Source organism: Abramis brama, assembly GCF_963993115.1.
Source record: "Abramis brama genome assembly, chromosome: 24".
NCBI classification, from domain to species: domain Eukaryota; kingdom Metazoa; phylum Chordata; class Actinopteri; order Cypriniformes; family Leuciscidae; genus Abramis; species Abramis brama.
The window spans coordinates 17266787-17368622 of NC_139986.1; the positions used below are offsets into that span (position 1 = coordinate 17266787).

A 101836-nucleotide genomic window follows, 5' to 3' on the forward strand; every position below is an offset into this window, starting at 1 on the left:
TGCTTATTACGTGTTTAATCTATAGGCATGCGCGTTTGGCGCGAGTGCTCTGCCAACTACTTGTCTGGCATGCATAATACAGCATTTTTAGTCGTTTTCACGGATCCGTTGTCGTCTGTACAAAGAAAAACTTTCCGTTTTTAGTGCATCGTTGTCATGTAAACGTACCCTAAGGTCCTCTAAAATGTGAGCAGATTTGTGTGCACTATTCACATGTTGGAACTTGTTTGTTGCTAAAATGGATTCAGAAATTTCATATAAATCAGCAGCTGAACATTGTAAGTACACTGTGTGTTTGTGTTATTTGGCTGTTGGGCAAAAAGATTTGCTTGAGCATTTTTACTGGTTGAAGCTATGTACTGTATGTTAATTTTTGAATAGAAAAGAATTAGGCCTAGACGACTTATAGCTGACTCAAAAAAAATGTATTTTGATAATTAGCTTAAATATCCTGGGATGTTTCAGAAACATTCATGTTGACACTGTAGGTTCACAAAAAAGGAGTGTTAAATTGACTCTCCTCAGAGTTTGAGTCAAGAGTGTTAAAATTAAGAGTCGCCATTTTTAGGTCACCATTATGGAGGTCAGTGTTTACTTAAGTTGGGCTCTTGACTGAAAGCAACTCAACTGGCATATCTTAAAATATGTCAGTGTCATTGTTTTTTTTCCAAGATGCACACCAGGCTTAATCTAAGCCCTGTCTGTGAAACCAGGGGCCTATACCATGAAGCCGGTTTAGGTGGCTAGCCTGATATGTTTCAGTTTAGTTTGCGCCAACCCTGGGTTTTAGGCACCATGAAAGTAGTTTGGCTTTTAGCAGTGTTCATTGCCATAGTAACTCCACGGCTAAACTGGTCCGGGACAGGTTATGTTCCAGGAAAGAGGTTGCAAACCGAACTTCAACAGGAACTTGATCAACCGAACTTGATCAATCAACTGTGAGCAAAGTGACATGTCTGTTGCAATAGTCACTCCACCTGTTTCTACTCCAAATTAAAGGTCACTACAGCAAATTATTTTTAAAGACTGGCTTTTAGTAGCCTAATGCTTATTTAGAATATTAATTTTGTATGATATATATATTAATTATACCCTTAATCGATCACACATGTACAATTTTAGTTTATAAATCATTATTATGCAGTTTAAATGAATAAATGTATAAAGGTAATATAAATACGCTTTAGAATCAATAGATAAAGCTATAAAATGACTACATGTGAGCTTAAATGTTCAATTCTCTCTATACCTTTATCAACTGTATAAATTAACTTCACAACTTTTACTTGCACTGATATAGCAAGACGTTTTCTTTTAGTTGTCCTCTTTCATAGACAGCTATTTTCTTCTTGCTGTGTAAATTTGTTTAAATTCTTAATATTTTTCAATCTCGTAATATTCTGCAGAAGAGAGAAGTGAATTGCGCCGCTTCTCTCGTGAGAAATGAATCGCAGGTTCACTCTTTCTCAGCACGTGATTGGCTGTTTGCTACTGATGTCACACCTAAACTTCTAAACTCAGGATCAAAGCCTGAGTTGACAGAGAAAGTTGATGATCAGCATCATGGTACCAACAAAGCCTGGTTGGATTGGTTTGGTTTTGTCAACTCGAAACTAATCCTGTAACCCTGAGTTTGTTCAACTATCATCATGGTACAGGCCCCAGGCTTATATGTTTCCAAACAAACTTTATGTTTTAGAATGTCTTAGCTTCACATTCAGAATTTCTTATGACCATAAAAGTTTAATTGTATTGTTTTGAATTTTTTTAATCACCTTTGAGTGGACATTTTTCTTGTAATAATTCATGTGACTATAAACATTCATATCAGATGGTGTTTGTAGGGTTGTAATGTATGTATCAGAACATTGGGTGGCAGTATAAAACTATAGTGTCTTATAGGCTGAGGGAGCTGTGTACGCTTTATAGGCTCTGATGATTGTCAACAGTGCACAACATGGATTAAACAGGTTTAGTTTACTTTTCAAAAATCTTTATGTTTAATATAAGGTAAAAGTAAAGATTAGGTAAAGATAAAAGACAAAAAGGTCAGATGTCTTTGGGTTCAGCTAGTATTACTATTTTGATTGAGAAAACCCTGCATTTTCATGTAGGTGAAAAATCTCTCTTTTGATTCTTTTGAAACTGAACATATGACCTGTTGTGTGTAAGTAAAAAAACTGCTGTTGACTTTATATGATAATGAGGTTTAATGTTAAAACTTAAAGGCGCTCTAAGCGATGTTGGCTGACGTCACTTCTTGTTGACGTTCAAAGTATTGTAAAACAAAAGGCTAGCTCGACTCTCCCTCCTCCTCATCCCGTCCCCTGCCCCTCCCTTCCGTGCTTCCTGAAACAGTCATGAACCATTTAGAAAAACCAAACTGGATTTACCCACCTGTCCAGCAAAAACAGAGCCACCTGAATTTCGGATTGGAAGCCCTTCTCACCACATTTTGAACGCTTTTCCGATGTAAATTCGGACTTCACGCGTTTCTTCTCCTTTTCCCTCTTCTTTGTTATTTGTTCATCGGAACGTCGTCTCTTTGGTCGTGTGTCGGCCATATCAAAATTCTCAAGAATATACATTTTTAACGTTAGTCGTTGTTGTTGTCTAGGACATCTCTCCTCTAGCTAACTTCCCTCTTCATGCTTCTCTCTAGTGAGGATAGTGAGGAGATGTTTGCTGTATGTGACAAAAAATGTTATGGCCTAAAAAACGCGTGACATCGCTTAGAGCACCTTTAAGCTGAGATCTGGGACTTGTAATGAGTGTAATTTCAACTTTATGATCACTTCTGTTGGTCCATCCTCTTAGGCTATGATCTTTATTTACGGAGATTAGGAAAGTCTTGTGAGTAATGCTGCCTTTTAGAGTGGCAATACTGACCAAGGAAAATGGTGTAGGTCACTGAGTAATGCTGGACAAGAAAAACAGTGCAGGCATTACACTTCCAAGTGTTGCTGTCTCTTGCCTGGAAATGGTGCACTGAAAGCTTGGCAGTATTCACTCACATTCAGTCCAACAGATAAGTGCAGATGTTTGGTTTGACCCAGATCACTCTCTACTGCACTGATCCATTTCATTTCTGTGTTAAACAAGCATGAGAGGATCAGTCCCGGTGTTCTGATTCTGCTGTTGGCGCTCACAGGTCTGGTTTGAGGGCGTAGTCATAGAGAAACGAACATCTCTTTTACTTCCGGAGAAGTTTAAGATGCCTATTCAGAGAACCTTCGGAACAAGATCACAGTTGCCAATGTGGTACTGCTTCAGATAAAATCAGCATGAAACTTAAGTTGCGGTAGTCTTTTCTTCCCTATTGAGACATAAATTTAAGTGAAACTGCTTCTCAAATTAAAAAATGTAGGGTGGGATTTGATTTTGTCCATCAGGATTTGATTGGATGGTTGTTGCTTGCTATTGCTGTGATGTCATGTGAGTGACAGTTTGTCCCGCCCTCGTGCCAGTAAACATCATCAGAGAAGAGGGATGGGAACTTATTTTGTTTTAAAGCAGAACTCCGGTCAATTTTAACATTGAGCTCATTTATTTGTAAATTTGGAGTGCTGTCAGTACAGAGAACAACGACAAAAATTGGTGTTGCCTACACTGTGTTATCATCTTTTTAAAATTTGCACCCTGTTGAGTTCACGCGCATAGGTTTAGTTACCTATGATCACGCGTGTGAACTCGACAGTCGACTACTGTGGACTTCGACCGAAAACAGGATGTAAATACAGGTATGTGCGCTGGCTGAAATAACATCACTTTTGTTCATATCTTTCACATCTACTGCAGTCAGATTCACCCGTGTTCACTCTGAAGGAATCATCTAACATGGCTGGGCACTTGTAATGACACATCAAGGATGTTAAGAGGCTAAAAGCAGGTTTAAAACTTGCCCCATTTAAGTCAACAGGGTGCAAATTTTAAAAAGAGGATAACACGGTGTAGGCAACATCGACTTTTGTCGTTGTTCTCTGTATTGACAGCACTCCAAATTTACAAAAAAATTTAAATAATTTGGGCATGTGAATAAAAAATATAAAAAAAGTGCAAAGATGAATAATTTATAATAAATACCACAATATTCCAATAAAATATGAATGGACAGTTTTGACTATGATATTGAATAACGTACATTTTAACTTCAACCTTCAAGCTCCTCCCATTACGTCCAGAGAAGGGTATCTGGACGTCAAGCTCCACCTATTGGCTTTGCAGTGAGCCACCTCTCGCCACTTGGCCAATTAAATTTGAGGACCAGAAGTAAAGGTCTGTTCACACTAAAAACGATAGCTAAATTAGCTTCCACCAGGACCATAGCTATAGGATCCGGGGCCCTGGTGCAGGTTGTTGCTGCATGATGGATTCTGATTGGCTGTCAATGTATAAAACTTTCTGAAAGTGATACCAACGATATATTGCTGTGCCATTATTTATAGTTATTTATTTCCTTTACTCATAGAATTAGGCCCGTTCACACCAAGAACGATAACTATATCTTATGCACGCTGCTGTTATGTCGTCTGCTGCTTGAATGCTCTCACTCCTAAAACTTAATGGATTCTGATTGGCTGTCAATGTTTTTTGTCATTCATCAGCTGGAAAAAAATCGTTCACAAAGTGATTTAAACAATGTTATTTCTCTGTGCCATTATTGTTACAACTGTGATGTGGACTCTGCTATTCTTTCATATTTATCCTCATCATTATCATTGTAGTTAACATCCTTGGTGCAAACAAGCCTTAGAATGGTTATTAAAACTATAGTTAGTTGTCGTTACAGTCCCCAGTGTGAACGGCTTGTATTGTTTAATAAGAAAAGATGCCTTCACTGTTTTTCTCAGAAATTGTGAAGGAAGTTAGTCTTACTGAAGTTGTGCCTCACTTTTTCCTTCTCAAAGTTAAACGTTTACTTAGACCCTTCGCACTGTCTTAACAAAAGGGTGATTAACAACACGTTAACATTCTTTCTGAATGATACACGCGGATGTCCTCAGAGAAAGACATAGTGACATGAATCATTAATCTGAGGATTAATGGTTTGGTGAGATAGTTGATTTTTTTAGCTTGCCTTGCTCTACTCGCATCATATAGGCCTACTGTAAATTGCTTTGTGCTTCACCCATATCTGATGTTTTATTCCAGTGGTTTTCAATTCCAGTCCTCGGGACCCGCTGCTCTGCACATTTTGTATGTCTCCCTTATTTAACACACCTGAACCAGATCATCAGCTCATTAGGAGAGACTCCATGAACTGAACTGAGTGTGTCAGATAAGAGAGACATACAAAATGTGCAGAGCAAGGGGTCCCGAGGACTGGAATTGAGAACCACTGTTTTATTCAATATGAGAAAAACATTTTGTTTGAACTTCTTTTGTTTGAACATTGCCATCAAGTGTTTGCTATTCAAATTCAGAATACCTCTTTCTCCCCCTGTGACACATATGTATTGCATTACAACTTGTGATTGTAAGTTCATTCATGCACACATGCACCAATCAGAAAAAGGAAATGGATTTTTCATAGGTAAACATGTGTGTCCAAGACTGTCAAAACAGTTTCCACACTTGACTGGTCCATGTGAAATGCATTTGTACTGGAAACGCACTTGACACGGCTCTCAGCTGGACTCTGGACTAGTGTTGAAATTATCATCTTCACCAAATAAGCTTCTAATGGCATTCCCACAATGCTTGGTGACCGAGTGTCATTTGCTGTTATTCACAGCCTCATGATTCAGATAGGACCAGAGGAAGGGATCCTGCACAGCACACAAAATAGCCACAAGAACCATGTCCGGTACTGTTCCATCTCCATCTTTTTTTACAATAATCTTTGTCCTGATAAATCATAGCGCTTTCTGTGAAAATGAGACACTGCAGAGACTTTTGTTCTGTTTCAAACACGAGACGGAAACACTAATTGAGGCAGTTCTTTGGCAGCATCTGATTTAAACAATGTTTTTGCATTGATTATATATCATGAATGTATAGAGATTAAATAAAGTCAGTTTACATGGCCTAGTTCTGTTTGAAAGACAGTGATTTACTGAATATTAATCATTTTAAACATAACATTAAATAGATAGTTTGGCACAAAATGAAGGTTTATACCCATTGAGATACAATATCTCTTCTATCAGAGATACCTGGTCAAGATGGACCAAGACTATATGACTTTCTTTTTTGAATTGAATACTGTACAAAAGATGTTTCAGTGCCTAGTCACTTTTATTGCACTTTTTTCCATGCAGTGGAAGCGAATGGTGACTGCCATTATGTCTAATAACATGTCTTTGAACAGCATGAAGTGAGTAAATATCTCTTTAATGTTTTATATATTTATGGCATTTTGCAGACTTGATTATGTGAGTTTTAAAAATGATGCTCCACAAACATCAGTGTGACCCGCCGTACACTAACGTCCCATGAATATTTTATACCTCACATACAAAGTATTCTTCTGGGACGTTGTATTCTGCCCTACAGTTTCGGTCTATTTAGAGGTTGCCAAGACCACATTGAAGATCTGAGATTCTAAATCTACACTACTTTTCAAAAATAAAACTTTTTTGCACTATAAAAAAAATCTTTTCATGATTTGCTATCACAACAGGTTTTCTTTTGTCAAATCTACTTAAATAAATTATGTGGTTGAGATAACATAATATTTTGAGTTTATGTTGATTAAACCAAACTCCATTGTATTAACTCAATTTTTATTTTATTTAATAAGACTGGAGAAACTGGAAGAACTGGAAGAGAGGGCTACTGGAAATTAACATTTGAACTCTCTTGCTATATTACCATCCCCATTCGAGACACGATCACACTTGAATTGATCACCTCCCAATTTACACATCATTCCCTTCACCCATCCCTACCTGAATTCACCCACAAATCTATATGGTTTAATATGAACAATTATCATACAGTATTATACTGTACATATTTGGTATCATTTGAAATGTCTCAGTGCGACTGGTACAAAGGTCTCATTCCCACAGAAGTAAACCAAAAAGGTAATAAGGTGTGGAGAGTCTAGAGATATCTTGTTAACTGCTGTGGGTGTGCCCCCATGTAAATCAACCCTTGTCCCCATAAGTCTGGGATGGCAATTTGTAACTCATATTAGCCTGTGATGCAGAGTGTATGCAGGCACTCCGCATCATGTATTTTATAATGTCAGGTTTGCATCTTCTCTCTTTATTCCAGATCATTTGATGTTTTGTATTTATTATCTTTGAACTGATTATGAAATTGCCATGATACATTTACCTGACATAATAAATTGTTACATTTGATTTTATTCCGACTGACTCTGAAATTGTTTTCCCAAGTAGATTAAATGGATTCAAGTTTTGCGCCAGATTAGTGACAACTAATAATTAAAGTGTACGTGTTTTGCAAAGACAAGAAGTGAATTTCTGTTAAGGGCAGCACAAGTGGTGCTTGACAAACCTAAATCTGGGTGTGTCTTACCTCTGTTTTAATGTAATGTTACTTTAGATAAGTGTAGCCTACGTGGGAAACCACGGCATGGCCAATCCAAAGCTATTATAAGACAAGTAAAGTTGGTTGACTTATATCTGTAGTAGTGGCCATACCTCTACTGAAGTAAACGTTACTTTAATTTCAAGTGTATGCAATCACGGGGCCTATACCAAAGTATCTTTGACTGTGTAAGCGTGAATGCGACCGATCTCAGGTATATAGCAATTACCTCTGTTTGGTGACCGAAGCTGGCGAGCTTGTGATCGTGAGACCCACGTTTAACAAGGCGTGAGGACCTCTGAACGACATAGCTTCCTAATATGAACAGGTAAAATATAAGAGTTAAATAGAACAATCAAATGTATTGCTAAACTATTATATAATTGACCAATAACCAAATGGCAATCTAACTTAAATACAAGGTCATGCTAAAATGGAGTCAGATATAAAATGGAGTCAGATTAAAGCTTAAATGGAATTCAATTACTTTGCCATGCGGAAAGACAGCAGAGACCTTCACCCCATTCTATCGGATGCCGATATTAGGTCAATCTAGACGGGCTTACAATTTCAGTGCACTTAAAATTTTAAGGCAACCAGGTTACTTTAAGTTAAACCAACAATATTTTTTGTGGAAAGAAATTAATATATATATATTTTTTTAGAAAGGATGCATTAAATTAATCAAAAATGGCAATTCTTTTTAAAATAAATGCTGTTCTTTTGGACTTTCTATTCATCAAAGAATCCTGAAAACAATGTATCACAGTTTCCACAAAAATATGAAGCAGCTCAACTGTTTTCAACATTGATAGTAATAATAAAGGTTTCTTGAGCAGCAAATTAGAAAGATAATGTGAAGACTGGGGTTAAATTAGAAAGCAGTTGTTTTAAATTGTAGTAATATTTCAAATATCACTCATTGCTTTCAATTTATCTGTTTTACTAGATTTTTGATAAAATAAATGCAGTCTTGGTGCACATAAGATACTTCTTTCAAAAACATTTAAATATCGTACTTTTGAACAAGAAAAATGTAAAACAAAGACATGTTATGGCATTAAATGAATAGTCTGCACTCTTTCTCACTATTCAAATAAGCTAATTATGACATTTATCATGTGACTCCTTTGCACAAAAGGTCAGATGCTCTTGCTATCCAAGCTCAAGCTTATCATCAGGTTTTACACAAACTTGTGGAGTTCATTAAATCAAAAAAGGGACAAACCAAATACTAAGAAAATCTGAAATCTTTTCATAGTGGCCTCAGACTTTTGGTCACCCTCTGTATTTAGCATGAGATGTCTTACATTTGAAATTCATTATGAAACTCCAGATCCTTAGAATTCCAGTTTTTACAGCATGCATTCTTGATGTATAGTTTTCTGAGAAATGATGAAAGGTCAATGACTAATATTCTATTTTATCTTTAACTTTGATTTATGCTTTTAAAATAATTTAAATGCCACTAAATGAGTCTTAAATAGAAGTTATACACCCACATATGACATATGATAAAAGCTGTGGAGACGGATTTATAGACACTACTGACTAATTTATCTGGTGGATACATATTATACCAGAAACTTCCTCAAATAAGATTGTAGTTACATAAGCCTTTTGAGAAATTCATAGATATTAGAAATATATTGAAATGACTATATAATATTAAGATATGAATAACACTTAATTATTTACCCCCACTGCAACTTAATAAGTTACAGTGTCTGGATTTAAGCTTGAAATAAATACTCCATACAGGGACATTTCAGGGACTTAATGTAATACTGATAATTTTTATTTTTATTTTTTACTTGTTATACATTACACAGGTTAAAATGATCGTCTATTTTTGAAATGAGACCATATCTTTTAAAATGTCATGTCTTCATGTTGTTGTGAAAGCTTTGCATTTCATTGAGACAGAGTTTTCCTATCAGTATCAAACCCTTCATTAAAGAACAAACAAAAAATGAACAGAGAAGTCCTGTTGAGAGAGCTTTGCTTTGTAGTGCTTACCTCCTGAATCTGAAATGAACACTTAAAAGCAAACTTTTAAGCACAGGAGTTAACCCTCATTTTTATAGGAATTTGAAGTCATTGGCCTGATGCAGTCATACTGAACAAAGGAACAAAGGAACGCTGTTTGAAATTAGAAATGGAAATTAAGCTGTGCGATTTTTATCAAAGACTTCAGACGATGATGAATCCTACTCGGTTTAATCGCAGTAGAGTTCTTGCTGGTTATCTTAAGCTTTGCTTTGCAGCTCCTTGCAGTTTATTTTTTAAGCACAACATGACTAGCTCGTGCGTAGAATAACAATGCACTCACTGACAGATTAGCTTTGTTTAAATAATGATAACTGATATCAAAGCCTGTGAAAAAGATCCCGAATTTTTGTGAAAGTGCCATTGACATTTACATAGATATTGCAGCATTGGCTTTGCTAGCGGTTCAGAACAGCCACGTTTTCATCTTAATTTAGAAGGAGATGCGAATAAGCCTATATGTTTTGCTTCCTAGTCTTCCTCAGAGCATGGTATAGGCACCAGTCTGTGTTTGATGTTAGAGGTCTGCTCCATTCATGTGTGAAATTCTCCACCTCTGGAAAAATCAAACACATAAACCCATTAAAACTTGTGCGAGTTGCCACAGGGTGAGTCCGCTCCACTGAGAACGCATCTCCCTTGGACTTTGGGAGGAAATGTCAAGCCATCTTTAAAGTAGAAAAAAAATTATGAAAAAACATAAATTATTTCACAGCTGGCACTTAGCTTGATTCTGTTCGCTCATTCACTCATCTCATAATGACTTGCTCTTTTGGATTGGGCTTAAATCAAATCTAAATGGGATAGTTCACTTCCAAGTGACCTCAAGATGTACGTTAAACATTAAAATAAGTTGAAATAACTGCAAATCAAGATATTTCGTATTTTTATTCACCTCCTCATCATCTGTTGAAGAACCACATTGAAAACCTGGTTATGTGAGAAAGCCTAATTTTAAAAATGTGACTTCTAGACCTGGAAAAAGTACATTTTGGCACTAAACGCAATAGTAATGAGGATAATAGCATGCATTGGTGCAGTTTGGTGGGTATGTATTGGAGAGACAGGAAAGAGCTGGCAAGCATCTGGTGATGACAAACAAAGCCTCACACACAATTATAATAATTAAATTTAGGCTACACATCTGCCAACATGTACAAATAAATGTTTACTAATTAGGAATAGAGAGTCTGGACTGGACAATATGTGACATGATGGTTGTGGTTTAGATTCCTGCAAATATAATGCACATCTTTATGACTCACCTTTCTATTCACCCACACAGCATGGATTCACTTCAATTAAATTTCAAATTTCAAATGTGTGTGGTATCACAACCTTGGCGTTGAATAGCAAAAGAAAAAAATGCATGTGCAATCCCAAAAAGCCTTGTGAATAAATTACTGCAAACAGTGGCAGCATAACATTAATGAATCAAATATTTTCTTGACTCATAATATACACATCCTCCCACTGTGCAATAGTCTCTTAGCTATGAAAGAAAGCTTTGAAGCATATAATTGGTCCAGCATACAATTTACAACCAAGACAAATAGGAGTAAAGCAGCAGAGTCAAGCATATGAGGAAAATATTACAGGTCTCATGCAAGAATCAAGTATAGTCTCAAAGAATGAGGAATGAAAAAGAATACAATTCTGTTTAAGAACATTGTAAAAACACACATGGATGACCTTGCCAGAGATGCTGAAAAAGCTAGACGTGGCACAACAGTCAAATGCATCTAGCCTATCTAGCTCATGTTTACATATAAAACATTTAAAGTAGAACACAGCAGAAAGCAGAAGATGTGTTCGGACAGCCACAAAAGACGGCATGCTCTACGCCTACTGAGTCTGACCTAATGCCTTATGGGAATTGTGCTAGCCAGACGGGATTTCAAATTTGTCGCTGAAGACCCTTGTTTGGTTTGAAGATGAAAAAACGTACCAAACACAATGTTCTCTTGCCATTCCTGATTTCTAACACACACTCACATCGTTCGGCGTGGTCTTGCGGCTTTCAGAGCAGAAACGAAAGTTGCTGCTCTTCGTGTTTTTCCGTCGGCTCCTTTCGCGTTCATATGTAAATTGCACAATTTCACTTCGTCCATTAGATCGAAAGATCTGATAAAGCCCATACATTTACGAAGAAGAAAATTCTTCTTTCGAAGAAATCAGGACAGAAGTGGTTGAAAGTGAACAAAGGAGACTGATTAAAGTGTTAGTTCACCCAAAAATGAGAATTCTGTCAGTAATTACTCACCCTCATGTTGTTCCAACCCCAGACTTACGGAATCTTCGGAACACAAATTAAGATATTTTTGATGAAATCTGAGAGCTGTCTCACTCCTCCATAGGCTTATATGTTATTGTTATATGTTATTTGGGTTTTTTTGCGCACAAAAAATATTCTCGTTGCTTGATAAACTTATGGTTGAGTCACTGTAGTCACTTGGACTATATTAAACGTTGTCTTTACTAACTTTTCTGGGCTGGCAAGTTTCAATAACATAGAAGCCTATGGAGGAGTGAGACAGCTCTCAGATTTCACCAAAAATATCTTAATTTGTGTTCCGAAGATTCCTTCGAAGAACTAAAGTCTTACGGGGTTGGAACAAGCGTGCCGCACAAGCCCTGAAAAGTGAAGCCAAAACGTCTCTATCGCCCCCTGGTGACTGGTCCTAGTATGGGTCATAAACCCCACCTCCCCGTGTTATTCAACGAGACGTGAGACCAACTAAACAATTAAATTACACTTCAAATATCTCTTTTCCAAAGGTGGTTTCTGTCATTTACTGTAGTTTTTATCACGCTGATGTAAGTTCAAGTGTCTGTTTGAAAAATAAGTTGGTTTTTAGTTAGTTACGTGATGCGGTGGTGTAACGTCATGATTGACAGCTGTGATTGACAGGTTCTCTGAGCGAAGTAGTCACTGAAGCACCAACGGACATTTTTTCAGGATCTTCGGAGGACTGAGGAGATTGTATTTACTTTATTTTAACAAGCCTCTTGTCGTACTGCAATCAATTTTTAAACAAGTGTGCAGAATGCACTCTCCCTGAGTGCATTCTGCGAGAGTGAGGGCGGAGCGTAGTTCCGCCATCTTGAAAAACTATAATAGCAGAGAGGGACAAAAAGTACTAGGCCAACGCGTTCCACAATGCGTTTTCGTTCAGAACCAGCGTCACGTGACTGAAGCCAGCAGAAGCGGAGGAGCAGAGCAGTGAGAGGCGCTTGTCACTGCCCGGGCAAGTTTAAACGGCTGCACTGCACGGTTATTTATAATGGAGGACCATGCTGAGTCACAGGATAAGGAGTCCTCGTCGTCGAAAAAGTCCAAAATAGACCGTAAAAGGAAACGTGACCGGAGATTACAAAACAAGGGTTAACGTCGGGATAGCTAATGCAGGAGAAAGCTTTCAAAAGAGACGCTGAAGTTGCCTGCTCTCTTCTCGACAGGTAAGTCAATGTTACAGTCTTAATTACAAGCTTTTTTTTCATTGCTTGGTTGTGTACTTTATTATATAGACAGTAGAACATTTATAGTTAAGTTAAACAGGCTCTTTAATGAATAGCAGCTATTGAGTAAAGTAGAGAAGGCGCTGATGATGATGATATCTAACAATGCACGTACTTCAAAAAATATAACAAATAAAGGTAACAAATAAATACTACTAATTACCATAGTTCATGTTTTTCACAGTCAGTAATTCATACTGTAACATTCTTTTTTTAGTTGTGTCAAGTTGCAGTTTGTTTTAAATAACAAACCTGTTCACCCGAAGGAAAACTCGATTAAGTAGAAGACATCCTGTCATAGCTTTTTGTTACATAAAGGCTACCGTAGATGCAACACGCATTTGAAAACGCGAGGCGTTGTAGAGCACAATTCGTTTGAATGCAAAATACAAATTCACCACTAGATGGGAAAAATTCCTACACATTGTCCCTTTAAAAATTATGTATACTTCGGTCATCCACTTTCCGCGACGGTCCGCGCACGCTGTAGGCTACTTCGGCCGTCCGCGTGACGTCATTTTCCTGACTACTGAACTAGGGAGTTGATTGAGAGACGAATGGAAGTTCTGAAGCACGAAACTTAAATCACCCTTAAAGTTTAATCTTCCGGTTACTATTAGGAGCCTGGGGATTGTTGTGTTTCAGGTGTGTGTGGGACTCAAATGCGTCTCATCAACACGAAGCCTGAGGCAAGTCAAGCTTTCTCTGATTGGATACTGTCTGACAGGTCGAGCTCCAGTTGTGGTACCAATCATGACTGCGAGGGTGAAATCAGTGGCTCAGAAATGAAAGGATAGCAAATTACCAGATCATCTCCCATTTCTGCTGAAATCACATTAAGTTCTTATACAATGTCATGCTTTTGCTGTATGGCAAGGCAACGACTGAACTGTTATCTGCTTAGATTTCACAAGGAGGAACATTTCTTTCAATGACATTGTGATCCAGCATTACGATATCACAGATCTGGTATATTTTTAAAGCAGGTTTGATCCAGCTCAAAGCTTTGAAACAGTGGTTGTGCTGACCCTCCATGGGCACTGATAGCAACATGAATACTGAAATGTGGCCTGTGGCTGTAGGCACATGTTAGCAGCACCAACAGATGGACAAAATCCATTCTGTTATAATAAAACAAATTTTAAAGAGTTAGATCTGGCAGAAATAGCTCCATTGCAGGTTTCCACTGTTCACAGTGTATATATCTGAGAAACTTGTATTGAATCACGCTGAAGGGAAGCTGGGACGGATGAAATATATTTGTCTCTTGAGCATTCTGAAAGCTTTATTTTTCATGTATTTTGTCATCAGCACAATCTGACCTCGGCAGATGGATGATCCCTGACTGAAGCAGTGAACCCTTCCAAACAAAAACACAGATAAGTATACTAAACTGCTAGGATGGAACAGAAAAAAAGAAAAAAACATCATAAATGAATATACAGGCACTCTGCTATTTTTACATTTTATTGAAATCAGTGAAAAAGGTGCTAGTGGAAACACTTTACAATAAAGTTCATTATTTAACATTATTTAACTACATTAGTTAACATGAACCAATAATTAACAATACTTCTACAGCATTAATTAATCTGAGTTAAAGGCACAATATGTAACTTTTTTGCTTTAAAAATAGCAAAAATCAGTTTTTAAACAATTTTAGTTGTGTACTTACATTATCCCGACTGTTTCCAACAACTTTCAAACTAGGAGAAATTTTAATTTAATTCGAAGACACGGGACGTTTCTTTATTTCCGTTTTGTCGCAGTCAATGGCGTCATATCCGCGTTGTCCCTGGTTTCCGCTCGTGCTGCCATGGTAACCAGAGTTATGAACCAGAGCCCTCTGATAGTAACCAAGACGACAGACGTGGACCACTGTAGTTCGCAATGTCTATCTGCACGCTGTTGTTGTTTCGTTCAAACATTATGGACCATGGCAAGCAGACTTTGGATAAAAAAGGAGAACTAAAACGAGAATCAATATCAGCGCGGTGTTTTCGAGATGCCGAGAGCTCCCATAGACAGTATATAAACGAGAGCTCCACGTCCGAGACTTCGACCGCTCCTACGTTACTTTATTAAACAGGTGAGCACATTTACATAAAACGAATCAATGTTATATAGTTCAACAATGATAAAATGTCAGAATATGATCTGTATGTTATTCTAATGTTGATCTAGTTTACTGCTAGTCTCATACAGACAGACTAACACATACATTTCAACACATTCAAATGCAGTTTAGTGTGCTAGTGTAATGTTAGACCAAGTGAAACAGCGCTGCGTTACCTCACAAGTTTAATTTGTTTAATAAACTGACCTGTGAGTAGTAATTCTGCGTGTAGTTCGGTAGAATGAAATGTCCGGATTCCTTTTATATCCGCGGGACTCGCGTCGCGTTTGGAGCTGATAGCTGTCTCTTAGCAATCCCGAACTGCTTCATATCACAGTCATGATAAAAGCATCGATGTATTCAGTCATCCATAAACATTATTAGATCGGTCGGCTTGACGTTGACGACAAGATCCATAATTCTTAGCAAATGTTGCGTCATCAAACTACGCCTTTGTTATTGTAAATAGGTTAGCGACCCCTAGTGGAGAAAAAATCCCATACTGTACGTTTAATATTAATTTCAACATTTACTAATACGTTATTAAAATCAAAGGTTGTATTTGTTAACATTAGTTAATGCACTGTGAACTAACATGAACAAACAATGAACAGCTGGATTTTTATTAACTAACATTAACAAAGATTAATAAATACTGTAACAAATGTATTGCTCATTGTTAATGTTAATAATACATTAACTAATGTTAATTAATTAACCTTATTGTAAAGTGTTACCGTGCTAGTTTTTAGGCTTATTTCAATAAAATTGAACATAAATGAATGACATATATTCAAAACATTTTCTGCTATTTTCACAGCATTTGAAGCTTAAATCTATGATTACAGAGACTGTAACATTAGCAATGAGGTGTTGTCACTGCATTTATGCCTACACTGAAGCAGAGACCTTGGAGAGTGGCATTTAAGAGAGATATTGAAGGGAAAAGAGGAGAAACCACACTGACATTGCTGACATAAATTTGTGTTTTTGAGTGTTTTACTTTGGCTATTATAATGTTCTCAGCTTGTGTATGATGAGTGACTGGAAATGGTTCTTTCATGTCAGACCCCTGCTGATGTAACTGAATATCATAATGTAGCCACATTATGGTGTGACTATAATTGGATTCACTCAAGGTAACAGAAAATGACATTAAAGAGATGAAATTTTTACTTTTGATGTGATCGTTTCAGAATGAATACCAGAATAGAAATTTGAGTTTTGCTTTCTGGGTTTGAGTCAAATTATAATTTTTGTTATGGTTTGATTGGGGTTTTTTTGTCTGGTCCACCTAATGTTGCAGCAAAACAAGCACGTTTTTTTGCAGTTACGCTTGGTGATGTTATTGGCACTGAAATTACATACTTTAATTAGAAAAAAATTGTTACGATTATGATTGCTGGTTGGGTTACATGCCATATCAAATCTTTTCCATTTTCCATCTGCTTTTAAGAAAACTAAGATTATGCCCTGTGTCAGTCCTTTTTTCCCCGAGAGAGATTCAGGTAAATTATTTATTTGCTGTGTAAATTTCAATCTACTAAAATACACAGCGTCCCCTCTGAGCCTTAGTGTCTGTCAAACCCCAGACACATTGAAGAACCGTTCTGCTTTTGCCTTCTGGTAAGCATTGAAGCAAATGCTAACACCAAAACACATTTTTCTTAAAAAATGTAAGAATTTTTACGAATTTTTATCTTTCACAGATTATTTGTTCACCACAAGATTAATAATGTGTGTGTAAAGTAAATAGGGTAAATTCTGATTTCATGCCGTTTAAATATAATAGAAATATGCTGTCACAAAACTGCAATGTAAATGTACAGTTTAAGTTTAAGTTTATTTAAAATTGTTGATTGTGAACAGACAACAATGGAAAATGGTCCCAAATGTTAAAAAAATACATATAACATCAAGCTTGTTTAAATGTGGATACAAAAATATTCATTATGTGTTACACATGACTGTAAAGAATTTGGGTCATGCTGCTTGTAAATTTATGGTTTGAAATGTACCTTATGTTGCCTGTGTAGCATGCGGTATGGACAGATATTACTCACTTTCACAGCACATATACACAGTTAATATACACAACATCCAGTTATTCTGCTTTGCGCTGACATATTAAGCTTCACCAATTTAATACAACAAACAGTGTATCATTCCAAAACCAGACACAGCCTGTACAGCGCAACTGAATAAAATAGGCACCTTTTCCTATATGCACTTCACAAAATTCACAAAGTCAGCTAACTTAGTGATATTTGTTCTTTTATACATTGAAAAATTACATTTTATTCAACTTGAACATATTTTTATAAGAATATACATTCTTTATTGTGAAAGATGAGAGGTAATCTGGCTAATCACACATTTAAAATAAAAAAAAATAAGTAATCAGACAATGCTGGGCAGTGATTTGAGGCTTAAACATATATATTTTACTATAACCTTTGCGAGACATCCCATCTGTAGCATTAAAATTAATTTACTGTACATTCCCTTTATATATTATCAGATGTGACTGTACATAATTATTTTACACTCCACTGGAAACAAAAACATGTGAAAACCAATCCACACTGAACTACCTTGATGTGGCACTGACCCAGTTTGAGTCGCTTTTCCGAGACTTCACGGGCCTTGATCTGGCTGCAAGTCCATCCCAATGAGTAAAACTGTGAGACAAGAGCATTGGTGTGACAGGACGTCCTGCTTTTTTCATTTCCCTTTAGCTTTTTCACAAACACCAAAATTCTTCTAGTTGAACAAGCATTGCAAGTTGCTACTGAAACCAAAGGACCTGAAAATCTATTTTGTGCCACAGTACAATGGAGATGGTAAGTTTACAGATGCCACATCAATAGCAATAGTGCAAACACTTGAATACCACTTCCATTGTTAGCATGAATTGGTCGATGTGTATTATTTCTTAAGATTAATAATAAGCAATGTCAAAGTCCATGACAGTTTTATCAAGCTCCAACAGGAGCCGTTCTTGTGGGAACATTGATGTCACAATGGATAGTTTGTTCTTTGCACAAAAGGATTTGACATTAGGTCATAAAGTCGTCATGTCACATGGCACATTGACAGTAAAATAAGCATGCACACTGAATGTTGACACTGCTGGGATGACTGATCTGGAATGATAGTGCAGAGAAGGGCATTCGGCTTCCAAACGTACCTACACGCACACAGATCTGAAAAAATTGTTTAAAAAAAATGAACAACATGTTTCGAAGAAACATGACATTTGGTCTCTACAGTGTATCTCCATATATTGGATATTCAACAATCCACTTTTGGTTGCCTTTTTGTTTCTTTTTTTCATTTTTTAACTTTCCTCACAAGCAAAAATATTTAAGAGCAGCCCGGGTAGAGAATCCCTAACCTCTTTTTCCTACAGCGTATCATCATTCATTCTTGATGATGCTGTTGCATCTGTGTCCCTGCAGAGCCAAGTTGGCACAAAATGACGGAAAAGGTCTAGAACTACAATATCTCTGCTCTCCAGAAGATCACCGCGGCTTTATTTACAGGATTTATGTGTTGCAGAAGGTGATCCGATATTGAGTGGTTCTCACAAGAATCTTGCTATGACTTCTATGGCATTAAATTGCGCTATATTCAGCAAAAATGTAAGGTTTAGTAGCTCATACCTCCAAAGAATTATATGTAGGAACTAAGACAAATTCAGAACTATTTCAGTAGAACATCGTCATGGCCTCTCACAAGTCTCATTCTGGTGTGATGATACCACATCATTGTAGATGCTAGGTTAGACTGTGATGGAGGTTTCGTCCTGACACGCAGAGGCACGGCGAGTCTTGGGGCTGCAGCGGGTCAGCATGGAGATCTGCGTGCTGAAGTTGTTGCCGTTGCTGCCCATGGATGGGTGCTGGTATTTGGTGTCGGGACCCAGGAATCTTTCAAGGTGCCATCGTCTCCATTTCCTCTTGATCTCACCTTGGACCTGAGAGGCAGACAAGATCCAATCCAATCAATTGGTGATGGATAAGTTGCAGTTATGCTCTACAGTTTTACATTAAAAAGCCACATTAAGGTAGTAAAATTAGTTGAAAATGCTGTTTTTTGCAACATAGGCTCACTGGAAGTATGTGACTCTGGCAACATTCCTGCAAAAACTGAAATACGTTGTTTTTTTCAGCTGACACAAGAGGCGCTATAAGCGATATAATTTTTTTCTCCATTGCGCATGCGGGTTTCTTAAAAAGCATATGAAGTAATAAACATGCCTGTGTAAATATTTTTGCTAAATGATATTGCAGTTTCAAAGTGAAATCTCTAGTGGGTGATGGTAAATATTGTGTTCAATTCCCTCCAAAACAGTTAAACATGACTGTGGTAACATTTATGTATGTTGGTTAAAGGTACAATATGTAAGAATTTTGTATCAAAATATCCAAAAACAACTTGCACAGTGTTATATATTTCAGTTGTGTACTTCCATTATCCTAAATGTTTCCAAGAATTTGTAAATTCAGAGAAATGCACAATTTTAAAAAGTGCCCGTCACTTGTCCGTCACCCTGTTCACTTGTCGCCTGTCAATGACGTAATATCTGCGTTATCCCTGGTTTCCGCTTGTACTGCCATAGTAACCATGGCGACAGACGTGGACAACTGCGCAGTGCGTAGCGTCTAGCGACACGCTGTTGTTGTTTCGTTCAAACATTATGGACCATGGCAAGCAAACTTTGGGACAAAAGGAGAACTAAAACGAGGATCAATATCAGCGTGGTGTTTTCGAGATGCCGAGAGCTCCACGTCCGCGACTGACTTGGACTTGACAGAGCTTCACGACTTGACAGAGAAGCCACTCTTGCATGTACTTTATTAGACAGGTGAGCAAATGTACATAAAACAAATCAATGTTTTATAGCTCAACATGATGAAATGTTAGAATATGATCAGTATGTTATTCTAATGTTGATCTAGCTTACTGCTAGTCTCATATAGGCAAGGCAAGGCAATATATAGCACATTTCATACACTATGGCAATTCAAAGTGCTTTACAGAAAGGAATTCAAATAATCACAAAATAAAAGCAAGGAAAATTAAAACAGTTATAAAAGAAATTAAAAGAGATATATAATACAGTTATACAATTAATTAAAAGAGTAAAAAGATGATACATAGTAAACTTCTCATCTGGCAAAACGTCTCGGTTACGTATGGTAACCCTCGTTCCCCGAGGAGGGATCGGAGATGTAAGTCAAGACTGATGATTGGGGATGAATGAGCCTATCTACTTAGTAAATTAAACGAGCCAATGTACACTGGCATGCGATAATTGCACCAGCTGCTGTGTGTCGCATCCTTGTTTTTCCGCTGAGGAGGCGGACCTGTGACTTGGCCGTACAGCGAAAGTTCAGTGGCGAGGGGATTTACGCCTCCATTCTCTCCTCGGGGAACAAGGGTTACCATATGTAACCGAGACGTTCTTCTTTGTCAGTCACTACTACGTAAGTCAAGACTGACAAATGGGGATATCTACCTTGAGCTAGCTTGAGCCTCCTGGCCTGACCGCAGTGTTAGGCATAAAGTAGGAGCTCTAAGCAGAGAAGGTCAGTCACTGCTGATCCGCAAGACCCACTCAGTGTGACTTGGATAACCCTGAGAAAGCGTGCCCTTGGGGAAGGGAACGCTGCAGAAGCCACATCCTACCCCGGAGGGAGGCACTATGACGGTTACACATATGGACTAGCCAAGCAGGGTAGTACAACATATGGCAGTCTTTGGGGTGGTTCCAGACTAATTATAGGGGGGAAAGAACACCAGCAGAGACAACAGAGCGGGCTCTGTCGAGGGAAAGACACACGCTTGTCTGCAGAGGAGCTGATCGTGGAGGAATACACATATGGGGTCGCCGCAGGGACCACTACATATGGACACCCAGCCTATCACAGGTTCCACAATGCATACGAGTGTAGGCCTGGCATCAGATGCTCCGCAACGTCTGACTGCCGCAGGGGTGACAGAGGAACTCACAGGGTTAGCCATTTCTGGGGCACACTACTGGAGCAAATAGACGCACGTATCCGGCCCATGGGGGCGGGAGTGGCGTTGCAAGCCAACACTAAGAACGGGTCCTTCGCGCTACTGGCCACTGGGGGGGAGTGTACGGGAAGATACCGGCTCTACACGGAGGCTATAGAATCTAGCGAACGTGTTAGGTGTCGCCCAGCCCGCAGCTCTACATATATCTGTCAGCGAGTCGCCTTGAGCCAGCGCCCAGGAGGAAGCAACACTTCTAGTTGAGTGTGCTCGCAATCCGAACGGGCAAGGCACGCCTTGGGCTTCGTAAGCCAAGGCGATGACATCCACTATCCAGTGGGCCATCCTCTGCTTGGACACAGCCTTTCCCTTCTGCTGACCTCCGTAACAGACGAAGAGCTGATCTGAGGTCCTGAAGCTTTGCGTTCTGTCCACGTATAACTGCAAAGAGCGGACGGGACAGACTAGGGCTGGGTCTGCCTCCTCCGCAGGTAGCTCTTGCAGGTTCATTACCTGGTCCTTGAAGGGAGTGGTAGGAACCTTGGGCACGTATCCAGGCCGGGGTTTCAGGACAACGTGAGAGTTGGCTGGCCCGAATTCTAGGCACGATTCGTTGACCAAAAATCCTTGCAGGTCCCCTACCCTCTTGATGGAAGCCAGAGCAGTCAGGAGCACTGTCTTTAGTGACAGGATCTTTAACTCAGCTGACTGCAGTGGTTCAAAGGGAGGTCTCTGCAGTGCACTCAGCACTCTTGGAGGCTCTGCGGGTAGCGTTATAGAAGAGTGAGGGGCCCGAGGAGACTGGCTCAGCGGGTTACCTCTCACTGTGATCCTCAGGTCACCAAGGCTATTAACCGAAGTAGACCTCTTCTGCTTGGCAGAAGAAGCGCTAGATCGGGGAATAAGCAAAGGGGCTCCACCTCTTTCGAGGTAACGGAGTCTCGACCGTAACGCCACTATGGTCATGTTTTTCCGCAATGGGAACATGAGTCATCCATGAGTCATCCATTTCAGCGTGCCTATAGCCCAAGCACGTGATACAGCAATCATGCCCGTCAGCCGGAGTCAAACATTGGCCGCATCCAGAAACACACGATCTGAATGACATCTTGAAAAAGACGCAGACAGACCGTGTTAGCTCTTTCAGAAGTGCTCTGAGGTGCTGAAACGCACAGCGAGATAGCTGCGGCTACACACCAGGAATGCAACCTAGTGTGAGCACTCACTCTCAACTTCATGCCCACCGAACCAACAAAGCTGTGAATGCTGTTTATGCTCTTTGAAGAAAGACGCGGAGAGATCACGACCCTCGCTGTCCGCACCGTCACACCAACACCAGGAATCAGAGATTCTTCTCAGCAGAGACTCGAAGAAGTAGATCTTTGCAGGAGACAGGAACAGCATACAGTACACCATCTGGCTCCGAAGCGAAAGACAAAGATGTGACGCATCGCATGCCAATGTACATTGGCTTGTTTAGTTTCACTCGAAGTAGATAGGCTCGCAAGCGATCCCCATTCGTCAGTCTTGACTTACGTAGTAGTACGAAGTAGTGACTGACAAAGGGGAACACCGGTGTATCATATTTTTCACAACTCCCAGTTTTACTCTGAGATTTTCCCATGGTGATTACACTGTGTCTGTGGTGTTCTTTTGGCGCGCCTAAGAAATCTATTGGATGTCTCTGATGGACCTGATTTTCCCCTAATCGGACAGGAGAAAAATTACATATTGTAGCTTTAAGCACAGAAGTTCGGAAATGAAATGTCCGGTGAATGGCTCTAAAAGGTTGATGCTCTGTCATGTTTGAAAATAACATACCACCTACACTAAACCCTACTCCAATCTAACTGATAGTGAGAGAATAAACAAATTGCTGAAGCAACCATGCCATTTTAAAATTCTAAAATTATTTTATTGTGATCGTATTTGTAGGTACTTGTAGAACCTAAGCTTGCCACATCACAAGTGCAGTGCTGTACCAGGTGAGCTACCGTTTACTACACAGTGTTTCCCCTATAAATTTTTCCAGCAGCGGTGCTGTTACGTGCCGGAGGTTGTTACCAAGCCGCTCGCGGGGGGTCCGGGGGAATGCACCCCCGGAAGATTTTTTTTTTGAATAACCCCTTAAACCATGACTTCTGGCAAGTTTTGTGGATAGAAATTGACATTTTGAGACATACATTTTGAGGCTGAAATGTAAGAAAGGGGCACTATGTAAAAAATAAAAATAATATATATATATATATATATATATATATATATATATATATATTACGGCTGGGAATCGATTAAAAAAATAACTAATTAATCGCACAATTTGCTGTGATTAATCGCAATTAATTGCATTTCCTCCAAACTTGTAATCATCAATATTTAAATGCAGAATCACTAATTAAATTAAACACACAAAAAAGGGGGAAAAAAGAAAAATGTCCACACAAATTGGACAGAAAATAGCCCTATATTAAAATATAAAACATCAATATATTATTCTTCATTTAGTTCTATGCAACATACTCAGATTTAACAGATTTATTTTTTGACTAATTATCAAAATAAAGTATAGTCATACAAAGCTATTATTACCAGAGCATGTGATCAGAGCAGGTAATTTTAACATGCATGGCTACCAGCTCAGCAAACAGAAGTCTACTACTTAGAAATTATTTGAGCATACTTTGCTTTTCCAGTGCATGATCGGTACATGATTGGAGCGTTTGGGCCGTTAACCACAGAGCAGAACGCGCAGCGCAAACACGGAGTGGAACATTGAGCAGAGAGCGCAGTGCGCCGACACACACACGGAACCGAGAGCGCGGCGCAAACACGGAGCGGAAAAGACTCGCACGTGAAGTTACTAAAACAAGCTGCGCGAGAATGAAACCTGATCGCCGAACACGGAGGGCCGGGACGGCATATTTTAGACAGTAAAAAAATGGACACAGCGACCCCATAGACTTCAACGGAGAAAAGTTCGTGCCGCATTCTCCTTTGCACAAGCGCTTGCTCGCTCTCCCGTGGCGTCTGTCGTTGCTATGCCAACCATGAACAGAGTCGCGCCTGAAAACCTTTTGATCTGTCCATGCTGAAAACGTGCGCGCCGCGTCACTTCTATTATAAGCGCGCTTGCCGCGCGCCCACATTTGAAATATTTGCATGTGAACGTGAATGTGAACGGCCCCTTTTATGGCAACGTGTGTAAGTGAATGTCGTGATATTATATTGATCATATGAAGATTTTGCAGCGGCGCTGAAAATCCAGCGGCGGCGCTGCGCCGCTGCTTAATACATTGTAGGGGAAACACTGCTACATCAGAAAAGCTGGTTATGCACTATGGTAAAAATGTTTTAAATTCATAACATAATATTGTGCAAGGAGCCGTGCAAAAATTAATCTTTATTGATCAATTATCTGCCCTGTAATTATAATCATAATTTGTGTGAAAAGGGAAAAAAATTAGTTGGTGTTTTACTGCCTCTAATGCTTATTTCACCTGAAAAGTGTGGCGAAAAGTACCCTGATAGGTTTTCTAGAAATGTAGCAGAGTCACATACAGTTGTAATTGAAATGTATAGACTTTCAGCTGTTTGCAATGAACAAATCAAACAAAAGTGGTTTCCCCAAATTCAACTTACCTGGTGCTAGAGCCTGCACCTGTGACCTTTTTATTAATCTGTACAAGAAGCCCCAAGACGCTATGAACATCAATGCATAAATCAAAGTAATAGGCCACCTCTGCTGGTACATCTAGAGCTATTTACAGCCTGTGTGAGCTAACATAATACAAACCAATTACAGGCTTCCAGGGTTTGAGCTTTTAGCTTTAGAGAAATTAAATAAAACTTTAATATACTGTAGGAAGTGGCTTCTTATCAGTTGTTAATGAATGCACCTAAACATTTCCATCCATCCATATATCCTTTCATCCATCCATCCATCCATCCATCCATCCATCTGTCTTACCTCTCCATTCAGAAAACAGTAGAGTACAGCAACCACAAAACCCTGTTAAAACAAATGAAAACAACTTACTCGTACGTCACTGTAGGTACAGTGTAGGCATTGCAAGGCCATTCATTCAAAGCATTACACACAGGAATGACAATGTGCTACATGTCTAGAGAATCCCATTTCCCACCAGACTGTAAATGACTGTGGCCTAAAAATATAGGTTGGTGAATCCTGAAGCAGACAAAAGCATATTTATATAATAAGGGGGGCAGATCCTTCATGAATTCATGCCAGTTATTCTGGTGGCTCTACCTAAGAAACTTATAATTGGGGCACTTCTTTTGTCCCCAGAGCTATATATATATATATCTTTTAAATCTATGATTATCTTTTTTTATCAAAAAGTAAAATAAGAGTAAATCATTTTAATATATTTAGTGTATAAAAATAAATATTTTTCACCACCATAATTTCCAACACATAATGTCATTAAACACAATACATCATTTGAGATGTGGAGGAAATGTCCATGATCTTAAATTAATGAGAGTGTGAAAAGTGTTTTTAGGAGAGTTTATTTTCTAAACATCCACAGGGTAAAAAAGCCAAACACCCAATTATGCCATTAAAAAACAACAGCCAATAGCTAAAGTGTGTGAGACAGAGATGCTTTTCGGAGACTGTTAGAGGACCCCTGAGCAGTTCTACCAGACATCATTAAACTATTCTGCTATTTGAACAACAGTCCAAACCATTAGCCTGAGAGCATTTCCTGTCACTTGGGACTATATATTGATATTTGGGCTCTACTTTTTTTTCCTTTTCTTTTTTTCAAAGATAGTTTGAGTGATTAAATCCTCAGACGTACCTGAAATGACCCAAGAATGAGGTCAAACACAAGCCTTAGTTCAGTTTTTATGTTCTCTGGAATGAAAGCGAATATGATGAAGTTTATCCCAAAGAGTGGAATCAACAAAAGTGTGGATTTTGCCAGCCTCCTATAGAAAAGAAGGGGGGAAAAACAAAACAAAAAGCATTATGCGAGACTTTGTTGTCATTCATAACCTGCACTCAGCGCGGGTCTGAGAATGATATTATTACCAGGTTATATCGAAAAGCATATTACTGGAATAACAACATTAATGACGCTGGGTAGAAAATTGCAGGTGCTTAAGAACTGCATCTTGTTTTCTGCGAACTGCACAGTGCAGAGTTACTCAAGGACAAAGGACATTAAATCATCCGAACAATGGCAGAGAGAGCCACTGACATTTTAGATGATGAGATTGAAGTGCAGTCGGTTCTCACTCGCTGCTGGAGAGACCAGCTAAAATATACCCATATTTTATGCCCATGTAAAAATTACATAAACTAAAACGCTTCTCATGTACCTCCCATCCTCACCCGTCTGAAAAGACCAGAATAGCTGATCTACAGCAGAAGTTGTGCTTTAGATGCTGATGTCCCCATCAGACTTCATAACTATCTTAACCAACAAGACTCTTGTGGCCAATCGGCTTTTGTTTTCTGATGGTCTTGCTGGTCAGCCTCAGGCTGGTTTAAAAGCTAGACCAGCACTTATCCACTTTAACCAATCTTGGCCAGCATTTAAAGGGATAGTTAACCCAAAAATGAATATCTGGTCATCATTTATTCATTTTCAAGCTTCAAAAGGGATGCAAAAACACCATAAACATAAAGTGAAAGTAGTCATATGACTCATTTGTTATATTCCAAAGTCATACTATACCTGTAAGGAAAAGACTGAAATTTAAGTCGCTATCTTCACCTTTGCTGCAGTTCTCGAGTCTTATTCACATTTTTTCAAGATGTCTCACAGTCTCACAGAAGAAAGTAAGTCAAATTGGTTTGGAATGATGTGAGGGTGAATAATTACGACAGAATTTTCATTTTGATGTGAACTATCCATTTTTATCCCCTTTAAATTTCAAGCTGGTCTTCTCAGCAGGGTGAGGAGATTGAAGAGAACAAAGAACAGAATGACTCTTATTTTACAGCAAAAACCTGTTTGAATGGAGTCCGAAATACTTACGAATATTGGTTTGATTCATTTCTCCCAATGTCAGGACAGTTGATCTTCTGCCGCAGTATCCGGATGATACAAATGAACAGGATAAAGTTCATCTGTTGTTGGTGGAAAAACAAAATAACAAAATAGTGGGTGTTGTTTATTTTTGCTTCATGTCATGATTCAGCAAAGATTGCTGAAACCACTGAGGGCCGGGGTCATAAAGCCAATGGTCCCGAAGCACAGTGTTCATTATTACTCTCTCGAAGAAAGCAGGGAACAAAGTCTATTAGCAAAGGTACAGAATAAAACTACCTCATTAAGATGGCAGCGAGGCAGATAACATTAACTCTAGGTAGACAAGATGGCCTGTAATAAGAATTTTTACTTTCTGACTAGCAAAAACACGCAATAACTGTGCAATAGGCATGTCTGAGTGGAGGAAGACAAGAAGTGCCTGTTTTCCAGCCTAAAATAGCAAATCCCAGACGCTATAAATAAATCGCCATAAACATTTGATTTGATTGACAGATCTCTCTCAAGCGCTTCTCTCTTTCCTTTAAATCTCTTAAAAGAAAAGCCAAGAGGGGCTTTTAAGAGCGTTTTTCACACCTTTCAGCAACTTATTGATATTTCATGTATAATGTAAATCCCTGGAGGGAAACATTCCCTGGCACATTGGTCAACGGGTTTTGTGTGTTACTTAAATCTTAACACTCAGCACTAAGGCAAATCATTATATTGTAAGGTTATAAACAAGCAAGGGGGGGAAAAACTGTAAAAAAGCCAGAACACAAAGTAAAACCCATGAGAGATTGACTGCTATGAAGTTTTCACAATAATTATTAGAAGCTTGCTCACAGATGTATGTGTATCTAATCATTTTTGATATCTGAGAGCTTTCAATAATTATTACACGGGAAATTATATTAATTATGTGGAGCCAGGTTGACCCATGGATTTGTAGGGCCCTAATAAAGATCATGGAAAGGTGCCTTTTCTTTTAGGAGAAAGAAAAAACATACAAAATATACACAAAAAAAATAAATAAATAATAATAATTAAAAATAATATAAAAAGAGACAGTACTATATAAAATATGAAAGACTGAAAATATATAGAAAATATAAAAATAAAAGCATTAAAAAAAGATTGAAAAGAGAACGCATTAAAACTACAAAAAGAATGAAAATATAAAAAACAAAAAAAACTTTTTAGAAAGTAAAAAGAACACTAAAATATATAATACTAAATAGAATGAAAAATATGGGGGAAAATATAAAAATAAAAGCGATTAAAAAGTACAAATATGCAAAAGAGGAAGCAATCTAGAAATAATTAATATTTAAAATATTAAAATATATAAAAATTACAAAAATATAAAATACGAATGAATTTTTATATAATATAGAATATATTTATAGAAAGGGCATCTCACCAGAATTGAAGCTAATATCGGGGTTTTGATAATCCACCAGAATGGGTCGGAATTTTCGATTATATCCCAGCATCTGAAAAAAATAAAAAAATAAAAAATAAAAATGGCATACAAATGTCATGTATACATTTTTGCTTGCATTATTTTATGTCTTGATTTTTACATAAAATCATTTAAGCCTTTGACTGATGTGTTTATCTTACCCCTCATCTTTGAAGTAAGCCTTGGCAAAGCTCCAAGCCATGATGAAAATCGCTGGGCCTCCTGCAGCGAGATAAAATAGAGTGTAAATTCAGTCAGTCGCTTTATCATAATCAGTATGTCAAAGGTTAACAAAAGTGTGAGTAAAAAGGTTAATAAAAATGCACATGAATACTATGACACCTACCCCAACCAATCAGAATGTACCACCAGAAGTACTTCCTCTCTGAGAAGAAGGAGACGGCCAACAGAGCATGAAGATACAGACCTTCCACTAGGAGCCAGAAGAAGCTTGCCATAATGCAATACTGGAAAAAGACAATCACAGCTTTGCAGCCAACCTGAAAATCAGCCCAAAAAAAATGAAAATGTGAAAATGGCTTTGAAGAAGTCATTCACACCCTTGAGTGCTCATCTTTTAGGTGCACCCTGATATTTACCACGAGGATAACAACAAATTGTAAAACGTCCGTGCTGCAGTGCAACTACAGAATATGCTTATTATATGTCACAATGATCATTTCAGATATCTCGTTATAAAGAAATCCACTCTTCATTCAATAGCTTCCAAATCATTCATAAAGTACATTGAGTGATAAACTTTACTGGCAAATTAAATTAAATTGAAATAAAGCAGATACACTCTTAAAAAAAGGATCCAAAATGGGTTTTTCACAGCGTTGCCACAGAAAAAAACATTTTTGGTTTGCCAAAGAACCCTTCATTGAACAGTAATTAAAATAACCTTTTGTGTGTGTGTGTGTGTGAAGAACATTTTAAAAATCTAACCTTTCTTTTTAACCTTTCTTCACTATAAAAAACACATTTTAGACACAACACAACAAGGACATTTTAATGGACAATTTCTGACTGTTTACAGAGTTAAACATTACATGGTTGAAGCATGTAAGTGTATAAATGTCTGATAGCCTTAATTAGCAAATATTATTACACCACACTACTGTATTTATCAATATTCCAATAGCAGTATTATAATACTAAAAAATGGAAGTTATTTTCTCATAACAGAGTTTTGGAAACTTATTGTGCTCGACAAGGCCAATGCAATTGTAAGCATAATGAAAATTTTTTAAAGAATGTAACAAGAACAATTTACATTTACAATATATTTATTTATAAAGAAAAGCATTGACAGTGAAAGTTCAATTCAGGGTAGAAAGAAAATTCAATTTAGGGTAGAAACCCAGTTTGTATTATAAAGAAGAATGGAGACATGCAACTGGCTGATATTCAAATGAAAGGATTTTTTTTTTTTTTTTAAATGTTCTTTTTCAATTGTATTTTTTTTCTCATAAAGATAACGTCCCCCCAAAACAAGAACAAATAAACTCACGTAACTAATCTAATTTAAACAGCCACTTTGATTATTTTCCTCCAATAAACATAGATACAAAATGAGATTCTGTTTATCTGATTTGAAGCATGAATGCATGTCAAAATAAAAAAACAAATTATTTACAACAATTTGCATATTTAAGTATATTAATATACGTTTAAATATGTTATGCACGTTTAAGAAGTTCAAAGTAAAGGAAGTTTTTGATGTTAAATTTGCACAGGGGAAAAAATATATACATTTGTAATTTCTCACAAACCCTAATTGATGTAGGTAATTATTTATGTCATGTATTTCCTAGATAGTGCTCCCCTTTTTGGGTTCCTCTCACTTCCAGAGAAATTGAAGCGCTGCTAATAGGCTTTCATGAAAGCAGTGGTTCTGTTTGGGCAGTACCGGTGGGAGGTAGAGAGGAGTTTGTTGCATGAGGACAGCGAGACATGGCAGGCAGACTGCAGGAAGACTATAAACAAATAACTGTGAGACAAACACAATGGAATGAAATCAGACAGGAGGGTGTAAGTGGTTGAAGGCAAAAAGCAAAAAGCAAAGATACAGCATCATGCTGAAAATGCCATGTCCTCAAGCTCAAGAGCAGAATTAATTAATAAGGCCTCCTAACTTCTGAGTCTTCAATATCAACAAAACCAGCAGGGCAGAGCAGAACGATTAAAGGACAAATCCAGTGAAAAATGAACCTAGGGGTAATTAACACATGGTTACTGAGTCGATCGTTCCCTGCGATGCGTTTTCATGAAAATCGAATGTATAGAGTTTTATCTCTAAAAACAGATTAGCTCATAACACTAGTATATGGGGCACAGAGTAATTAAAAGTAAATCGCTAGTTAATACTGTCTGTACACTTACAAAGTTCTCAATGCTTCGTTTTGCATGTAGGGACCCTCATTATGCTACCGTGTTAGTGTGAGGCTATTTTGAGCCTTGTTAGTGGTATTAACTAGCGATTTACTTTTACTTACTCTGTGCCCCATATACTAGTGTTATGAGCTAATCTGTTTTTAGAGATAAAACTCTATACATTCGATTTTCATGAAAACGCATCGCAGGGAACGATCGACTCGGTAACCATGTGTTAATTACCCCTAGGTTAATTTTTCACTGGATTTGTCCTTTAAGGCAGGGAGCAGGACACGACATGAATGTTTGATTATCGACAACGAACTGGCTCAGGACTGCAAACACAATGGCTGCATCCGAAATCGCATACTCTCTCGAGTAGGTACTTATTTAAAATACGTAATTACTCCACAACCGCTAAAAAAAACGTATGTTCTATATAGTATGAATGTAATCTGGACGTTCTACGTTCACCATGCTGTCATTATCAAGTGACCTATCAGCATCGCTTCACTGACATCGTATGCACACTTCAAAATCTCGCCGGAAGTAGTAGGTCATCTGGGAATATAGTATAGTAGGGAAGAATGCGATTTCGGATGCAGCCAAGGAGAATAAATAAGAGAGGAAATGAGGAGGGTAATGAGGGAGAGTAGGTGGGGCAAATAAACCAATGATCAGGTAACAAGGGCGGGGGTTAACCTTTTGAGTGATACAGTCCCATATATGGGATTCTTATTTCTGTGCCCCTGAGAGTACGGTCCCACATATGGGATTTAGAATGAACAGTGACGTAACTGCCAGATTCAAACTGTGCTTTCGTGCATTGGCTGGCGCTGAGCCAGAGACGGACGCGCTCAGCACTTGTCATATATCACAACTGTTTGAATTGTTTAATTCAAAATGTTTAATTTAGGTTTCAGGCATTTAAATACACATAATCACTAGTAAAACAATACATTTGGAGTTTTTAAAATACACACTGATGTCTATGGAAGCAGCAATAACAATCTAGTGTCTAGTGTAAGTCTAGTGTAAGTACTATAAAGTTTACTCTATTCTTTTCCCAGTTCACTGGCCACTTTCTTACATGTATTTTGGGAGAAACTAATGAATTTTCATGTTGTAAATCCAACTGACAGGACTCTCAAACAAACATGGCGGCGCCCATCTCACGTTATAGATCAAGATCAAGATTATTTGTAAAGGTTTTTAAACGACAAAACACACTCACTTACCCGTATTTGAGAATCGGAATATCAGATAGTTGTTTAAATGGCAAGCAAGTATGTGAATATTTTGAATAAAAAAGGAAAAATAATATAAAAGCGATACATCTATCATACAGTAGCTAAGTTTCCATCCACTTGTCAATCGAATTATCTGAAGTTCGGTAAAAAAACTCATGCGAATAAAGCTGGTGAAAGTGTGTTTCGTGTTTTATTAAAGCGAATAAAAACCTGTGCGTAATGACGTCACATGCTGTTTTGCGATCAAATTGGTATATTGAATTGATTTGAGACATTTTAAGGTGTTTCCATTCATTTTCGCACTGAATCGCACAACATTCAAGCAAACATTTGCGAACAAATAACGAACATTTATACAAATAACGTTTCCATCAGCGTTTATCGCATAAGCCGTATATCGATCAAGATAAAATCCGATGAGACCGATCGTATTTCATTTGAGTCGATATTCATGAAATTCAATCGAATTTTCCTGTTTCCATAAGGCATTTTTCATTCGATATCACTTAATTCGGATAAAAACGTGTGGATGGAAACATAGCTTGTGTTATTGTGGCTGCATGGAATCACGTGACAAGCGTGACGCGTCGCCATGGAAACATTAAGGGGGAACGTTCTAAAATAACGGTCGCCTTCAAAAAACTCACTCTGGGGGGTCAGTTAGAATATTTTAAACTTACGCGTGAAAGGGTTAAGAGAAGACAGGAGAACACATGGCACACAGAAACAAACATGACAAGCCAGGTACTCACACAAAACATGACAAAAACAAGAGCCAGTGAAAACAGTGAAAACAATCACAAGCCATGTGCTCAAACAAAACATGACACGAACACGCAGCCAATGAGAGCACTCACTGACTGTGTGCCTGCACAAAACATGACATGAAAGCCAATGAAAAACACAAGCCGCGTGCTATACAGAACAAGACAACACAAGAACCTCTGGCCAATTGAAATATAAACCAGGCATACTACAAAAACACACAAGAGCGCAAGACGAGTGAATAAACCTTCAACCCGTGCGCTTACAAGAAGAGACTAAACATGGAGCATGAATGTCCAAACCCAAACACTGAACCAAAACCGAACTAAACAGAAGTGCTGGGATCTGAACACCATGCTCCGCACATACAACATATCAGCGGGACAAAAGAGCGTACAGTATGAACTTGAATTTGCACAATCACAATGACAAGATAATAGGAGTGTCAGAGCTCTGTCACCAAACCAAAAATAAATAAACTGAAGTGACAGAACCCTGACATGTGGTGCTACACAACAGTTTGAACACCATTAATGAACTGTGATGTTCATATCAGTGAAACTACAATAAACTAAGGATGTGCAAGATGGTTAGTTCAGGTGAGTTTCAAGTTGGAGTCGAAAAGAAAGAATTTAAAAGTAATACATTTCATTTAATTAATTTCTCTTTCCTTGCAATGTACATACACTATTGTTCAAAAGTTTGGGGTAAGATGTATTTTTTTAAAGGCAAAATTCAGCAAGGATGCATTAAATTTATCAAAAGTGACAGTAAAGTCATTTATAATGTTACAAAAGATTTCATTTCAAATAAATGCTGTTCATTTCATCTTTATTGATCAAAGAATCCTGAAAAAAAGTATCACGGTTTCCACAAAAATATTAAGCAACAAAACTGTTTTCAACATTGCTAATAATAAGAAGAAATGTTTCTTAAGCACCAAATTAACATATTAGAATGATTTCTGAAAGATCATGTGACACTGAATACTGAAGTAATGATGTGGAAAATTCCGCTTTGACATCACAGGAATAAATTACATTTTAAATTATATTAAAATAGAACATTTTAAATGGTAATAATATTTCACATGACAATATTATTGTTTTACTGTATTTTTGATTTTTTTTTTTACTTCTTTCAATCTTATCAACCTCAAACCTTAACAGTAGTGTGTTCAAGAAAAATAATTTAATTTGTATTGTGTTTTCTATCCAAGGTGTTCTGGGCAGCATTTTTGTTAATTTAGTAAAAAGGTTAACTTCCTACAAACTATATATTTTAATTATTTATTTTGAAATGCATACATACTTTAATTTTGGAAACATTGTTTTATATCACCAAAAATAAAACCGGTCCAAAAGATTGACAGGTCTGGTTCAGACACCCACCTTGATTTTGAAAATGTGTAGTTTTATACATAACAATAAAACTCTCAGTCTTTCTAAAAATACGTCTTTGAGCTCTGTGATCTGAGATCATAGAAAGATTCACACATTTGTTCCTCTCTGCAACACTCTCAAAATGAGAGTGCATGCCTTACAGGCAGAAGAAAAAAACTGGGTGGATGAAGCAATCGACAGTTTAGACAGCAGAAGGCTCTGAATGATGCTTTCTCCTTTTGGGCTTGCAAAATGAGGCAGCGCAGGATGAATGGATCCAGCTCGTAGTTCTAATGCACACATATCATCCCAAATTACTCTGAGAGCCGCAAACCTCTTGCTCAGGGCACGCGCTCCCTGAAATAGATAGAAAGCTTTTTCGCCGCAGGCTCAACCACACAAATAGCTAACAAACACCTTCTGCTGAGCTGAACCTCTCAACTGCCTTTTATAATGCATTTATTATGTATCATGCATAAAACCACTGCGTCTAATACTTTTCATAACACTGTTTTCTGGCAATCAGTCATTCTGCCATTCCCCATGGGCCTACTGTTATTTAAAGGTGAGAATAACGTTAACAAGGCAGCTTGACACATAACCTAGCTGTGAATATTCACTGATTCCACAGTAGATTAGTTATTTTGTGTGCAGAAAGTCTTTAAAAGAGAGAGATGAAAGCCAGTGATCACTATGAATTTTCGTACATACAGATTTATGTCAAGAGATGGCTATTATTATTATTTTTGGCCCTAAAATAATAATATGGTAGACGTTTTGTGACTTAGGTAGAAATAGTTATCATAGAAATTTGCATTTGACATTTTGTTCCACAGAAAAAAGTCATATAAGCCTGGAGCGACCTGTGAAAAGAGCGACTCGATTTGGACTGTCCACATTTAAACATGTGCATCCTTTCTGCCACAGTGTTTCAGACCATTTCAGACCTTTTTATTATTTTTTTTACTTACAAAAAAGTATTTTTAAAGATGCAAATAATATTTTGGGAAGTTGCATTTAAAATCCACTTGCCTTAAAAATCTGAGTCGTCAAATGCTCAGTTTGAAAGAGTATTAAACTTCTGAAGATTTCACAAACGGCCTTGATGTATTGTACATTTCTGCTCAAACTGCAGACATTGAAAGACACCAGATCTGAAAACTGGACACGTGTTACAGCAGGACACACCACTTTAGAAGCAAACTCACTCCACACACTGTGATAAGGAGCCACGTTTTCATTGAGAGGTTTATGCTCCTTTGTCAAGTTCAATCGATAGTCAACTCAACAGCTGAGTCATCTCAGAAAACGTCCTTCGCTATTACTAGCAGTCAGGCGATAATGATTGCCACGACAATGCTAAATATTGTAAAACTGATTCAACTCATTTTTTTTAGATTATTCAACTAAACAGCTAAAACCAGCATGAATTGCTCCAGATTGGTTTAGGCTGGTCTGGTGCAGGTCTAGGTGGAAATAGGCAACATTTATTTGACCAGTTTTGCTGTTTTACTTGCATGGTCTAATTTTAATTTTGTCACTGTCACTCTTTTACCTGCTTTTTTTTTTTTTTTACTACTTTTGCTGTTTTACTTGCATGGTCCAATTTTAATTTGGTCACGGACACTCTTTTATCTGCTTTTTACTATTTTTACTACTTTTGCTGTTTTACTTTTATGATCTATTTTTAATTTGGGCACTGACACTGTTTTACATGCTTTTTGCTATTTTTACTGGCATGGTCTAATTTTAATTTTGACACTCTTGTATCTGCTTTTTTACTACTTTTGCTGTTTTTCTTGCATGGTCTAATTTTAATTTAGTAACGGACACTCTTTTACCTGCTTTTTACTATTTTTACTTGACTGGTCTATTTAATTTTGACACTGTTCCTCTTTTACCTGATTTTTTACTACTTTTGCTGTTTTCCTAGCATGGTCCAATTTTAATTTGGTCACGGACACTCTTTTACCTGCTTTTTACTATTTTTACTACTTTTGCTGTTTTACTTATGGTCTATTTTTAATTTGGGCACTGACACTGTTTTACATGCTTTTTGCTATTTTTACTGGCATGGTCTAATTTTAATTTTGACACTCTTGTATCTGCTTTTTTACTACTTTTGCTGTTTTTCTTGCATGGTCTAATTTTAATTTAGTAACGGACACTCTTTTACCTGCTTTTTACTATTTTTACTTGACTGGTCTATTTAATTTTGACACTGTTCCTCTTTCACCTGATTTTTTACTAATTTAGCTGTTTTACTTGCATGGTCTAATTTTAATTTAGTCACTGTCACTCTTTTACCTGCTTTTTACTATTTTTACTAGGTTTGCTGTTTTACTTGGATAATCTGAGACTATCTCTTTTATCTGTTATCACAAATTTCTGTTGGTTATTGGTTTAAGCTAAACCTAGCTTGTGAGGTTAGTCAACTAGCTTTGGTCCTGGGTGAGTTTCTGGAAATGTTACTGGTTAAACTAGACAAGAAGCTTAGTGGGACTCTAGCAAACCAGTTAACATAGGCTTGTCAGCACAGTAGTGTAAAACTAACACACAAGAAATACCCTATGGTGTCAGTGTAAAAAATCACCCAAACTTCACATCACATCTTGTTATTTTGCAGTTTTGAAAGAAAAATCTGTGAAATTGAATTGGCTTGAGGGGCTACAACAATAACAGTGGGAGTATGCGCCATCCAGAATGACTGGAACAAGCATTTTGGCAAGCTGGTTCAAACAGAGGTCACTAACAGCAATAAATTCAGCAGCGAGTGTGAAGTTATGCCCACGGATGTTTAGTAGCAGACATAACAGTCGAGAGGCCCAAGACACTTCTGTTAACACACCACGAGACCCGAGAGTATGAAAAAAATGTAAACGTAATCAGCTGGGATAGACTATATTTACTCTGATTACTAACAATGCTAGATGAATACTTGGTTTGCTGTGTGTGGATCTCACACAGTTTGCTAATAGAAACTATTACAGACTGCTGAGGGATCCATGAGAAAATAAATAAACATAGCCTACTGTGCAATAATGAACTTACAGAGCCAGTGGAGCAGTTGTCAGACTCTTGAACAACATCATACAGCACCGCATCTTTGACGAAGACAGCAACGGCTTTCAAAATGAAGGACACGAACAGATGCATGTGGATGTAGTTACGCGTGCAGTGGAGTTTCCTGAGGGAATACAAGGAATGCAATCAGCCACACTTATTGAATCTAAAATATGTTAAGCCTGACTGAGAAGTCCCCTGCCCCCTAATTACATCCCATCCTTGGAACTAATAACGGAAAGAAATGACAGCTAATTACACTACAAATGAAATCCTAATTGAGCTTTCTGGTCCTTGAAAGGGGTTTGTTAAACAGGTAATTTGTTGCATTGTGTTGTCCATTTCACGCACATTTCTACTTACCGTAAACATGGGAATTCACTAAATCTGATTTAAAATTCAAGGTTATAGCTGCTCATTTAATGTCCAACATGCTAATTTAATATTATCAAGCTATGGCGCGCAGTCAAAATACTAACCACAATGCATCTACACTATGGAACAAAGTAAGTAATATGGGTTTGGAGGAATATAAGAGTGAGTAAATGATGCTATTCTTTTAAGAGTACATTACCTGCATAGACATGCAATCTAATATCCCAGAACACCCTGAACATTTAGCTTATTATTATTAAGCTTATTGGCTCAAGTCTTTCGGTAACACTTTAAGGTCTCATTTGTTAACATGAACTAACCATGCACAATATGTATTTACTGCATTTCTTAAAGCTGCAGTCTGTAGTTTTTCCTCTTTGTCGTCATCTCTGTTCAAAATCTGCAAATGCAGTTATTCACGGAATTATCAACTCTGTGGGTTGTGCCTCGGCACGGCACAGTGCGGTCACCGCGCCGGTGTGGATACTGTCATTCGGAATCACAGACTCTACTTTTTGGAAGTGTGACCAACATAAGAATTTTAACCAGAAAATGTCATCTGAACAAGTAAGTATCATCCACTTTTGTTCTGACCAACTAAGGGAAAAAAAGCATTGAAGTAAATCGCACTGATTAAATCTAACGATCGCTTATCATATCACGTCAAACCGTGCAAATTATACTTTGTTCTCAAATTGTTAATGTTGTAACAACATCAGCAGTCTCTTTTTTCTCCGAAGTCCGAAGTCTTTTGCATTTTACAACGGGTGAATCTCCAGTTGTCACTGGTGATTGTCGTTTGAACCTTTCTGGATCCGCCATCAAATTGATAAGTTTATATTAAGTGCTGTGAGAAAAAGCTATACTGCCCTACAAAGGCAAAAGACCTTAACTCACCAGAGTGTGAAACTGAGAAAAATGACTTTAAAGTTTTTTTGTTGTCCAGCCAATTGTATGATAGGTAGGACACTGAAAATTTGCCAAGTAGTTGTCATAATGAATATATTTATCTACATTAAAAAAAATTGAGCTCAAACTTGACCTTTGACCCTTATTCGGAAGTTACTGCATTCTGCCTTTGCATTATCTGCAAAACAATAATGGCTCATACAAAGGCAAAGTACCTTAACTTCTAATTTATTGACCATTTTGACTTTTATCACTCTATAAAAACATTTCTATGATAACAATGATAGTCTTAAAATAACATTTAGTGAGTTCTGTTTAGAAGGCTTAATATTACATCAATAGAATATTATAAAATAAAAAATAATGAGAAGGCTACTGTACTGGATCGTTTTAAAACTTTATCGGTGTTCTTAATTTAAGTAAAAAAACACTAAAGAAGAAGTTAAAGTAAACTTTCACAAATATTTCTTACATTTGAAAGATTTGATTTGACACACACACACACACACACACACACACACACAGAGGCCTCTGTTTTCTGACGTGCTCTCTGCTTGCCGTTGCGGATTGAGGAACGCGCTGATTAGCCGGTTTCATATGTTGTGTGTGTAAAGATAAGCGCCAGTAAATTTAAAGTATATGCTTAACGGCCCAAAAACCAGGACATTTTCATCACTTTATAAATTTTTAAAAAAAAACAGCCACGACGGCCAGGACAAGACGTGAAACCATGACATGTCCTGGGAAAACAGGACGTTTGGGTCACCCTAATTTTAACTGTTTAACCGGACGTCTGCCTACTAATAGCCTACCTACAGCGACACTTAAAATGTCAACCTCCGGACAACTTGCACTTTGATAGATTAGGTTAGCCAGCCGGCACATGATGGATTTAAACAATGGATTGTCTTCTCAGTGGATGTCGTTTTCCATGGATTTTGAGTTTGACCATGTTAAAAAAAAAGGTAAGCTGCAATCTAAGTTATATCTGCTGGGTTTGTTTGTTTGCGTGGTAATGTTTTCTCCTCCCCTTACTTATCGTGAGGCGTCCCCAACCCACTCGCGTTGTTTTCAATTACATATAGGCATTAACATTACACCGTAACTTTAGCGCGGCAAAAATTTAACGTTGGTAAAACAAAGGCAGAGTGCCTTAACTCCAACTGTAACTTGATTCCAGCATTCTAGAGTGCAGCGGAACAAAGCTAAAAGACCGTAACTGATGTTAAGGGCTTCTGCCTTTGCATTCCCTCTGCTTTTGGAAGTTATGACAAAAACAACATCTTATTTTTAGCAGAAAAGAACAAAATTGACTCAAGATATTTTTCCACATGATAAAACTGATGTGCATTGTTCCAAAAATGGCAATAACTAATTTTGACAAAAATTGAAGTTAAGGTCTTTTGCCTTTGCACGGCAGTATAAATCTCCACCTCCAACATCCTCACACGCAATATAGCCAACTAGCCGAGACACCTTCTTTATGTGTACAGATGTGACGTAATGACATGCTTGAATGTCCCGCGGAAATCCACAGTACCACTGGAATTAAAAACATTATTACAAGCTTACCGTTTTGAATCGAACTAAGACAAGCAGATAATTTCGAACACTGGCTGGTTATGTGCTCAAAAATCTATTTTGGATAATTTTTAACCCAAAAAAGTTACGGAATGCATCTTTAATGTTAGTTAATGCAAATGTTAATGTTCATGTTAGTTCAGAGCATTAACTGCAATGTTAACAGATATAACTTTTGAACTAGTATCAATAAATTAATACATTGTGTTAAATGTATTAGTAAATCCTGAGATTAACCAAGATTAATAAATAGATTTAGATTAAATGTAGTAGAAGTATTGTTAGTTCATGTTAACTAATATGTAGTTAGTGAATGAGTTAAACAGTAAAACAGTAGTTTATGAAACCTTATCGTAAAGTGTTACCAGTCTTTCTTTTGTCAACCAACTTCATCATTGAAGAGTCTGTTTATATTGAAATTCCTTGAATTTGTCTTTTGTCTGGTTTGTGACTTGTGGACTATTGGATTTTAATTTGTCATTGGTGATGTCTTACTTCAATTTGTTACAATTATGTGTCCAGTAAGATGAATTCTAAATAATGTGTGGAAAAGTTACTATTGATTACTCCATGAAATCCAATTGTTTTGTTCCTGTGGCAAGAGCCTGCTGAGATGGGCCAAACATATTATACATTGCAGCAGGTCGAAATCAATGAATCTCGCTTTTGTGGTCACTGCAGCATCCAGTCCCAGGCTTTTTTTCATGGGCTTTTTTGAGTTTTGCCCAAAAGTTTAGTCCAAATACATTGGACTAATCAATTGGATAACTTATGTTTAGTTTAGTAAAATAAAAAAAATATTTTTTTAACAGTGTATGGACAATAACATTAAAATAAAGATTCAAAATCACATGTGAACCAGTGATGAAGCGTTGGTTTTTATACAAGTTGCAGTATTTCATTGCATAACATTGCAGTTCTCCCTAACTGACTATAACTTTAGATTCATTTGAGTTAAAGGTCAAATCAGTGTGTTTCCTTTAACCTAGCACTCACACGCAGGCATGATGTCTCTGGTTTGCTCATTTCACATGCTGTGATCTGACACTATCAGCACGATTTTACGGACACATGGGTCTATGTTGTGTCTCTAGTGTGTGGCCATCTGCAGGATAACCTTGCATTATACAACTGACAGGTTTAGACCCTACAAAACTTTTTTTACCAAGTGTTTCTTGGTAAAGGAACAATTTAATTAGACCACAGACTGTGTTTCCACCAACCAATGACAACTTGTGACCTGAGTCACTCAATGGAGTGGGAGCAAGTGTTCAAACCGGCAATAATAACCTGAGGTGTGATCAGGTCTTCAGCCCCTGTCAGCCCCTGAAATCCCACACCAGACTGATATAGTCTCAGTTAAGACCGCTAAAGCCTGCAGCTCGAGTGCAGATAGTGTTAAGAGATGGGATTAGGACTGATTACTTTGCTCCAGAGCTGAACATGAGCAGCTTTACTGCTCTGCCATACTTGTGATACACATGAACCTTATTACTGATGGGAATGACAGCATTAAGGGTGGTGGGTTGTGGTGGTTAAACATCAGGTTGGTAATCAGAAGAACTCCGTGAACTATCATTTTTGTGCCCTTGAGCAAAGCACTAAACCCCAGGATGCTCCGAGGAGGATTGACGCTGTAATAACTGTGCTTTGAGTTGCTGAAAGTATCCGTTTACAGCAGAACTTGTGCATTTTTATAGGTCAGCTTCTTACTAGGTTTATCAGACGTGGACTAGACGGAGTCCTGGTTTTATGAGTCCTGCCCCCAAAAATGTCCCCATTTTATAGCAAGTTTTAAACACCCTGCATATACAGTGTAAATAAGCCTTACCAACATAGCCTGTTGGTTGCCTAACAGTAGTGAATATTTTAAAGCGGCTATATATATTAATTTTCATGTATAAATTGTTTTTTTATTCCCAATGTGTGAACAGCTTCTAACAAAACATAAAAAATGAGACATTTCACGACTTGTCTGTAGAAAGCCTAGGCTGACTTTTTGTGACGTTTACAGTATGTGCGCTCCGGGGAGTTAATTCATAGAACTGATAATTCAGTGATAGTATTTTGACAACTGAACTAGGAAATGTCCCTGGTTTCCATTTCAGAAATCTGGTCACCTTATTATGAACAAGATACATCCATAGCAGTCACTGTAATGAGCATGTCACAGTAATTTGCCATGTCAAAAATGAATCATCCATCATCCAAACAGCATCATTATCATTTTAATCCACTACAAAATGTAATGTTTAATTCATACACAAATAATGTTGCCTAAGTGATTTGAACGCTAACTTGGTGCCTCTTAAATGGTTTTAAATTAAATTGAGTTTATGGTTCAAAGTATCACTGCTGGGTTTATTTATGAACACTGCACTGAAATGATTCTCTGATGGTGAAGAGTCTTCTTTGGCCTAGATGAAATGTGGAAAATACATGTAAGAAAGCTCTTATCTCTGTCATTAGCAGGGCGTTCTGTCTCTAGTGAGCCAGATCAATCACTGTAGTCTCACAACGGAAGCATGTTGCTCACTGTTTAATCCTCGACAGCTTCAGCGATTCAGTCACTCGCTCCATGACACCTTATGGTGCATTTAGGGTTGGCTTTAACCATGCATGAAACACTGTTTTCTGTGTTTAAAGCCTGTTAGCTTAATCAAAATCGGTACATGATACTACATACATGATACATTGGTACTAACCCTAAACCAAAACCCTATTCCTAACCCTATAGTAAGTACATGTAGTTAATTAATATTACTCAGTACTTAAATGTATAATTACACTGTAACAAGGACAACTTAAGATAAAGTGTAACTACATTGTTTTGGCAGACGAACATCGGCTAAACATAACCCACCCCTAGACCTACATGTTAGCATAGTTTCGACAAATGTAGAAATTCTTACCTGAATATACAAAGTATTACAATGGCAGTAGTGAGAGAAATGAGAGAAACACTGTGTCCAATGGTGTAGCCAATCTTTATTGACCTGAAGAAACTATCCTGCAAAAGAAAAGAAAGAATGTGTGTTCACTAAACAGCACTGTACTCACTTTAAACAGCCATGTCTGCTTAAATTTTCAAATTACACTACCGTTCAAAAAAATTTTTAAAGGAAATTAATACTTATATTTAGCAAGTATGCATTAAATTGATCCAAGTAAAGACTTTTATAATGTTACAAAAACATTCTATTTAAAATAAATGCTGTTCTTTTAAACGTTATATTCAGCAAAGTACTCTATTTATGTTTTTTTTTTACAAAAATATTAAGCAGCACAACTGTTTTCAACATTGATAATAATCAGTTTCTTGAGCACCAACTCAGCATATTAGATGCTGGCCGTTCTTTTAAACAACAACAGCGTTTTTGGTGGCTGAAAACGCAAAACGGGTTTCAAAGTGCAAACTGGTCTCAGTGTAAACAACAAAAATGTGAATCTCTGAAGATGATGATGTCATGCACATGCGTATTACATGTTCAGTTTATAGTGATTCATCTCCATCTAATGGCGAGCACTCTGAGGCGGTTCTCCACAGAACGTGACTTGACGCTGTTTGGACTATATCCAGAGGCAGAACAACAGTGACGGCTAGCGAAACTCTGTGGTTGAATGCAAATGTGATTGAAAAAGTCTCTTTCACACTTTTGTGGTGCGTCGCCCAATCACCCTAATGAAGAAACCCCCCCGATGCTGTCTCTCCAATACACCTGCATATTTTAAATAACCCCCTCTATTGCCTTTGATCAAAGTTGAATATAAAAACCTGAACATAACAACAAGGAGCATCAGATGCTCATCAACAAGAACACAAAATTCCTTTTAAGTCCCATGCCCACATATTCCCGGTGGGTCTGAAGACCGAACGTGCTGATTACCCATCCTGTTGATGCGAAAACATGCTGGGAAAGCTTTCATCAAAGGGCAAAGGTCATTTGCTCTTCACTTAACTATACTCTGCTCAGAACATCAATGCTTTTCATGTTATATAATAACTTCAGCGATGGCTTATTTGTATGTTTACAAATGCCTCCAAGGGTTGACACCGATGTGCATCGAACTATTATGTTTGGACTTAGTTTGCACTAGGCAATAAAAGGCAGGCTGGAAAAGGAGGCTAAGAGGTTGACTGAAAAAAGGTGAACGTTAAAGCTTGGGTTTTTTGGGGTGAGGGACACTCAATTTGACATGAGAATGATCGTTTTGTGTGGGCTAAAAGTCCAAAACGTCAAGAGTCTGAGCATTTCAGTGTTGTATAATGCCAGTGGAGTTGAAAACACTAGTTTGACATAAATGCTCTAAGATATTTTGCATGTACGTATGCTTCTCTCTAAAGTCTCCCATTTACCTTAAGTGATAGTAAACTACTTTAGCCCTATTTGGATGATAATTGTTTGTCATTGGAACTTCTAAAAATACGAAACATAATATCTTTATGTATTTATTATTTGATTATTTAAATATCCTGTTTAAAAATAGGAACGTGCTATGGTTTAAATAGTTTTCTGTCTAGCATTTTATCTCTCAAACTGATGGATGTCATTTTAAAAATGTGGAAATTAGCAGATATACTGTACTTAGTCTAGAGTAAGTTAGAAATAATCTCAAAAGATCACATGATTTTGTTCTCTTATTTCTTTGTCTTCTTAACAGCTCCCATTCACTGTATTAGAGTGGTGTAGTAATATAATTCTTGTAAACATTTTCCAGTATTTCAGTAATAAAAGTGTTCATATTTAAAATGTGAAGCGCAACGGTTACCCCGCTTTGCAGAGGTCAAAAAGGATTTAGACAATGACTTTTGAATTGATCCCTTCTTGTAAACTCAGAAATGTGGATTCAGAGTTTGGATGGCATTTAAATTCAGAAAAACAGAAGGTAATTCGGCCAGGAATTTTTACGCAGATGGTTGGAGAAAAAAACTTGGACGGCAATAAAAATCACTGACAAGCCCCTGTACTGTAAATGTTAAAATGAGAAACAATTACTCGCCGAACAGGGAAACAATTTGTACTCACATCGTCAACAGTGCCATTTAGATTATAGCCACAATACACTGCGATTTCCATCGGATCCATTTCAGTCCAGCCATCAGCAGTGCAAGTCTTTGAGAGGTTACCTGTGTGAGAAATGTTAAGGTCATTAACCTCAAGATACACATATTTAGAAGTTGCATCTGTTTATTACTCTTTTGATTTTAACTGAAAAAGTGTTATCAAAGTGAGCCCTGAGAGCTGGCGCCCTGGAGTGAGTCCACACAAAGTTAAATAGCTTTCTGAAATAAAGCAGAGAAATGCGGGGCCACGTCACCCCTCTCGCTGAGGTGTTTCTTGGCACTTCTCAATGCACAGTGGCCCACTGAATGCAAAACTCTGTATCAGATCAATACGCAATGAGACCCAACTGAGCACTGTGATTCAGTGAGCGTATTGTTTTGATCTATGCTGTATACAAATTTGAACAATGAATTATTGAGATGCTTGGGAAAGAAAAACAACATTTTTTAGGTCATTAGATTTATGCAGCGTTGGGAAAGCTACTTTGTAATCACTTTTTAAGTAGTTAAACTACAGTCAAAATACTGTTTGAAAAGATAGTTAGCTACATTATAAGTTATGAACAAAATTTGCAAATTACATTGAAGTTACTTAAGAGAAATTTATAAATGAAATGTAATGTGTATGTTCTGTTTAAGTCTGCCTGAGTTTGTAGTTTATTTCCTTGGTAACTCATTAGTTAATCATTCTGTTCAGTTCCCTCATTACTCCCTATGTACAGTTGTAGTCAAAAGTATTCAACCCCAATTTCAAATCAGGTTTATTAGCCAAATTTACAGACTTTCAGCTGTTTGCAATGAAAAAAATCAAACTAAAGTAATTGAAATAGTTCAACACAACAAATGTTTCAAGTGGTTTCCTCAAATTCAACTGCTTCTGGAGTCTCAAAATTATTCAACCCCCTAAATAGAATCCCTCACAACAGCACAAATCTGCAAAGCAGGTGTTGTCTCAAGCACACCTGATGCAATTAATCAAGGGCTTCATTTAACACATGGAATATCTGAACTGGCTAGGTTTGTTGAGTGTTACGTTTGACTGTATGTTAGAAATATGGCGAAGTCAAAAGAATGGTCCAAAAAGTAAAGAGTTTCAAAAGTAAGTTTCATCGCCATTTACAAACAAGGAACAGGATACAAAAAGACAGAGAAGGCACTAAATGTTCCTAGAGACACCGTTGGAGGCATGGTTCGCAAGTCCAAAGTTAATAGAACAGTGGTTACACTGGACGGGTCAGAAAAAGGAAGCTATCAACCAGATTTCTGAGAAGGCAGGTTTAGGTTTAGTCCCTTGAGTGACTGCAAAAGACCTACAGCAAGACTTGGTGGCAACAGGCACGGAGGTTTCAGCTCGCATAGTAAGGCGCGTACTAAACGCATTTGGTTTCCATGCTAGAACTCCAAGATGTACACCACTATTGATCCAAAAGCACAAGAAAAGTTGGCTCCAATTTGCTCAAAATCATATAAATAAGCCACAGAAGTTTTGGGATTCTGTTCTGTGAAGCAATGAAGCAAAACTGTAACTTTTCTTTAGAGCTAAGATTCTTTAGAAGCGCTGCCAAAAGCTGGTGTCTGGTTATACATCTCGTTTGTAGCAGGTCATAACAGCAAAAGGGTGTTCTACTAAGCACTAAAGATGCTTGCCATGAATAATTTTGAGACTGCAGAAGTCATTAAAAGTTGCATTTTAAGAAAAATTTTGAGAAACCACTTGAAACATTTATGTTGAGCTATTTCAATTACTTTTGTTTGATTTGTTCACTGCAAACAGCTCAAAGTCTGTAAATTTTGCCAATAAACCTGATTTGCAATGGGTGTTGAATAATTTCAATTAAGCCATGATTTCTCCTCATTTCTTTTGTCTTTGAGATAAGTGGCTGTGTTAGCTAATTCTCCTGAGTTCTCCTGTAATTTCCTAAGTGTGATATTAAAGACTGGTTGTTATAGTATTTCCTATAGTCGTGCACTTCATTACCACAGCCACCATTCAAAAATTAAAATATTTTTTTGTAATTTCATCAGAGCCATCTTTTTGCTCTCACAAAAATTACCCTGACAGTTTGACAGATTAAAACTTATACTGGTGAATTTTTACTAAATACAACAAAAACATCCTAATTTACACAACCAATTAAAAACAGTGCATAGTATTATAGGTATTTAAATTTGTGATTTATTTTTTAAATCTGTTAATTTAAATGAATCATTCAACACGACCAATTCACAAGAATGAGTCAGGCTTTCCAATGCAACATATGAGAGAGAGAACAGTTTAAGATGAACCAATTCACAAAACTGGGACTTTAATATATTTATATGGGCCTTTTTACACCTGATCACTTCATGTGTTTCTACTGATTGGATAGCTATTTGATTAAGACGGTTCCATTTACACTTGGCCACATAAATTAATCAGACTTACCAATGCTACAGTACATATTGCACACACACAAAAAAGCTTGTTACTGGAAAAAACTGTAGTACTTTGAAAACAGCTAAGTACTTTAAGACAAGCGTTCAATTAATTATGAGAGAATTTACCTTGGATTATATACCATAATCAATAACAAAATTAAGAGCATTTTATATAAGAATAAGGGGGGCATTAGATGTGGGTATCCCACTACAATAATGCATTTAGAGAGAGAATTGTCTCATGGTCCACAGACTTTGAAAAATATGATGTATACTTCAGGAGGAAGGCCACTTTATTCCTCCTCAGTGAATTCATAGCAGATCCTGTGTTACAATGTCACATATTGATCCAAAACAACAAGCCATCCATTTTTACTCAGGCTTGAATTAAAAAGACTTTAGGTGCATGAGTTCCTGTGTCTTTTTATTTCAATGTGCTTATTATGGGAACACTATGGAAGCTTGTTTCCGCCACAGAATAAAACATTTTAAAAGATAATTGCGACTTTTTATCTCACAATTGCGAGTTTACATCTCGCAATTCTGACTTTATTTCTCAGAATTGCGAGATATAAAGTCAGAATTGCGTGTTATAAAGTCAGAATTGCGAGATATAAAGTCAGAATTGCGTGAAATAAAGTCGCAATTGCGTGTTATAAAGTAAGAATTGCGGGATATAAAGTCAGAATTGCGTGAAATAAAGTCACAATTGCGTCTTATAAAGTCAGAATTCTGACTTTTTTTCTCGCAATTGCGACTTTATATCACGCAATTCTGACTTTATATCTCGCAATTCTGACTTTATAACACGCAATTGGGAGATATAAAGTCAGAATTGCATGATATAAAGTCGCAATTGCGTGTTATAAAGTCAGAATTGTGAGATATAAACTATTCTGAGGTATAACTATTCCGTCTTTTTCCCCCTTAGAATTGGACTTTATATCTCACAATTGTGAGTTTATATCTCACAATTCTGAGAAAAGATGTCAGAATTGCGAGATATAAACTCGCAATTATGTGTTATAAAGTCAGAATTGCGTGATATAAAGTCGCAATTGCGAGAAAAAAAGTCAGAATTCTGACTTTATAAGACGCAATTGCGACTTTATTTCACGCAATTCTGACTTTATATCTCGCAATTCTGACTTTATAACACGCAATTGCGACTTTATTTCACGCAATTCTGACTTTATATCTCGCAATTCTGAGAAAAACTCGCAATTGTGAGATAAAAGTCGCAATTATCTTTTAAAATGTTTTATTCTGTGGCGGAAACAAGCTTCCATAGAACACTGAATAAATGAAAAAAAAAAAGCAATGAGGTTTCTTAAAGGGGTCATCGGATGCCCATTTTCCACAAGTTTGTATGATTCTGTAATGTAAAGTTTGTAACATACTTTGGTAAAAATGTTTTTTTAAAACAACACCCTTTTTACCTCCTCAAAAATAGCTCCGTTCACAGTGACCCGTTTCGGTGCATGTCTCTTTAAATGATAATGAGCAACTGCTCACCCCACCCCTCTCTTCCATGGGGGGTGTCGACACAAGACACATAAAGTGCTGCCTTGGCGGACAGTATACAAATGGCTGAGGGCGGAAATATGCTAATACGGGACAGTCCGTCAGTGGTCGTGGGCGGAACATGACATCATATTGCTCAGAATATGACATCATATTGCTCAGAAAATCCAAACGGCTTGATTATTGAGAGTGTTTAGGCTTTTTGAGGATAAAAAAATAATATTTTTTTACACAGCACACTGCAAAGACACATTTATATGCAAACACCATATAAAAGTGAATTTTGCATCCAATGACCCCTTTAACATTGCAAAATGAAAATAGATTAGAGGCATACAATAGAGCACTCAAATGGAAACACACTTAAAAATACTTTCCAAAAGGAACAAATGCCAGCAGAAACAGCTTAAATGCATCAAGACCACCTTTGCCTGCCCCGACAGGCAGTGACCTTCATCTAGAGACATAACAATGATGTCTACTGCTGAATTAATCATACTCACAAGTACAGTATGACGTGTTTTCCAACTGTTGGAAAGACTCAATTAATGGATTTGTTTTACTTTTTCCCCACCAAAAACTTAATGCAAGTGGCAAACCATACACTGGATTAAATTTGAAGAAGGTTAAATAAGGGAAATGATAAAAAGGTCTATTTGGCCATTAATTGGCCATTGTTATGTTTAGATTTGGCCCACTGACTCACCCTGGGAAACATGGGTAAAAAACATAAATCTGTACATCATTACATGTACATGTCAAAATAAATAAATCGCTAATCTTTCCCACTCTTCTACATTCACCACCTGTGTGAAAATGTAAATAAACCATAACTCTTACTCTAGATACAAATATTAAGAAAATTATGTTTTATCTCTCTTTTAATTAACCAAAGAAGACATTGTGACATTTGTTTTTGTCAATAGGCTTATGTTTCTCTAATAATCTGCTGAGAGTTTTATTGTTCCTTTAATATGTATTGATCTGTTTATTTGTGGAAGATGCACCATAAAAAGTCAATAATGGTAAGTACTAAACATAGCTTCAGAATGTCAAGGCTGCAAAAGCAGGTTGAACTTGAAGGTTTCTGTGTAAGCAAGTTGATTGGCTAATTCATTAAAAGAAACAGACCTAAATAAATTAATTGACGTAAAAGCACCAATATTAAATTAATTAATAGATCAATCAACTCTGCAATGATTAATGACGTGATTAATATGGTTCAATATTAACTTGTGATTAACATCAATTAAAGTGTTTCTGTTACTGATAATTATATGGTCCACTATATTAGGAAAAAATAATAAAACAGCAGTCTGACAAAATTATGGATAAGTAAAAGTGAAGCTATTGTAACATACAAGATATTATAAAATAAAAGTAATTTGTAGACTGTATACTTAAAACTGCAGATAATTCTAACAGATTTGGGAAGTTCAGTGGTACCTCACTAATCTACAGAAAATGGAAAAAAAAATGTATATGTTACATTATTTATACATTATTATAATTTATTTAAGTATACTATGTCATCATACCACAACAGTATCATTGAGATACTATTATAGTTAACTGATAGTTTATTAATATTTTAGTTTTTTAGTTTTATGTTTTCTGTTTTCATTTTAATGTTAGTTTAAGTTTTAGTAAATACACTAAAGTGTCAACTAAGTGTCTTATGTATGAAATAGTGTGTAGTGTCTAGGAGCAAGTGTGTTGCAGAAAGGAGCTAGTGTGTCACAGAATTGCAACTAAAGTGCAAAGCAGCGCTTTTGTTTAAGGTATGGTTGCACTATAGTAACAACAACTTCAAGTTATGTTACTTTGGTTTAAGCATGGTGTTCAAGCAACAGGCAAAAACTGTAATCGATTTGACAGCAATAATTTTAAGAATTTTTTCTTTTAAAATCTCACAGGCAAACATGCAAACAATCACGAGACCAGCAGTCAGAACATTCAAAACATTAACAGAATAAGGATTACATTTTCTATTGCAAAAGATTGTCTGGGGTGTGAAGCGCTTCAGATAATCCTGACATCATAATAAAATGTTTAATGATCCCGTCTAAAACAATTTGAACACTGTCACCTACTTGAAATTCAGTTGACTTTCAATTACTAGGTTATTTATTTTTTGACATGCTGCACGTAATGTATCTTTCGAAATTTTTTAGATGCAAAATCTCATTCCCATAATCCAACAGCACACCACACAACATCTGAATCATCGGAGACACTTTCCGTAATTATTAGTCAATTTTTTTGCATTGATTTAAATAAATGGATGCATTAAGAAGCATCATGCTTAACATGTAGAATTAAGATTCTTTTTCACTTGCTATAAACTAATCCATCTTTTACCTGATGCTAGTCCCTGGTTTATCTGATATGCATATTGTTGAGATTATCCAAAAGACATGGATTAAAATCTGCTAATTTTAATACACTGAATTTATACAAACACGTTACCAGCACCTGAAAGCTTGTGTAATATTATTGAAGGGGATGTTTACTCTTGGCTTTTAGTGTAAGCTTTGTTTGTCATGTAAGGTTGACGCCAACCCTCTCACATTTATCAACGTGTGCAAACACCCACACGCAATATATCCATCCTCACACATTATTCCAGTGGACCTCCGGCTTTGTCATAAGCCACAGAGATCCCATGAAGCAAATCCAGAATGTCACATTAATCCTCGGTATTGAACTACGGACAGACTTTTATCATTCTGCAAAGCTTAATCTGTCCTTTCCCATTCAGAGAGAGCATTATACTGCGTATGCTTTAAATGAAAATCCATTAGAAATGTGTGGGACTTGTGAGATGTGTGAAAGATGTTGCTCCTGAATAGTATTTCAGCAGTATAGCACCAGTACAGTATGTTCCATGTGCAGGATATTCAAATATTTTGAGCTTTCACATCATAAGGAGAGTACATTTTTAGTTCAAAGGGCAGGAAACAATACATCACTTCACAGGAAGTGGAAATGAAGTCAGCAGTCGCTGCAAACCCCGAAAAAACCCTGCAAAGCGAAAAGGTTCAATGTAATTCACTTCAGGTTTGGTTTCCATAATGTTATATGAACATATCAAGCTCACAAGATGCAACAGTTACACAAAATGGGAAAAACATTCATGCTGTAAATGAACAAGATCACTTTTATTTTATTAATCATTGCAAACATCAAAATTTATAACTACATTTAGGGCCCTATTTTAACGCTCTGAAACGCAAGTATCAAACGCAAAACGCAAGTAACTTTGTGGGCGGGTCTTGGGCGCTGTTGCTATTATACCGGCGGGATAAATGACTCTAAAATGGGTTGGTCTGAAGTAGTTTCATTACTCATAGGTGTGGTTTGGGCGTAACGTGAAATAAACCAATCAGAGCATCATCTCACATTCCCTTTAAAAGCAGGCGCGCTTGTTCCATGGCGGATTGCTATTATAACGCCGGATTTGCCAGGCGCACACCAGGAGCGGTTCACAGCCGAGGAGACCGACGTTCTCGTCAGGGCCGTAAAACACAGAGAAGTGACACTGTATGGGGATGGGAGAAACCCACCCAAATTAGCTTCGGTTAAACATGCGTACAATAATTTGGGTAAATGTGTAAGCTAGATTTGTGCCTATTTATTCACATCTTCATGGACACCGCAATGATTTCCCTTGTGTGGTAATATTTTTCCTTGTTTGCAAAAATGGCAACTGCTGCCTGCGTCTGTGTAGATGAGAGAAGCAAAGTGTGCGTGTTGTGCACACGCTACATTATGGCCAAGCATGCGCCCTTAAAATAGCATCTGATTAACGCGCCACTGACTTTAGACTAGGTTTTTCCTGGTCTGTGGTGGAATTGTTTTCTGAAAATAGCACCAGGGAACGTTTGCGCCGGAACACGCTTCCTCTTTTCGCTGTTTTTACCAACGTTTACCAAATTTACCGACGTGCGTCTGTGGAGGGAAAAGTCTGCCTTGCGTCGGGTGCAAAATAGGAATGATACATGCGTCAGTGTACAAAGTCAATTGCGCTGGGTGCAAGATAGGGCCCATAGAGTCTTTAAGTATGACAAATTATATGAATTAACACACATACACACACACACATACACACACATATATATATTTATATGTATATAGATATATAGATATTTTAGAGATTATATAGATTTTTTCCTTGAGAAAAATTTACACCTACTTTAACTGATATATATACAGTATATATATATATTTTAATCAATAATGAATTAGACTGAATCAAAATCGGGCATGTGCAAGCCTGTGAATCGGAATTGATTTGAATTGTGAAATTTGTCTCAATGTACTCTATATACACTATATGTAGTGTTTATATATATATATATATATATATATATATATATATATATATATATATATATATATATATATATATATATATACATTGTTTTTATAGAGTATATATTATATACTACAATCTATAATTATACTTATATTATACTATGTATTTAGTAGTTATTTATTTAAATTTAAGTATTTTTATGTCAAAAAATAAGACTGAGAATGATACAGCTTAATCTGCCTTAAGTTTGATTTTTTTAGGGAGCAGTGAACACTGCATAGGGACCCTGTTCATCGGAGCGCAGCTGCAGTATCCTTCTACTAGAAGCCAGTGAGGTGAGGGTTTATACACTGCTCAGAACATCACAGCTATACGTCTGCAAACCAGGGCTCAGATGGCAACTCTGTTCTTTTTCATTTAATTGAACTCTGTTGCTAAAAATAAACTCATCCGATGACAAGGAAGCACCAGAAGAGCTTTACCTGGCTGTGGGGAGTCATATAAGTAACGAAATGCATGACTGATCCCTTTTGGAGAAAGATCAATAAATGTGTTTTTATTTATATTCAGCACTCAAACGTGGCCACCTTCACCCTCTGCTGCATATGAAACAAGCATTTCCGTTAGATGATTGAATGAACTAATGATTAGTAATATAAATATGGGCACTAAAAAAATCCAGTGGCATACTATGCATCATTAATCAAACAATCATTCATTAAGCATTCCTGAGAGGACTAAATGACATAACAAGAGTAAGACTAGCTAAAGCCTTGCTTAATTAAATATTGAGGTTGAGCACCTCCATGAATACCACAGCAATACACCTTCATACAGAAACAAACTGGCTGTACTTGTTTATTCTTGTGTGTGCAAAACAGTTGATCAGGTAATAAGTAAGAACAGTTCAATATATTTATAAACTTAAAGGTGCAGTAAGCGATTTCTGAGAAACACTGTTGATATTTGAAATTGACACCCAAACAAACACACCCCTCCCTTTATTCAGGGGTGCAAACACATGTATGGTCAAAAAAGAGAGAGGTAATCGAAGCCCTTGTCCCGCGGCAAATATCCAGATACTACATTGTCACCATCCCCAACCCACCCCTATAGGCACATAGAGTCAAATGAAATTTAGAAAAACTATCTTGCACTTCTTCTTCTTGCTTTACTGCTACTTCCTGAAAACAATTTCACCTGATGATTTGAATAGCTCTTTTTGTAAAGAATTAATAATTCTAGGATGATTGGGGTAATTGTGTAGGGTAGGCCTAGTGCATCTGCATAGAAACTAATAAACAAAATACAAATATAAATACAATAAAACACAAATACACGAGAAATAAAGCAGTGCTTTATGTTTTTCAGGTAAATTAACTGTATTAAGTATTAATACAGTTTATCTTTTGACAAAACGTGATTTTTCTCTTTCTCTTTTGTTGTTTGATTAACTTTGGTGACACAAACAGCTGCAGGTATATTGGGTGCTGTCCCTTTAAGACGAATGCACGTATCTAATACCGGTAATGACACGCATCCGTTTTATTTTGACTGCGTTTACGGGGAAACTCGTTGAGACGGACACTGGCTTATTTTTTCGTGCACATGTCTGTTCAAACACAAATAGATAAGAAAGAAAAGGGAATTCGGTGTTCACGAACTTCACGTGCTGTCTGCGACTGCGTGGCTCTGTGCGCCGACAGACCATCTACATTTGGATGTTAAACATAATATATATAGCCTGATACAGCAAAGACAACGTCGGCAGTATTGACGGCAAAATAGGCTACAGAATATTTCGTTCTGTAGGCCTATTGACAGGGGCAATATTTGAAAATCGATAATTAGGCCTATTTTTTAAATTACAATTATATATGCATTTGTCAAAACCGAGAGACTTTCAAGCATCAAAATGTAATTTATTAATATGTATTTGCGCCTTCTATTTTGTCTGAAAACTTCCAACACTCTTGCGTGTCGCGTGAAAAATAGGCGTCGTTTGCGGTTCTATTTCTAGCACGCGGTTTCGGCGCGGCTCGAGAAGTGTGTGTGTCACGCAGGCATTGTGCTCTAACACAAGCTCTAACCAGTTAACATGAGAGCCGACATAAAAACGGACACTCCACGCCACGCAGAGAGAAATGTGATGCAGTGGTGGCAGATCCAGAGTGAGACAGCTTGCGCACATAGGCTACTGCTTGTTTGGCGCGCAGTGTTCTGATTCGCTTATTTCCTATTTACTTGTTGGTGGACGCAATCCAGAATTACTGTTGGTTAAATTATAATCAGACCCTCTCAAACCACCCCCCCACTTAAAAAAAAACTCTTCGGATCTGCACGATTCACACAAGTCACCCAAACTGACGTGAAAAAAGCGGCAGGCGCCGAAAAGCGCGCTGTTTGCACCCCTGTTTATTGCTGACACCCCTCCCTTTTAACGTCTCTCCAGCGCCGGAAAGCTTTTTCAATATTAATGCGCATCCTAGCTCTTCTTCTTCAAATTATATTCCTCTGACCTTTTACTCTTTGGTTATATCTCAGCTATCTCCCTGTCTACAGTCTTTCTACAAATCTGATCGGCCCGATCCACTTTGTTTTTTCTCCTATTTACATGGCCAGGACTATGTACAAACACAATTCTTTTTCAGCATACATACTCAGAATAGATATCTAGCAAATATTCATGAAGTTGTTTGTTTAGGTGTTGATTTAAATTTTCAACAGCGTTTCTCATAAATCCCTTACTGCACCTTTAAAGAAAATTTAAGCCATGCAAAAATCATATTAAAACCTGTAATTACATGAAAATCATATAAAAAAAACTACACCATAATAATTAAAAAACTTGTGCATAATTTGAAAAAATAATGCTTAAATCTACTAAATTACAAATAGTTAAAACTACCAGTTCATAAGTCATTGTCATGAATTGTTGCTATAAAGAAGCGTGCGATAACAAAGAATTTACAAAAAAATTAAAGTATTTAATCATAAATCCAAGAAGGGAACATGCATGAGAATACCAGGGTACCTATAACTACAACCAAACATTAACAACATGGAACACAGAACTAAGGAAACTGAGAACTTAAATACACAGACAGAGTAATCTAGATAAAACAGAACAGGTGTCAAGGAGACTAATCATGCAAAACCCCAGAGACTAATTAGGGAACACAGGCAAACTAGGGGTGCGTATCCCAAAAGCATCGTTAGCCAACTATGGTCGCAAGTTCCTTTGAACTCTATTGGAAATGACAGAAATTGCGACCATAGTTGGCTTTGGGAAATGCACCCCTGAACAGGGAAAACAGAACACAGTAAAAATGAAACCAAAGCTGAATATACTCTTTACAGTGATATTATTTCTTCACACATTACACATATTTCATCCCAAGAGCTTTTCACTGACACTGCTATCAATAAAGTTGTTCTAAACTTTAGGAAAAAAAACTAATTAGGAGTAATTGTGGCAGTCATTTTGTATGTAAAAAAAAAGATATAAATAATTTTCAAACAAATTTTGAAATATTTTATATTTCACTTTTTGTTTGGACCATTTAAGTTATAAATACTAAGTACTTTTTATGGTGGATTTTCACATTTTAAGATTGGATTTGGGAAAATGCTAAAAACCATATCTATAAATAAAAGGCATTTGGAAAAAATTTCAAATATAAAGTGACCTTCATTAAAGTGATCATCTTGCAAAAAGATCAAAGTCTCTGAAAAGAAAAATCTGTCTCTTTGTTGGTAACAACGATTTACTGTGAGTCATCAGCGTAGACTCTTTTCAAGACTTTCAATCACTCATTTCTCCAATGTTCCTTTAGCCTAGAAATGTCACTGGCGAGAAAACTCTCTCACAGCAGTGATTTTTAACCTCTCTCCTAAACGAAGGGGCTGCATCTTCTATCCAGACTGCTACCTTGGAAAGACTAAGAATCATATAAATGTATGTAGGGAACAGCATATTACAGGGCTCAGTTTTATGGCAGGGCAACGGTGGAGAAATGTTTGCTACCTTTCGATTGGATCGAATCTGGACTAGCACATACAAATGTCCAACACCATCAGATAAGGACGCTAGGACAACTGACACCTCAAGCACAGGAAAGACAAGACTTCTCATTGGTCCACATGCAGTTTCTGCCCTAAAGGTTTATACCAACTGCCATAAAAACTTATTAGGATGCAAGAGTCATTCATTCATTCATTGGATGGATGCAAGAGCAGTGGCTGAAACGAAGGTATGCCACAATGATCCATCCAATCCATTCATAACTATGTTTGGAAATCTTAAAACAGATACAACCATGAACCTCCAATCTGTGAGGAAAGAGACATTATCAAACATACATTCAGAGTCTTAGTCGAGAGGGTAGCGATTACAACATGTCCCGAGTCTCCATAGCAGAGAGACAAAAGTGGATTGACTAAGTGTTAACAACATGGTTAAGCTCAGGAGAGCAGACCTTCATTTCAAGGTACCTTCGGCTGTGTGTTCCAGATTGTTAAGGGCCTTCTGCACCTACTTCAGGGCCTCATCTGCATGTTCCCGATTTTAGGACCCCTTTTGGTGCTGCAGGAGATCAGTATCCCACAGAGATTTGTGTCCTAGACTGTTGAAACAGATTCCATCTCCTTTCCCCAATGCATTGTAACCCAGCACAACTAGTGGAAGAAGTCAGTATGATTTTCTAATTTACATTAGAAGTAATATAACGGATGCTAGTTAATAACAAATAATGGTAACACTTTAAAATAAGTATACAGTAATAAAGTACTTACAAATTATTTAAAAATTATTAGTTTATAGTTTATTCATAGTTTATATATTGTCTCTACATTGTTAATATATTAACAGGCTATATACAAATAGTGAGTTCTCCATTCATTTTCACTGTAATTAACACAATTATTATTGTTTAATTAACTCGTAGTAAAGGAATTGTTCATTGGTTATTAGGAGTAAATAGTTCTTTTAAAAAATGCCATTAATTAAGAGCTTTAAACAAACGTTTATTGGACATTGATGGCATTCATATTCAGTGTTCCTTAAAATGTTTACAGATACATTAAGCACACACACATATTGGCATATGTGGTTTACAAGGACTCTCCATAGGCGTAATGTATAGTATATATATATTATATACATATTTTTAAGGAAAATTTAAAATACTAATTCAGTTAATGTCTAATAAAGGTTGGTTTAAATCACTTAATTATAATTACCTTTTCCCATTTTCTGTGACTTATTCTGAAGTGAGAACTATTTATGGTCAATAAGTTGTTAACAAAGCATAAAAACGAGCTAATTAAACAATAATAATTTGTTAACTACAGTGACAATGAATGAAGAACTCACTATTTGTAATATATTACCAATATAGAGACTACAATATATTAACTATTAATTAACTATAAACTAATGGTTTGCAAATGATTTGTAAGTACTTTTTACTCACAATATTATTTGGTGCCCATATAGACCAAATCCTTACATTTATGGTGCCCATTTTCTACATAAACCACTGCATGAATGAACAAAAAAATACAATGAAAACGGCAGAATCTTACTTGCATTCTCCTAGGCAATTCCTAAAGTGTTCAGTGTAGAAAATAAGTGCCTGAAACTCAGAGCTCCTCAAAGGAGATGTGATCTCCTTTTTCAGCCCTCTTTCATCATTGCAGAAACACTTTACATCCTCTAACACAGAGGCAGTAATTCCACTATATGGAATCGACATCGGTTTCCTTGTAGACTGTACCTGATGCACATTCTGCATTACACACTTCAAACCTAAACATATCTACATCATTGCAGATTTTAATGAATGTTAACTAGTGTATTCAACAGTTAATCTACAATAGAGCAATTTACAGTGGGATTCAAAATTTGCACTACCGGTATAAACTACCGGTATAAACAACATGTATTTTGCCTTTACAAATTATCATACCATAATAATAAATTGAGTGTTTTTATGTTTCTTTTTACAAAATCCTACAGCTTTCTGATTAATTTCTGAAACCCAGATTTTCACCAGTGACCTCAGAAAAGTGTAACACAAATAATATGGTATGTGAAACTTAAAGGATTATTTGTAAAGAAATGAACGATTCTAAAAAATAAATAAATATAAATTTATAGAACTTTGCACTAAGACATCCTTTGTTAAACATGTATGATAAAATACCCAAAATGCACTGCAATAAAAGGGTGTTGTGTGAGTCTGTTGAACTTAGTATTCTGTCAGACTTTTAATGAGTTTAATTAATCATTTCTGGTGAGATGTGGTTGAGACAGAATTATCAGATAAACAAGCGTGACCTAATGGCAGTACTACTCAATCAATGGGTCTGATTTGCCTCCTAATGAATTACCCACTGCATCCACTCAAAGCAGCGGTTCTGCATGTATAATGTAACCTCCAGTTGTAATATATGGATTCCATTGTCTATAAATAGTTTAATGTCTGAAATAACATAATTCTTTTCATAGTTCAATGAATTATACAAACATGCTATTAATTGTCAACTACTTGTACATTCTTGACAACATACCACTAAAATCCTGTTTGCTAGAGTTTTTGTTTTTGTTTTGGGGTTGTTTTTTTACGTTGTGACAAGGAAGTGCTCGTTTTAGAGTTACCATTTTCCCAAGCACACCCGTTTTCCTTGAGAAGTCTGATATCAAAGAAACTACTCCAGTGAGTGTGTGGGAGTACTGAACTGAAGTGCCTTTAACTTTTACAGCGATGTGACAGCCCATGACAGCGACTGACAAGATAACAAAAGACACTTTACACTTTTCCCCAGGAGTTACTACTGTTACTTAATGCCTTGAAGTTCATCAAAGGTTTTGATGATGATTTCAACTTACCCTCATGCTGATCAGAGAAGTGTCTGAAGTAATTTGGACAAGGAATAACCACGTGTTCCCCAACTTTGGCTGATGGCCAGCAAGCAATAATATCCCACATTCCGTTGCAGCCTGGCAAAAGAATAAAGTACAGCATTAACTCAGTATAACCCTGTTGTATAAAGGCAAAAAACACAATTAGGTTTTACGTTTATATCTTATATACATAAGTTTGTTTTGGTCCTTGAATCTGATTGGCTGAGACGCCTTCTAGAAGTGCTGATATTTCACCAGTATCAGCATGGGGACTGTTCACCGTTTGTATTACTACGCGTGTCTCTGTGCATTGACAGACAGCATTTCTCCCAGAAAGCGTTAATGGCGGAGAACAAAAGTCTCTGAGTAATGCAATTATGTAAGCCACGAAATAAACTTTTTACCCCAAAATTGTACCCAAATTACTCAAAAATCAAACATAGTTCACCATTTACGCAAGTTATCACGTCCGTCAAAAAGTGGTCCGTCTAAAATCATCAACATAACACATTCATGGGCATTAGTCACTTCACTGAATACTCGCCGGCTAAGAAAGAAATAATTATTATCTTTCGATACATCTGTTTACAAATTCCCGAATATCACGAATATCAAATTTGAATATCACGACATCAATGTCTGTCAAAAAATAACGTGCACAATACACGGTAGTATTTACGAGAAGCAGAGGTCCAGGGAGTACATGAATTTCCTGAAAAACCAACGGTACTAGATTTTTTTTACTATTTCATCACTTTCCGAGAAGTGGGAAAAAATGGCGGCCTGAGCGGCTTCAACATGCTGTCTGAGACGACAACATGCATAATAGGCGACATAATTTGTGTATAAATTTGTTCTTCACTTGCTGAAATTGAATTGGAATGATCAGGGAACTAAGTGCAATACTAAATGCAGAATAAACCATTTATTTAAAAGTAACTTCCCTAATCCCTCAGTTGGACACCTGTGAGCACAATAAACTGAGATATGGTATCAGCTTATTGCTTTACCCGTAATATTTTGAATATTTACGACGTTCCTCATGCCCCCAGAATGCATCCTTTTGATTCATGAGGCGAGGTGAGTTGGTTCGTGACTGTAAATGTGGAAAACTGACAGCTAGTTTATCTTATTCGTCCTCTCCAAGCTACAGCGGAATGTTCCAGAGCCAAGCGGCCTGTTTAAAAATCCACCTCATTCAGGCACTATATGGATGTGAAGGCGGGTCAGCACACAGATTGTAGACATATAAATTCAATCCTCTCAGGATTTCAGTTTAAATTGAAATCTGATAAACGTGTGAATCTATCCAAAGTAATATGGTTAAACACACTGACTAGATAACTTTGAAAGGAAAAAGTAGATGCTTTGACCACTAATACAAAAAAAATGTTAGCTCTATAGGTTTAGCTCAATTTCAAATACTGTTGTTGAATAGACCTCTTGTAAAAAAAAATCACAACCCCCCCCCCCCCCCCCCCCCCCATTCATTTATTCATTCATTAATTCATTCATTCTATCCCACCTTAAAATAACATTAAAATCGAGCATGTATTTCTAACAGGGCAAGCAAAATGCAGTAATAGTCAGTGTGCATATGATCATAGCATATGATTTGCATAGCAAATCGCGCTACATTACTGCCATTCTTGACAATGTACCTTTGTTAAAATGAGGATTTAGCACTTACTAGCATGAAGAACAAATAGCCAATACGTAGACACGGACTGTTCATAGAGATCAATTTAAGACTCAAACTCTCTTCCATACAAAAACATACCCAGTATGAGTTCTTGTGTTTAATGTTGATAATATATTATAGGAGCAAGAATCCAATTTTTCCCAAATGTCCACATGATTGCAAATGTGACATTAATTTTATACAACAGTTCAACAAACAAAAGGGTAATATTAAGTGATGTACATTTTAAACACAGTAATGTTTGCTCTGTAGCGTCTGGACCAATCAGACACACACAAATTATTCATTTATTTAATGAATAATCCAGCAAACTCACTCTCCCAACAAAGGTTTATGAAAATTCCCCCAAAACTAAAATCCCAAATGAAGGGTTAGCACACTGGCAGAACCCGGTTTCCTGTTACAGGATCATTAAGATCGATAAGACCTTTTACGACCCCAAAAAATTTGCAGAGGGCTGTGACGCTCACTTAATTCTTACTGAGGAAGAGAAATAAACCCTGTTAATCTGAGAAATGTGTAAACATGTATCTAATTTTCCCATCTAATGATTTTCCTTTTATGTGGTTTGGCCTTTGTATTCTTATAAACTTTTGGGATTAATGTTTCAGGCTTTGTTGCATACTATGGTTTACCAAAATCATATGTGTGGCATGTTTAGTCTCTATAAACTCCAATCTTCGTCCCCCATTTGTTAATTTACAATACATTTTGCTAACTTTGTGACGCATTAGTATTATAAGCATCTTAAAGATTCTTGTGTTAAACATCCAATCAAATTGATGAACAATGGGTCGTAAAGAACAATGGTTGAACAATGGGTCGTAAAGAAATTTGCCTCCAAAGGAAAACACTTCTTATTGGCTCACAGAAGGTGTGACATCTTCACGCTTTAAAAATCACTGATCACAAGATCAGCTCTCTCTTAGCTCTCTAGCTCTCTTAGTCCCTTTCTGAAATGCTGACGTGAAGATGATGCTGAACTAGAATTGTCTTTTGATCTGTCCTTGTCTTTCCATTCACCAACGATCCTCTGACTCCCACTGGTTCTCTCTCATCAAGACCACATCAGCAAAGATCAACTGGAACCTCAACAGATTGCATCAGGACAGTTTAATTCAAATGGGCGAGACATGCAAGTATCCAACTTAGTCTCATTATTTATTATAGTATACAGTTATTATTGATTATTAAAGGGATAGTTCACCCAAAAATGAAAATGCTGTCATCATTTACTCTTCCTCAAGTTGTTCCAAACCTGTATGACTTTCTTTCTTCTGCTGAACACAAAAGAAGATATTTTAAAGAAGGTTGGTAATTAAACAGTTGCTGGTCCCCATTGACTTCCATAGTATTTTTTTTCCTACTATGGAAGTCAATGGGGTCCATCAGTCGTTTGGTTACCGACTTTCTTCAAAATATCTTCTTTTGTGTTCAGCAGAAGAAAGAAAGTCATACAGGTTTGGAACAACTTGAGGAAGAGTAAATGATGACAGCATTTTCATTTTTGGGTAAACTAAAGCTTTAATATTTCGTAGAGCTAATTTGCTCAATGATTCAATGACTCATTCATAAATATAGCCACTTGCTTCGTTACTGGATGAATTAATGAATGAATGAATGAATGAATGAATAAATGAATGAATGAATGAATGAATGACTCACTCATTAAGACAGTGACTTACCACCAACTACTGAAGGTTTTAGTTTAATATTTAAAAGTATCAATTCATTATTACCATCATTACATATTTCTCTATTGACATGTTTTTTTATTTAAAACATTACTTATTTTAGAAGGTATTTGTAAAGTAAAAAAATGCACTGGAAAATCAATTTAAGGGGGCAAAAATTGTCCCTTAATGGAAAAGGCCTCAGGGGGTACGACACACTAAAACGTTTGGGAACCGCTAACCTATAGGATGTGACTAATATACAACCCAACAGAAGAATCATCACACTTAATGTCTTCCAAAAGACGGCTGCCAATAGCACTATAGCTCATCTATTAGTGTGTTACAGTTATCTACAGATGGATCAACTCATAAACTCATTCAGGTGTAGATCTTGTACCAGTTTACAGTATGTCTCTTTGCTTTGCAAATAAGCGGTTACTGAATGACACCTACTATGAATTCCAGTTTTCCAGAGATCACAATGTACAAGCTTTAGATGAACTTCTGATGCAAATCAATAGTATTTTTTGTACCATGTCAAGTACACCTGCATTACACCAAATTAATTCATGTCAATGTATCTTTCATGTTATTCAAAACTGCACATCTATATCTGAGAATCCATATCTAACCACAATAATAACTACCAAAAGTCACCGCAGACCTTTAAAGATTTACATGGATTGTTTAGAAATTCCCTCTAGATTCATTAGCTACCAAGCTGATCATCCTTGAACCTAAAGAACCCAATCAATCAATCAATTAGCTGGTAATGCTGAAATGCTCTTTATCTAAGAAAAAAATATAAATCTCCAACCCTCAAGTCTATTTTAGAACAATGCACAATACACACTACAGGGCTTTCACTTCAAACAGTTACATGAAATGCTTTTGAGCACAACAGATCCTTTCATTCATTCCACTTTCTATCCATGATGGGGGTCTGACTTTTCTTCCACTTCAAAAAAAATTGTCTTTCATGCCTGATTGCCAGTTCATCTCGTCAACCTAAAAAATGAGTCAGTGGAGGATAAGCCACTTCGTACCTCAAAGGAGCTTCTGTATAATTGTAATTGTCTATGTGCGAAGAACTGGTCCCGGACCTTTTGCTGAAATACTGAACCAGTATTTTGTCAGAACGCTGGTGGTATGATGCATCTCATTGATGAGGATGTTGGTAATCAGCCTTTGACAACAGTTCATTTTTTGACTTTTCAGACTTTACTTCTACTGGATGAAGCATTTTGCATTATTGTTTTTATTTATTTATTTTCCATAATAAATCCGCTTGTAAATGTATTAAAGAGTTTAATTATATAGACCTTATTTGTCAGAGAAACAAGTGCGCAGCCATCTTTAGAATTTTGTGTTTGAACTTCCGTTTTTGCGATTGCTCTGTATATTTCTATGGCATCACTGTCGAAGAGTAATTAGCTGGTGAAGTCGATTTACTTATTGTAGAGTTAGCGTGAGTTATCACGAGCATTGTAATGTTTGAAACGGATGTCATAACCAAATGTCAGGAAGATTTTAAAATTATTCACAAATCCATAAGATCTTACTGTCATGCTGTGGAAATGCAAACCGGTAGACAGAACACAACAAGCGCAGTGCTGAAAAGGGGCAGGGCTACATAATGGTCAATAGGACCAGTACAAAAACAAGCATCGCACAACAAGCTAATTAGCATCTCAGTTTCCTTAAAAGGCTTAAAAGAATGTATGTGTATATATATATATATATATATATATATATATATACTATTTATTATTTACTTTTTTGTTATATTTTCCAATTAAATTCTAAATATCAGTTCTAAACTGTAAAATATTAACTTAATTAATAGGCTTAAATTAAAAAAGTAAGTTACCTGGTTGCCTTAAAATTTGAGTTCACTGAAATTAAAATTTTCAGTTAATACAAAGAAGGAGATTGGTTCAATAAACAGAACCTTTACATTTTATGTTCTCTGAACCACATTAATTATCTAAGTTGATTTGACAAAAGATAAAAAGTTGTGATAACAAATCATGAAAATATTTTTTTTTACAGAATAGATTGTAAATTATTTTCTGTTTTTGTTCTATTTCAGCACCAAACATTATATCTCTGTGATTTCCTGTTACATCTATTTTCCCTCATCAATTGTTTATTGACTGTGAAAATGGCAAAAAAGCGACATTATACTGTAAATATCACCTGATGTGACGTTTCCTGCTGTTTTATTCTCGCACCTCGCTCTTGCCAGCGTAATCTCATTTACCACGTCACACATCTGAACAGCACAAACCTGCAAAAGAGACAGTGAGAGAGAGAGAGAGAGAGAGAGAGCATTTCAGTTGTTTAACCACATCACAGCCTTCAAAGTAATTCAGTGATTCACCACAACATTCTTCTCAGGATAGTCTATTACTTTAAGGTGTCAGCTTTCATCTTGTAAGGCTTTCATTTCATATGCATATTTATGGATTGCTGTGAAGTCTCATGGGGGCTTATTGTGGCTAAATATTTACAGCAAATGCCAACTAGGAATTAGATTCCACTGCTTGAAAAATCCACAATCTTAAAAACTCCTTTTTTGTCATTACACCATACAGTTTGCCATACATCATTCCTACTGACAAAATGACAGACCGTTGCTCGCCTGTACGCTAGCGGCACACAGACAAAAGAGCGCCGTTGCACTGTGGAGATGATATCATGCCTGTAAGGGAGAAAAGGCGTGTGGGGCCAGTGAGTAATCGTCAGACTGCTCACTGATGTCCACTGCTGATGACAAATTCATGCTGACAGTCAGTGGCAGACAGCCTGCGGTCAATAAGAACGTGAAAGTCCAACGAACAGCTTGAGAAGGTCAATGAAGACATGGTGCCGCGGAAGAGGGGTGTAATGGACAGGGAGGACTGAATCCCAATAGTGATAATATAATCGTATGTGTGTGGGTGTTTGTGATGCTTTGCGTATCGTCTTGAGTTAGCATCTATGTGTGCTTCTGTTTTGGTATTATGTGTGTGTGGGCCTGCATTTGAGTGTGTGTGTATGGTGGGTACAGGTGTGTCTGTGCATTTCAATGTGAGAGTGGGCATAGTCTAGAGATCCATGATCTAGAACAAGATAAGGTTACTGGGAAATGAAAAAAGTTAGATTTTAAGTACTTCTGCTGGGTCCAGTACTTGCTGAGCAACTGGCAGTGACATGAATGGAAATGCTAACCATATATTCTCAATGTATTATAGACCTCTTTGGGCTAAATCACACTTAACCAAGGACATAAGCATTGAAAACATTTACAATATAAATCTTATCCAATGCCTTTATAAACAATTGATGGTTGGGAAAAGGTGCAGGTACGATTTTTTTTTTTTTTTTTTGAAAGAAGTCTCTTATGCTCACCAAGGACAAAAATACAGTAAAACAGTAATATTGTGAAATATTATTACCATTCTACTATAATATGCTTTAAAATGTATTCTTGTGATGGCAAAGCTAAATTTTCAGCATCATTACTCCAGTCTTCAGTGTTACATGATCTTCCAGAAATCATTCTAATATGCTGATTTGGTGCTTAAGTAACATTTCTTATTATTATTAATGTTGAAAGCAGTTGTGCTGCTTAATAAATGCCTCTACTGTCACTTCTAATCAATTAAAGGTATCCATGCTGAATAAAAGTATTATTTTCTTTCTGTATAACAGAATTCTGTACAAGTATACAATTCTTTTTAAATGTCATGAAAAATGTCACTGCTGTCATTTTCACCATATCTTAAATGATTTATTGTATTTTACAGCAATCAGTTACAGAAATGACAGTGATGGAAATTACATTTTTGGAATAAATGGGCCAGATCCTTCATCTTGCAGAAGCAAATTTCATTATTTACGGTATGTATCCTAAATACACAAACAAATAAAAGATTCTGTAGGACAGTCGTAACAAATAAATTTCACGCAATAAATATTGTAACTAAATCAATCAATTATATAATTATAAAAAATACATATTGTAGCCTATATTTCACACATTTTTTTTCTAATATTTTCATATTTGTGTAATTTATTTTCATAGTTTACAAGGGTTTTCATAGCCTGGGTCAGTGACAAGGATAAAACAAAACAAAAAAATCTATACATAAAAGGCATTTGAAAAGTAGCAAAAGTAAATGAAGTCATGGTGAAAGTCCAACAAAAATCTTTAAGAAAAAAAACTGAAAAGAAAGGGAAAAAACAAAAGAGTCGAGTCTTTAAGCTCATGGGTTCTCATCTTTGGCCCTCGAGATCCAGTTTCGCTCCAACCCTAATGAAAAACCTGATCAAGCCAATATAGATCTTCAGGATTAGAAAGTTACAGGCAGGTGAGTACAAGGCTGGAGTTAAAATCTGAAGGAAAGTGAACCTTGAAGGACAGAGTTGAGAGCTCAACTGACCATACTACAAACAGAAAAAGTGAAAATCATCGAGAAGCACACAGCTGTTTCAAAATATCTTGAAGAGGAGCCCTGTAATGAAGTTTACCTGCTCTATGACACTGCCAATAACATCTAAATGATGGATCTGTATTTCAAGATAAATATTTAGAAGGAGAGCAGCAGAAATGATGCTGAAAATATAGGTGCTATTTTTGCTGGGTTTCAGCTGTCACTCTCCGGTACTTTGGTGCATGGATAATAGGGTCAGCTCAGTGAGAGGCTGCTTCACTGCCAACATCAGCCATGCGTGCACCTATAATCCCCACCAGCAGAAGATTCCATCATACTTTTTATTGCATCATCTGACCTTGTGTAGCTCTTAAGACACTGTAAAAGTAGAAGTGGAAGGGAAGAGTACACAAAAAAACAACACTGAAAATGCAGCTATCTTCAGTTAATAATGGCCTTCTCAGTCTGAAGTATAAAAGGTTGTATCCTGTGTGCTAAGGTTGGTAACATCATTTGCTTCATGGAAACAAATAATAAACTGCAGGTTTGCATTAGAGAAGTTTCTATGGAGCCGATTATTTGCTTCTCCATAAAACTGAGGACAAAGGAGCCATTTAGAGGTTGTTTACAGTGATTTGCCTAAATTACAATAACAGTGTGCTATTCGTCTGATAATAAATCTCCCAGATTCCCTCAAATATTTCCTCTCAGAGTTACATCAGATAACGGATGAGCATTCTTCCTTATGCGTTGGCGCATTCATCAGGTGCAGGGTCCATTGCGTGTGAAAGCGACCCAATAAAGCAGAGGGTCAGGCATTGGGCCGATCTCTGATGCATTCCTGGCGAACCACACACACTGTTTATGCTCAAATTATTTGCGAGAGTTCAACTATGTAAGTGGATTCCCTGCTGGAAAATCCAGCTTAGGCTGGATTGCTGTGTTTTGGAACATGATAGCAGGTCTAAGCTGGTTATTAGCTGGTCCATGCCTTGTGTTTTTACACATCTTTTTTTCCTCAAACAGCTCATTTCCAAAAATATCAGCACATAATCCATCTCTCACTGAATAAGTCTAGGATCCTGCTAAAAAAAATACACTTTAAAGTTAAACCATGCTGGTTAAAGATGATCTAGCTGGTCTGCCAGCCTGGCCAAACAAGCGTTCAGCTATAGTTTTTTCGGCCAGAGACCAAAAGCCCTGTAAAACCAGCAAACAAAACCATCTTTGGAGACCAGAAAACCACGATGAGTAGTTAAAAGAGTATATTCTTCCTTTAAACAGTCTTTATGGGCAGTATTGATCTATTTGCTTAATGCCAGCCTTCCTTTTCAGTGGCATTTGAGAGAAAGAGACAGAAGGCCAGGGGATTGTCCCCTAAACAATGACCATGCAATGACTCAGACCAAGACCTTGGCAACAGTACATCAACCACAGAGCTTCTCAATGACACGCCAAATGAGAAGCTCACCAGAAAAATAGTGTTGCATTATATGAGATCAGATTGTCTTATCGCTCAAACAATTTGCATGGTTCACATGTTCCAAGGGGTCCAAAAGTCAATAGTTTGATATGTGACCTGTAGTACAGAATCGTAAATATTTATTCTTCTTCCTTATATTCTCCAAATATAAAATTCCTTTAATGGTCTCAGGTCTGTCTATATGCATTAAATCCCTGCAAATAAAATAGTTTATTCATTTACAAAGTAAAGTTAACAAGATACTTAAAGGGGTGGTATAATGCCCTTTTCACAAGATGTCAAATAAGTCTTTGATGTCCCCATCAAAGTGTGTATGTGAAGTTTTAGCTCAAAATACCCAACAGATATTTTTATATAGCATGTTAAAATTGTCACTTTTTGAGGGTGAGCCAAAACACACAGTTTTTGTGTCTGTCCCTTTAAATGCAAATGAGCTGCTGCTCCCAGCACAGAGGGCGGAGCTTCAAGAGCTTCCAAGAGCAGTGGAATCTAATTCAAGAGCTTGTGTCCTTTTACCTCACACAGACATGCACTGAAAATCTCAAAAACGTTTAGCCTTTTATGTTCAAACCGGAGTCAGACAATGATGGAGAGACTCAAGAAGAAGTGACAACGTAGAATGCAACAGGACATTTCTGAATGGTTAGTTGATGAATTTATGTAGTTATCTTCTAGTCACTGATTAGCATATTCTGTCATGATGATCTATAAATCGTGTTCCCGGGGGAGGGGTTTATGTAAATTCTAGAGTTAGTGATGTCATTAAACCGGGAGGAATGTCTTGTAGTAAATATCTCCCTTTGCTTTGAACTTTGAGCGTTGTAACTTTGCAGATGTTGTTTATGCTAAAACAGCAACATTACACACTAACTAAAGTTAAAAAAGTGAAATCATAATCAACCACCCCTTTAATGTAGGAAATGTACATACTGTTTACTGTATGTCAGGATGATCTGGTTAATATTTGTATGAAGTATGAAGTTTGATTTGTGACCTATAGTACTAATCTTTTTATAAGAAATATTAGAAAGATTTAATATAAGAAATTGCATGCTGTTTTAATGGAAAATATGTATGTTTACAATTAAAAAAGTTTTTATTTAATATTTTTTTTATTGTTCTGATTATGTAATCACTAATCAGTCATCATTACATTAGTTTAAGCAATTAAAAAAGTTTATTCCTTGATTCTGATTGTTCAAACGTGGCATTCTGCGGTTTAATATAATGATAACTAAACAGCATAACTGACCAATTTTCATCATAGCTGTGTAGTTTCATGCCTCTCGTATCATTCTGTCATCATTTATTTCTTATCACATAATAAAATAATTAATCTCATATTAACATTTTATGCCCATTTCTTAATTTATCTAGAAAGTACATGAAAAATAAGCAAGATAAAAGATCAGCAGGTCATTATTTCAAAATAACCCCCTTCAGGCTGGTACAAGACCTGATCAGTTTATTTCAGCTGGATGCACGTTATCCCTTACATATTAACGGTTTAGTTTGTCGTATCAACATAATACGATCCAGCTCAAATCCGCAACTAATACCACTAAACACTGCATGCAGGGTTGTTACACACACACACACACACACATAGCTGAGCTGAATAATGAAGTCCTGGGCCTCAGATGACTTATCAGAACATCTGCTGACCTCTGAGATGAACCTGCTACACTCGTTCCTGAGCCAGTTAATAATGCCGCTCTGCTCAAGCCTGTTAGTGTAAATGCAGACAGCAGCAGATTTTGCACAGAGTGAGGAAGTAACAAACAGCAACTTGGCAAGCAGATGTTCTGTAAAACCGTCTATTGTAGTGTTACAGAGCTGGCTGAGGAACACAGATTCTTTTACAACTTAAAGGTGATGTGTGTAATTGTTTTGAATATACTGTCTGGATTGATGCTTCACTTTTGGTGAGCTCAAACAGGCCATATGCCATCCATATGGTTGATCTGCAGTATTTATAAACTCCAGTTTTATGCATTCAATGACAATTCGGTTTATCACTTTGCTTACGGCATAGAAGCCACGGCACACTGTGTTATTTCAAAATCATGACTATTTGGGAATACTTAACAGTATTTTGGCAGTTGTAATGTGCTGCCAGTGAACTATTTATTTTTATCACCATGACTGCAGTTGATGAGAACAGAAGTATCAGGTAACATTGGGACATGCACTTTTGTTTCATTGCCTTTCAAGCTAAGTGCAGTTGGACAGTTGTCATGGCATGTAATTTTACTGTCCAATCTCTTCTCTTATATTTTCTACATTTAGATGAACACTGATTTTGTCAACAGCGTGGTGGTCATACATTTGATCGAAATGTGTTTTAATTTTTGAGCAATATCAAGTATAAGTGGTAACTGGCCTAGTACAGTGGTACAGTTTTTCTCAATCAATTTGACATATTTCTCCAAACTCAGGTCCCTGCTCTCAAAACAATGAACACAGCCAAATAAAAACACTCTTACCTTAGCCAAACAGTTCAACTTTACTGCAAAATAAAGAGCTGTATTTTTTGCATGCAATGCATTTATTACTATCATCAAAACTACAGGGGTGTTCTCTACTGATTTTATAACATATTCAGCAACACACAAAAACACTAATGAAAATACGGTTATTGTTAAGTTATTCAATGAGGAGTTTTGTTATATACGTTTCAAAAAAAATTTGAATGTTGAATCCATGGTACTTCTGCCATAACATCTCCACAGGTCTCTTCCATTGTGGTTGGTGGCACTGTTTAACAATGACATGCTCTTATTCCATTGAAAACAAACTTGGTCATCCTGAGTCTGAGGCTGTCTCAAAACTCAAATGTACATCAGCAGTCATAATACAGTTCATAAATACTCAATACTCAAAAATATAGAAGTTGAATGCCATAGTAACACTCTGGTTCTGTTTCCTAGCTTCGTTCAAGAAGAGCCCACGAGTTATTATTACATGGTCACTTAGGGTGATTCCACTTTCATTTGAAAGTCTTCACTCCTCTTTTATCCTGCTGTCCCCTTTCTTTCTGTTCATGTCTTATTACAATTTCTCCTCTTATTCTTTCCACTACATCAACACCTCCGATTTTCCCATCTCTTCTCCTTCACCTTTATCCCTATAGTATACTCTTCATATGCCCTCTCCTTCTCTTAATCCCCCATCTCCTCTCCCCTCACCTCTTTCTACTTGATCCACTCTTTCTCTTTCTCTCATTACACCCATTCCTTAACTCTCTCTTTTTTGTATAACAATGTTTGTTACTTTTGTTACAAAATAGATGTAATAGTTAATGCAACTGTGATAACTGTGTAAACAATTAGAAAAAAATAGTTTTGTTTGTTGTGTTTGGAAAAATGGTAAATAATTTTTTTGTGAAATCAATTAAAAGAGCTGCAAATGTTTTTACTGATATATTCACATTTTAGTTGGCCGTGTGAACTGTTGTGAACACATTTGAGAATTTTGTACACAATGTTTTGAGAAGATTGTGCATATGATTTGTAGTCTGTATAAAATGAATGAAAATGTACAATCTGTTTAGGACAATTACAAAGTCTTCAGATCACTGTGTTAATTTGAGAGCAGTAATCTTAGTTTGGAGAAATGTGTCAAATCCTTTGAGGAAAAACTGTTAAATATTGTGTGTATATAGAAACTACATGAAATATTATAAAAAAAAATAATTTGTTGTCAAGATCATTTAAAACTTTTTGGCAAAGCATTCTCAGTAGCCATTTAACAAATTGCAAAAAATGAGGTGTCAAATATTCCCAAAAGTCAAATATGAAGGGTCTTCTTACCTACAATTCATTTTACAGTCTCTATTAGTCAGAACATAATCCAGAGGAAACGGCTCCATAAATGTATGATTAACAATGAACAACAGATGAAAATCTGTAACTGTTTTATAACTTTAATAATAATAATAATAAATCTGCATCCACACCACTAGGTGTCAGTAAAAGTACATGACTGTAGTAATGATCAGTGCAACATAAACAAAAATTACACCTGTAAAGTATGCAACAGGTTTGGAAAATTCTTCTCATATATTGTTTTTCATATAAGACTACTTCCTCTTAGTTCTTATTAGTTTACAGGATGAACTTTTTCATTGTCCAGATCATTGTAATGAAGTAATGAAAAAGCTGTGATATTCTTTATGATAGTTTAAAAATCTTAAAGAAGCCTGAAATAGGGATGTCCCAGTCAGGTTTTTTTGTGCCTGGGGTATCTTTCTATCACAATGGAGTAATTCCAATACATGAAGACATTGGTAAATGTAAACATCTGTTACAATGGTAGATATTTTTAACAGACTATGTGGTCACAATTATGAATATGGGACTACTGATATAAACTTCTCGTATATTATGTGTACAGTAAACAGAAAGTAGCATAGCAATGCGTTATGGCAACAATGTCTCAGATAGTTTGACGGCAGATAAAAAATAAACAGCAAACAGCAAAAAAAAAGTCTTTTGAGTGATTCCTTACAAAAGTGTGCATCAAATATGCTAATCATAACATAAAATAATGGATAGGGTTTAGGATAGCCGATATCGATCAGTTAAAAAATCGTCCCGAAACCGATCCTTGAGATCATTATAGTTCATGTTTTTTCCTTTAATTTCTTAGATGATCTGCCATATGTACATTTTGTCTAAAACAGCACTTGGTTAACTGGAATGATCCTGATAAATCTCGTCAGATGATGTCACCATAACTCACAAGCCACAAGGGAAGCCAACAAGACCAACACAATGAATGCACAATGAACCAGCACAATGAAATCAACAGGTAGGCCTACAATCAATCACTGGTACACACACATCAGTGGATGAAACACTGATCAGCCCATCTTATAAGTGGTCACAGCACAAAAAAAATTTCAAAAGCCAACCTAAACCACTGCAGTTTTCCTAATTCTGCACACTCGCTGCATGCTGAGATTCCCTCTGTTAGGGTCTTCATGAGTTTAAACTCAAGCAAGTGCTGCTAGTGTGTCATGCAGGTTACTTTGCGGGTGTTCAGAGTGATTTAGGGTCTTATTATGTATTCTGTTGACCACAAAAATATTGTTGCTGTCAAGAAGATCAGAACTGTAGTATTTATGAGCAAAAAGGAGAAGAGGAAAAGCAATATAAACCTGAATAAACAGGAAATACATCTGTTGCACACTCACACTACTGCTGTAAGTGAAAACCCCAAGTTAATCACTCGGCAGACTATGCAGAGCAGAGTCATAAATGACCACCCCAGAGACAACCATAAACTTCCTGCAAACACATCTGCTCTGTGTCACACCAAGAATTTAGTTAAGAGAAGATTTTAGGGATTTTTCTGCCGCTCAATAAAACTGAGGACCCTCGTCCACTAAAACATGTCAGTTTTTGTTGTTATAAAACTTTTGTATAGGACTGAAGCATGACACCAATGTTCAGGGGAGTTTCCAGCAGCTGTTACAGTTTTTCTCCATTGTTTGGCTCATTTCTTGAAACAGAAATTACATTCTCAAAACTCTAAGATCATTTGGCAAAACAGTCTTACAGTTCAGCACAACACTATAGCTAACTTGCAAAAGCTCATATCTCTCCCAAAACTGTTCACTCATGCTTCAAAACTAAATTTGTTTCCCATATAAAGAGTCAGTGCCACGAAAATGGCAAAGATCCTTCTCAATTGCTTTGGCTCATTTCTTGAAACAGACCGGACGTTCTCAACACTCTTGGTGCTTTTGCCAAAATAACGTGGATGGTTCGGCACAACACCATGGTTCACCTGCAAAAGCTCATACCTCTCCCAAAACAGTTCACTCATGTGTCAAAGCTAAATTTCCTTCTCATTTAAACAGTCAGTGCCCCCAAAATGCTTTGTCCCTTTGGCATTGTGTAAGCACTGCAAGTTAAAATGTTTAGATGTTTTGTCACTATGGCAGAGGACCATTGAAATATCCCTCATGTCCACCTTTCAGTCTTAGCCCAGTCCTTCATTGACAATGGTTACTGTACTGTTTTCTGTCTAGCTAACAGAATACAATTGTGTATAAAACTGAAAAAAAGAAATAGGATTTTAGGGTAAGAGTAGCCTCCAAGGTTTGACATCACACATTGCACTCATACTGCCAAGGAAATTGTAACCATTATCATTCACACACATAAAGTAACTTCCATACATCAGAGTAAAAAGAAAATGTATACAGCATAATATACTGTAATATAAACACACAAACAAAAAACAGAGTTTCACAACTAACAGTTCTTCACTGGTCGCTGTCCTCACCCTCCTGGCCATCCACACGCTGCTGTCTGTCTGGCCACAGATTCTCGTCCACATCACAGCGTATATTCTCCCTTGCGATGCAACGAGGGAAGAAACAGTGTGCATGTCACAACCATCCCCTACACTGATCTCCTGTAATATCCTCACACGCAGCGTCCATTGCATGGAGCAGGGACCTCTGATCTTGAGCCCGATGCTCATACACTCTCCACCTCCAAGCGGAGAAATACTCTTCAATAGGATTGAGGAAAGGAGAGTAAGGTGGTAGGGACACCATGACCATCCTTGGATGAATAGTGAACCAGGCCCTGATGAGCGGGCCACGGTGGAAATTCACATTGTCCCATACAATGACATATTGTGGTAGGTGAGGCCCTACGAGACCTCTCTCATTTTCAGGGATCAAATCAAAATGAAGGCGGTCCAAGAAGATGAGGAGCTTCTGTGTATTGTATGGGCCAAGACTGGGGATGTGAGTGGCCACACCATTCTCAGATATGGCAGCACACATAGTTATATTGCCCCCTCGCTGGCCTGACATCCACCATGGCCTGGTGGCCAATAGGCCAATAATATTATATGGTATAATATATATATATATATATATATATATATATATATATATATACACACACACACACACACATATGGTATTCATGGTATTATGTTCTTGACTAATTTTGACAATTGAACAGACTATTGTGCATGTGATGACTTATACAATGAAATGACGCTGACACATTTTGGAGTGAACAACCATTAGACTGAGAATCAACAATCAGTTTAGATCAACAAGATCTATTCACTTGGAAATTGTGCTAAATATAGGCTACCTGTACTTAATCATTTGCAAAGATGTACTGAGACATTGAGACATGTACTTAGACATTTGCAATTTGATGAAATGAATGAGAAATTCAATTCTGTTGTGAACAATTGCCAAGTGGTTTGGAGGTTTGTCCATGTTGTTTTGAGAATGTCATTTCTGTTTCAAGAAATGAGCCAAACCAATGGAGAAAAACTGTAAAACGATTTCACACCAACAAAACCTTTATAGTCAAAGAAAATATGTCAACAAAGCAACCTAGATGAGACTGACTGGCAGAATCACATGAACAAATGAACAAAATGAACAAACAAACGAATGAATGAACAAATGAATGAACGGGTGACCAAACAAATGAATGAACGAGTGAACAAACAAATGAATGAACGAGTGAACAAACAAATGACGAATGAATGAATGAATGAATGAATGAATGAATGACGGTTGGATGGATAGATAGATAGATAGATAGATAGATAGATAGATAGATAGATAGATAGATAGATAGATAGATAGATAGATAGATAGAGACAGGGATGGATGGATGGATGGATGGATGGATGGATGGATGGATGGATGGATGGATAGTAAATAGATAGACAGACAGACAGACAGATAGATAGATAGATAGACAGACAGACAGCCAGATAGATAGATAGATAGATAGATAGATAGATAGATAGATAGATAGATAGATAGATAGATAGATAGATAGATAGATAGATAGATAGATAGATAGATAGATAGATATTTGAGCAATCAATCAATTACAATTTACAAACCTGTGAAATTAATCATTGGATAATCAAAAAGTAATCAATTAATATAAAATGTAATCACATAATATTTCATTCATTTTCATCAAAACATCTACTGTACATTACTTATTGCTATAAACTGAATATCATTTTTTAAATATATGATAAATATTGTTTATGTTTTTATTAATTGTTTTTTTGATGATCAAATTCTTGCTTCTTCTATCTATTTATCCACTTGTAATTGATTGCTCACTACCATTTATCAAATGATTATTGCCTGGCACATATGCGTCTCCCAGATAGATAGAGCAAGAGGACAACCTGAGAAAGACGGAACTCTAAGTGAGTGAAAAGCACTGAGCTTTCTTATTTCACACCTGAACAGTGCTATAAATATAGTTGGTATAGAGTACAGACGAAGGACGTTGTCATGGTGCTTAAGCAATAGGTGTCTCACATCTATTCTTCATGAGTAAGTGAAGTGGGCAGACAGACCGGACAGAAGAGCATTATGAGGTTTGGGTGTCGAGTGGGAGTGTTCTTGCATTGATGATGCATTCAGAAGACTTGAGGAAATCTAAAGCTACTTTCTCTCCAGCACTAGCTCTTCAGAGAGTGAGTAGCTCTTATCATCTGTCTGGAAAACTTTCTCCACGCACACAGTCTGCTGCCTTAAGCGTTCGTTTCCTGCGGTTAGAATTGTGAAGGGATGCCTGAATTCAAGTGCAAAAAAAAAGCGAACTTAAAGAGAAAAACTTAAGAGAATACTTTTATAAAAATATAAATCTAGTTCTTTTGATTATATCAAAACAGCTCCAAGAGACAATGCATAAGAAACAAAGGAACCAAAATATTCTTTTCTTTTTTTTGCAGTAAACAAGCCTTTTACTGAAGACATAGTTTTGCATCAGTAATCTTGTGTGCTGCAACAAAACCTCATTATCATGATTCATACACATCTCCAGCTGTGAAACACCTCATTTGTTTCCTAAAGACTCAAAACAATTTAGCAAAAACAATTGAAAGTCATAACAATTTGTTTTGTACTTAAAATTAATTGTGTTATAATGTGTTCTTTAGATAATGTCTTCCTAGGCACAATTTTAATGAGATGTTCTTTAAGCCTTACTCTTTGAATGACTTAACTTCATAGATTATCCTGCGAGAATAAAATGTACAGTAAAAAAACTTATGGAATAATGGAAATAAAATGAAACAATCAAACTTTGTTGAACTGTATTTACAGGACTCAAATTGTATTGCTGCAGATATCTACATAAATTGTTTTACATAATGATTCATTTATTTGTCTTTAAAAGTTTCCCTCAGGATCATTAGAACTCAGAGCAAGTGTAAAGCACACATTAATTTGTCTTCCCAGAAACTGAGTGTCAACATTATATCAGTTTGAAAACCAGCTCAGTTGAAAGCTTGTTGATCTTAGAATAAAGTAAATTAGTGAAGAAGGTGGTGCATGTAACCACCATCCACAAATACAACTTACTAACACTGTTAAAAATAAAGGTTCTTCATTGACATGATTACATGATTTCCATTGCACAAAAGGACTTTTAAAGTGGGCAAAGGATCTTTATATTATTAAAATGTTCTTCACACTTAGAAAAAAAAAAAGATTCTTTTTTTAACTGTTCACTGAAAGGTTCTTTGTGGAACCAAAAACGGTTCTTCTAAGCTAAGACATCGCTGTGAAAAACCCTCTTTTGGAACCTTTTTAGAAGTGAAGTTTCAGTTCAAATGTTAAGATGTTAAGATGTTACATCATTTGGGAAACAGCTGATAAGAGCAGGAAGCTGAGGTGATGCCATCTATATCCAAGATAAAAAAAATAGCATGCCAGCAACAAAGCTGCATCTATCACAGTCCTCCAAAAGGTAACAATATGTTTAAACTTGGACCAGAAAATCCACAGCTTCTTACAGCTCAATTACATGCTGATAATGTGACTCAAGTGAAACAAAACAACACTTAAACAACTAACACATCTTTTCCATTGCAACCAGCTGCTTTCCATCAAATGTGAAACATCCACCAACATGCAAGTCAACCTGAGTTCCCGTGAAATAAATAGCAGCAGGAATGTCTTCTAAAGGATGCTTTTAGCTGATGTTTAGTACATTTTATTCCAGAGTCAGTACCAAAATGTATTTTCATTCAACTTCTGACATGGTGAGAGCGGCAGAGACCACTGCCTTTATCAGAGATTCAAGAGGGTGAAGTGTGCTAAAAGTGCAGGTAAGAGGCTTTTATGAACACTGAAGTGTATGATTTACACTGTTAGTGAATGCTCCGGTTACAATTGCCATGTGTATCATAGCTGAACCAAAACTGTGCGACATTTTGGTTTTGCAAAGTTTCATTTTTCATTTTGTTTCCCCCCTGGTTTTGCTAAGTGCCTAATATTGCCCTTAATATGGAAATGGTTTTGCTAAGTGCCTAATTTTGCCCTTATGGAAATAGATAGATAGATAGATAGATAGATAGATAGATAGATAGATAGATAGATAGATAGATAGATAGATAGATAGATAGATCCCACTTCTATAGAATCCTATAGCCTACTACACTATAGCTATAGCGAGAACAGTAATAAACTAATTGACACAATAAAAGCTATTTGAACAAAAAATAAATTCCAATTAAGATTCACAGAAAAAAGGGGACATTGCATAGGCTACAGTCGATGTGCAAGTATTCGCAGAGATTATGGAGATTGGTGTTAGTGAATGCGTAAAAAACATTGAAATAAGACGAGTACAAGGTGGGAAACTAAAACCATGACCTCAGCTCGCGTGCCTCAAAATGTTTCATGATTAAAGCCATAATGATTTTTAAATTTAATTAAATTCAAGTAATTTTCTGGTTGATTCCTCGATATCTCTACAGGTGCGTTCACCCCTTCTTCGAGGTAAAAAAAAAAAAAACGAAAAGAAAAGAAAAAGTAGTAGGCTATGCTATTTTAAGATGCATTGTCTTAAAAACAAAAACAAATAAGCACGTGTATCTAACATGCTATAGACGGCTACATATTTGCGTAAGTCAACATTATCATGCCTTTATAAAGTAAAAGATACACGTCTCCTTCACTCGTCCCAAAGCGCTCAAAAAGCGCAGTCTCTTGAATCAAGGATCCAACTTATCGGTGGCTGTCTAGTCAGATGTATCATGGTTTTTACTAAATATGCGAGGTATAACGTTATAGGCTACCTAATGGATTTAAAGCATTTAAAAAATATGTTAACATGCCAACGGTATACTGACTGTAATGAAACAACCAACGGTATGCTATTTAAAATACAACAAAAGCACAAAAACAAATACTTACCGAAGAAAACACGCAGCTCAGCTTTAAAGCCAGTAAAACCAATTTTGAGGAGTCCATCGCAGATGCTTTTTCTTCTGTGAATGTTCGATTAGGCTACCGTGAATCGAAAACAAAAACAAAAACTTGAATCCGTAAAGTTTATCCTGCTTTTAAAAATAAAGTAAATTAAACGTTAGCTGTCACATCGGACACGGTGTTGGCAGATGAGTAAAACATAAGTTCAGATGAGGGGACATCATCATAAGTGCCCTGAGTGAGCAGTCCTCCGGGTGAGTGGCTCATTTCGCCGCACGAGCTGCTGACAGTTCAGCGACCAATGAGCGAATCACAATCAGAGCACGAGAGGAGCTCCACAGCTTCACATGCGAGATCTATTGACAACACACTCAAGACTGAATCACTCTTGTTCGTCATCAGCTTACGACTGTCTTTGTTGCGTTAGTGCGAAAGCAATAGATGAAATGTCAAGGTCTATGCTCTTTGTGAACACCTGGCTGCAGAAAATGATTCATGTGTGCGCTTGTTTAGTTGCTTTTAAATACGCTTAAAAAAATATAAAAAATTGAACTGCGTGATGCCTGAACTGTGGAAACGTCGATTGGTCGATGAAACCTGTTCAAAATATCACTGCACAGTTCCCGTAGCCGTTCCTGTTGCTGCTGTTTTCCCTATTTTGCTGTACAGCAACGTTCTGTTATGTCAGGGATTATCTTCTATGCAGGATGTCATGTAATGAAATTGTTTATTTTCACAACAGTATAACAGGCGCAGGCCTGACGCACAACTTTAAAGGAGCAAATAAATATAATGTAGGCTACGGAGAAAAAAAGATATATTTTTAGGTAAAAAAAAAAATTGCCAATAGGCCTAATAATTTAGGGAAGGAGACAATTCCAAAATTAGCTGTTATCTTTGTATGGTTTGCGCTGTGTTTTGTCCATGTATGAGGTCCTGAGATGTTGTTCTTCGATTTCTGAATTCAAACATAGCCTATCTAAAATATTTATCTGGAGCAATCAAATTTGAACTGCAAATTATGCAAATTGGACACACACTTGCTTTCTTTGTCATTAGCAGACGCATCTCATCCCAAGTAGCCTACTTCATTAATAAAATGTATTTATTTTTTATAAATAGCCTAATTGCTGAAGCAACTTAAGGTAAGTGCCATGCTCAAGGAATGTCGTCTGGAGACAAAATAATTTAATTAAAACACTGATAGAATTCATTATTCTGAATACAAGTCTGTAAGTGCAGTGATTAATATGCTGTTATATTCCATTTTACACAGTGATCCATCACAAAGCTGATGTAAACAGCCACTTTCAAATCAGAAATTACTGCAATTAATTCAAGTGAGCTTTTCAACACATACAATCAGCCTTGATTCACACAAATTATCCTGCCGTATGGTGCATGATATTCACAATCTTGTTTGATGTTATATTGCCAGCAAAATCATTGGATATATGTTGTAAATATTTATTATTTACATCTGCTGTGTTCAAGTGTTCCTCAATGAAATTAAGCTGAAATTAGAGACAAGAATATCTTTCATCTGTGTGCATGTGAGGCTGGATGCAGCATCTCTTGTGATAAATAAGCTCATTTCTGTGTCTCAGAGCAGAACTCATTGTAATCATTTTCCATTTAAACTAACTAAATCACATTTAGGGAAAAATACTCACTGTAATATCTGTGTTGACACTGCTGAGGTTCCGCCGCCCCACTTTTGAATGTTCATTGATCGTTATGCTTTCTCTCCCGTGCAAATAATGAGAAACTGCCATTCTGTGCATGCCACATTTACACTGAAGCATGTTATGCATGTGTGACATCTCATCAAACACAATTTGTGGATCTATAACAGGGGGTTGGGAACCTATGGCTCATTGACAAAAGTCATGTGACTCGCCAGGTCTCTCACCCTTTACCAACAAATGATCGATAAAAAATTAGACACATCATTAGAGATCAGCTTTTTTTGCAGAAAAAAACAGCCATCACAATTCCTTTGTTGTACTGAAGTTAATGAAAAGTTACTGTTGCACGATGCAATAATATAACTTTAAGCAATTTAATGGATAATATGGAAATGGTACATTTTAAGGTCTGACCTAAGTTTATATGCAAGATCCATCACTCTAGGGTTTTAAGATGTTACAGTCACTTGAAAAAGAGAAGCAAATGAGAATCTTAATGACATAACCATTCAAGGGTTGGGGCAGTGAGGGCAGGTGTATTCTTATGCAAATTTTTACCTTTGGATTACATTGTACTTATTCAGATCTGACTTCAAATAGAAAATTATTTTTAGGCCATAATCTTCCCTTTCTATTGAAAACCCTTGACGTTTGCTATTTCAGTAAATGCAAATATCGGTCCTGGCACTGCTGTCATGGCTGTTAATTTTTCTTGTTGTTAAGAATGAATAGCTATTTACAAACAAACATGACGGCAGCACTTCCGAGTGGCACACCTAGAAACCAAGATAACAACAGTGTTGTGTCGGCCCAGATCCGGCCCACATCTGGTCTGCGTGGAAATTCACATATGCCAGATGTGGCCCGGATCTGGGCCAACACTATGTTGCTGTCTGGTAAAGAGCAGTTTTAGATTAGAACTTCAAATTTTGCTAATGATATATGGTAGATTTTCTTTTCACTGAGACATTGCACAAAGTAACAAATGTATGATTTTACCTCTTACAGCACAACCATATAGTAACAGTAATAGAAGGCTAAATACAAATGATATGACACAGGGTGAATTCGGAACAGCATACTAGCATATACTGTACTCCTATTTCTGAAATAGCTTCTGAAGGGTATTGTGTGATGGTGGATTTTTCAAATTAAGCCCCATCTTACAAAGCACCACATTGTGGCATTGAAACCTTTACAAATCTTCTGTTTCGAATCAGTGATTCAGAGCTTTTATCAGACTTGTCAAGTCATGTGATTTGAGTTTCAAACTTTGGTGGTTCGCCACAGATCATTAGAACTGCACCACTGTTCATATAGCCACTAAAAATTGCTCGGACCCGGAAGCGTGGTTTCCTGGTTTTCATCATGGTCATTTCATCTATTAATCTCGTTCAGGAGACAAACTAATGAAAGGGTGATGTATGTCAAAAGCACTCAGTCAAATTGCTATATCGATGAATTATAACTCACAGGGCTCATGCTAAAGATAGATGAGACTGGCTTCTATTCCCTTGCATTAGTTTTCCATGAAGAGCACCTCAAACTTCAAAGAAGAGATGTATATGTCACTCACTTCTATAGGAAGTTAAAATATGAGAAGGGAAGACTTCGCATTTTAATTGACATGCCTTTTCACGACCAAAATGTGGGAACAAGATTACTTTCTGGCAAATTTTCTGTTTGCCACATTTCACAACCAATCAATAAAACCTGTTCGGATAAAGTTCCTTTGAGGCTGAGGAAAGTGTGGGGATTTTGAGGTGCAAGACATTTTTTTCTGCATCTCTGTTATTCACTGAAACGTCTGTTTCCTTGGAGAGTGAGTCAAAATTACACAGAACTTACTCTATAAAAGATCTGTTTTAATCCTCATGGAACGTCATTAGTGAGAATATTTCAAGGATTCAGTCAAAATAGCAGGCTTGTTACTCAACTCAGTTTCTATTGGGCGTATGTGAGGAAGAAAATATGCTATTCCGTAATTAACAAAGTTTGTTGTGTGCTGGCAGAACATCATTACTCATTGCTGTGTAAAATCACTCACTGAGACTTGTAAATGGCTTGTAATTTTGCAGTAGGCTCCAACATGCTGCTTGGTTTTAACAATCACTTAATTGTTAATGATTATTAGGCGTCAACTCTACGATCCTGGGTGCGGTAATGAGTAATGAACAAAAACTCTTTCACCATGCAGTGGTGTAAACTGATAGAAAGCAGAGAAATATTTTTCACATGGTCTTTTATAGTCTACGTAGTCGTGTATTTCTTTAGACAAAAGCATAGTGAATTGCATTTTGTGTAAGAACTGTAATATTTCTAATTTCACAGTACATTATTATCCACCAAATAAGAAAATTGGTTAAAATAACCAATTAAACCGAAATAAACAGATGAGAAATTGTTTATACAGTGAGGTGTGCAAATGATTAAGAAGAGTCCTTAACGGGGGTTAAGCCTAATGTGTAATAAATGATTTGTATTACATCTAACCCTAATCAATTGCAAAGTGTATAAAACCAACATACTAAAATCAATTTCTATTACCGGGAACATATCAGTCTAGTTCCCTCGCTTATTAGCTGACAAACAATAGACAAGTTAATAAGTATATGGTCATAAGCTACAGAGACTGAAGAGGAAAAAAAATACAAATAAATGGTAATTGTTAATAAATTATTAAAGTACCCCTGTAGTCAATAATTGTATCATATTTAATCACCAAAATGACATTTAAACATTTTTTCATTGAAAATAAATGTCTTCATGCCGTAAAATAGCTTGAATGTAACTTTACACCCTTGCTTCATTTAGTATACACGGTTCTATGAATATGTAAATTAGCCCCACCTCCACTCACTCACACCAGCTCAGAGGCACTCGTTGATGTTACAAGGTAGTTTGTGATGTCAGAAACACCAGCGATTTCAAACCGCGTTTTTGAGACTGTCTTTGGTTCAATGCAGTTTTAAGGAGAAAATACTCAGCAGTGATGTTGACTTATGAAAAAACATTGCATAGACATACGTATACAATAAACAACATTAAAAGCTTGACTTTCACCACATGGGGACTTTTGGTGCAAGTCACATTATGGATTTGTATGGTACAAAACAGTTCTACATTTTCATAAGGATATAAATCTGTATTTTATTGTAAATATGTATGTATGATAAACAATTTCTAATCTTTTTGCAGGTTACATCATTAAGCCAGTAGGTGGCAACAAGCAACTGACTTTATGGGCCCTATCATATACCCGGTGCAATGCAGCGCCAGGCACGACGCAAGTGTTTTTTGCTAGTTTCAGCCTGACGCAGTTATCATTTTCACGTCCTGCGCCACGTTGTTTAAATAGCAAATGCATTTGCACCCATTTGTGCATCCATGGTCTGAAAACGAGGTGTGCTCAGGCGCATTGTTGGCGCATTGCTATTTTGGCAACTGAAATAGACTGAGCCATTGACCAACTGAAACCTGGTCTAAAGTCAATGGCGCAATATTTATTTTTTGTTATTTAAAGAGCGCGTTAGTAATATGCGCCTATAGTCGGGTCCATAACGCGCGTACACTTTGTCCTGTAGATGGACAAAGTGTAGTCTAGACAAAGACTATCTACGGGACAAAGTGTACGCGCCAGAGAAGCGTTCAGTTTTTTCCGCTTGCAAATTCCGCCATGTAAATAGTGAATCCCAAATGAATAATAGCGCCCAAATAGCGAATAGCCAAAACACACCTATTACTCATTAAGAGAATAGGGACAACCCCTTTAGACCATGCGACTACCATTTTTCCTGTCGTTAAACTAACTCACTCTAAGTGCACTTCCGCCGTGTGATGTGGACCATGCACTTAGATCTTTAAAATAGGGCCCTATGTGTGAGTTATTTAATCATTAATTCAACAGATTTGTTCAAAAATGAAACAAGTGTCTATTGCTTTAGGTTTTTGAGTGTGTCATTGAATCGTTCACCTATCTGATTCATCAGCAAACATTGATTGATTCAGGAACTCCACTACTGTGTGTTAATGTTGTTCATTCTGGCTTTGTCTGGAACTCTTTTCGTTGATGGATCAAAAATAGACAAGGCAACTGACAATACTGTGTCTAAAATTTAAAAGTTACTGAATATTAATTACAGTTTGAACACAAAAAGCATAAAAGCAATATCATTGTGCTGTTGTTCTTTTCAATGTCATATCATTAACCCTGTATGTAATGAGAAAAATATTACATGCATGCAATAAAATATCTGATTCTTTGTTATTATTATTGTTTTAAACTTCAGCACCATCAAATGTCTATATGTATTTTTTTCTGTTTTCTTTCATTCCTCTCTTCTGTCACAGGGATGTGAGAGAAGTTGCAAGCAAAGACATTTGTCAATGGCCATAAAGCTCACACAACTCACACCTTTAAACAAAATTAGACTGGTTACACAGAGAAACAAACGCAAAGGCCCAAAAATACCACAGAACTGCCAATATAGCAGAACTTTCAGCCTGTCTATTTATAGAAGTGATTTTATTTAGTAAGCACACAATTAGAGCTTAGTGGGCAATCAAGTAACCATAATAATATGTGTTTGTTTACATAATGGGGTTGAGGAATGAGGAGCCACTGGAGACACTATAAACCATCCGAAACAGCGTGCTTTGAAAAACACGACAACCTCGCACTTTACAGCACGGTACTTAATAAGCCTTGGCGGCGTAATGGACATTCAGGGGTGAATATATATTTTTAGAACCCAAGAGAGCACTAACATTACTCAGCACAGTTTGTCTTTATAAGAAAGTGTTGCATAGCTGGAATATTAAGACTGTGAATGTTTGAGACATTTTGTAATATATTAGGTCTACTTTTGGAGAAATGTGCACCTTATTCTACTAAAGCAACACTCATTTGGTTCTTAAACCCTGTCTCAAATTTTAAATAAGAAACACATTATGCAAGTCGGCATGAAACAGAAGTTGCAGTGGCCTTTTCTTTCCTATGTGATGTATGATCTCATGTGAGTGACAGGTTGTCCCGCCCTCGCACCGGAAGGGTACGTTATATTGATTAAAGATTTTGAGGGCACCTGAAAAAAAAATGAAAAAAAAAGAGAAGATGTACATGGATAAATCGTTTATAATAAATACTGCAATATTCCAATACTATTCCAAAGATTTTACACTTCAAAGTCAACATGAAATGACATTTGCAGTCCAATTTACTTCTGTAATCTATATTTCCATGTGAAACAATATTTTCAATGAGATAAATATAGGGCAGGACTGGATTTTTTTGCAAATTTCTTGCAAATGGCAATGTATTGTGCATGGGAATAGTGTGTGGGAAAATTGTTTTGGTTATTCTTAACCTGCATGCAACCTTTTGTTTGTTGATATGATAAACATGAATATTAACCAGGTGTGCCAACACACCTGTGAATCTTGTTATTTGATATCAATCCAAAGCAGATGTATGGATTATATCTCATGCAAGGATCGTGATTCAGAGTATATCTCATCCTGGTTTGAGGTCATCTGGTAACACATCAGTCCTTTTTTGAAGTGATGGATGAGGTCAGAAGTGAGAATGATTTTATTCCATGTTGAGACTGTAACACCAAGAGAAGGATAGCGCAGTGTTAACAATCTCCTGCACCTTTCCCAAGAAATGACTAGTAAATAAGTTCAGGTGTCATGGGTGCATCTATTTTACAAAAAAAAAAAAAAAAAATGTAAAAAATAAAATAAATAAAAAATTCATAAAAGATCTCCAGGCTATTATTTAGCAACATGTCTTTGAAGTTGCTGTTAAATCATTGTGGATTGCAGTCATTTACCATCCATCTATTCGCTTCCCAGCATCACTTCGGAACAAAAGTGACATCTGCTTTTGACTTTCAAAAAAAGCGACAGATCCTCCCAGAGGTCATTATCCTGCCTGCATGAGAGCAGGACCCCATAGCTGGCGTACTGCAGCATATTGAGTTTTTCAAGGGTACAGGGACAGCATGGTCACAGACCACACTCCTAAACAGTCTATTTATATGAGGCTAATTAAACTACAAATCCCTGAAGCAGACAGAACCTTTATTTCTCCTCTTTGTGCATAGCCATGTTAAGGGTTAGAGCATCTGTGTCAGGACCAACCCTAATGTTCTACCACCTGGTTTTGGGATCCCAGGGCACTTGATACGGCTCCCTTTTGTTCTTGGCCAAATGCGCTAGTTTTGAAATCCTTTTTTTTCTATTCCTAAAGTGTAAACTTGACAGGATGCATGTAAAATCAAATACAAATTGTTTTCCAACATGAAACTCGACTGCAGTGGGTTACTTGTTGACTCAATATTTCAGTACTTCCGTAACCTAAAAATACACCTCAGTGTTTACAAGTGTTTCGCAACTATTGACTTGAAAAATCCATTGAATCTAACTAACAAAGCTAAGATAAGCACACAGAGTGCTGTAAATCTAATAGGCCACTTTAATAATAATACTAATAATAAAAACTATACTGTCTTGCTGACCAGAAAGCCAGTGCCCTTGGAGCCGCATTCATGACTCTGAGAACTGACAAAGTGACAGTGTAATGATACTGGCAGCAAGACTTAAAAGATTTGCTAAGACCCAATAAATCTTAAAAGGCTTCAATCCTGAAAGGTCTGATATCGACTGAGGGACTACTTCAAGTTGACAGGCAGTAGTTTTTGAGGAATTTTGATTTTGATAACATGCTGGGTTCTCAATCTAAATATCAGCGCTCTTTAAACAGCTTTACTGGCATGGGATCACACACTTGCGGTACAACAATTTTTATATATCTGGATATAATTCTAGAGATTAGGCTGTGGATTAACCACCTTTAGCCCTCGGTTTCACAAACAAGGCATAAAATAGTCCCAGAATAAAATGCATGTTTGAGCTGTTTTAACTGAAAGCAATTACATTACTTAAAATATGTCAGTGCCATTGCTTTGTCTCAATACATGTATATAAAGCTACTTAAATGTCTTAATTGAACTAATCCTGGCTTAATCTAAGCCCTGTCTGTGAAACTAGGCCTATGTTGATACCTAAGCCTCAATATTTAATGTTTAAGATATGTGCAAGAAATATACAAATAGTGTTGTACTCAATATCTTATCTTATGAGGTATTTTCTTGTATTTATTCTTTTCTTTTTAATTGAATTAACTGTTTTTGTCTACTTAATAAACTTTCTCTATGATAGAACTGTTTGTGTGCATTTAGAGTTTAAATTAATTTAAATGGTCACTAATATGTAAATTCTAGATTTATAAAAAGTGAAAAAATATTACACCAAAACTGCTGGTTACAATTTATTCAAATATATTTATAACTTCTACTTTCCAAACCAATATACTGTATCTACTAATCTGTTAAAATAATAATCTAATCTAACAGAAAAAGAACTACAAAAACGAACTGCATCATTATTTTAATATTGTTTTTAGAGGATCAAATGCTTATGCTTTTTATACTTTTCTTTTGTGATTAAGGAAATTACTAAAAAATACTAAAAGTTGTTTCTGGGAAACAAATGATTGTCCTTTCTTTACTAAGAGATTTTATACTTTGTGTTGGATTTTTCAGCAAACTTTTCTTCATGAGCCTGAAGCAAAATTTACAATTCCAATGAGAAGCATTTTGTTCAGCACTGCTATTGTTAATAGACGCTGTTGAATATAAATGCATGCTTTCCTGTTCACGATAACACCCAGACTCAAGCACAAAATAGATGCAAATGCTCTTACCATGAGTAGTGCAAAAAAGTCTACATTTCACTATTTTATACCAAGAAATGCTGAAGATGATGTTCATTAATCCGAATTATCATGTAGAATGAGGTCAGAGCCTCCCATTGAACAACTCCCTGTCTCATTTGTCAGTTCCTCTGTGATCACAACCCCACACAACAATTTGTAGGAAAATCTCTAGGAAAAGATATAGAAGGGAGAAACAAAACCGATGAGAAAAACTATAATTATTTCTGTGCTGATTATGTGAATATGACACGTTTCTTGTTCGAACACAACTGAGAGGGTTAACACTCTGTGAGATGCATGGTGCATTTTCCGTTCTTTTAAAAAAAAAATCACATGGGTCTCACATTGAGTCAAAGTAAACTCAATTAACCTTAGAACACTCAGTTTCTCTAAACAAAATGTTATTTTTCTATTTCATCCAATAAAAGGATGTTTCCACATAGGAGTGTGCAGAAAATGGATTAAGACAAGTGGATAAAAGAACAATAAAAGGATTCGGCTTGTTCAGTAAAATGAATTTCTACTAAAAGCCCTTTTGATTGAAGCCTTCAATGGCTTTATACCCATTCCAGCTCTGACTGTGAACAGTTAGCCCCTCCAGGCTAAATAAAGTCAGTGTGCCTGTGCCTGCACACAATTCAGTCATTTGCAACACTAAAATGAAATCATTGCTGTCTAAGGGAACAAGAGACTTGACAAGAGGAAAGATTTCACACGCCTTTTGACATCAGGCCTTTGGAATTGTAAACTCCGAATGAGCATATTCTCAAAGGAATACAAAATCATTCGGCCTTTGACTTTGACGATTATTTTTAACTTCCAAACAAATGCATATTTCTGAGTGAAAAGGCAGTTTTTTGCATTGTGAAACAAGAGTTGTTAAAGGGGTAGTTTACCCAGAAAGGAAAATTCTGTCATCATTTACTCACCCTCGCGTCATTCGTGTCACCCGTATGACAAAATACATTTTTCATACAGTGAAAGTCAATGGGATCCAAAAAAAAAACATTGATTGGACAATATTTGGGTGAACTATCCCTTTAGGTCTTTTTTTTTCTAACTATGCATTTGGACATATTTGGCAGCTTTTGAGGCTGTGTTTGACTTCATTGGAATGAAGACAATTAAAATCCCATCATTTGTTCCCTGGACTGATATTAAAAATTTCATTTTCATTTCCCATGCAATGAAATGCAGTTTACTCAGATTAGACATATGAGAAAAGAAGCACAATTTGGCATTATACCATTCATTAATTAAAACAGGCAACTTCCACAACTCATATCAATTTAAATAAAAGGTGATATGACAGAATGGTAAAAGCTCAAAAAAGAATTATCCATGTTTGCGTTACACTATGGACAAAATAACATTTAATTTGTCGTTGCTCATAACCAATCAATCACTTTTTATCTCTTGCTGCAGACCTGGAGAGTTATTTAAATACAATTTCAATTTCACTCAGGACAGAAATCAGCATATAAATGAAAGACCAAAACATCTGTGGGATCAAAAGGTTGAACATCAACAACATGCATGCATTATATCTTCCATGAAATAAGCACCTGATTCTGTCATGTGTTACCTTTGAGTTTGGAAGCCTAAAAATATTTTCTCCTCTCTCATATTTGACACGTTTACACCCTGAGTTTTGATGCTGCCGGAAAATTTACATTAAATATGACTCATACTAATATCTTTGGCCAGGAGAAGCTTTTAAAGAGATTAGAGATTTTTAGAGAAGAGTGAATTCCATCAAGCCGTCAGGAGTTTCTCCTGTTGTATTAAACCCTTTTATTAGGTCAAACAGACTCTGGATTTATTGATACAATCTGACACAATATGCACACGACAATCCAAATTAGCTTCGTGATATTTGCCAGGACACTTTAATCTTACTCTCAGGAATAAATAAAACAGCATTGAAGTGTCCTTGTGTGTGTCTGTCTTTGCTCAGTATTATCAGAGATTGTGCCAAGCTCTTACACTGCCAACATGAAAGAGTCACTGCACCCACCACTGCGTTCTTTCACTGCTTGACTCCACAGGGACCCCCACGAGAGTCAATTATAGTATAGCCTCAGAAATTTACTAGTCACTTAGTATTTTTGCAAAGCCTATAAAGGATGATTCATGCCATGGTCAGTCATCGCTTGCACTAAAAGCACACTCTCCATGGCTTTAAGTATTAAACAAGATGGTTTAGTCGTTATTGCAGAACACAAAAGAAGATATTTTGAAGAATGTTTATGAAACTGTTTTAGGTTACACTTTATTTTGATGGTCCCCTTTAGACATTCTGTTGACTATAGTAATGTTGTACCTACAGTGTACATGTCAGCTAACTATCATTACAGAATTAGTTGAGTATTAGTAGACTGACAGAGGTTCAGGTTAGAAGAATAATTTTACATGTACTTGCAAAGTCAATTATAGTCAGAAGAATGTCTGTTGGGGGACCATCAAAATAAAGTGTTTGCAGATATTAAGTAGACAGTTCATACACTGTAATGACATGTTTTTACATTGCTTTAACTCGTCAAAAAAAGTTAAGCACTTTTCATCTTTTTTATACGTTATACAAGAATCAACTAATTTTTTTCAAGTCAGTGTAATGTAATTTAAGTTGAAATTACTTAAAGTCCCCCTGTGATGAAAATCCAACTTGTAATGTTGTTTATATGTCTATGTGGTGTTTATAATATGCTTTAAGACAAGCCATGTGCATAAGTCAGCATCATCGCTGAGTATTTTCTCCTTAAAACTGCAGTGAACCAAAGACAGTCTCAAAAACGCGGTTTGAAATCGCTGGTTTTTCTGACGTCACAAACGACCTTATAACCAATCAGGTCAACGTGTGATCATCTACGAGTTTATCTCTGAGCTGGGGGTGAGTGAGTAGAGGCGGGGCTAATTTGCATATTCATAGAACCACGTATACTAAATGAGGAAAGGGTGTAGAGTTACATTCAAGCCATTTTAAGGCATGAAGAATTGGGAAAAACGTTTAAATATGTCATTTCGGTGATCAAAGATGAGTTTTAAGGGATAAAATTGACTACAGGGGGACTTTAAACATCCAAGTTGATTGTACTTAAAAATTTAAGGCAGCAACTTTTTTTTTTACAGTGTACTCTACTATTAACTAAAGACTGTCTTTACAATTAAAGTCAATAGGGTCTAAAACAATATTGGATGTCATTCTATGGACATTTTTCAACAGAGAAAGAAATTCATACAGGACATGCATGAGAGACAGAATATTAATTTCTGGCTGATCTAGACTTTTAAATGGGGTGGAGGGTCTCAAAATCAGTTATCATGTTGGGGGACCTGATTTATTAGAGTATTTACAAATGGATTCATCTACAGGCAATGACATCCTCTGTATGTTCGACATTGTGTAAGCATGTTTTCCAGTGTTTCATCAGACTATTTAAGGCAGTATATCTCAGGTTATTGCAGGAACAGCACAAGCCCCATAAAAACAGGTGGTCTGTGCTCTCCTCAAGCTGTTCCGCCAAATCACGAGAATGTGCGCACGTGAATCAGCTGTTTGAAGGTCACATGTATCCAGCACTTGTGTTTATTAAACAGCACCGTCTACGTTCCTTGGCCTCCATTTGATTGTGGTCCTTGGCAGAGAGTCTTAAATGTCTGTTGTGCTCTTCCACCATTGGCATGTGTCTAAGTGCTGATCAGTCTTTCAAGGCATTCCATGTGAAATTAACATATAGTAATACAAATAAATGATAAAACAAATGAAAGACTTACATCACTCTATTAGTTGCCATCTACAGCAGAGGAAAATTAAGGGACTCTCTCAGCTTCTTAATGACACATATCCCATCTGAGAATCAAGAAAAGCAATTGTCAGGTGATAATTTACCATAATGTAAACAGAAATAAAATGCTACACAGTGAGTCTGCAGCTATGATCTGCTAAAATGCATTTTAAATCCCATCACTTGCTTATGTATGACTCCATTGCATCTTCTGAAAAAAAGAAATAAATAGGCTACTAATGTCATATTTAAGTGTCACAGACCATTACACGCATGTCAGTTTATCTTCTGCTTAGGCAAATTATAACAGTGGAGAATGACAGTACATAAATATTTCAGGAAGAAAAGACTTACAGTTTGAAATTCTTAGTATTTTAGATATTTTAATTCACATAATGAACAAATTTAGTGAAAAATGTAAACCAATGAAATGCTCAAGCAATTGAAAGTCTTTGTATTTCACCATTTCCAAAAATACAGCCAAAAACAAAAGTGCAACATCCGTGTAAATAGATAGTGACAGCCAATGTTAGTGATTTTCAAATGGCTTAAAAGGTGTCTTGAGCTCCACATGCATTTTGCAACGTCTACATTATAATATGTAATTTAACATTAACATTGATAGTTGTATGTAAAACAGCTAATTAAACTAATTTAAATTTAAACAATTCTGTTGTGCTTAAAGTTTGATTCTGTATTACAGGATAATTCTGTATTATACGGGATGGTTGGCTATGTACAGAAGTGTGTAAATAACATTTATGGGTTTAATAATTCATAATCAAGCAGAAGGAGATCTCTCTCTCTGTATGTGTATGTGTGTCTGTGTGTTTCTGTGTGTATGTGTTTGTGTATATATACTGTATATATATATATATATATACACACAGAGAGAGAGAGAGAGAGAGAGAGAGAGAGAGAGAGAGAGAGAGAGAGAGATCGAGAGAGTGAGATATACGTCAGCATCACATATAGGCTACAAAAGTCTTTGAGCTAATAGGGGGAGGGTAATAGACCGAACAGCTATAAATGGCTGGAGGAAAAATAGGACTTACATGTTTCAAAGAGCACAGTCCCTTGAGCAATCACTCTCAAGTTAGTTGTCAAAGCGATTAAAAGATGAAGAGAGATATGAATCTGTATCTTCTGTCCAGGCTGACTGCACCTGATAAAGGCTCAGAGCATGTTACATATGGAGTGATATCAAATTGAACTGAACAATAAAGCACCACCATATCCCTCAAATCTTCCATTACATTTGCTTATATTCAAATAGAATGTTTCAAGTCATGTCACAATAGGTTTAAGTTAAAAAAATGTCAAATGTTACTGTGTTTTGTAACTAAACTCAATCAATTCAACTGAATGTATATCAATTAACAAATGCATAATCGAATTGCAAAAAAAATAGAATATTGCGGAATAAAAAATAGCTTAAAATAATATGATTATGGCACACCAGTCTGATATGTCACTTCACATAGCCTTTTTGACCTTGAGCCTTCAGCCCCTGGTCACCATTCATTTTAATTGTGTGAAAAGAGTGTAAAGAGTCTATCTAATATTTCCTTTTAAGTTTTACGTAAGAAAGAAAGTCATATGGGTGACCGACATGAGGATAAATCAACAAATTATTTGTCCTTACATGCAAACAGCTACAGTAAATTTAAATTATTCATCATGTATTTTTGAGTTCAAAAAAGTATACATCCAAATGTTTCTGTTATTCTAAATCTGAGCTCTGTTCATGATCAATAAAAGCTCATGCAGAGTAAACTCTTGGCAGGATTGGAGTAAAAAGATAAAACGAATATATCAGGGAAAACATTTTCATTTCCATGAAGCTTGTCTGCTATTTTTGCTCATCTCTCTTTTGCCGCCTTTGAAATCTCATCACATCACAGATGGCATTAGAGACATGTCTTCATATCACAAACCCAGATGCCATACAAGCACCTTTCTGAAAGGGAGGTCTGTTGATATCACTGACTGTTTACTAGATAACGTCTGTAGCAGCTAAAATTACTCTCAACCATCAAATGGTTCCCCTGTTGTATTTATAGATTCAGCCTCCAGTAAACAGCTCCTCCTGATGAACAAATGTGCAAAACTCTCAAAGGTGATAAATAGCAACTTGCACAATAAGCACTGTGGGTTGTGAGGATGTGTAATTCATATTAATGTAGCACAGGGGCATTATGGACTACCTGCGTCATGTGTGCCATATTGGGACAAGGTTTATCTCTTTGGCCTTATTAAGCCAAAATAGAGCCTGGATTCTAGAACTTCATGCAGAATGCTGACTTCTAGTTTTTTCCAGTTCAAAGCACTGGCTTTGTTACTGTAAATTTAAATTTTTTTAATATATTAGCACACTTTGTGTTGATATTTTGCATACAATTGGTAGTGCGTAGATTCTAACGGTCACTAGTCACAATGTGCATGCACATACACACAACACCTCAGGCCACACAAAACAGCAGTAGTAAATAGCCACCTGAAGCCTGAAAGCCTTATGTAATAGACAGTTACTTTTATCACTTTCAGAGATTCTGTTTTAAAGCCTCGTGTCTCTTGTTCAACACTAAAAACGTCCCTGTGACACACACTGGTTAAAAATGTCGGCGTGTTATTGATGATATCCCTGAAGCTTTTACATTAATTGGCTAGTTTACGACAGCAGTGAGAGGGGGGGCGATGGACATTCTGTCCAGAAGTCTGGAAAGCTCCCAGATCGAACATTGCATTAAACCAGGGCACTCGGCCAAGAAGCATTGAAAGAAATTCAACCGCTTTGCACTAAAAGTAGTTTAAAAAAACACTTTAGGATAAAACACTTTAGAATAAAAAATGAACTAAATGTACTTTTTAAAAAGTTTGACTTTAAACACTTTGCTAATGAAGACACTGTTGTCAATGTGGATAGGAGTTTCCATTTATCATGAATATGAGTGTCTTGATTCCCAGCAGAGTACAACTAGTTCCTCACCACACTTAAATCATTTCATGAGACAACCTATGTAGTTGCGATTAAACAACGTAATAAGATATTGGCAAAACAGCAATAGTAAATTGGTAGTAAATTGGCAATATTGCGATTAAACTTTACATGTTACCACAATACTTAAATCAAATTAAATCAAGCTCATAATCATGATAGCAACCATCATAGTAAAATATGTGGCATATGCAGACTTGAATGGCAATAAACAGGCATGTAAACACTTTATGTTCTTTTACGGATGTAAACGCTTTAATCACATCTATTCAACTCTGACCAAAGTGTGCATGTGCTTGTGACATCCTGCACAAATTCGTAAACATAGAAGTAAAGAAGGCATCGCATTTTTAGAGTGCTGAAGAGTTTACGTTGACAATGTTGCACGACATTAATAAAGTATAAAGTATCTTAGGACATGAACGTCACGGGTTGCCATCTCGTAATTGGGGTTGTGAATAATGGCGTTAAAAATAACCACAATTCTTAGCAAATAATCAGAATAATGAAAATTGCAAATGCCAAATGCAGAAATAAGAATACGAGAGTATCGAATGTTCCATACATCTTCCTTACATGAATGCCAAGCATTTTTTAGCTCATCATGGCATGACTTGACAGATTAGATATAACTTTGCATGTTTAAATGTTCTGATTATATTTTTTGACATATGTGACCCTGGATCACAAAACCAGCCACAAGTCGCACGGGTATATTTGTTAGCCTGGGTTTCCCCATGCTGCCTTGAGCGCAGCGCGATTTTATTCACGCTGCTAGGCAGCCTGGATTCCATGGACTAGATTTTCGCCTCAGCGAGGGAACCAATCACAGAACGGGGAGGGAGCAGCAAGATGATGACGACGTCTATGCGACACACCAAAGCCGTTTGTTTATATCTATGGATCCAACATGGCAGCAGAAGCGAAGTTACCTTTCGATGCGGCCTTAGATAGTGTTCTAAGTAGTTTAGAACGCAAGTTTATTTCGTCTTCTTCCTCGTCGAATTTCTGTCGCTCTACATACGTCATCTGGTATAATTGAAACGATTGGCTATGAGCTACGTACAGGCGCATTTGATATACATTCGAAGCATCCAATAAACGGCTCTGGGCATTCGTAAACCACGCCTCAAATACGAGAAAATGAACATGTGGTTCCCAGACCACGTCTCAATGAGAAAGAGGTCTGACGTTAGCCAGGCTATATATTTGTGGCAATAGCCAACAATACATTGTATGGGTCAAAATGATTGATTTTTCTTTTATGCCAAAAAACATTAGAATATTAAGTAAAGATCATGTTCCATGAAGATATTTTGTAAATTTCATACCGTAAATATATAAAACATTTATTTTTGTGAGTGAATGCAGCACAATCGTGAACATAAATGGGCAAGTTTAAAGGCGATTTTCTCAGTGTTTAAATTTTTTTTGGCACCATCAGATTCCAGATTTTCAAATAGTTGTATCTCGGCCAAATATCGTCCTATCCTAACAAAGCTTATTTATTCAGCTTTCATATGATGTATAAATATCAATTTCAGAAAATTAACCAATGTGACTGGTTTTGTGGTCCAGGGTCACATATAAACAGTTCTGACTGTTGCTTATTTTAAATGTTTATTCACAGTGATGCCCACTTGTCTGCTGGGCTTCCATTGATTTGTATTACTGTCCCTCTGTTTCCACATTTTTTCCCAAACTGAGGGTCAAATCATAGTTAAGTTGCAAATATCTGAATGAACAATACTTTAAGGGAAAAGCAACCAAGGCCATCAATACCTAATTGTATTTAAAGGCTGACTGCATACATGGTTTAAATGTCATGTGTTCTGTCAGTCTGTGACTTCCTTTCAAGCGATGTTCATAATAATATCCTTGGCTGAACTTTTCAGAGGCCTTGGGCAACTTGTTAATTAAATATAGGGCTGCAATAACCCATGATAGTGACGCTCACGTCACCGCAAGATGTGATTTATTTTTCAAAGCACCTATAAATGGTGACTTTTTTTACAAGAAGGGTTTTCGTAAACAAGGCGCTAGAGTGAATATGAATGTGAATATGAACTGGAAATATCTCAGCACACAGAGCAGTTTGCGATCGGATGAATCATAAGTCTAGTGATCTCTGTAATAACAAACTTCCCTGTAGCAATATCGCACACAGGGGAAATGAAAGTCGTTTCACTGACTGTTCACTATTAATAATGCAAAAATCCTCTGTTAATTAACGCCTCAGACCGTCGGCCAAAAGCAGCAATGCAACCTCAGACGACAGAAGCCTTTCTCAGAAAAAAGAACCTTCTAGCATCTGGAAATGTGCGGCTTGGGTGTTAAAATGGAAATATTGATAAAAAGGTCAAAGCTAGGATGCACTAAATTCATAAAAAAATGACAGTAAAGATATTTATAATGTTATTTTAAAAATATATATATATTTCAAATGAATGCTTTCTGTTCATCAAATAATCCTGGAAAAAAAAATATCAAGATTTCCACAAAAAAAAAAAAAAAAATTAAGCAACACAATGTTTTCAACATTGATATTAATAGAAAATGTTTATTGAGCAGCAAATTAGCATATTAGAATGATTTCTAAAGAATATGGACTCTGTGGAGCTCCTAAAAAACAGATTTGGTGGAAGCAGGAGATTCAAGGGGCGCATTTAATTCTGCAGTGAGTTAGGCAGCTGTGGTTTTATGTGTTTTTGGATACAATCCGGGTTAGTACCTGGACATCCCTTTAAGACAGCTTCCTCTTTCATCGACTACGTCCCACGTGGTGGTATGCCGACATTACCCTGGATACCATAGCTCTCGATACACCACAAAGACTAGCTATCCTGGACACAGATGTGCTAGCGAGACGCGCATCAACAATTTGTCCTCAAAATCTGATATGTCTCCCATTATGTTGTGTGGATTGCAATATTACATGTACGGCTGTGCTGTTGCTCTGCTAATTCAACCTTCACACTCTGCTCCTACTGATAGAATGTAAAATCAGTAAAGATAGACGCATATATAGGCGTGAAACTTCCAGCATATTGGCCAGAAAACTGTTTCAGTTTCATTGTCCAACCCCTGTATGTGTGTGTGTGTGTGTGTGTGTGTGTAGGCTATATATTATATATACAGTAATAAATATATTATGTAGTAAACCCTAGGCTTTCTGTCTTTCTGCAAAAATGACTTCAGACAGGAAAGGTCAGATTGCTGAAGAATAGAGAATGATGTGATGGCATTTATGCATGTCTACGTTTCTGCCACCTGCCCACTTCATTCCCATGCTTCCACGCATAAGGGGATTAGCTGTACCTGCTGACTAGGATTAAGTATATGAGAACAATTTCTAGCAAACACAGACAAATAAACGTAGCATAAACAGTTTTCAATATTAGCCACCACGCTAATCAAAAAGTAAATCTAAGAACCAAATGCATGCAAATATAGCCGATATATGTGTAATTCTCAGCCTCTCAACAGCCTCACCCCATATGTGGTGCGGGATCACACCTTCTGTCATTCACCCCGCGGGTGGTTGTACATCAGTGCCGATCACGTGTGTGACAGAGCCATTGAAGCAGGAAAGTGTCTGTTTAGTCTCTCATCCGTTTTCTCAGCATCTCAGCCTGAGGATGCAAAACCAGAGTATGAGTGAACATATTCCAACCCTCAACTGGGACCAAAGAGGTATCACATATAAGAATTTAAATTCACTGTCAGTCACGGAAGCTGTAAGCGTGATTATATCTAGGGCAGAAAAAGCAGGCAGAAAACAATTCAAGTGAAGGGAGGATGTTAAAAACAGTGTGGCTTTTTGCAAAGCTTGTGAAACAAGGTAGACTCTGAGGACAGAGAGGGTAAACTTATGCAATGCAGGCAAGTTTGAGGAACAGCTAGGGTTCCCCAATCTTATAGCAATTAGCAGTTTGGCTAACATTAACAATTTGGTTTGTTTTAACTGCAATTTTGTGTTTTTAAAAAAAAAAGGTCTCTCACCAAGGCTACATTTATTTGATAATATCAAATAGTATTACAATAAACTAGAACTATTGTAATATTTTTTTTGATTGCTGCTGACCTGACCGTCTTCAGTCCAGTCTTCTGTTTCACTTGATTCTTCAGAAATCATTCTGAATTCTTATTATTATTATTGTTGAAAATAATTCGGTTTAATATATTTTTGTGGAAAATGTGATACATTTTTTCAGGATTCTTTGATGAGCAGAAATTTCAAAACAATAGCATTTTTTTTAAATATAAATTTTAGTAAATTTGTTCTTTATACATGCATTTACTGTCGCTTCTGATCAATTTAAAGGTACACTATGTAACTTTTGGCCCTCTAGCAGCTTTAAAACAAAACTGCATGCTTTTTGTGGAAGAACATTGTTTTGGTTGTGCTTTGGCTCTGTGTGACTGTGCGGATGAATATGGTTATTATCATCCTGCTCATAAA

At 36.6% G+C, this 101836-nt stretch overlaps 1 protein-coding gene across 1 annotated transcript; it reads right to left on the reverse strand.

Annotated features, from left to right (window-relative positions):
- Positions 1-17009: 17009 nt before the first annotated feature.
- On the reverse strand, positions 17010-81502 carry vipr1b (vasoactive intestinal peptide receptor 1b). Its single transcript, XM_084102535.1, has 13 exons — positions 81109-81502; positions 66183-66273; positions 60591-60701; positions 45401-45501; positions 43286-43383; positions 37497-37632; positions 29019-29172; positions 28834-28894; positions 28631-28703; positions 27217-27308; positions 26032-26161; positions 25176-25217; positions 17010-19163 (listed from the first exon to the last, which is right to left on the reverse strand). The coding sequence occupies exons 1-13, from the start codon at positions 81163-81165 to the stop codon at positions 18969-18971; spliced, it is 1341 nt and encodes a 446-aa protein (XP_083958661.1). The 5' UTR covers positions 81166-81502; the 3' UTR covers positions 17010-18968.
- Between the last annotated feature and the right edge of the window lie 20334 nt (positions 81503-101836).

What these genes read in the sequence shown, in the direction of transcription:
- vipr1b (XM_084102535.1), bottom strand. Translation starts at nt 81,165, where the DNA reads ATGGACTCCTCAAAATTGGTTTTACTGGCTTTAAAGCTGAGCTGCGTG. An exon ending in GTAATACTTTGTATATTCAG is followed by an intron (nt 37,633 to 43,285) that starts GTAAGAATTTCT and finishes GTATTCCCTCAG; the next exon opens with GAAACTCCACTGCACGCGTA. An exon ending in GCTTACTTCAAAGATGAGGG is followed by an intron (nt 28,704 to 28,833) that starts GTAAGATAAACA and finishes TATTTTTTTCAG; the next exon opens with ATGCTGGGATATAATCGAAA.